Source organism: Nelumbo nucifera, chromosome 6, assembly GCF_055504915.1.
Source record: "Nelumbo nucifera cultivar China Antique chromosome 6, China Antique-T2T, whole genome shotgun sequence".
Lineage (NCBI taxonomy): Eukaryota > Viridiplantae > Streptophyta > Magnoliopsida > Proteales > Nelumbonaceae > Nelumbo > Nelumbo nucifera.
Genome location: NC_142654.1, coordinates 65,520,767 through 65,664,945, shown reverse-complemented (window position 1 = coordinate 65,664,945; position 144,179 = coordinate 65,520,767). Strand labels below are relative to the sequence as shown.

At 39.5% G+C, this 144,179-nt stretch overlaps 3 protein-coding genes and 1 pseudogene across 8 annotated transcripts in view; all 4 read right to left on the bottom strand.

Annotated features, from left to right (window-relative positions):
* Positions 1–44,107, bottom strand: part of CGL1 (alpha-1,3-mannosyl-glycoprotein beta-1,2-N-acetylglucosaminyltransferase) — a 70,951-nt gene extending 26,844 nt beyond the window's left edge. Inside the window, exons 1-4 of one of the 6 annotated variants that reach the window (XM_088889313.1) lie at positions 43,491–43,676; positions 21,407–21,457; positions 19,300–19,387; positions 18,949–19,011 (exon numbers count right to left, since the gene is read on the bottom strand). In XM_088889313.1, coding sequence (XP_088745439.1) covers positions 18,949–19,011; positions 19,300–19,387; positions 21,407–21,457 — 202 coding nt within the window. In that variant the 5' untranslated portion in view covers positions 43,491–43,676. Of the gene's footprint in view, positions 1–18,948; positions 19,012–19,299; positions 19,388–21,406; positions 21,458–22,281; positions 24,970–43,490 lie in introns of those variants that run through there. The other 5 variants (XM_088889315.1, XM_088889311.1, XM_088889316.1 and 2 more) reach the window with 5 other exon arrangements.
* Positions 11,376–12,021, bottom strand: LOC148791153 (profilin-1 pseudogene; annotated as a pseudogene).
* Positions 44,108–53,640: 9,533 nt separating the features above from the next.
* LOC148791152 (uncharacterized) lies at positions 53,641–57,021 on the bottom strand. Its single transcript, XM_088889575.1, has 3 exons — positions 54,892–57,021; positions 54,388–54,818; positions 53,641–54,310 (listed from the first exon to the last, which is right to left on the bottom strand). Exons 1-3 carry the CDS (start codon positions 55,193–55,195, stop codon positions 53,738–53,740), a joined length of 1,308 nt encoding a protein of 435 aa, XP_088745701.1. The 5' UTR covers positions 55,196–57,021; the 3' UTR covers positions 53,641–53,737.
* A 1,483-nt stretch (positions 57,022–58,504) lies between these two features.
* On the bottom strand, positions 58,505–100,802 carry LOC104606815 (uncharacterized). Its single transcript, XM_010272190.3, has 13 exons — positions 100,208–100,802; positions 96,534–97,719; positions 94,928–95,146; positions 94,619–94,845; positions 82,070–82,144; positions 80,826–80,897; positions 80,639–80,737; positions 71,891–71,962; positions 71,700–71,814; positions 65,268–65,336; positions 64,608–65,037; positions 63,634–63,742; positions 58,505–59,224 (listed from the first exon to the last, which is right to left on the bottom strand). Exons 1-13 carry the CDS (start codon positions 100,352–100,354, stop codon positions 58,793–58,795), a joined length of 3,252 nt encoding a protein of 1,083 aa, XP_010270492.1. The 5' UTR covers positions 100,355–100,802; the 3' UTR covers positions 58,505–58,792.
* Positions 100,803–144,179: the final 43,377 nt, after the last annotated feature.

Below are 144,179 nucleotides of genomic sequence, written 5' to 3'. Positions count from 1 at the left end.
GATTGGAGCTCAGGTGAGGAAATGGAACTCAGATGTTTTATGCATTCAAGAGACTAAATTGGAAAGCATGGAAGTGGCTCAAGTCAGATCGATTTGGGGAAGCAGGAATTGTGATTGGGATTTCATTCCAGCAACTGGTACAGCAGGGGGTTTGGCCATCATTTGGGATTCGGATATCATGAAGATGAAGGATAAAATAATTGGACATTTCTCTTTATCCATTTTGTTCCAGCTATGTGAAGATGGTTGGGAATGGATTTTTTCAGGGGTTTATGGGCCAAACGAAAATAGGCTGAGGAGGTTGTTTTGGGCAGAACTAGATGGGGTTAGGGCCTTAGGGGAATGTGGGAGAAGCCTTGGGTGGTAGGGAGATTTCAACACTACCAGATTCGCACATTAGAAAAAAAGGGAAGTAGAGCATCGAGGGATTTGGGGGAGATTATGAGTAGGTGGGAATTAGTGGACATCCCTCTGCTGGGAACAAAATACGCTTGGACAAACAATTAAGAGGAGGAAATTTTAGAAAAACTTGATAGATTTGTGGCTTCGCCGGATTGGGAAGAGAAATTTCGCCAATTTTCTATGGAGGCTCTTTCCTGTCCACTTTTAGATCAGTGTTTTAAAAGGCATGGGAGGCGTACGCATGGAGGCGCACCCCCAAAACGCCTTGAGGCATATGCCAAAGGCACTAACACCTTAAAGACGTGCGTCTCAAGTGCAAGAGGCGTACGCCTCATATGCTTTTTTTCATGAGGCATGCTAGAGGCATACACCTCATACACTTTTTTCATGAGGCGTGCTAGAGGTGTACGCCTCATGCACAGCTCATATAAAAAGATAAAATAAATAAATAAGAAATAAAAAAGGAAAAAAAGGGAAAGGAAAGGAAAGGAAAGGAAAAGAAAGGGAAGGGAAGGGAAATAAAAAGAAAGAAAGAGAAAGAAAAAGAGAGAGAGAGAGAGAGGAAATATCTTGGAGACTAACTCTAATTTCCCAGATTGAAGAGTTGGACAATGTGGAAATTGAGAGAAATCTCCATGCGGAAGAGAGGGATTTAAGATGGAAATCAAAAAAAGAATTGGAAGAAGTCCTCAAGAGAGAGGAAATATCTTGGAGACAAAAGTCAAGACAAAAATGGATAAAGGAAGGGGATGGTAATACACAATTCTTTCATGCGATCGCCAATGGAAGAAGGAGCAAAAACCTTATGGCTAGGTTGGAAATCAATGGAGAGCTAATCTCAAATCTGGATGAAATTGCCAGAATCTTTGTGGACCACTTTAAATCCCTTTACAGGAGACTCTGGAGGATAGATTGAACTTAGAAGGATTGGAGTGGCCTTTACTAGATGAGGAGGCAGCAAATTGGCTGGAAAGAGATTTTGAGGAAGAAGAAATAAGAAAGGCAGTGTTCTCATGAATAGGTCTAAAGCACCAGGCCCAAATGGATTCACAATGGCTTTCTATCAGGGTTGTTGGGAAGTGCTTAAAGATGATCTATTGAAAGTCTTTAAGGAATTCTCAAATACACATATTGTTAGCCCTGGAGTTGGTGCAACTTTCTTGGCCTTGATTCCAAAGAAAGGTGATGCTAGCCATCCAAACGATTCCCGACCAATTAGTCTAGTGACTAGTCTTTACAAGATAGTTGCTAAAGTCCTATCATTGAGGATCAAAGTAATTCTCCCTTCCCTCATCAGTCAGTATCAAGGAGCTTTTGTTCAAGGGAGACAAATAGTTGATCAAATTCTAATAGCCAATGAATGTGTAGAGGAGATTAAGAGATCTAGGAAGGAAGGTTTTGTGTGCAAATTGGACTTAGAAAAGGCCTATGATATGGTGGATTGGGGTTTTTTGAAAGACGTTTTGCATCAACGAGGGCTTGGGGAGAGATGGTCCAATTGGATGCTTGGGTGTGTATAATCTTGCCATTTTTCTAATAGCCAATGAATGTGTAGAGGAGATTAAGAGATCTAGGAAGGAAGGTTTTGTGTGCAAATTGGACTTAGAAAAGGCCTATGATATGGTGGATTGGGGTTTTTTGAAAGAAGTTTTGCATCAATGGGGGTTTGGGGAGAGATGGTGCAATTGGATGCTTGGGTGTGTATGATCTTGTCATTTTTCTATTCTTGTTAATGGAGTGGTAAAAGATTTCTTCCCAGCTTGCAGAGGGTTAAGGCAAGGTGATCCCCTATCACCCTTCCTTTTTACTTTAGTGGCAGATGTCTTCAAAAGACTTCTCTCTAAGGCAGACAGAGTAGATGAATGTAGGGGTTACAGAATGGGTAGAGACAATGTTCCACTTACTCATCTCCAATTTGTAGATGATATCATTATTTTTTGTGGAGGAGACATCAGGAAAGTCGAGAGATTGAAAATCCAATCAAGAAGTTTGAAAAAGTGTCAAATATGAAAATCAATTTGGACAAGAGTTGCATAGCAGGGATTAATATGGAGGGGATGGTCCTACATAGGATAGTAGATTGCTTAGAATGTCATATCACCCCGTGGCCTCTGACCTACTTAGGGCTTCCCCTAGGTGCAAATCTGAAGGAAAGTAGGTTTTGGAACCCAGTTAAAGAAAGATGTAAAAAGAGATTGGCTGCTTGGAAGAGAAGTTACATCTCTTTGGGAGGTAGGATCACTTTGATAAAATCAACTCTGGCTAACCTACCCATCTACTTTCTCTGTCTTTAGGATTCCACCAAGAGAAGAAAAGAAATTAGAAAAAAATTTGAGGGATTTCCTTTGAGAGCCGGGAGAGACTATAAAGGACCACTTAATAAAATGGGAGGTTGTGTGTAAAAGAAAGGAAGAAGGTGGTTTAGGTCTAGGGAATGTAAGGAAGAAGAATACAGCTCTGTTAGGGAAATAAATGGTTATGGAGATGGCCTCTTGAGAGAGAAAATTTGTGGGTTGAAGTAGTGGCAAGTATACATGGTAGATTGGAGAATGGTTGGGGCGCTGGTGTATCGCGTAGGGCAACCTTGGTAGCACCTTGGAAAGCAATTCATAGCCTCCTCCCTTAGTTTCTCAGGTACATCAGGTATGATGTTGACTCAGGGAATTTAATTCGGTTCTAGGAAGACACTTGGTTTGGTGACCAGCCTTTAAAGGAGGTGTTCCCTTCTTTTGTATTCTATTCCGTTGTATAAAAATAAGGTCATTTCAAATTTTTTGGTTCTTCCTTCTTTGCCTTTGAGTCTTAATTGGGATCTCGGATTTCGAAGGGGTTTAAGGGATGAGGAAGCAACTTGTTTGTATAGTGTTTGCTTAGAGCTTTCTTGTCCAAATAGAAGAATTTGGTTCCCAAGCTCTAAAGGCTCCTTTTCTTGTGCCTCCTTTTTTAAAGCTCTTTGTCAGTCCTCTTCCTTTGTCCTTTCCTTGGAAAGAAGTGTGGTTCCCATTGATTCCCCCTAAAATTCAAGCCTTCTGTTGGGAAGTGGATCTTGGGAAAATTAACACTCTAGATTATTTGCAAAAGAAGAGGCCTTTTCTGTGTGTTTCCCCAAATTGGTGCACTCTATGCAAAATCTGATGTTGAATCTTGTTACCATTTACTAATTTCCTGTTCATTTGCTACAGATATATGGGATTGGGTGCAGGTGGAATATGCCAATGGAGATAAAAATGATGTTTGACCCATCTACCTTTGCTTTACCAAAGAAGAGGGGAAGAGTAATGTGGAGGTACACTAGAGCAACAGTGGTGTGGACCTTGTGGGAAGAGAGAAATGCCAGAATCTTCCAAGAGAAAGAAAGGAGCAAACGACAAATTGTGGAGTGTGTAATGACTAAGATTATACACTGGCTACAAACTGTGTAACTATTCAAAAACTTCACATTTGATGATATTTGGAGGAATTGGCCTTTAGTGGCTTCTAGCTCAATGCAGAAGGTTAAGGCAAGGTTGGCTTGAGCTCCTCCCATTGAAGGATTTCTGAAATTAAACTTCGATGGGAGTAGTCAAGGCAACCCAAGCACAGCTGGAATAGGAGGGGTCTTCAGAGACAAGGAAGGAAACTTAAGAGCACTCTTCTCAGGACCAGTGGGGAATAGAGACTCCTTAAAGGCAAAATTGTATGCAGCCCTACAAGGTGTACAGATTGCAAGAGAGTTAGGATTGGAAAATTTGGTGATAGAAGGGGACTCCAAGGTGGTGGTGGGTTGGCTAAAAAACCCAGATTCAGTGATCTGGGCTTATAGAAATGAAATGAAGAAAGCCAAATGGTTAACTCAGCAGATGGAGGTAGCTATACAATGGGTGGGGAGGGAGGCAAATGCTTTTGCTGATTCTCTAGCTAAACAAGGCAAATGCCCAATTGTAACTTTATGATGTTTCTGTATTAATGAGTGAGGCTGCACCTCGCGCCTCATATTGGGATGCTCGTAACGATCTATTTATCATTTGCGTCTTATGAAATCATTTGAATTTTTACCTATCAAAAAATAAAATAAAAAGAGAGAGAGAGAGAGAGAGAGAAAGAGAGAGAAGGAAAGAAAAGGAAAGGAAAGGGAAGGGGAGAAAAGAAAAGGGGAACGAAAGTGGGCCGGGGGCTCTGCCCCCTTTCAACTAGTGCTTTGCATTTTCATTCTTAATATAAGAGATTTTTATTAAAATAAAGAAAAATGAGATCCTCCTTCCTCTTCCCCTTCCTTCTTCCTCATCCCCCTCCTCTCAAGGAGGCTTATGCCTCCTTGTGTTTGGGAGACTTACACCTCACGCCTCTAGGTAGTGGAATACCTCGCGTCACCACACCTCCGCATTTTAAAACATTTTTTTATCAATAACAAGAAGCTTTATTAATGATATGAAACTATGTGAAGCTTAAGGTACAAATGGGAGGTAAAAAGACTTAACTCCCCACCAAAAGAATACAATGGAAAAAAGTCAAAAATTAGCCCAAAAAATCGAATCCCTATTCACCCCTTGCTTTGCTAACCCATCAACAAAAGACTTAGCAGTCCTCTTCACCCAATTGTAATGAACCACAACATCCCTACTCAGCCATTTGAATTTATTCTTCTCATTGTTATAACTCCACAAACCGCTGTCTCCCTCCTTTAGCCACTTAATCACCACCTCCGAGTCACCTTCAAGGACCAAACATGTGATGTTCAACTCCCTTGCTCTTTGGATACCTTCCAGGGCTGCAAGAATCTCAGCCCTAAGAGAGCCTCCTTCCCCAATTGGGCCCAAGAACATAGCAGTGATAGCCCCATCCTCATTCCTGAACACTCCCCCAATCCCAAAAGGCCCTGGGTTCCTTAAACAGCTACCATCAAAATTCAGTTTTATGAACCCAGAGGGAGGAGGGGACCATGAAGAACTACAGGTCTTCTTACAGAGGGCAAGGAAGCTATCTCCTTCCAATTTCTTACCAAATCAGCCACAAAATAGTCTGAGAACAGTTCCATAGTTTTCAACCAATGTGCCACCCTTAACAGAATTAGATCTAATAAGTTTTCAATGGTTCTTTCCTTATCTGAAAATATTCATGAGTTTCTTTCTTCCCATAGAGACCAACACATTGCAGCCCTAATGCTTCTCCACATAGTCCTCCCTCTCTTCTTCGGCCATCTGAAAAAAGAAAGAGAGAACAAACTTTGAACACTCCCGGGGGTATCCAAACACACCCAAAAAGGGAAAAAACCCACTCCCAAACAGATTTAGCAACCGAACAAGTAACCATAAGGCGGTAACCAGTTTCCCCATCAGCTTTACAAAGAGTACATCTATTAGGAAGTAAACAAGAATTGGGTCTCTTTTTCTGAAGTAGGTCATTTGTGTTAATTCTTTCTAGGAAAGTTTCCCAGCAAAAGCTACCAACCCAAGGAAGAATGGGCCTACTCCAAATTTCTTTAACCGGGAACGACAACCCAATGGAATCAAAAGGCTGAGTTAAGGTCTCAAAAAATGAAGCACAAGAGAAAACACCTAAAGAGGAAGGAACCCAAAATCTGGTGTCCTCCTTATTAGGATCTAAGAATACATTTTCAAGGATGGCCAACAAAGACATAATGTGGTCCAAGTCTGTATCCCTAATTGCCCTTCTCAGACCTAGGTTCCACCCAAACCCTGAAGGAGAGTCTGAGGGGCTTAAAAAGGAAGAAATGGGTTCATTTTTCAAATCAGATAGAGCATACAAAGAGGGAAATTGGTCCATCAGAGGGGAGTCCCCGACCCAAAGTTGTTCCCAAAATTTTATTCTATTACCGGAATTAAGACCATACCTGATACAAGGGGAGAAGACTGGAAGCAGTTTGCGTATGGCTGACCAAGGAGAGGCAGCTGTAGCCCTTGCCAAGATTCCAGGTTCCCAACCATTGTCTTACAACCCATGTTTGCTAACCACAATCTTTGTCCACAACTTGTCTCTTTCCAAGGGAAACCTCCATAACCATTTCCCCAACAACGCCATGTTCCTTTTTCCTAATATCCCCAATCCCAAGACCTCCTAGCTTTTTACCTCTAGTTACCACCTCCCATTTCACCCTATGGTCCCGCTTTTCCTCTCTAGGCTCCCACAAGAAATCCCTCATAAGTTTTTCCAAAGTGTGACATTTGTGGGGATCTTAAACACTGATAGGAAGTACACAGGAAGATTAGCAAGGGTTGATCTAATCAAAGTGATTCTCCCCCCCAAGGAAAGATAATCTTTCCTCCAAGAAGCAAGCCTTTTCCCAAATCTCTCCACCATCGGGTTCCAAAAGCTTACCTTCTTAGGGTTATCCCCCGGGGGGAGGCCTAAGTAAGTCATAGGCCAGTCCGAGGTTGCACACCCTAACACACCTGGATACTCACTAAGCTCCCTCTCCTTCAAATTCACACCCGCCAAACTACTCTTATCCAAGTTCACCTTGAGATTAGATACCCGCTCAAAGAGTTGTATTGCCAATTTGAAGTTTCGGATCCAATTGATGTCCCCACCTTCACAGAATAGGATTGTGTAATCTGCGAACTGTAGATGTGTAAGTGGTATCTCCTCCCTTCCTACTCTCCATCCTTTTATTAAATTCCTCGAATCCGCTCTCTGAATCAATCTCCCAAGTACATCAGCAATCAAAGTGAAAAGAAAAGGGGATAGTGGATCTCCTTGTCTTATTCCTCTCGAGGCGGGGAAGAAATCCACCACAGTTCCATTCACCAAGTTAGAGTAGTGGCAACTTCTAATACAGCCCCAAATCCATTTACACCAACTGTCTCCAAAACCAAAACTTTTCAACACCTCCAACAAAAAAGACCAATCAACCATGTCATAAGCCTTCTCCAAGTCCAGTTTACACACCACTCCCTTCTTCATGGATTTCCTAAAGCTCTCCAGACTCTCATTTGCAATCAAGATTTGATCGGTAATCTATCTTCCCTTCACAAAAGCACCTTGGTTAGATGCAATTATGGAAGGAAGAACCTTCTTTATCCTTAGATACAACACTTTTGCAATTATTTTGTACAAATTGTTCACTAAACTAAAAGGTCTAAAGTCCCTTGGTTGTGATGCCTCTTTCTTCTTAGGAACCAAAGCAATGAATGTGGAGTTCAAGCCCAGGTTAATTATTCCCCTTCTGTGGAACTCCTCAAACACTGACCCGATATCTTCCTCCACAATACCCCAACAATCTTGATAAAAAGCCATTGTGAACCCGTCTGGACCTGGAGCTTTTGTTCTATCCATTGAAAAAACTGCTTCCTTTATCTCCTCCAATTCAAATCTCCTTTCTAACCACTCTCTGTTTTCTGTACTTAGAGTCGGCCAATCCAAACCCTCCAACCAAATCCTTTCATTTAAAGGTCTTCTGAAAATAGATTTGAAATGACTTACAAAGGCTTGTGCTATTTCTACCGGGTGGGATATAACTGCTCCTTCAACTTCCAATTTGAGATGAAGTTCTTCCTTCTTTTACCATTTTCCACTTAGTGAAAAAAACCGGTGTTTCTATCCCCCTCCTTCAACCATTTACACCTAGATTTCTGCCTCCAACTTATTTCCTCCTTAAGTAAGAGATCCTCCATTTGCTTCCTTAAGCTCCATCTCCTTTCTCTGTCTTCTTCTCCAAAAAGACCCCATTCTTCCTTCATATCCAGTTCTTCTATCTGCTCTACCAAAACCTGTTTCCTTTCCTCTACTCTCCCAAACTCCAACCTATTCCACTCCTTTATTTGGGATTTTAAGAACTGAAGCTTTTTATGGAACCTCATTCCTTCCCATTGTACTAGCGGATTATAATGCTCCCACCACTCCCTGATTTTCTCAGTGAATCCCAGATGGATCAACCACATGTTTTCAAACCTAAACGGGACAGGACCATCACCTCTCAATTCCTCCTTACACATCACTATAGGCCAGTGGTCCGAGGTTCGCCTCGGAAGCACCCTAAATGTTAAGTTACCCCAATGTTTTTTTTTTTTTTTTATCAGCAAAGAAGAATTTTATTTGATATTAGATTTAAAATATTAAAATTTTACAACTTTGTGTATGGGATTCAAACTCCCACACTATAACATTTTTTTGTCCCTCTTTACATTGCAGCCCAAAACAATTGTTGCCTCAAAGCCCCTTGTTTAGCAAGATAATTAGCTAGCCCATTTGCACTCCTTCTAACCCATTTAAATTCAGCCTCTACCTCCCTTGCGACCTTTTCCACTTCCCTTGTCACTTGTTTGAAAGTCCACAGAGTAGTTCTATTGTTTTTAGCCCAAGAGATGATCACCTTGGAGTCCCCTTCAACCTCAATATGCCTCATTCCTAGTTGCTTAGCTATCTTCATTCCTTGTAACAATACCATTAACAAAGCTTTTAGGGAGTTGTCCATGCCAATAGGTCCAGAGAATAATGCTAATATTCTCCTATCAGAATTTCTGATTACTCCCCCAATACCTGACAGTCCCGGATTTCCAAAAGAGCTTCCATCAAAATTCAGTTTGATTCTGTTACCATCTAGAGTTTTCCATTCCATCCTTACTCTATCTTTCATTCTTGAAGATTGTGCTACTTCTGTCCAGGATCTTATAATGGCCATGACTGAGAACTCTTGAAAACTAGCAAAGGTCTTACCCAATGAGCTACTTTAACTTTAATTGTGTCAATTACCCCCTCAATTGTTCTACTCTTGTCCAGGAATATTTTGTTATTCCTTTCTTCCCAAATCACCCAACAAATAGCTGCCTTTGTAGCTTTCCACATAACCTTCCCTCTTTTCTTTGGTTGCCTCAAAAAACCTTGGTTGAAAAGTCCCGCCACATTTTGCGGGGAAACCCACCTGCAGCCAAAGAGAAAGCAAAAGAATTCCCAATTGTGATGCACAAAGGAACAAGATAATAATAGATGTGTCAAGGTCTCACCACTTTCCTTACAAAGGGAGCACATGTGAGGAGAAAGGCAAACAAAAGGCCTTCTTTTCTTTTGCATATCACAAGTATTAACCTTGCCAAGGAAAATTTCCCAACAGAAGGCTTGAATTTTTGGGGGGGATAGGCTTACTCCAAATTTATTTTACAAGGAAGTCCCCATCCAGGTTGTTAGGTGTGGCAAGAACACTAAAAAAGGAGGAACAAGAGAAGAGACCATCTGAGGAACCTTTCCATATTCTGGAATCTTCCAAGGATGGGTCCAAATGAACTTGTCCTAATAGGTTCAGCAATTGAACTAAAGAGGCACATTCATTTTCCCTGAGGGCCCTTCTAAATCCCAGATTACAATTGACCCCATTTGGGCCAAGATCATCCAAAATGTTTACTGTTTCCCCTTTGAAGTTTGACAGAGTGTATAGGTCAAGGAAGAGATCTTTAAGTGGACTATCTCCCACCCAAAGGTCTTCCCAGAAACGAACTTTATTACCCTGGCCCACATCAAATTGAATGAAATTAAGGAATGCTGGGTAAATTTCATAAATTGCTTTCCAAGGAGAAGACGAGGAAACATGAGGGGCAACTTTTGCATCCCAACCATTACCAACCAAACCATGAATACTCACAATGACTTTGTGCCATAGCCTATCTCTCTCAAACGGGAATCTCCACAACCATTTTCCTAATAGAGCTGAATTCCTAAGTGAAATATTTCCTATTCCCAAACCCCCTTTATCCTTGGGCTTTCTAACATGATCCCAATTAATCAGGTGAGTCTTCCTCTCCTCCCCTGGGTCCCAAAGGAAATCTCTCATGTATTTTTCTAACCTCCTTGCTACTCTACAGGGTATTCTAAAGGTTGAGAGGAAGTAAATAGGGAGGTTTGCCAGCGTGGCTCTAATTAGTGTTATCCTTCCACCTAAAGAGATATAATTCCTTCTCCACAGAGCTAGCTTCCTAACAAATCTTTCAATGACTGGCTTCCAAAAACCTTCTGACCTAAGGTTCCCACCTAAAGGCAACCCCAAGTAACTAATTGGCCAACTTCTAATCTCAAACCCCAAAATCTCTACAAATCTATTAAGTTCCCCTTCCTCTAGATTGATCCCTACAATGCCTGTTTTGGTCCAATTTATCCTTAAACCTGTCACCCCCACAAAGTTATCCAATAGAAGCTTTAGGTAAACCACTCCTTCCTCGTTACCCCAATGTTCCTCCCAATCTGTAGAAAAAAGAAACCTGTCCAGCTTAGAGCATATTGGGCTTGATTGGAGGTTGGACCAGGTGAAGGTATTATTTAGCAGTGGAAGTTCTTCGAGCTCAAAAGTATCCACAAACTAATTGAAGTTCCTCATACTTGTTGTCACTCTCTGTCTAGGGTTGTTGGTTTCCTCTGTAAATCTCACTACATTAAAATCCCCTCCCACACACCATGGTCCTTCCCAAAGGCCCCTAATATCACTCAACTCTTCCCACAATTTCTTTCTCTGCCTATAGTCATTGGGGCCATAAACATTTGTTAGTACCCATTCAAAACCATCTTCCACCTGCCTGAACTTTAAAGAAACAGAATGATCACCTATCAACTCCTCCAATCCTATAAGCACATCTTCTTTCCACAATGTCACAATCCCACCTGAGAACCCCCACGACGGAGCAGCCGCCCACTTAATCCCCTTAGCTCTCCAAACACTTCTCGCCCATCTACAGTCAAAATCCATTCTTTTGGATTCTTGAAGTAATACAACATCTAGATTGAACTTCTTAATCACCTCTTTAATTGTTGCTCTCTTTCTGGCACTACCCAGCCCCCTCACATTCCAACTTAGGATTCTCATTACAGTTTTGCAAGAAGCAGCCCTATCACAACCAAAATCTACTTAAGCCCTTTCCTTCTATCCCCTCTAGCCCCAAACTTCTTATCCCCCTCAATATCTCTTTTTAATCTTTCAACTTCACTCAATTTTCTTTTCTTAATCTTTTTTTTTTTTTTGATAGATAAGATCAATAGGCATCTCACTTGAAAATCATCATAACCCCTTCAACAGGGAGAATACAAAGACAAAGCATAAGTACGAAATAGAGCATTTCTACCACGCCCAAGAACCAAATACCTTTGTTTCCACACAGTTTCCCATGACCTCAAATTATGTAATATTATTCACAAGGCAACTAAGGACCCTGCTCAATAAGATAATCGCCAAGCCTCTCAACAATCATGTTACACTAGCCGGGAGTAAGTGGCTCATCATAGACACCAAAGATCAAGGCCTAATTGGTCTTCTTGACAGTAATACCACTGGCGCCCTTCTTGCCTCGAATAACAGCCCCTGGTTCTCCTTGGATCACCATATACTTTGTGCCACCGAGATGTAAGCCAGTTGGAGCAAGGGATCCAGTTTCATTAAAGTCATTCATAATGGTAGTTACTTCTTCAGGTTTAAACTGAGGAAAGGTGGCACTTTGGGCCCAAACGCTGCCGTCTTGGCCGATGATCGCTGCGGCTGTGAGGTGATTTCCCTCGATTTCGCACATCGGATGGTCATCAATGTAAGTTTGCCAAGACATCTTGTTCGATCTCTCTGCTTCTTCGATCTACTACTGGGTTTCTTTGGTTGTTGTTCGAGTTTCCACAACGAGGGTTTCTTTTCTTAATCTTTCTATCCTCCTTTTTTTGTAGAAATGCTTTTAAATCAATTGGGTTCTTCAGTTTACACCCCAGCTTTCCCACAAATTCTGCCACTGAATCTTCCCTACAATTTTCCCCTTTATCTAGTTTTCCAAGCTCTCCACATCTAACCCTCTCCTCATTCCTTATCTCATTCTCTCCACTAGTAACTCTTTCTGTCCCATTTGTACCCTCCCTTTGCAATTCATTCCTTTCCACTTCACCCATTATCCTCTCAATGATACCCCAGATCCTTTTATCCCTGCAACGTATTCCCACTACTGTCTCCCCATCCTCCCCTTGTATTCTCATTGTGGCTTCCTGTCCATGGGCCTCTGACTCTTGGTTGGAAAGGGAATCTAGAACAAGGGACACAGAACACTCATCAGTAGCAAAAACTGAATTGACAGAGTTGTCAGAGTTACCTGGTTTCAACTAAGGGTTGCGGGAAAGGGGCAAAGGAGGGTGGTTGGTTTTCAAACCCTGTAAAGAGCAATTGGAGCTTTCTATCTCCTTGGGTTGGAGGGAACTATTCCCCGTCAATTGGTCTACACAAATACCTTTTCCTTTACCCGATTGTCCACCTCTCTGTGATGTACCCTTGTTCAGATCTGGGTTAGCATGATCTAACACCTTATCAGCTTCTTGCATGGGGCTAAACCTTGGTAAAGGCTTGTCCAAATTTGAGCTTTGGCCCACCCTATTCATGTTCACCAAAGCCTCCAAATCTGTCTTCTGTACACCCATCGGATCTTCAAGAAAGAACTGCTCTAGATTTAATGCCTCTTTGATTTGTCCTTCCTGGAAACCTTCCTCTACCGAACCATCCAAACTTGCACAGTCTTCTAAACTCCCCTCTTCATCACTCTCCGTGCTGTAGCTTATCCACCATTGGTCTTCCTCCTCTCTTTCTTCTATTTTGCCCCTATTGTAGTGCAGGTTTGGGTGATCAGCTACACTGGAAGCCTGCTTGCCACAGTCCAGACAAAGGTTCCAGCTCAGGGGACGCTTACCTCCTACTGTTCGCGTTTTCTGAGAGTCGAACAGTTCGGCCGCCCCTATTCTGGAAGAAGATAGACGGAAGTTTTTGTCTATTGTCTCTTTAAGTTTGTCCTGCCCTACGTGACGACTTGAGTCGTCATGTGGCCCACTGATGATGGTAAGTGGTCCATAGTTTGGTTCAGCCACCCCTACAGCCGGTTCAGAAGTGGTAAATCTGTTAAGACCCGCCGAGTTACAACCTCTTCTGGCCATGTCAGCATAGGAAGGGCCACCTAAAGATCTTGACTTTAACTCAAAAATTTTGAATTAATTGCTTTTAAAGGTAAGCTTCGAGAAGTGGTAATCCCATGCAACTGTTCATTCTCCCCTTTTGCTCTTTCCCATGCAGCAGGTTTCTTCACCATTCCCTGGGTGCCACGTGTGCTCCAGCCTGCTACCTCACCATCATCCCCTACCTCTGGTCTTTTTCCCCAAAGAGACGCCTCAACTTCCGAAGCCAGCCAAACCCTGTACCAAGCTCCATCTGAGAGTATGTCGAATGCACGAGGCAGGTTCTCAGGCTTCATCCCTGCAACTTTGATCTCCACAGCACGCAAGCTTCTCAGGTTAAGCTCCAAAAGAACACCCCCTAGGGCTCTGACGATTCTTCCTAAGGTCTGTTCATTCCAGAGATTAAAGGGGAGTCCTAAGAGTTTGATCCGGAAACTGCAGTCCTTTGGCACAACTTCGTTGCATAATGGTACCCAGTTTTGTATTTGTATCAGTCCTCCATCTACTTGGACTGTATTGAAGCTCAGTTTCTCAGTGCCTGTATCGAGGATGGCTTTCTTCTCATCAAACGGCAATACTACTGCATCACCTTCTAAACCCAGTCTTTCTGCAACTGCATCTAAGACTTTCGTCCAATCCCTTACAGTCCTATCAGCCATTAAAACCATTCTGTGTTCCCATTTGCCTCTCCCTTCTTCAAGTGCTAACTTTCGGATTCCAATTGAACTTGCTATCATAGTCTCTTGACAACAAGGACTTTGCTTCTTGCTCTGCTCCGGGGTACCACTGCTAGTTGGAACACATTCAAACATTTTGTTATCCTTTCTTTCTACAACCTTCCTTTTGATTTCCAAGAGAAAGGCCTAATGTTATTGGCGAAAGAAGTACAGCCTTGTCCCTTCTGTCCTTCCGGTATGCATAATTCTTGTTTTTTGTTGGTGCCAAAGTTTTCTGTTACCATGATAAACCATCCTCTCCCATTCCTTCTCAGTACCATTTCATAGCTCTTCCCACAACAAACCACTGAGTTTTTCCACCCTTCTTCCTTGATAGTGTTTACTGTTCCATCAACAAAGCCTTTCAACCAGTAGCAAGCCTCCTCTGGTAAGAGTATCGTAGCCCTACTACCTTCCCTGATTTTTAGATATGCCTTACCTCTTCTCCCTCCCTGTTCGAATAGGAAGTGTTTAGCTTCAATACCCAACTCCAACCTCCACTTCCCCACCGGCCTGAAATTTCTCTCCTCTCATTCCATCTCCTCCACCAAGAATTCTAACTATTACCTTATGCCACAGCCTGTAACCTAAACTTCTTTCGTTTCTATGGTGGCTTCTCTACTTATTTCCTTGTCTCTGCATTTTAAAACATTGTTTCGGATCATAGGCCAATCTTCTTGGACAGCAATGGAATTCCACCTAAACATCTCCTTTTAGATTCGAGAACCTCTGGTAGAAGAGGAAGGTTTTGTGAGTCTTTTAGAATCTTGGTGGTCTCAGTTTCATTTTGATGGTTCAGCAAGTTTCATAGTTAGTAAGAAATTAAAATGCCTTAAGGAGAAGATAAAGGTCTGGAGGAAGCTGGTTTTTTAATGGGTGGAGATAAGAAAGAAAGAGTGCTTGGACATTATAATGGAGATGGATAAGGCTGAATAGAATGGACAAATTTCAGAAGATAAAAAGAGGTGGGAGTGCCAAAAGCAGATTTTGACAAACTCACTTTTCAAGAGGAAATGAAATGGAGACGGAGGTCAAAGTGAAGGCGATAAAAATACCGTTTTTTTTTTTTTTTACAAAATGGAAAATGCTAGAAGAAGCGAAAACTTGATAAAGAGGCTGGTCATAGAGGGGGGAGAGGTGGAGGACAAAGAAAGAAATAAAGAAGCAGCATAATGCATATTTTCAAATATTTACAAGGAAGATTGGAAGAGAAGGCCTAAGGTGGATGGGCTGGATTTCAGCAGGCTGTTGGAGGAACAGGTGAGGGTTCTAGAGAAGGTATTTACGGAACAGGAGGTATGGGAAACAATAAATGAAATAGAAGGTGATAAAGCTCCTGGCCCAAACAGCTTCACTATTAAGTTCTTCAAAAAGTGCTGGGGTTTCCTGAAAGAAGATTTAATCAAGGTTCAAAATATCGGTACAGTCCGATACGCCTGGCTCACATCCTTTTTTTAGTTTTTTTTCCAGCCTGGTTCAGAGGGGTTGGTTTAAGGCCCGTTGATGTAGGACCAGCTCAGTTCTAGTCCTTAGAGAATGTTGAATGGTATTCTTGATCAGAGTTTTATGGCTGTTAATGGTTGTAATGGCTTCTTAAAGGAATAAGAAAGAAAATAGGGAGAGAAAGAAGAGAGAAAATACATGGAATCACTCACAGGGTGCCTAGAATCACTCTAGGGCATGGGATCACTCACCATAGCTAGCATAAGCTGAAGAAAACTCAATATAATTCATTGCCTTTGTGTAAAACGTCCATACATATTTATAGACTCTAAACTCATAGTAATCCTAGGAGTCAAACTGTTAGACTCATAAAGTCATAATAGTCTTAGGAGTAAAACTGTTAGACTCAATAATCCTCGTAGGATTCAAACTAAGCTGGCATATCCTATTTCAATTCAAAGAAGACTCAATAACTCCAATTCTACTTATGCAATAACTCTGAAATTTTAAACATAAACAAACTATAACTAGACAATTTAAACCCTATCATTGGACCCCACAGAAAATTGCAAAAATAACAAAAATACCCTTGGTACTCAATTCGGTCCAAATCCCAAGTACCATCACTATGCCATATCAGCACCTGTTGTAAGGCCTTCTTCTTTCTAGAATAAGTCTTCAAGGGTTCTGATTGATTCCTATCACCCATCTACCCCCCGAACTGGGTTAGACCCCAAAACACCCCCTGCAGGGGCATATCAGGAAGCCCATGATACGATACGTATTGGCCGATACGGCCTGATACATATCGAAATTTTGAACCTTGGATTTAATGGCAGTCTTATCAAAGTTTCATGCTTCTGATGCTTTAGAAAGATGTCTAAATTCCACTTTTATTTGTCTAATCCCAAAGAAGAAAGGGGCTGAGGAACTAAAGGATTTCAGACCAATTAGTCTTATTGGTAGTTTTCATAAAATATTATCTGAAGTGCTAGCCAAAAGAATGAAACCAGTCACGGGTTATGTAACTTTGGAGTTCCTATGAGCTTTTGTTGAGGGAAGACAACTAGCACATGGGGTTTTAATAGATAATAAACTGATAGATTATAGGGTTAGGAGTGGAAGAGCTGGTTTGTTATGCAAGATGGATCTTGAAAAAGCCTATGATCATGTAAATTGGGATTTTCTAGACCACATATTACGGAGAATGAATTTTAGTTCCAGGTGGAGGAATTGGATGAAGGTGTGCATTACAACTTTTTCAGTTTTGGTGAATGGTAGGGCTTGCAGTCATTTCAGGTGTTCAAGGGGCTTAAGGAAAGGTGATCCCTTGTCTCCTCTGCTATTTTTGTGTGTGATGGAAGTCTTGGGGAAATTAACTTTGAAAGCAGTGTCGGGTGGTTTTTTAGGAGGGTTTCACGGTGGGAGAAAATAGACTGGAAATTCCTCTATTACAGTTTGCAGATGACTCAGTATTTTTCTCCAATGCTTCACGGGAGCAGCTTGATTATTTGATGGCAATACTTTGGTGGTTCGAAGTAGCCTCTGGTTTGCATCTGAATGCGCACAAAAGTGAGTTGGTAGCAGAAGGTGAGGTGCAAAAATTGCAGCTTTGAGCTGATTTCTGCGGTTTTAAAGTGGGTAAATTTCCTTTAAGATGTCTGGGAATGCCTCTAGGAGCCAAATGCAACGCTATGGCTATTTGGGAACCAATTGTGGAGAGAATTGAGAAAAGGCTGGCTGGTTGGTTGGAAAGCAAGGCATCTTTCGAAGGGGGTAAACTCATGTTAATAAAGAGTGTTCTATCTTCTCTTCCTATCAAAAATAAAAACATGTTCTATCTTCTCTTCCTATCAAAAAAAAAAAAATGTTCTATCTTTTCTTCCTGTTTATTTACTATCACTTTACCCAATTCCAACAGGGATGACTTCTCAAATTGAGAGAAAAATGAGAGAGTTCTTATGGAAGAGAAGGAAGGAGGTTAAAGAAGTTTATTTAGTAAATTGGGAAAAGTGTGTAAACAAAATAAGAATGGACTGGGTGTAAGAACAATTCGAGAAATGAACTTAGCACTGCTTGGCAAGTGGTTCTGGAGGTTTGGGCAGCAAGGGAGCTGTTTGTCAAAAAAAAGTAATTGAAGCAAAATATGGCACAAGAAATGAGGAGTGGGATCCAGGAGAAGCAAACCAGTCGTTTGGTTGTTCGGTTTGGAAAGGAATAAAAAAAAAGGTACAATTTTTTTAGCAAGGAAATCAAATTTGAAGTGGGGAGAGGAACGAGAGTCAGATTCTAGACGGATTGCTGGTGTGGAAACAATAAGTTAAAGGATGATTTTCCAGAATTATTTGCAGTTTCTGCGAATAAGGAGAAAAAAGTGGCTGATTGTGTGCAGTTTCAAAATGGGGAATATGTTTGGAACCCACAGTTCAGAAGGGCATTGAATGATTGGGAGATTGAATCATTTGGAAGGCTACTCCAGAAGCTGCACAGCATGCAAAATGATCTTAATGCAGAAGATAGAAGGGTGTGGTCAGCAGATAGCAAGGGCCAGTTCACGGTAAAATCATTTTATAATAAACTGGCTCAAGAGGAAGAGCAGGAGTTTCCCATGCATGTAATATGGAGCAAGCACATCCCTTCAAAGGAGGCTTTTTTTGTTTGGTCTGCCTACCTGAACAAGATTCTTACAAAAGACAACTTGATTAGGAGGGGAATGGTGATTGAGTCACCTAGGTGTGTCTCTATGTTATGTAACAGGGAAGAAGAATCAGATAACCACTTGTCACTGCATTGCAGTTTCACCTACAATTTGGGTGAAAATCTTCAGGATCTTTGCTATCAGAAGTTGCTGTCCAGCCTCAGTGGATGCTTTTGTGAAAGGGTGGTGGATACAAGGTTTGAGTAAATATGGTTTTTAATTCCAGGAGCAGTCTTCTGGTTGATATGGCAGGAAAGAAACTCAAGGTTATTCCAAAACAAAGGCTGTCAAGAGAAGGAAGTGTGGCAAAAAATAGTGGGGAAGCCGCTTTCTTGGTCATCAGCCCAGCTAGCCATTGACAGTTCTTTCTTTAGTTCCCTCTTTGAGTTTGAAAATCTTTTTGTAATTTCAAATGGGATATTGGTCTAATTGGCTTTTGTACTTCCCCATTGTACAGCCTCTAGTTGTACATGGGTCCTTTATTTTTCCATTTTAATGAATTGATACCTTACCTCTTATCAAAAAAAAAAAAAAAGACCTTTTTATTTATTTATCAAGGGCCATTACCCAATGTTGGTCCCAGCTATCTAGGGCCTTGGAAGGGTGGACTGGGTATAAACCTAGATAAGAAACTTCATTAGATAGTATGTAGAGCATGTCAAACTATAAAGACTGCAACAAAACATAGATAAGAAACTTCATTAGATAGTATGGTCTCAAAATATGCTTTTACACATTTACATAAAATTGAAAGAAATAAATCCTTAAGAAGGTGGCAATTGGCATATATGGATAGGAACACACTTTCAAGATCTTGAACAAGGGCCCTCAATTGCCTACACTCTTCATCTTGTCGCTTCCTTTCATCTGAAATTGCAACAACATATTAGTTTAAGAAGACCAAATAATTAATTAATATTATCTTTTTCTAGTAAGGAGATAGAGGAGCATTTTAATTTTTCCTAGAGCAAATACCATATTTATCCATAATCATGCACTGGTACAGAATACAGATAATAAAACCATGTATTGCATGATTTAAACAAAATAATGTAAACAGGATCATTTTTAGCTTGGAAACACCAGAAGTAAAGTTAGTCAACTATAACACATGAATAATAAAGATCTAATTAGAAACTACAGTAAAGGCAACACCTTCAAGGGCCACAATTTTTCCTTGTTGCATGCTTATTTGGTCAATCAACAACCGCATTTCACTTGTACAACGGTTCTCAGATTCTACCTGTTAAAATCCAATGAATTCTAAGCATGGGTCTGCAAGGAACTGTAAATATTGAAGAAAATATAGAATATTTTTCATGACGAATACAAGAATTATATATTTAAAAGGGGAGAAAGAAGTAGTTTTCAAGTTGTTACTGGATGGACGCAATCTCTTTCAGATGGACATGGTATCTGTACCACTTCAGTAAAAGGTTAGATTTTTGGAATCCAAAATGAATGATGGATTCTTATACCCTCTGACTCCCTAGCAGATAGCCTAGCATAATAAGGTGCATCTGGAGATCATTCTATTGAGGTCCATTGTGTTTCATTGCATTTGGATGCATTGGCAATCATGTACTGTCTTCAAGTCCATTCCCCTGCTTTGTCTTCCCCAATAATGATGCAACGAAGCATGTCTAATTCCTTACAAAAGTCTCTCTCCTTTGACTCATCGATATTGTTGAGCATAAGAAGCTTCTTTCCTACTCTCTAGCACTTATCAACACTTGCCCCACAAAATTTGCCTTTCCCTTTTCAAGAAATGGCAAAAACCAAATATGGAATTAATATTGCACTGACAGACATAGGAGTCACCTTCTACCTAGTAACTATTTATTTTATGAATCTTCTACCCAGTAACTATTTTACATGGATACATGTAAAATATTCAATAGCTATTGGAATAATTGTTCAAAAGAAAGCAAATTAAATGCCAAACATAAATCAATGCAAACAACATTACACAATTAAATTAATCCATTGTTGTTATTCTATACTATCAAGTATTATAATTTTTTAACTCCAAATATTCTCTTGGTGGAGGGATGGCCACCATGGGATTTTATTAATAATCAAGAAAAACAAAGCCTATGATGGTGGACAGAGAAACCTTACCCCTTTGAAAAGCTATACAAGGTAATCCTCGGCTCATAGGCATTACAAAGGAAACCAGTCCGAGGAGTACTAAAAAAAGAAGGTAAAAAGAGAACTAAAGACATTAGACCATCATAAGTAGAGTTGGAGTTGAAGGAGAGTGATGACGAGAAGATTACAGATCAGATAAGAGAAGTTAAGAAGAAAATTGAGCTGGAAGAAATGGCAGATGTTGAAGTCCAAGTAATGGGCCTCTTATTCTGGGATGGGGAAGAATTTGCAAGAAAAGCTTTCGTGAACTTGGAGATGGGAGGACAAGATAAGGGTAGTGAACTTGAAGGCTGAAAATTATGAGAAAGAAGTAGGATTGTATCTTGCAATTGAGATGAGCAGTGGGACTTTTGGGTTAGGTATTGATGGATTGGGCAGAAGTGGGTTTTAATTTTGTTTCTCTGTCGGACATAATTCTTTGGGCAATTGTAAGGTGGCTTGGATGTTTGGTTAGTTTGTTGTTGTTGTTTTTTGGGTGATTTCTCATCACCTGTTGATGTATTCTGTTTATTCTATTTAATGAATTTTCTTTTTTATTTATCTTTCAAATAAAAAAGTAGGGTAAACCCATTTTGTCATCTTATCCTAAGACAAGTTCCAGAAGGAAGATCGAATCTAGTCCAGTATAACCAATTAGAGCTGATATCATACCTACATCTTATCCTAAGAATTCAAGGTTTTTAGTCAGGTAATTTGAATTTGACAAAGAGATGAGTCCACTCAAGTGTTGTGTCAATATTAAAGTCTGAGTGCCCATAACAGGTAAAGACACCCATTGTGAAGTCTTCATATTAACATAGCCAGCAAATCAACTCCATCATGCCACCATGAAAACCCAATAAACACCTAAAAGAGACAAAAATGTTTTTTCAGACCTCATACTTATAGTAAATGAAGTTATGGTTTACATTGTTCTATTCATCTTCATAAAGATATTTTAATTAGCATTACAAAATTCCTATTGTAGCACCTAGGTTCACAAAAATGTCTTCAATAATCCTTTGGAATTGTTCTATACAACCATAAAACAGTTATAATAAAAAAAAAAGACAAACTTCTACCATAATAACTAAATTTAAGTTTGCATGGGACCAGGAAAGCCAAAGCATACCGCAGCTGCAAGGCGTTCAGCATACTCTGATTGTGTGGCAAAAATCCGCATCTAAGGAGAAAGGGAAAAAGAAAAGAAAAGAAAAGAAAAACATCAATGCGCAAACCAAGAAAGAAGAATAGAAACCCAATATCCCCGAGTTGTATTGGCTGTACAAGCATCGTGGAATAGCTTATATGAAGCAAGAGATGAATGAGAAAATGTTTGATGTCCATGTAAGGCTATGATGAAGTCATGAAGAATAAGAAAATGACCATGTATAACAAATTTGTATTGCATGGACTCTTTTACAAAGAACCTGAACTACCAAGTTGCACATACAGTCATACAGACTCTAACTCATGTCAAACTCTTACACCTTTTTTGGAGTGAAAAGTTTGTTTTCCGCCCTTTTCAACTTGTTTTATTGTTAACGATATAGAAAACAAAATTTTATCCAACGTTGGATAAAATTTTAGTTGAAATATTTCAGTCTGAGAAAATTTTCATCCATTTTACGGGGAATCAAACAAAACCTATAAAACTAAACAGAATAAAAACGTCGCATTGCTCAAGCATACGGGACCAATTCAATTGCGGACTCGAACATCCATAATTCAGTGCTTCAATTTTCCACAAGCTTCAAAAGAAATGAATAAATAAATAAATAAATAATAAAATTCAGGACAGACAATTGCAAGAATATGGTGGAAAATGTAAAAATTGATCAAGTAAACGAAACGAGTTTAATCCACACGAACAAAATGAATCGAAATTAACAATTGCGCGGCAGCACAACAAATCAGCGGGTTAAAAACAAGAAATATGGACAGCGACTCAGGAATTTCAAAAAGAAAATCAAAAGACAAAAAAATGAACAAAATTAGGAAAAAAACCTGGATATAAATAAATGCAACAGCTGCAGCTAAGAGGAGGACTCGAATATCGAAACAATTTCTCGCCATTTCGGATCAAAAGCTTCCTCTAAAAACCGAAGCTTCCCTGTTGCTGTCAAAATACAAATAAAAAAGAACGCAGACCTCCGCAATCCAAAATGGGATTTGTTCCCGTTCTTCACTTGTTCCTGAAACTCTCCGATTACTCACTGCTGGTCAAGACAGATGTGAGAGATCCACTCTCACAATTTCTTTTCCCTTTTCTATTTCCACTCCAGTATCGGGGGGTATAGGCACACGATTACCTTCCCACACGGTGAGAGACTCAGGTTCAGGTGGACTTGACTTGGAAACTGGAAGTGGGAGAAAAATTGGTAGGGAGTATACTTGTTCATGGGCCGGGTAGCCCGACGCTCTAGCCCGGCCCGGCCCAATATTTTTCAGGCTTGGACAAACTTTCAAGCCCACGGGCTCGGGCTTGGGCTTTCTCAAATAAGCCCATCCCGGGCCCGGCCCAATACTATTACATATAATAGAAATATACATTATTTATATAATAAATATATAATATATATTTATTTATAAATTATTATCAAGTTAATATAATATTAGTTTATTAAATTACACAAAAAATAGGACATTTTATATGTAGATCGGGCTTTGGGCTTAGGCTTTGGGCCTTATATAAGGGCTGGGCTCAAGCTCAAGATCCAGGCCCGAAGGTTGGGCCGAGCTCGAACTTGAACTTGGACATTTTTTGTTGATAAAGAGGCAAAGCCCGGCCCAACCCATCTTAAATCGAGCTTGGACAGAATTCTAAGCCTGCGGGCTCGGACTCAAGCTTTCCCAAATAAGCCCAACTTGATAATATTAAATATATAACAAAAATATAATATATATATATATGTTAATAATAAATAATATATTATATAATAATAAAATTAATAGCAAAAAAAGTATTACATATATTAAATGTATAAAATATTATATAATATATAATTAATGTGTTATAATATACCTATCAAAGTCAGGCTTCAAGCTTAGGCCTGAGCTTCGGGCTTTATATAGGGTCGGGCTCAAGCTCAAGATCTAGGCCCGATGGTTGGGCTCGGGCCTAATAATTTTCTATTGATAAAAAGGCAAAGCCCGGCCTGGCCCATGAACAGGTCTATCTAGTAGGGATCCACAAAAATCAATGCGTGATGATCTTCAAATCTAATCCCAACATAGCCAAGGGGGTGCCCTACAACACATCCCAACCGTGTATTGGGAACATCTCTCGGTGATAGTACAAGAAATGATGAGACAACATCAGGAGATGTTCCCAATACATGGTTGGGATGTGTTGTGGGACGTTGTGGGGTGCCCCCTTGGAGGGGGGGGGGGGGGGGCTGATGTGAACTCTTGGAGAGATGATCCTGGCGTACGGCTATAATAGTCGTGTGTATTAGAGAGATGATCGTTGGAATTGGGATTTGCTCCTCACGGAGCACTTCTCACATCAACCTCACAGCCCCATTCCATCGTGTATTGGAAATATCTCCATGACTAATAATATATTAATATGAAAGATGCTCCGATGTGGGGTTGGAAGATTCTATGAAGTCGATGTGTGGAGCACTCTATCAAGAGATCTAGAACCGTGTAATGGGAATCAAGATCTACTCATCACAAAATGCACATTACGTGGACCTCACAGCCCCATCCCACCATGTATTGGGAATATCTCCTCATAAATAACAACACAGGATGGGAGATGTTCCCAATGGGATGGGGTTGTGAGGTCTGTGTGAGGTGCACTCTATGAGGAGCAGATCCAAATTCGGTTCAATTAGATCTGAACTCAGGTCTGACGAACATCCCAAATTTGGATTTAATCATCACAAAAACTGTCCTCACACTGCCCTTACAGCTTTTGCAACCGTGTATTGAGAATATATTTGTATTTGTATGTTTTTATTAGGAGATACTCTCAATGCCCAGCTGCAAGGGGGCTGTGAGGGCACACTGAGTAGTGTGAGAAATGAATTTGACAAACATGTTGGCTCTGATACTCCTTAGGTACATTACCTAAAATCAGACAATGGCCAAGCCTTTAAGATCTACTACAAACACATACACAAAGCATAATACTAATGTATTTAATCGTGATTGGTTATATAGCTTGCTGGCTAGTTTTCAAAACTAGGGGTGGATTCAAGTTGAGGTAATCCCTAAGGCAAATACCTAGCTATTCAAGCTCGGGTCATTGAAACAATGTTAGGCTCGAGTTCGTTTCGAGCTAGAGACCTGAACTCGAATTCGGCTCAGCTCAAAAGCTTGCAAGTTCAAATTCAACTATGATCCAAGCTTCTTATAAAAAGTAAATGTTATACGTATAAAGTTTATTTTTTTATTTTATATACAAAAAACTGGGAATTATAAAAATTATTTATTATATATGTATTAGGCTTGATTAGGCTTGCGAGCCTCATGAGCCAAGCTTCATTGGGCTCTAACTCGGCTTGATTAGCAAATGAGCCTATGTATTGGGCTCGAGCTAGGCTTGAGGCTTGGTCTAAACCAAGATGAAACAAGCTTTTACGAGAAAAGCTCAAATAGCTCATGAAAAGCTTAATTCATTTCCACCCCTATTCACAGCAGATCCCATCGCCATTTGATCATCTTGGTTGGGACCCAAATCCTAATATATGAATTGTGATACATCTCCTATTGGCCTATTTAATTGAAGAAGACCCAAGCAAACCAAATGTTAAAACCAAGCCAAGATTGGAAATTGGTCCCATTCGACAGGAGGGATAATTTCTTACATTTTTTATTCATTTTAACACCTTTTGTTATCTGTTGACTCTTCCCTTTTCGTGTCTTTTCTCAGGCCCATTTGTGAGGGGTGAGCTGAAGATTCAACGAAATGCTTGTTGGAGAGAGCTGAACTTAGAGGTGTTCATGGTTTGGTTAACCGAACCGTGGGCATTTTTTTAAACCGAATCGGTCCTTTGTCTTTTGAAAAACCACGAACTGAAACAAATCAGTTGGTCAGTTTGATTTTTTCAATTAATTGCCAATTTTTCATATTGCTTAGCCAAAACTGAATTGACAATTCAATTAACTAGATTTTTCATTCGGTTTCATTGGTTTGGTTAGGTTTTTGTTTTTTAATGAGCACTTCTAATTGAAATGTAGTGACTTCTAGGTTTTCGAAGTAGGCCCCACATGAAAAGCATGAAAGTTGTGTTTTGGTGAAAAAATCCAGAGAACTCAAATCACTAGCATTCAATCATTTGAAGGGGTCTTTAAATAGCTTACTTGAAGCACTTTAAAGCAATTGAACCAACTCAACCTCTAGGCTGAAGAGCAGATGCTTCTCGCTTTGTAAAGTGAGCCTCATAAAAAGTTAGTTCAGCTGCCTTTAAGCATCCTGGATAAGCAATTCAAAGAGGCTGAATAGACAGCCCTTCATATGATTGATTGATATTCAATTTATTCTCTCCAGAATTTTTAGCAAAGCATAGCTTATAGGTTGTTTGATTGGAGACCACCTTGCAAAGCTAGAAGTCCTTATGCTTCAATCCTCCCAAACAGGCACTTAGGCCCCATTTATGCTCTCCAAAATTTTTAGCAAATCATAGCTTATAGGTTGTTTGATTGGAGCCCACCTTGCAAAGCTAGAAGTCATTGTGCTTCAGTCCTCCCAAACAAGCACCTAGGCCCCTAGCCACCACACACCGGTTCTTACTAGTTCTAAGCAACCAAATCCAATAAAAGAGATCTTGACATTTTCCTTCGTTTAAGAAACTTCTAGTTTACATTATAAATAAATGAAAACTAAATCAAATTCTAATCACATTTAATTTATTCACATAATTGCCCTTCTTAACATATCAAACATCAATGGTGTGCATAGTGTGTCCTATTTATCTCACAAGAAAGAAACTTGCTTGTATGGAAGGGATAGAAGAGAGTTCAGCTTGCCTATGTGCATAAAAAAACACCAAACATGATGCATTCCTAGAATTCAAAATGGGTTTTGAAATAGTTGATGACTTGACAAGGAACTTAAAAAACCTGTATTAGGTTAAGATGTCGATTTCTAAGCTAAATTGTTCACTTAACCTTCAATCCAATAAAATAGCTAAATGCAAAGATTTGTAATCAAGTGACAAACTACAAATTAGAGCAAACAAATTGTTTGAAATATTGTGACTAAATTAGTTATAAAAAAATTAAAAGATCACTTCACCGTCATATTCATTTCAAACATAAGTCCTTCAAGTCAAACACAAAAGAAACATATAAACAAAGACCTAATATCTATATTAAGTGTTAGCTCTCATCGTCTAGGCGCGAGTCTACCTCAGCTCCAGGATTCCTATGATGCTTCCTCTCTCTACTACCAATTGGTAGACCCTTTTTATTCTGCTCTTCCAAGGCTAACCACTTGGGAAGAAGATGAAAACCGAAGATGAGTTGGTTGAGTTAAACTTCAATGAAACAATGGAAGATGAAAAGTTATAGCCTAAACTATTGTTGTACAAGGTTTTCTCTAAATTGAAAATTAACCATGGAGTCTTAACTCACATCCTACTACAAATGTGGGGCCTGAAAAATGTTTGAAAGTGGAAGACCCCATGGGGGACCACTTCATTGCCCATTTTAACAATAGGAAAGACTTCGAGAATGTGCTCTCAAACAGTCCATGGAACTTTATGAACCAACTTATCATGCTAGAAAGAATTGAGCAAGGCACTGAACCAGCCCAACTTAGCTTTAGAACACCTGAGTTTTGGATGCAAATCAGAGGACTATCTGTGGAAACTATATAGATGTAGATAGGCCTCTCGATAGAAAGCAAAGTGGGTACAACAAGGAAAGTGGATACAAAGAACTGGGAGCAACAACAGTTGAAATGATCCTTGATGTCATCCAACTTCTAAAAGCCAATCCATTTTAAGCCAGAAGGAGGAGATCAACCAATTGAAAATTAGTTTGAGCTATGAAAAGCTACTCAACTTTTGCTACAAATGCGAGAGAATTGGCTACATTGAACCAACTTGCCCTACAAGGAAAGAAGATGGTGACTATGATTCGAAGGATGAGGAGAACACAAACAGGAAGAGCAAGGATTTTCCCTTTTGGCCCATGGATGAAAGCCTCCTTGTGTACAGCCTAAACGGAGAAATAATTTAGACTAATGACAAAACAACAAAGGTAAAATAGTCCTTGGAGCTCCAGTGATCAACAACAATGCAATCAACACAAAGGTAACATATAGAATCAATAGTATTGATAGGGAATCAAACAACAATCGATAGGGAAGAAACAAACCCAATACAAGTAGAGCACTCATGAACTTCTGCCATGTTGAAACTTGGGGATGAACGATACGTCCAGTAAAGGAAAGCTCATGACCCTAGGGGATCATCAATCAGACTTGACACATGTTACTAGTCAAGTTTCAACAAGCAAAGGTAAGGTCTTTGCCGAATAGGCAATTAATACTCAACACACTAATTTCTTGGATTGGATGGCATGCCTACAACGATTCACATCCTTGAGCTTTAGCAGCCTTGGGCTAGGATTTGTAGGAAATTTAAGACAGCATGATGTTGAAGAAATAGACCAGGAACATGTAGTACACTCAATTCATTAATATCTTAGTAGAAGATAAAGTAGAGAGATAAATAGAAAAAAAGGCATCTTGAGAGTTTGTTGACTCTTGAGGATACATGCAAAAAATAGGCAATTGAGTGCAACAAAGAGAAATATAAAGATACATGTAGAAAGGCTATTGTGTAGGTAGACCGACAAAAGATTGTTCACTATGGCTAACCAAGGTACCAATAATACACCACTTGGCGAAACAAGGTTCTAGAGATCCAACCTACACCCCTAGTTTTTCAAATACTTCAACGGCAAGCTCCATTTAGGAGGGGGCTTGCTAAGACCAATGAGTCTTTTGTGCTGGAATTGTCAAGGGATTGGCCACCCCTTATCAATTCAGGATTTCCAAGAGATCTTGAATATTTATAGGCCTACAATTTTAGTCCTCAATGAGACTAGATATGAATCGACAAGTTATTCCGTTGTGTAGGAATGGGCTTTGATCATCATTTTATTGTAAGCTTAGTTGGGTTTCCAATGACCTTTGCTTGGCTTGGAAGAATCAAGTATTAAAGTGATGTATGCCTCCAATAGATTAATTCATTGTGAGTTTGAAAACACCAGGGCAAGAAGTGGAAGAATACCTTCATTTATGGAGAGATAGATACACACCATATACATGAATTATGGGACTCTATTATCTAATTGGGTATTAGTGTTATGGGGTCGTGGGAGCTTTTCAGAGACTTCAATGAAATCCTAGCAAACTATATGAAGATCAGAGGTAGGTCCCCAACTCATTTGAGAATGCAAGCATTTCAAAGTACCCTTGACACCTTCAATTTAATAGACCTTGGATTCCAAGGATACCCTTTCATATGGAATAATCATTGGGAAGGTTTAAAGAATGTGTAGAAAATAATAGATAGATGAGTTGCAAACATCCAATGAAGAGTTATGTTCCCCAAATGTATTATTTATCATGAGGCTGTAAACGAAGTTGATCATCCCCCTACTAGGAATCCATTAACCAATACTAGGTGGAAAGGTTACAAACCTTTTTTCTTTGAGGCTATGTGGACTAAGGATGACTCTTGTGAGACAATCATTGACTCGTTTTGGAGCTATCAGGAAAGCTCAAACCCAAAAATTGAAATCAACAATAATATTGCAAACTGTAGGCAAGCATTAAGGTGGTGGGATACTCATTGCTTTGGCAACTTAAAATAGAGATTTAAAGATCTCACTCAATAGTACAAAAAAGTGCAAGGCAATCAAAGACTTGATCAACATTGAAAAGAAGCCAAGCTAAACAAGATTTCATAAAAGATAGAGGATGTCAGTAAACTTGAAGAAGTGCATTAAGCTCAAAAATTGCAAGTTCACTGGCTTCAGGAAGGGGATAAGCATACAATGCTCTTCTTTACCTCTACCCTTAGGCAAAGGCAATTTAATAGAATCTACAAAATCCAAGATGATCAGAGTCAGTGGGTATCATATGACAAGGAAATAACAAGAAAGTTTATTCAATATTTCAGGAAGATATACAATCAAGGACACGATGTCTCAATCTCATATGCTTTAAGATTGATGGACAAGATAGTGAATCATGACTAGAATGAGATGTTGTGTGCCCCAATCACTAAAACTAAGGTCAAGAAGGCAACTTTCTAGATAGGGCCTCTTAAGACCCCTAGCCTTGAAATACTGGCATATTATTGATTAGGATGTTACTAATGTTTGTATGAAGATGTTTAGAGATGAAAAAAATCCTATCTTAATGCCGCATTCCTATGTTTAATACCTAAGTGTAAGAATGCTTGCAAGGTAGAGAATTACAAAGCCAATCTCCCTATGCAATGTTTTATATAGAATTTTTGCTAAAACCCTAGTGAATCGAATGAAGGGCGTTTTACCAAATCTCATTAATGAAGCACAAAGCGCCTTTTTGCAAGGAAGGAGCATATCTCATAAGCTCTTTCAATTTCTAAAGCAAAAGTGAGGTAGAAGGTTTAACATGATTGTTAAATTGGATATGCATATGGCTTATGATTCCATAAATTGAGTGTTCCCTTAGAATGTCCTATAGGCTATGGGGCTTATTGGCTCTTAGATTAAGGTAGTGATGGCTTGTGTGTCTGTTGTGTCCTATGCTTTGATTTTGAATGGAGCAGTGAGAGGTTACATTCAACCCACAAATGGCCCTAGGTAAGGAGATCCATTGGAACAATAATTAATTATTTGTGTTATGCAAGGGTTATCTACTAACCGAAAGAAAGAAATTGAGAACAATAAATTAAATTGGATTAGAATTAGTAGAAGAGGCCCTATGATTACTCATCTATGCTATGTAGACAATTTCTCCCTCTTTTCAAAGGTAGATATTGAGCACTGCCATAAAATTAATCAAATTCTTTACATATTCTCTATACTCAATGTCTCCATATCCAAGAGATGAAGAGCCACACCAGGTATCTTCCTTACTTGCTTAGGTGGGTAGAAGTAAAGCCTATTTCTTGTAAAAATCCAGGACTCCCTTTCCTCTAGAGTTATTGGATAGAAGAGGAATCTTCCGACTCCAATAAGGTGTAAAGTGCTTATCAAAGCTTCATCAGCTGCTTTGTTGGTTTACTTCATGCAGCTTTTCAAATGGCCTATGAGCCAGTGCTTGTAGAGGGATAATGTGATAACAAACTTCCACGGGGGTTAAGAGTTGAAAGAAAAAAAAAAGATTCATGGGTTAAGTGGGAATGCCTATGTAAATCAAAGTTTGAAGGAGGTCTCAACTTTCCCAACTTAGAGCTCTTCAATAAAACTCTGTTAGCAAAGAGTGTTTAGGAGATGATGCATAATTAGGATGTCCTCTAGGCTCGAATCCTACAAAACACGTATTTTCCTTCATCATCTTTTCTAGATGCTAGACTTGGCTCTCATCCTTCTTGGGATTGGCAAAGTTTGATCATGGCGAGAGACCTTCTAAAAAGAGGCTTAATCTAAAGGATTGGGGATGGAAATCAAACTCAAATTTGGGAGAATGGATGGATACCTTCTCTCCTTCAATTCCATTAGGTTTCTTAAAAGCCTAAGGGTTGTGAGTTAGTTTGGGTCAAGGACCTGATTCACCAAAATCTAAGATGTGGAATGTTTGCCTTATTCGAAGCCTATTCTCTAATAATGAAGCGGGTTCTATTCTTCGAATCCCTATTAACCAATTCGAATGTTATGATAGAGCAACCTAGAGTCTAATTAAGAATGGGCAGTTTACTATTAAGTTAGCTTACTATCTAGCTCTTTGGAGTCTAATCAAACCTTCCATCCAGCCTACAAGAGGGTCCACTATAGTGTGGAAAGCTATTTGGAAGCTTAAAGTCCCATTGAAAATTGCCTACTTTATTTGGTAATATACCAAAAAAGTTGTCCTAGTTCAAGCTCACCTAAGAGAAAAGCATATTAATGTGAATGATGTTTGTCCCTGTTGTCAAGCAAGCGAAGATCTTCCCCACCTAATCCTTATATGTCCTTTCTCGTGAATAGTTTGGTTTGGTATTTACCATTCTCTCAAAAGTGAAAATGTTACTCATTCAGGAGCACTTGAATGGATCTTCGCATGGGCTTCTACTTTAAGTTCTAATTGGCAAAGACAAAGCCTATGGGCTATTACTTTTTAGATGTTTTAGCTTGCATGAAATAAGTGTTTTTTTTCCTTGAATCCAAGGACACTTCGTGGCAAAACCTTATTCTCAGGATTAATAGGCTTTGGAAGGAGGTGTTAGAAGCGACCAATATGGCCAGACCCTAGGCTTATCCACAACAACAGGCGATTACATGGACACCTCCACCTACAGGTTCTATCAAGTTCAACTTAGATAGTGCAATCAAGTCAAGCACTATGGTGGTAGCTACGAGATTTATCCTCGGATCTTCGTTAGGCCATGTTTGGTTCAACTCTCATTTATTCTCATTCTTACAGAAGAGGAAATTCTAAAATGAACAAGAATGGGTAAAAATGGGCAGAATGAGAAAATATTGCTATGAACCAAATGATTTTTTTCTAGACTAGCAAGTGCCATGTGTCACTCATTTTCATTCTGAAAAAAAAAAACTCTCTGTCAGTGGTCATAAACTACTAGTCTATGTCTCCAAAATTGTCGACATAGATGTTTACCGGTGGATAGCCAATGGCCAATGTCCGTCGATGTAAGTTTCATGGTAATCCGCTTGTAAACATCTATGGTGACAGTTTTATAGACCTAGGTCGGCAATTTATGACCATTGACATAGAGTTTCATTAAAAAATGAAAATGAGCACAGATGGGTGTGAGCGTCGGAAAAATCGGCTCACTTGCCACATGGGCTGGGAATGGAGCTGCCACCCATCAAATTAGGAAATGGAAGTGATGGGACCTCCGAGAAATGATTTTTTAAAACACTTTGTTTTAATAGTGACTCCAAAGCCCAAGGCACCAATCCAACCAGTCTAGGTAAGGCTCGAATGAGAGAGGAACGAATGGCACAACTGCAGCTACAACATGGGGAGGATGAATCCGAGGTAAAAACAAAAAAACAAAAAAAAAGGAAAGAGGAAGAAGAAAGGGGAAAGAAGAAGAGAGAGAAAGAAAGAAAGAAAGAGAGGGAGCACGGGCGGGCGGAGAAACCGCCACTGTGCGAAGTAGCGGCGGTGCCTAATGAAGACGAAAAATAGAGGAAGGAGGAGGAGGAGGAGGAGGAAGAAGAAGAAGAAGAAGAAGAAGAAGAAGAAGACGAAGAAGAAGAAGAAGAAGAAGAAGAAGAGAAGAGAAGAGAGTGGCTGGGGGGTACTGCCGCCGGTGGTTGGAGAAATCGGCTGCCGCTCTGCCGTTGTGTATCGATGGGAGGAAGAGAATGAACAATGCCTTTCGATTCATTCGGGCGAATGAAAAATACTGTTGAGTTTATATGAGAGGCAGGGGCATTTTCATAATTTTGAGTAATTCGAGGGCATTTTGGTAATTTTTGACAAAATGGGTCAAATTGGGTTCAAGAGGTTGAACCGGGGTTCTGGTCCAACGGTGGGTGGTTCTGGGTCAAAAAATTGGCGGGTTAAGATGGGTCTGATGGTTGAGAAGGGTTTTGATGCGTGGGCTAGCAGGATAAATAGAAATAGAATTTTTTTTTATGGAAGGGTTAACAAGGGAATTTTTGGCTGAAATTTTGTAGGTTGGGGTTTTCGAACATTTTGGGTTGATTGGCAAGGTTAGATTGGCCCGACTGAGCTCAGATTGGGCAGATCTGGAAAGGGTACGATTCGGTTAATTTGGGGGCTCGAAATGAAATCCTTGTGTAACGAAGGGGAAAATAAAGGCAGTTTTGGGTGAAATTTCTCTAGGTGGGGTTTTTGGCTAGTTTGAGATGATTGGTAAAATCAGATTGAGCCAACTGGGCCCGAATCAAACAGATTTGGAATCCGGTAAATCTAAAGCTTCGAAATGGAATATTTGTGTGGTCGAGGGTAAATAAAGGTGTTTTGGGCTGGAATTTCATATGTATGGGTTTTTTGGTATTCTAGGGTGATTGGAAAAGTTTGATTGGTTTAGATGTGTTCGGATCAAGTGGATATGGGTTATGGGTGCGAGAATGGTCAAAATGGAATCTTTGTTTGATGGACGGGTGAACGAAGGAATCTTGAGTTCAAATTTCATGGGTAGGTGTTTTAGGATGTTCCAGGTCTAATGGTTGTGTCTGATCTAATGGTTGAGGTGTAAATGAGGGTCGATCGGGGCCATCAGATAGGTACCGGGCAGGTTTAGCAGTGGATCTGGGTTTTTGGGTGTTTCAAAGAGGCCAAAAGGGTTTGATCGGGTGTTTGGGGTGAATTGGAGGCTCAGGCAGCGGACCGAGCAAAAATCGGGTGCTAACAGCTGCCCCTCTTTGTTGTGAGGTAGGAAACTACGAAAAAACAAAGACCAAAAGAAGCACACAAAGATTTTTGCGAAGGGCGACTTGGAAGAGGGGCAAGACAAGGATGGAGGAGTGAGACAAAAAGGAGTTCCCATGCAGCATCATCTCATCATGTTCAGGCCATTTTATTTTTGGCAAAGTGACCCTTCCTAGGTATCAAGAACCTTCAGAATCTGGGTATATTTGCTGCAAAGAGAAACATTAAAAACAAGTAGAAAACAACGACGAAAGCAACTCAATGTATGATATCTATTTAATTTTGGCAATAGTTAACTTTCCAACAAGTGATAGATGATCTTGTGGAGTGAGGTCAATTATTTGTCGTGAGGTGAGAAACATAAAATTAAAAACCATAATGTGCCATGTAAAGATGAAAATAATAATACAACAATGATTAAAATTGTGATATGCTAGTGTAGCAGAAAATATCTATGCTATAATGCGAACAAATCAATGATTTATGATGTGGCAAGGTGGCGATAAGAAAATTATGTGCTATGCAACAGAATTCATGTGCTATGAAGCGAGAAAATCGGTGATTTATTATATGTCGGGTGGTAGAAAATCTATGTGCCAAGCAGTGGAAGATCTGATTTACGATGTCCTAGAGGCAAAACTTATGTGCTATGTAACGGAAAAATTCTAATTTATGATGTGCTAGACGTGAAAAAACTCATGCTATGCAGCGGAAAATCCTCATCTGTGATGTGCCAAAGGCAGAAAACTCATGTGCTATACAACGGAAAATCTGATTTATGATGTGCCAAATGACGGAAAATCTATGTGCTATAAAGCGGAAATTCAATGATTTATGATGTGCCAAAGTAGCGGAAAATCTTATGTGCTATGTAGCGGAAAAACTCACGTGCTATAAAGCGGAGAAACTTGTGCTAAAAAGCAGAAGAACATGTGCTAAAAGGTAGAAAATTCTGATTTATTCTGTGCTAGAGCTAGAATACTCATGTGTTATATAGCAGAGAAACCTGTGCTAAAAAGCGAAAAATTTTAATTTATTATGTGCTAGAGGCGGAATACTCATGTGCTATAAAGCGGAGAAACCTGTGTTAAAAAGCAGAAGAGCATGTGTTAAAAAGCGGAAAATTCTGATTTATTCTGTGCTAGAGGCGGAATACTCATGTGCAATAGCGGAAAACTCGCGTGCTATAAAGCAGAGAAACCTATGCTAAAAAGCGGAAGAGCATGTGCTAAAAGGCGAAAATTCTGATTTATTCTATGCTAGAGACGGAATACTTATGTGCAATAGTAGAAAACTCATGTGCTATAAAGCTAAGAAACATGTGTTAAAAAGTGGAAGAACATGTGCTAAAAAGCGGAAAATTCTGATTTATTCTATGCTAAAGGCGGAATACTCATGTGCAATAGCAGAAAACTCATGTTCTATAAAGCTGAGTAACCTGTGCTAAAAAAGCAAAATAACATGTGCTAAAAGGTGAAAAATTCTGATCTATTCTGTGCTAGAGGGGGAATACTCATGTGCAAATAGCGAAAAACTCATGTTCTATAAAGCTAAGAAACCTGTGCTAAAAAGCGAAAAATTCTGATTTATTTTGTGCTAGAGGCGGAATACCCATGTACAATAGCGGAAAACTCATGTGCTATAAAGCTAAGTAACTTGTGCTAAAAGCAAAAGAGCATGTGCTAAAAAGCGAAAAATTCTGATTTAATCTGTGCTAGAGGTAGAATACTCATGTGCAATAGCGGAAAACTCGTGCTATAAAGCGGAGAAACCTGTGCTAAAAAGCGGAAGAACATGTGCTACAAAGCGGAAAATTCTGATTTAAAATGTGCTAAAAGGCAGGAACTTTATTGTACAATGGCGGAAAAATTCTTGTGCAATGGTGGAAAATTTATTGTGCTATGGCAAAAAAATTCATGTGTAATGGCAGAAAACTTATTGTGCGATAGTGAAAAAATTAGTTTGCAAACTAATGAAAATGATGACAGGACTGAAAATTCGAGAAGGCCAATAACATGCTAGACGCAAAAATGCGATAAAAATTCAAGAAGTATCATCTTAAGATATTCGATTTAGCTTAATTGTCATTTCTCACTTTGTCATTTTCCTTGTTGGGAATTACTTCTCTTAACATTTTTACCACACTTTGCATTTTTCTTTTTATTACTTATATTTTTTTATTTTTTACTTTTTTTCTGCTTTTTTAGTGTACAATAAACAACCGAATTCCTTTTTTAAAAGACTTTTGCAGTGGTGTGGCCTGAGCTTATTCTTTGAGACATGTTTATACTCGATTTTGGTGTCAAATGCCATGGGCTGCCCACCTTTTATCTTTCTCTTCTTTTCTTTCTTTCTTTCTTTCATTTTTTTTTTTTACTTTTTCTTTGTAACTTCCAGAGTAGAAAGATAATGCAACTCAAACATAAAGGATGTGGGAATTTTATTTTCTTTTTATTGTACATTTTTTTTGGAATCTATGAGACCGAAAGAAGAGATGATTGAACAACTATGTCCAAAGGGACCCATGTCATGCCTTAGCAAGAGATAAAAGTATTTGCCCCTCTTCAAAAGAGATGATCGAAACCTTAATAATTATAAAGGCATGTGCATCGAAAATGCGAAAGGGACCATCATATATTTTCTTTGGAAAACACTCGGGTTTTATGAGAAACTGCCCCAGTTTTTGATTAACAAGAGGATTTGTGATGAAAGATGCTTAATTGAAGAAGGTTTAGAACAAAATCCTTCATCGCCAACCAAACAGATCTCTCCCATACTAAATTACCAATTTTTAAATGATCGATGAGGACTTATAAATGGGACGAAACGTGGTCTAGGATAGGGTATCCGAAATGGAGGGAAAAAGGCTCAAAAAACATATTTACGACAAGAAATCAAATGTTTGACCTTTATGCAAGGCTGCTATTCCTCTTCATCCTCATTTTTGTTTATCTTCCCATCTTCCTTTTTCTTTTTCTCCTTTTTTCTCTTTTCTTTTTCTTTCTTTTTTCTTACATACCCTTTACATCTTCCAATATAAATCATGTTTCTTTACTGATCATGGTGGACTTCAAATGTCAAAGAATCGACAGACAAGTACTCAAGTCAATTGATTATAAAATGATTGAAACATATATTTGCCCAAGTTTTTTTTTTTTTGCATCACTTCTTTCTTTTCCAACCTTTTGCAAATATATCTTCATCATTCCATCTCACTTTCATTTGCCCTATATTCCCTACTTTGAATTTCTTTGCCTTTCATTTCCTCAAAGTTTTCCAATTTTTCAAACTTCCTTGACTATTCCTCCATTCTAAGTTGCCCCAGTTTCTTCTTCATTGCTCATTCCTCTTTTTTCTCATTTTTTATTATTTTTTATTATTTTTTATTCCTTTTCTCTTTTTTTTTGGCTCTACAAAAGGCATACCGGAAATTTAACAAGTTCACAAAGGAAAAGATATTTATGCATTGGCTCAATCGAGTTGACTAGCGGATTTTTAGAGATATTATGGTCACTTGAGAATTGAGACGGCCAAATGAGGCCTCCAGTCCTTTCCTCTATCAATTGGTGAAGCACTAGGTCATGATGAAATCCTTACTTTGTGCTGGCTCTGGGGAAATTGGTAGAGGATACATATTTAAATTGTCAAAACTACCCCAGTTTAGGATATTTGGGTGTTCCTAAAAAAAAAAGATTAGGATTTATGCTCAAGGCTATTTGAAATGTTCAATGAGGTGGGTAGTGGTGGGCATCAATGTTTTTATTCAATGGATTATCCCTTTTCTCGAGTGTTTCCGGGTGCGAGTCAATGATTGTCAACTAGCTTTTTACGCAGACATGATTTGGAGATTCATTGCAAATCCTCGATCTTTTTTAGGTTTCAATTATGCAACTTTCTTAGAAGGGGGAATCTTCATCGTTTCTAAGGGTAATGGGACCCAATGGGATTTATTGTTCCATCATGAACAAGTAATTTAGGAGAAAGCAAATGATAGAAAAGAATTGGGGAAAATTGCTAATTTATTGAAGGAAGATGCCGAACCCATGAGATGGGCTACTCTACATACCCCGGTGAGAGGGATCAAACCAAACGTAGTTCAATGTGTGTCTTTGAATGACACGAAAACAGAAAGGGATAGGGACTATGTATAATGACACAAAGATGCTCTCGATGAATGTGGAAGTAGGGTGAAGAGCATTGTCTCCCTACTTCGGAAGTTACATCAATACTGACAAAGGTGTCGCAGTATCAGGGGCAACATTTGAAATAGTCAAGCAAATAGACAAATTATTCTCAGCACTTGGCAAAACATCTGAATCAATTACAGAGATATCTTCCTCAGATGGGCTCTCCATAGCACATTCTGTAGTCCGTCCAAAGGTCAGGTCTTCAACTACTGATGATGGCTTAAAAGTAGAATTAGTGACTTTGCTCAATTGAGGTTGCAACGACATCAAACTTTTCTCCTTATAGTGACTACTTCCTTTGAGAGTCGGTAAAGAATTCATAGCATGCTTTGGTCGAGGTTGAGAGGTCCGACTAACTAAGGACTTGACTCTAAAGGAATGGGCTATTGGCGGAGTTCCAACAGGAGTAATGAAAATGCTAGGATCATAAAATGCCTTTCCTTCACCCAAGAAATTGACGGAAGTGTCAAATTTTTCCCCTGAATTGAGCAGTAGGTTCTAGGGGACTTCTGTAAAATGTTGCATTTGCACAAGGTCCTAGTAAGTGAGATTGTTACCATCAATCAAATCTTGAATTGCAAACTTCAACTGCTAGCAGTGGTCAGTGGTGTGACCAGGTCCTTGATGATACTCGTAGTAAGCATTTTCATCATACTTTCTAGGTTTGGGCTCTCGTGGAGGCCTCCATATAAGCAACCGCAAAAATCCAGCTTGAACTAAAGCAGGGAGCAGTTGAGAATGAGCACATGGTAAAGGGGAAAGTTTTCTTCTTTCTTTTTGATGAGATTGCTGAGTGATCAGGGTTTTGGGAGGCAAATGATATGTTTGTGCTTGTGTGGGTGAGGGATAATATATCTGCTCAAGCAGTCTAACTAGTTTGAGAGGATCTATGGTAAGCTGCAACTTTGAAGCTTTTAGGATAATGGGCTTAAGGTACCTGAGGCTTAATAGTAGAAATAGCTTGCACTTCATTCTCTTCATTATACTTTGGAGAGGACTTCCCAACTAATGGTAAATTCCTGGGGATCATCACCGGGATGATTCGACCTTGCCTAAGAGCCTCTTCAATTCTGACAGCTCCCTTTATGACATCACCAAAATCCTTCAAAGGTTGTGCAATCAGCAATGTATGATATGGATCCTTTAATGTTTTGATAAACAACCGCACCATCTCTTCCTTTGGCATCAGGTGCCGCAATTTAGCTGCCATTTCACGCCATCGATATGCATAATCCAAGAAACTTTCCCCTGAGTTTTGAGACATTGACTCAAGTTCTGCTCGATCAGGTGCTAACTCCATGTTCTAAGAAAACTGGTCTAAGAATGCTTCTGAAACTCCTTTCCAATTCCTCTTCTTTTCATCTACCAAATTTACAAACTAGGTTCTAGCACTCCTTGTAAGGCTCTTCTGAAACATCTGAATGAGTAACTTCTCGTTTGAGCCGTATTGAAACATGTTACCGCAGAAGATCTTCAGATGGGTTTGTGGGAATCCCTTCCCGTCATACTTTTCAAGGTATGGCATTTTAAACTTGACAGGCAATTCTGCATCAAGGTATAAGCACAACTCTCTAAAATCTGTAACACCCAAATTCCGAACTTCTTTTAGCCTCTTCATCTCATCTTTCATCTGCTCTATTTCAATCTTGAGGGGATCTTGGAATGGTGAAGACTAGATGGCAGTCATATTCAAATTCTTTCCTCCTAAAGACGTAACAATGGGTTGAGGCATGGTTGAATTCTCAAAGTTATGAGTGAGAAATGCCCTTAACTGATAAGCTTGTTTAGTTTCCACAGTAAAAACAAAGAGAGATGACCAATATGTTGCTTTTGGCATGGGATTAGGGTTCTGGGATGAAAAGGATGTAAAGGCAAAGGATGTAGGAGGGAAAAATGATTGAGTTCCCATTATGGGAGTGGATTAAGCGATTTGGGATTTCTCAACTTCCAATTTGGCCAACTTGATAGACATCTCATTCAATGTTTCTTAGAGATGGAGGTAGTCACTATAAGGGACATGAGTCAGCACTGTTGTATCTGTTTTTGGTGGGACAGCCGATTGAGGTATGCAATCAGTCTTAGGAGAAATCTCAGACATGGTAAAGAATTTGGGATGAACCACGCTGCTTTCTGACTTCTAGATCTACAAGAATAACCTCCTTTGAAAAAGGGCATCAATTAGATCATTGTGCACCATTATCTTATATTTTGCTTATTCTCCTATGTCTTATCTTGACCATCTTCCATTTCTTTCTTTCTTTTTTTTTAACTATTTTCTATTTTGTTTTTTATTTTGTATTTTTCTTGGTCTTATTTTCTTTTTCCACCTTTTCATACATCTTCTTCTTATCCTTTGATGATTTGATTTCTTTTTATAATCTTTTTTTCTTTTGTTTTTTTGGTAACACATTCATTACATTTCCCAAAATTTCAACCAATCAAAACAAATTCAAAGAAATTTGGATCATCCTCATCCTCTTCTTTTCTTTTCTTTTCTTTCTTTTTTTGGTTATTTTTCCTTTTTTGGATTTTAGCTTTCTTTTTGCATTTTTTTGGGATTTTAAATTTTTTCTATCTTTTTTTTGACTTGTAACTCCTTTATTGAAATAAGGTGATTTTATTTTTTGTTTTTTAATATTTTATTTTCGATTTTTTTAAATTATTTATTATTTTTTTTGAATTTTTTGGCTTTTGTTTTTGAAATCTTTTAGATCTTTAATTCTTGTTGTTTTATTTTTTTAATATATTTTTGCTATAATTAATTTTCTTAATCACTCTAAAGAAATATTCAGAACTTTTCTTATTTAAATGATTTTTTTTGTTTGTTTCCTTTCTTACTCATCTTTCCTTATTTCTTTTCCTTCATTTTTCTTCTTTTTTTTTCTCTTTTTTCCTCTCCCATTTCTATTCCTTTTTTTTGTATTTCCATTTTTGCTGATTTTTTTTTTAATTCCTTCTGATGTTTTTTCATGTCCATATATTTGCAATTTCTTTTATTCACAATTGTTATTGTATATTAATTTTTTTTCTTTTTATTTTATTTTGACACTTTATTTTTGGATTTTTCAGATTTTTTAGTTTTCTTTACATTTTTATATATTTATTCTTTTTTATCTATTAAAAGCTTCCCCTTTAATTTTCTCTACCTTATTTTTTGGATCTATTATTATACTTTTTTTGACTTTTTATTTTATTTAATTTTTTTTGAGAACTTTGATTAATTTAAATGTTTTATATTTGATCTTTTTCTTTCTCTCTTTTTTCTTCTATTTTTCCCCTTTTTGATTGAATTTCTATTTCTTTTGATTTTTTTTAATTCCTTATTTATTATGTTGATTTTTCATTTGTATTTTCAATTTTTTATTGCTTTTTTTTTATTTTTTATAAATAGTTTTTAACACTTTATTTTTTGGATCATCCAAATTTTGTTATTTTTACTCCTTTTTTATATTTTTTATTTTTCCATTTTTTGTTGACTTTTTCCTGTTTTTCCTTCTTTAAAAACTTGCCTTTTGATTTATTTATTTGTTATTGTATATATATATATATATATATATATATATATATATATATATATATATATATATATATATATATATATATATATATATTACTCTTTTTTTATTTTGATTTCTTAATGGGAATTTTGATTTATTAATCTTTTTTGCTTTTTATTTTTCTTTCTTTTTTACCCTTTTTCTCTTTTTTTTTTCTTTTTCACTTTTTTGGATTAATTTTTTGTTTTTTTTTTTAATTTTCTTTTATGTATATTTGTGCTTAACTAAACCTTAATACTCCATTATTATTATTATTTTTGTTTTACCTTTTTTTCTTTTTATTATTATATACCTTTTTTATTTTTTTGAATATTTGTTTTTTTTTACTTTTTTTAAATTTTTTTGGACCCTTAATTTTTTGTTTATTTTTGACTTTTTATTTTTTTTTTATATTTTATGTTATTATTGGATGTGGGCTCCATAAGGGGCATGCAAGCAAATAAAGCAAAGGTGGCTGACACCCTAACTGACTAAGCTAACATGTGGACAGTGATGCATGAGGGAAGAATTTGACACCTAGATTCAAGGCTCCAACAAGGTCGCCAGCCTTCAAACCTCCACCCATTTAACAAATGAGCTTCTCAAGTTGGTTGCTAGTTGAGGGATTTCAGTGCAGCGTACGGGTGCATTGGTCCCGAGGCTTAAGTGTACGGCCCTCTCCTATAAGACAATAGGATGCTAAATCTAATGCAAGATGATGTGAAGAGTGTGCATAAACAAATAAGGAATAACAGAAATAAAGCAATAAACTATCTAATAATCAGCATGAAATAAGCAGTTATTTTTCTAATAAAAGGAAAGCAACCTAGAAGCATGCATATATACAAAATGGCAATCAAGCCAAACAGACCCCATGTGGGCCCCACCTATGGTCCAAGAACTCCCAATGGAGTCGCCGGCTTGTGAGAATCGAAAAAATCGACTCACTTGCCACATGGGCTGGGAATGGAGTCGCCACCCATCAAATTAGGAAATGGAGGTAATGGGGCCTCCAAGAAATGATTTTTAAAACACTTTGTTTTAATAGTGACTCCAAAGCCCAAGGCACCGGTCCAACCAGTCTAGGTAAGGCTCGGATGGGAGAGGGAAGGAGTTAGGCACCCCTCTCCCGGGTCCAATAAGTGGGGCCCACATGGTGTCTCAATAAACACAATCACAAGAACACAATTGTTTAACCAATCAAAACATACTAATGTCAAAGAAAAACAAATCAAAAACCTTATTTTATTTTTATTCATCTTTTATACCAACTATATTGCTGATTTCCAATTTTTTTTATTCTTTATTATTATTTTTTTATTCATCTTTGTTATTATTTTTTATACCATTTATTATTATTTCCTATCCTCACTGCTGCAGGAAATATCCCTGTATAGCCATGTACACTGGAGCATTCAAATCAGTCATCTTCTCCATCTAGGGTATATTGAGGCCGAAAACAAAATGAATTCAGTGTCTCTCATTACAACTCCAAGAGGCTAAACCACGCAGCTATTCAATTCAAACAGTCATATTCATGAATGGCACAACTGCTTCATAAGCAAATCATCCTGGGCTTAAAACAAGTTAGCAAAGCATCAATTAAATAAAACAGCAGAAAGAGGAGCAATATATTTAGATCTAAAACTCATCAACATCCCATTTGAACAATTCAGAGAAGATTAAAAGAAAGAATAAAGCAAAACAGATAGCAGATTACGATTAGGATTAACGCTAAACAAGAAAATTGGTAACTAAAAATCAAGGAAATGCATAAATCTGACGGGACTGGCTAGATCTCCATAGTTTTAACAGAATCAATTAGGTAGGAAGAATCGTCGCCAGTCCCAATAATTATCCTAGCACCCATCATTCCATGCCAAAATAAAAATAAAAATAAAAAATAAAAAATAAAGAAAAGAAACCGGGAAGATGGAAAGTCGGGGAGAGAGATTTAACAAGTTAACTCACATGAATTGGATTTCGGCCTGAATTCGCTACTGCAACAGGAGGGATTCGATTGAGCTTGAACGACGAAGGCGAAGGGGCGTGACCACTAGCATATCGGAAAGGGGGCGGTTGAGTTGCTGTTGCTAACAAAGGATTGGCACTTTTGGAATCTCTCCCGTTGGTTCTCTAGATCAAAGGCGATGAACAATAGAAAATGGCGATTAGAATGGTTCGATGGAAGAAGAAGAGGTAGAGGTGGAGGAAGAAGAAGAAAGAGGGAAGAGAGGGAGAGGTCTGTGTGAGATGGAGGGAATGAACGGCACAACCGCCGGTGTTCGATGTTGCAGCAGCGAGGAGTAGCAGGGGAGGGTGAACCCGAGGAAAAAAAATAAAAAGAAGAAGAAGAAGAAGAAGAAGAAGAGAGAAAGAGAGGGAGCGCAGACGGGCGGAGAAACCGCTACTGCGCGAAGCAGCGGCGGTGCCTGATGAAGTCGAAAAACAGAGGAAGGAGGAGGAAGAAGAAGAAGAAAGAAAGAATAAAGAGAAGAGGAAGAGAAGAGAGAGGAAGAAAGCGGTGGTTGGAGAAATCGGCCGACGCTCTGCCGCTGTGTATCGATGCGAGGAAGAGAATGAATAGTGCCTTTCAATTCATTCGGGCGAATGAAAAATACTGTTGAGTTTATACGAGAGGCAGGGGCATTTTCATAATTTTGAGTAATTTGGGGGCATTTTGGTAATGTTAGACAAAATGGGTCAAATTGGGTTCAAGAGGTTGAACCGGGGTTCTGGTCCAATAGTGGGTGGTTCTGGGTCAAAAAAATTGGCGGGTTGAGAAGGATTTTGATGCGTGAGCTAGCATGATTGACCAAAATGGAATCTTTTTGGATGAAAGGGTTAACGAGGGAATTTTTGGCGGAAATTTTGTAGGTTTGGGTTTTCGGACATTTTGGCTTGATTGGCAGGGTTAGATTGGCCCGACTGGGCTCAGATTGGGCAGATCTGGAAAGGGTTCGATTCGGTTAATTTGGGGGCTTGAAATGAAATATTTGTATAATGAAGGGGAAAATAAAGGCAGTTTTGGGTGAAATTTCTCTGGGTGGGGTTTTCGGCTAGTTTGAGATGATTGGTAAAATCAGATTGAGCCAACTAGGCCCGGATCGAACAGATTTAGAATCTGGTCAATCTAAAGCCTCGAAATGGAATCTTTGTGTAATCGAGGGTAAATGAAGGTGTTTTGGGCTAGAATTTCATATATATAGGTTTTTTGGTATTATGGGGTAATTGAAAAGGTTGATTGGTTTAGATGTGTTCAGATCAAGTGGATATGGGTTGTGGGTGCGAGAGTGGTCAAAATGAAATCTTTGTTTGATGGACGGGTGAATGAAGGAATCTTGAGTTCAAATTTCATGGGTAGGTGTTTCAGGATGTTCCTGGTCTAATGGTTGTGTCTGATCTAATGGTTAAGGTGTAAGTGAGGGTCGATCGGGACCATCGAATAGGTATCGGGCAGGTTTAATGATGGATCTGAAGGCTCTCAGGGTGAAATTTGGGTTTTTTGGGTGTTTCGGAGAGGTCGGAAGGGTTGATCAGGTGTTTGGGGTGAATTGGAGGCTCAAGCAGCGAAGTGAGCAAAAATCAGGTGTTAACAATGGGGCATGATTATTTTTCAAGCTACAAGCTACCTTAGTTTTGTGCTATAGGTTGATTGGCCCATGACAATAATTTTGTAACAAACACTCTAATGATATTCATTCTTGCTCAAATGATATTCATTCTTGCTCAAGATGGCCTAAAATAGCAAACCAAACATGACCTTAGTCTCAATAGGCCTAAACTAGCAAACCATGCGCTGGTGAAAGTTCTAGCCATCCACATAGGTCTATTAGAGGTGTCCCTTGGGGTGTCAAGAATTGAAGTGGATTGTGATGCTATCAAAGTGATTTCTTTAATCTCTAGGCCTTCGTCCAAGGTTCATCACAAGGCCTTTGCGATTATTTTGGACATCCATCATCTCTCCCGTCAATTTTTGAGAATTTGTTTTAGATGGATTAATCGAGTTGCCAATGGGTCAGCCCATAAGGTGGTCTAATTGTGTTCGCATTAACACCCCACATAATGAAATGGGGACACCTGTCCTCCCGCACAACCTCCATTCTGACACATACAAAGCTGATGGGGAGTCGGAGACCCCATTCCCATTCGACCCTCTCTGTTAGTACTCCTGTTTACCGTCCTTTCATCTCCATCCTAGATTGGAATCCGCTTATTCTCTGGCGTCGAGTTCATTTCGACGGTTCGAAGGTAATCAATTCTTTATCTCTCTCATCTTTGTTTCACTTCCACTCTTGTATTTTTATTATTTTTTTTCATTGCAAAACAGGCAAGGGAGGGTATTTTCACCACCATCACTAGTGACCACCGACAACTTTGAACAAGTGCAGTTTTTTTCCTCTTCCCTTTACTCTATTTTTTTAATTTATATTTTCCCCTGTTATAATGTTATGTATTGCTGATCCGTTATATTATATATTTATAAATACATATATGCTGTTTATTTATTTATAAATATTATTTTTTATATTTATTTTTATAAATTTGTTATATTATTTTTTTATAAAAGACATGTACATATATGATGAAAATAATTAAAAAATACTTATATTTTTTGTTTTTATTTTATTTAAATTAGTATATTTTAATTTTCTTTTAATAATTTCTTAATTTTTAAAGAAAATAAGTCAAATCGGATCAGATCCAAAGATCCGGTTTACCGTAAGATTCGAATTCAAATCAAATCCTATCAGATCAGATCTAATCATCAGATTGGATCGGATCTGACATGAACAATGCCAGATTAGATTCAAATATATCCTAATTCAAATCCAATCCGATCCATTTACATCCCTAATAGAAGAGAAGAAGACTCCAAACATGTACAAAAAGTGTGTTTACCTTCAGACGATGTAATTGTCAAAACGAATGCCAGTGTCGGAGAAGAAAGCAAATTTCGATTAGGATGGAGACTTGACAGTAAACAGCGCTACTCCAAAGTCAAATTGAGAGTGAGGGTCGAGCAGGAATGGCCAAATGGGGTCCCTGACTCCCCGTTAGCTCCGAACGCATAAGGTTTGAGGCTTTGAGCTGCCTGGCTAGAGCCTGTATGGGCCTTGGACCGGAATGGTCAGCCGTTGTGATCGCATGCTTTGCTGTTTAAAGTATATCATTAAGTATATGTTTTTTCAGCACTTGTGTGACAATGTGTGAACACATGAACATATACGGCATTATTTTCAGTTTCTTAACAAGTTATGATGAAGGAAGATTTGGCCCGACCTCGCAATCACTCCACGTGGCAAAAACGAATAGCTCGGCACTTAAAACAGCGTACCTAGGGCGCAAGCACCAAAGGGAAGAAACCAGCAGTCCGAACTCCCTTCGAGGAGTCCGAACTCCCTTCGAGGAGTCCGAACTCCCTTCGAGGAGCCCGAACTCCCTGCAAGGAGCCCGACCTCCCTACTAAGAGCTCGAACTCCCTACGAGGAGCCCGAACTCTCCCTTAGGCCCCGAGCCACACAAAGCAGTGACCCGAACTAGCCCGCCTCATGACAGTTCGGGACACTCCCCTCTCCGAACTCAAGACTTCACCTCGCACACCACTCCAGCACTTCGCCTCCAGGACGCCGAACTAGACAAACCACACCGTACCTGACACCGAATGAGTCCGTATCCAAGGGCGGCGCACCTGACTGACTTGGGATCTGGCGCTTGACAACCGCACTTCAATGGCCACCTGCCACCGCCACCTGCCACCGCCATCTCCAGTTACAGAGACGGCTCCGAGAACAAGAGCAGTGGCGGTTCTGCCCCAGCAGAGGTGATGACACCCGAACTGGCTGAAGCACGGAAGTAATCAAACCCGACCTGACAGAAGCTTAGGAGTGAGTGCGCAAGGTGGTTATAAAAGGCACTCTACCCCCCAAGAACAAGGTATGCAAACTTTGCGCTATCTGGTTTTATCTTGCCTTTGAAGGATTCTAACTTGAGCTTCGGAGCCTTTACACCGGTTTCTCCCCGGAGCTTCCTCATCTTCTCCGTTTCAGGTTCCCTGCAATTCAGTTCAGAGGCAAGGTCGTTGACAACTAAGACCGGCCGGATTGCGCACCATCAATTGGTGCCGTCTGTGGGATACACTTCAAAAAGCCTCCCTCCAAACTCTCATAACCTCTTTTCTTCAAAAAACCCAACACTCATGGCTTCTTCCAGCAACGCCGGACGTGGCATGGAGACAAACACCACCGGAGAACAACTTCAAGTCCCCGTGGTGTGCGTCGGACAGTTCACCATCCCCCTTTCGGTGGATGGGATCCCTAGCTTGAATGCGCCACAAGTAGTGGCGCCCGTAAACCTTCCTGCCATGAGCATCCCCTTTCCTCCCCCTATTGAGACAACCTTTACGGAACCAACTGCCGTCCCCCTGCCAGCCAGCCAAAACCGGTTGGATGACCTGATGCAGTGCATGCGGGCAATGCAAGCCCAAATGCAACAGTTCCAGCAATACCAGCTCCATCAGCACCAAGTACTGCACAACATCTCCTAGTATCACTATCAACAGCAGTTCCCCCAACTGCCGTTGAACCAACCACTACTTCCACCTCGACACCCTGCTCCGAGGTCGGTTAAGGCCTCCCCACAGGATGGACGCCCCCACCAGGGAAAGGCCTCCCGGCCCCAGAACCCCCCTAACAGCCAGGCCTCATCCCCAGGCCGAAGAGAGAGAAAAATCATCCCCGCCTCGCAACTCGCAGGCGGGTCAGGAACTTCGCCCGCAAGGTCGGCACCTCGGCGCTCCAGGCCCGAGTTCCCGCTCACGGAAAACTGGTTCGGCGCCCTAGCAGCAGACTACCAGCATTTCGGGCCCATCGAGCTCGGCAACACAGAGGCCAGCAGCGCCAGTACCAGGCCCACTCAACAACGAAGGCGCCGGCGAAGTCACCGAATTGCCACCCGTGTCCTGCCAGAGCTCAGAGGCAAGGAAGAAACAAGCTTGAACGAGGTAGGAGTTGCCCCGATTCTCTCAGTTCCTTCCCCCCTCGCATCAGAACTCCTGGAGGTCCCCTTGCCCAGAGATTTCAAGCTCCCACCTTTGGACAAGTATGATGGGTACTTCAACCCCAACGACCACGTTGACGCTTTTTAGTCCCAAATGCACCTCACCAGGGCCAGTGAATCGTGCATGTGCGTGGCCTTCACCACCACCTTCAGGGGGGTAGCTCGCACTTGGTACAGGAACCTGGCCCCCGGGTCGATAAAATGCTGGGCCCAGTTCGTGCAAGACTTCACCGCACACTTTGTCACCAGCAAGCGGTGCCCCAGAACAGAGGAAAGCATCTTCGGAGTAGTCCAGATGGAAGGAGAATCCATCCGGGGCTACATCAAGCGGTTCAATGAAGCATGCTTACAGATACCGCGGTTAGACCCCGCGGTGCAGCTCGCGGCGGCCAAGAGAGGAGTAACGCACAAAGAGTTCAAATGGCACATGGTAGCTAACCAGCCCGCAACCGTGGCCGAATTCCTCAAGCTCGCGGATAAGTTCATGAGAACAGATGAAGAAATCAACCAACGAACCGAAAGCGGGAACGATAAAAGAAAGAGGGAAGGCGAGCCCTCCAACCCAGTCGACAGGAAAAACCCGGCCAGAGAGCCAAAGCCGAACCAGTCGTTCCGAGCTCCCCTAGCAGTTCGGACGGATTACACGCCGTTAAACACGAGGCGGACCGAGATCTTAATGACGATCAAGGACGCCCCATACGTAAAGTGGCCACCTCGCCTAAAGGGAAATCCGAACAAGAGAAATAAGAATTTGTACTGTAGTTTCCATAGAGACCACAGTCATAGTACCGAACAGTGTAATAATCTCCGGGACGAGATAGAGGGACTCATCCGTCGCGGATACTTAAGAAATTTTATACAGCACGACAATAATAACAATAAGGCAGGTCAGCAAGGGGAGCACGGAAAGGATGCCCCCGAATCTAGCAGCAGACCAGCCAAACCGTTGCAGCGACAGCCTCTAGAAGAGAGGCTAGTTCGGGGAACCATCCATGTAATTGTGGGAGGTTCGGTGGCAGCAGGGTGTACCTCGGCAGCAGCCCGGACGTCAGTTCGCGAAGCGACCCTCGAGGAACAGAACCCCCCCAAAAGACCAAAGACTGAAGAACTGATCTTCTTCACGGAAGACAATGCGCGAGGGGTCCACTACCCCCACGATGACACGGTTGTCATTACACTAAGGATCAACAACTTCGAGGTCAAACGCGTACTCGTAGATTCAGGCATCTCAGCGGACATCCTCTTCAAGTCAACATTTGACCAGCTACAGTTACAGAGGAGCGAGCTGAAGCCCGCGAACACTCCGTTGGTGGGTTTCAGCGGAGAGGAAGTCAGGCCCCTCAGAAAAATAACAGTACCTGTGGAAGTCGGCACATGGCCTTGTGCGGTTAGACTCAACTAGGATTTCCTGGTGGTCGCGACCCCCTCCCCATACAATGCCATAATAGGGTGGCCAATCACGCATATCCTGCGGGCAATGGTCTCCACCTACTATTTGGCAATGAAGTTCCCTACAGACTTCGGTGTGGGGTAGCGCGGGGCGACCATCTCGAGTCCCGCAAGTGTTATGTTGCCGCCCTGAAGGGAAAAACCAAGGTGGCCGACGACCCTGAACTGGAGCGGCCTGCGGAGCAAGGCGAAGAACGAGCTTCGCCCACAGAGGAAACGGTTGTAGTCCCGACTCCGGCTACAGACCCAGCTCGCACACTACAGATCGGTGCTTCCGTCGAGGAACCACTACGAACCGAACTGGTGAGTTTTTTACTTCAAAATTTAGATATTTTTGCCTGGTTCGCGGTCGACATGCCCGGAATTAGCCCCAGCCTGATAACTCACAAACTTAATACTGACCCTGTAGTCAGACCCGTTAGACAGAAGAAACGCAACTTAGCCCCAGAGCGCTGGAGGGCGGTCGACGAGGAGGTCGAGAAGCTCCTCGCAACAGATTTCATAAGGGAAGTCCATTACCCGAGCTGGGTAGCCAACCCAGTGCTGGTGAAAAAGGCAAACGGCAAGTGGCGCATGTGCGTCGACTACACCGACCTGAACCAAGCTTGCCCGAAAGATTGCTTCCCCCTCCCTAGAATTGACCGCCTAGTGGACGCAACCTCGGGACATGAGTTGCTAAGCTTCCTGGACGCCTACTCGGGCTACAACCAAATCAGGATGGACCAGTCCAATGAGGAAAAAACCAGCTTCATAACCGAGTTCGGCCTGTACTGTTACAAGGTCATGTCCTTCGGATTAAAAAATGTCGGGGCAACCTTCCAAAGACATGTAAATAGGTTGTTTCGACCCTTGATTGGCAGGAAGATAGAATGTTATGTAGACGACATGGTCGTCAAGACACAGTTTTCACAGGAATTAATACAAGACTTAGATTCTGTCTTCCAAATCCAACGTCAATTTAGCATGAAGTTGAACCCTAACAAATGTGTCTTCGGTGTCACCTCGGGCAAGTTCCTAGGGTACATTGTCAACCGGCGCGGTATTGAGGCCAACCCGGACAAGATAAAAGCCATCCTAGATATGAAACCACCCCGGAAAGTAAAAGAAGTTCAGAGGCTAAACGGCCGCATAGCCGCTCTAAGCCGCTTCATGTCCAAATCAGCAGACCGCAGCCTACCCTTCTTCAAATCAGTCAAAGGCAAAGGGTTCGAATGGACCCAAGGCTGCCAGCTCGCGTTTGACGAGCTAAAAAGTTACCTCGCTAGTGTGCCAACCTTAGCCCGGCCCGAGGAGGGCGAGGTCTTAGAACTGTACCTCTCAGCAAGCGACGAGGTGGTCAGTTCGGTACTAATAAAAGAAGCAGACCGGGTTCAGCGACCCATCTATTATGTTAGTAAAATTTTGCAGGGAGCAGAGACAAGGTACCCGCAGATAGAAAAGCTAGCATACGCACTAGTGATAGCAGCTCGGAAACTCCGCCTGTACTTCCAGGCTCACACCGTCATCGTCCTGACTGACAAACCTCTGAGGCAAGTTTTACTCAAGCCCGAGGTTTCCGGTCGACTTACGAAATGGGCCATCGAACTCGGCGAGTACGACCTCCAGTACAAGCCAAGAACTGCTATTAAGGCCCAAGCCTTGGCAGATTTTATCGCCGAGTGCACGTTTAGCCTTGAAGCCCCCGAGCCGGTCGAGCCCGAGATCCCCAGTTCGGGCGAGCTCGGAGCTCCCAAGCAATAGAGTCTGAACCCCGTGAAGTAGCAGCCAGTGTAGCATCTCTCCTGGTTAGGCCAAACGCGAACTAGGATGAGGAGTCCTGGATCCTACACGTAGATGGCACCTCGAACCAGCAGGGCAGCGGGGCTGGAATAGTGCTACGCGGCCCGAGTGGGACGAAATTGGAATACGCACTACGCTTTGAGTTCGCGACATCCAACAACGAGGCGGAGTACGATGCACTGATAGCCGGGTTGAACCTAGCGCACAAGGTCGGAGCAAAGCACGTAGTTATCTGCAGTGATTCCCAACTCGTGGTCAACCAAGTTACAGGCGAGTACGATGCACGCGAGCTCACTATGATTGCATACTTGGCAAAAGTAAAGGAGGCTCTGCTCAACTTCCAGTCACACTTCATCAGGCAAATCCCGAGGTCAGAGAACACTAAGGCCGACACTATCCCGGTTAGCCAGCACGAGTCAAAACGCCATGAGAACTGTGTACATAGAGGACTTACCTCGGCCCAGCATTCTCGATGGGGCAGAAGAGGTCGCTCCCGTTCTTGAAGCAGAGCCGAGCTGGATCGACCCACTCGCGAACTTCCTGGTAGATGGAACCCTCCCTGCGGACCACAATGCAGCCAAGAGGGTGCAGCGCCAGGCAGCCAAATACGTCATAATAGACGAACGGTTCTACTGACGATCCTACACGCTCCCCTACCTGCGTTGCTGACGACCTGCCGAAGCCGAGCTCGTACTCCACGACACTCAAGAAGGTCTGTGCGGCGGACACCTGGGGGGCAGAGCCCTCGCTCAAAAGGCACTTCGACAAGGATAGTACTGGCCAACGATGAAGGCAGAAGCCGTCGAGCTCGTTAGAAAATGCGACAAGTGTCAGAAGCATGCCAATATCCACCATCAGCCTGCTGCCGACCTCAAGTACCTCAGCAGTCCATGGCCCTTTGCACAATGGGGCATCGACCTTCTGGGGCCATTCCCGCCAGCAACAGGTGGGAGAAAGTTTCTAGTGGTGGTAGTAGATTACTTCACAAAGTGGATAGAAGCTGAACCTCTAGCAACAATTACAACCCCAAACATACATAACTTCTTTTGGAAGAACATAGTATGTCGCTTCAAGCTACCTCGGGTACTGATCTCCGACAACGGCAAACAGTTCGAGGATATCAAGTTCCAAGAATGGTGCCAAAATATGGGAATTCGTCAGAACTTCACATCGGTCGCACACCCGCAGGCAAACGGTCAGACAGAAGTAATGAACAGAGCCATCCTCCGCGGACTGAAAGCACAACTAGACCGAGCTAAAGGGTTGTGGGCGGACGAGCTACCAAGTGTCTTGTGGGCTCACCGAACCACAGAAAAAACTGCTACGGGAGAGACCCCCTTTAACCTCACCTATGGCACCGAAGCGGTAATCCCGACAGAAATCGAAATACCTACACTACGACTAGACAAACGGACACGAGTTACGCACCAACCTCGACCTACTGGATGAGGTAAGAGACCTCGCGCACATCCGAACAGCGGCCTACCAGCAAAAGGTAGCTCGGTACTATAACGCCAGGGTAAAGAAGAGGAGCTTCCACATCGGCGACCTGGTTCTCCGTAAGATCATGGTACCCGAACCCAGCATGGGCAAACTCGGACCAAACTGGGAAGGACCCTACAGAGTAAAGAAAGCACTCGGGGGGGCATACGAGCTTGAAACCTTAGAGGGTAAGCAAATACCCCGAGCATGGAACATCGTCAACCTAAGGCGATACTACCTATAGACCGCCAAGCAAAGTGGATAAAATCACCACCAAAACAGGCTGCGCGAGTGCGGTAGCCCGGGCAAGAAACAATTCAGACATATAATTAATTCGGCAAATATGCTCAGTTCGGGAGAAAGAACAACCAACACTTAACCAAAAGAAAGTCATTCCATTTCAAAAGTAAGGTAGTACATTTAAAAAAAATAAAATAAAAATAAAAAATTTACAAGCCCGGAGCTACTTCTTCATTATCAGAAGGCACTTCAACAATACCCGAAAGCCCCGCCTCGCCCTTGGAGTCTGGCTCACCATCAGCAGCATTGGCCATCTCCTGAGTTATGCGCGAAGTGGATATGGCACTAATATCGAGCTCGGGGTACGTATTCCGGATCATCCACCGGCTTAGTTTAAAACCCCTCCTGTATGAATCCACCATCAGATCAACAAAGCCCGACGAAGCAATGTACTCATCGACAGCCTTCTTCTTGGCATCTTCGATACCTTGAGAAAAGATCTGCGTCCTCTCCCTGATGTCCTCCTGAAGGTACTCAACCTGATGCTGCAAATCCAGCCTCAAGTCCACCATGTGCTTCACCACCACTTCCATGGCCTCGGCATCTCTCTGAGACCTCGCATGCCTGATCCGTGAAAAACGAGCGGCCTCCTCAGCAGCACGAGCAGCCGCTTCAGCAGCTCGCGAAGTCGTCTCAGCAGCGCGAAGAGCCTCTTCGGCAGCTTGCGCCTGCCTCGAGCTCCTCTCCACCTGAGCCGCCAAGGCGTGAATAGAAGAATTCACCTAACAAAAAGAACCGAGTGATCAAAAGAACCAACAAAACGAAAGCCAAAGAGCTCTAAAAAAGGGAGAACACTTACCACCATGGCATGGGTAACGGCACGACAGGCCACTTGATGCAGAGGGAGATCAGTCCACGCCGCGACATCCTCGGGGAAAATGGCCTCCTTACTCTTTTGAAGAGCATGGATCGGCGACAGCACACTCCTGAAATCCCCCGGGGCCCCCGAGCCTGAGGGCCCAGCTCGCGTATGAGCAGACCCAGAGTTAGCAGGAGCACCGGAGTATGTAGGGGCCCCTGTGTAAGTAGTCTCAGCATAAGGGACCCCTGCTGGCTCCTGCATTGGAGGAACCATCTCGGGCTCCCTGGGCAGATCTTCTGACGGATAGTCCGGCACCTCGGGCTCCGCATCCCAGGGCATCTCCGCGCGAGTTCGCTTGGCAATCCGCTTTCTCCTCTTCATGCCTTGGAACAAATGCCCACCACGGGTCCCTCGAGAGTCCATCACACCTGCAAAAAGAAGTTCGCCATCAGTAAAAAGCAAGAAAGACAGCAAGACAGAATCTCTAAGTAAAGAACTTACCCGAGCTCAGGCCGGCCATAATGAGCTTGGCCTCCGTCAGATACTGTTGACACTTCAACCCAAGCCGCACCCATTGCCGGAGGCCCTTCGCCGTCTCTTTGTCAAGCATGACCCCGGAGTCAGGAGCGGCCATCCCCCACCCGGTCTGAAACGGCCACCCCAACACACTTCGCACCCCGAAATAGTCCTGCTTCCATGTTGGGACCTTGTTGGGGATTTCATGTAAAAGCTTAAAGCCTGGGCGAGGAGACAGGTAATATGCCCGCCTACGCCCAGGGAGGGGACCCGCTTGCTTCTTAAGCATCAAAATTGAAGAAAAAATCTCCAAGTCCAAAGGAAAGCTCTCTTCGCAAAATAAGGAGATTGTCCCCACCAAGTTTCGAATGGAGTTCGGGTGAAGCTAGCTGACCGTCATGCCGAAGTGGTTCAAGACTTCGACAAGGAGGGGATGGAAAGGCAATCGCAGCCCTGCGGTGAGCTGCTCCCAGAATATCACGATCTCAACAGGACCGTGTTCCCAAGGAAAGCTACCCGAAGGTATGAAATAAGCGTACTCCCCGGGCAAGTTATAGTAGGTAATGAGGGATTGGAGCCCCTCGGGCGTCATGGTCGAAGGGCCAAACTTGTCTAACATCCGACCCCGACGAGAGGTGGACGCCAAACTACCCGAAGCGCCTCGACCAACGAGTTCGAACTCTTCCTCGAGCTCTACCTCCGGCTTACTAGGGCTATCAGGGGATGCAACTCGGTTCGTAGAACCTGCATCAGACCCGCTAGAAGGACTATCTGAGATATCCAAGCTAGACATCGGGGAGTAAGATGGATTCCAGGAAAGTACTCACCCGGAAAAAGGCCGTAGACCACAGGAGCTCGGACGAGCAAAAGACCTTGAACGCGAACTAAAAAAACCTGGACAGGAACTGCAAAAACCTGGATGCGAGCTGAAACTCGGACGTGAGCTCGAGAGAAATACAGAAGTGACAGCGACTGGGGTCCCCCCCGGCTATTTATACTCACAGTGATCGAAAAGCGACAGCTTAGATCAAAGCCAATCCGACGACCCACAGCCGCACTGACCGCACGTCCCCTGAGACCGAGACGTGATTGGCGCACGTCTTTCTGAAATTGACAGAGCGCCGGCGCACGTCTTTTCGAAACTTACGGAATGCCAGCGCACGTCTCCTCACAATAAAAGCGGCAACGGCACGTCTTTTCAAATTTGAAAAGACGCCTGCTATCGCGCCTTTTGGGCGCTCGAAGAAACCCAAGGAACCCTGACAACGCACCTCGCGCCATCAGAACCAAAATTCAAAGTACAGGGCAAATCCACCTGACACCTTACGAACTCCCTGCGCCAGGGCAAGACCCTTAGCGCGAGGACTAGGGGCAATTGATGAAGGAAGATTTGGCCTGATCTCGCAATCACTCCACGTGGCAAAAACGAATAGCTCGGCACTTAAAACAGCGTACCCAAGGCGCAAGCACCAAAGGGAAGAAACCAGCAGTCCGAACTCCCTTTGAGGAGCCCGAACTCCCTGCGAGGAGCCCGACCTCCCTACTAAGAGCTCGAACTCCCTACGAGGAACCCAAACTCTCCCTTAGGCCCCGAGCCACACAAAGCAGTGACCCGAACTGGCCCGCCTCATGGCAGTTCTGGACACTCCCCTATCCGAACTCAAGACTTCACCTCGCACACCACTCCAACACTTCGCCTCCAGGACGCCGAACTAGACAAACCACACCGTACCTGACACCGAAGGAGTCCGTATCCAGGGGCGGCGCACCTGACTGACTTGGGATCTGACGCTTGACAGCCGCACTTCAACGGCCACCTGCCACCGCCATCTCCAGTTATAGAGACAGCTCCGACAACAAGAGCAGTGGCGGTTCTGCCCCAACAGAGGTGATGACACCCGAACTGGCAGAAACACGGAAGTAATCATACCCGACCTGACAGAAGCTTAGGAGTGAGTGCGCGATGTGGTTATAAAAGGCTCTCTACCCCCCAAGAACAAGGTATGCAAACTTTGCGCTATCTGGTTTTATCTTGCCTTTGAAGGATTCTAACTTGAGCTTCGGAGCCTTTACACCGGGTTCCCCCTGCCTCATCTTCTCCGTTTCAAGTTCCCTGCAATTCAGTTCAGGGGCAAGGTCGTTGATAGCTAAGACCGGCCGGATTGTGCACCATCATGTTACAAAACCAAAAGCATTTTTTACAAAATAAATAAACAGACCATAAACGAGAATACAGTCATCTAGTGAACTGAAAGAGGGGTGAGTAATGACACCACTATCCATTCTCAAACAAGACCAAATGACACCAAAATAAATTACAGATTATCCGAGGATCAAAGTTCCCCAGTTATACTCCACTCTCTACAGCTACACCTCTACACCTCTAACTAGAATTTCTGCCCGTATATGAAGTTAAAAGTAGGGGTGAGTAAGAAAAACCGAATAACCAAATCGATCAAAACCGAACAAAAAATTTGGTTAGTCAAACCGATCAGTTAAATTTCAATTCAGTCTTTAAAAAAATGAAGGTACCGATTTAGTTTCAGTTAACCAAAATAGAAAACCGATGATTAACCAAACCGACTGATATACATATATTTATATATTTTATGTATATTTATGCATATTATATATACAAATATATTTTTATGTATAATTTATTATTTATTATTTTAAAATATAATATTATATATATATATATATATTTCTAATATTTTGTTATATATTTTTATAATATATATTGTAAATAATAAAAAACCGATCAATCAACCAATCAACTTCAGTTCAGTTTCGGTTACTACCCTTTGATTTCAAAAATAAGCACACAGTTCGGTTAACTGATGTGTGAGTACCCCTAATTAGAAGCACAAAAATTTAGTCTTCCTGAGATGTATCTAATATTTCTTCTGCAATATATGGGTCATCAACCTATTCTAATGATTCCACTGATCAAAGTCTATTCAATTTAGCTTTAGAGGCAGATGGAGCAAGAAACCATACCAAAACAAAATAGTCACACCAATTAGGGTTTAGCAAGAATCATACTTAAGCAACCCATTAGTAAATCAACTTAACCTTCCGTTCATTTTATTTTTATGTTTTTGGGTTTTAAAGCTAAAGATCTATATAGAATAGTTGGGGCACTATTAAGAGGGAGCTATCTGGATAATAAACTTATGGCTGTACTTTTCATAAAGCTCAGTTTGGAAAGAGTTAAAATACAAATATATAGAGTGCAAATACATACAAAGTAATGCAAAATACAAGATTTTGCACTCTACATATTTATATTTGTACTCCTTCCAAATACAAACATGTACAGTACAAATACATACAAAATAATATAAACTATAAAGTTTTGCACTCTACATATTTATATTTGTACTCATTCCAAACTGAGCCTTGGTAAAAAAATACTCGTACAATTTACCGAAAAAAAAAAGAATAGAAAAACTCATACACCCCCCCCCCCCCCCGGTGGTGCTCAATTACCTCTCTCTCTCTCTCTCTCTAATTAAATGAGAATTTGGTTGCATGAAATACAAATATTTGCAACAATAAAAGAATTTGTATGTGAGACATCGTACTCCCAACTCCGGAAGCAAAAGAAATGAAGAATATATGATATAAAGATTATTCAAGAGTTGACACCACAAAGGAAAAAAAAAATTCGTTACAAGCCTCAAGAAGAATAAAAGACGAGGAAAAAAATGAATGAGATATGCAGAGATACAGAAAGGGGCAAGCTCCAGACAACAATACAACTCTCCACTCACCATCACTATTATATAGCACACAAGGAGGAAAAAAATGGGCAACTATACTTGAAGAAAACCTCACAAAAAGGTCTACATGGGGAAGAGATATGGGTTCAAAACTACCCGGCCTAGAATGCACTCCAATTATCAGAACTCCTTCTTGGAGTTTGACTCTCTGATGAGATCTTAAATGGTCCAGTTGAACCAAAAGGATCAGCCTCATCAAAAGATGAGAACCCCCCTCTATGCTCGAAGTCAGTGGTGCTGCGGATGGAGTCAAACCTTGCAAGACTCTCACGGGGAGCAAAAAATCCACTGTCATGCATGCTGAAGGAATCAAACCTGGAAATGTTGTCAAAAGAGTGCTCTGACTCGCTGTACCTTGTGGGCGAATTGACAGAGTTAAAAAGTGGGGTGCCAGGAACGGAATCCCCAAAGTTGAATGGGCTCTTCTTCTGGAACATGCTATCTGCATGTGGGGACTCCGTCCTAATTGGATTTAGACCAAAGTCAGTGGAACCAAAGAAAGAGTCCTCTTTGTGCCTCTCCTGATCTAGATCCTGAAAGAGAACGTCAGGAAAACACACAGAATAAGCAAAATGCTACTTAACCTTGTAAGCAGCAAAATAATTGGGATACTAACATTAAATTAGAGTTCATGAACTGATCAAGTAATTTTAATTACAGTACAAGTCCACACCAAGTGCAAAGATGCAATGAGAACTGTAAACTATATTCAACATCCAGTATAATAACGATCATAAGGCCACCCAAAGGTAGAATGAGATCGTTTCCTTGGTTTACATTTACCTAAGCATTCTAACTCATAACTACATAACATAAAACCAAATAACTAGTGTGAGTGCAGAAAAAGCAGGTGTGGGAATTGGAGAAAAAGTGCAAGACCTTCAAATTAAAAGAAGATTGAATTCAAGAGCATTTCTAAATGATAAAATGGCAATAAATAGAAGATCCAGGGGGATAGCAATGTTGTGTGGTACAGAATGTTGGAAAGTCAAGAAACATGTTCAAAAATGAGTATGGCAAAAATGCATATGTTGAGATTGATGAGAGGAAAAATTAGCAAGGACAGTCAAAAGAGAAGTCATTCAATGGAACCTAGTAATAGCTCCAATAGGTGATACAAGAAAAAATAAACTAAGATGATTTGGTTATGTGCATAGAAGACCATCTACAGAATCCGTAAGAAGTGATCTGATACAAGCTGAAGAGGCTAGAAGAGCTAGGGGTAGACCGAAAAGGACATAGGTTGAAGCAGTAAGAAATTATTTCAGCACTTACAATTTAACAATGGAAACAGCACTGAACAGAGTGGAATGGTGAAACAAGATTAGTGTAGCCAAACCCATATAATTGGGAGGGGGGGCACTTGTAACATCCTCCAAAAGAAATTCAAACATTGTTTTTTCTTTAGAAATTCAAACGTTTACCTCATAACACATACCAGTTTGTGTACTGTGTATAATGACAAGGTAGCAAAGGCACTTTCTTTTTAAGCCTTGGAGTCTAGAGTGGGTGTCACCAGGTATTGTGTTGACAGTGATTTACATAATTCATTATTGAAAGGGCTTGAGCCCGGCAAGAGTGAAAAGATTTATTGGAATCTTTTCTGACAAGTGATTTATTGGAAATTCATCATTTATGGGGTTTATGTGGGGATTGTGGGAAGAGAGAAACAAGTGTATCTTTGAAGGAAATGTGTCCTCTTTTGAAGCTTTAGAAGGGTTAACTTGTTAACTATTGGGTCCTTGCAATAAAGAAAATGCATCTCCAATTGACATGCAAAAGATAATGGTGGAAATATATAACATCTGTTAATCTTCTCTAGGGCATCTTCTCTCTATAAGTACTCCCCCTCCCTTGAATCAAAACTAAAATCTTATCAGACTACAATTTGAGGAGAGCTCTTTCAAAAACCCAAGGCCAACCAAGGTGGGAGGCATTCTTATCACATCTAACGCAAGCATTACTTACATATATAGTGGACCTATTGGAGGAAGTCACCTTAAAAATAGCTGAGATCTTGCCCTCACCAGGTTCTGATTGCTAAGAGACCTGGGTTTATTTAGCTTACCATTTAGGGGGATTTAACTAATTCCATTAGTAGAAGCAGAGGGTTGGGCAAAGGCTTTGAGAGCTGCCCCCTACCTGAAGATAACTTCAGACATCTCAACCTTTCCTACCCAAAAAAGAACAGTTCCAAAGGAGCTAATCCAAACAGCTGTGGTGTGGGAACGGTTTTTTTGTATAGTATTAGCTTGATGCCTAGCTATTTTTATTCATGAAAAATGGAGTTAATTGTCTTTTTCTGTATTTTATGTACAATTTCTCCTGTGCAGTCGTTTTTTATCAATGACTACTGACTACATACTCTTCAAAAATGTAAAAGGCCATTAACCAATGTTGGTCCCAGCTATCCGGGGTCTTGGGAGAGGTGGATTGGATACCCATACCCCTTTCTCAATAAGTGATAAAATGGGATGGATCAGTGGTAGTAGGTCCCTCCTTGACCAATCCAGGTAGAAAGAATGCCTATCAGTCTCTTAGATATTTCAAGAAATTGTGCAGTGCAAGCATGAGCACCAGAACATGTATGCAGATTGATGTAATAAGATCTAAATCAGAGTCACATCAAATGTGATTAAGAGTTTAGTTTATTGAAAATAAAATTAGTGCATTTGTCTAGTGATTGGCATTAGGTTCATTTCATGATAAAATGAGATGATTTCATTTCTATGCAAACAGAAACAACTTCCCTCCTCCCCAACATGGGAATTTCAATTACAAGGTGTATGCAGCTTGCTAATAATAAGTTCCCCTAAAAGGGTCAGATCTCAATGATCTACAAAACATAGATGAAAGAAAACTAATATGTCATAAAATGGCATAAGTTTAAATTTTAAATACTAAATATATGACAATGAACATACATGTGACAGATTAAGATGTAACATGATTAAACTTAGAAGAAAACTATAAAATAGGTGTTAAAGAAAACCACAAATGAATAAATTTGAAAGACACAAAAACTCAATCCCAGGACTAAATATATCTTTCTCATTTAAATCAAACTTAATAATCCCTTTCTCTCTATGCAGGCAAGTAACCAGATAAAGAAAGCTTTGTGAATATCAAAGCTGAGAAAAATAGAAACATCCAACATATGGGAATTAGACCTTAACCTTTACATGGTTAAGGTAAAAAAAACGAGATCAAAAGATAGAGATTTAGATTTAAGGTTGGATTAGTGTCAACAGCAGCAGGGGAGGTTTCTAAAGGAAGAAGACGTGTGGTGCACATCAGGGTGGTGGGAATTCCATTGCATATGTGGAGCATCTTGACCTTTGAAGTTGTGGGAGATTTCTAAATTCGATATAAAAATAGAACATGGAAGAAGCTGGAAATGGCAAGAATACTGGTGGAAGTGGCGAATGTCTCTGGTATTCCAAATAAGTTGGAGCTTAAATTTGCAGGGGAAAAGTATAGATGGAGAATCATAGTCAAAGGAGAAGATGGTACCTATCTAAGGATGGAGGAAGAGATTTTGAAAGCAGATAATGAAGAAATAGGTGCAGATATGGGAAAGGAGGGGATGGGAGGAGCTTGAGTTGGAGAGGGTTTGGATTTCAGACCAGAGGAGAGGTTGGAGGCGGACAGGAGTTCGAAGAGTGATCAAGGGGAGAAAGAAGATGGTGAGGTGTTGAAAGAGTGATCAAGGGGATTTTGAGGAAGAAGAGATTAAGAAAGCCGTCTTTCTAATGGATAGATCCAAGACTCCAGGTCCAGATGGCTTTACAATGGGTTTTTATCAAGACTGTTGGGAGGTGTTGAAAGAGGATTTAGTTGAAGTCTTTAACGAATTTGCAGACAATCACATTATAAGCCCTGGAATCAATGCCACCTTTTTGGCCTTGATACCTAAGAAGAATGATTCCAACCACCCAAAAGATTATAGGCCTATTAGTATGGTGACAAGCATCTATAAAATTCTGCCTAAAGTCCTCTCATTGAGGATCAAAACAGTCCTCCCTTCTATCATTAGTGAAACCCAGTGGGCTTTCATTCAAGGGCGACAAATAACATATCAGATCTTAATTGCAAATGAGTGTGTGGAGGAAATGAAAAGGTCTAGGAAGAGAGGTTTCATTTGTAAGTTGATTTGGAGTTGCTAACCTTTCGCTATTTGCTGGAATGTATCGAAGGATAGAAACAGATGAGCATTTAAAGACAAGGCATGGAGCTTGGATAGGATGGTGGTGGTTGTTGGTAAATCAGTTTCAGTCTGGAATTTGGTGCTGCCAGAATTTGCACAAGTCAACAAATGGAGCTTGGGGATTTTTAGGGGAAGCCAATTTATAACTTGGATGGCATATTTTGAGTTGTATCTTCTTTTCTTATTTGTTGGTAGGTATTGCCTTAACACCTGATTAGATTGTACTATTTTCTTCTTTAATGAAAATTTTGCTTTTACTATCAAAAAAAGACCTTAACCTTTACAGTAATGTAAACAAAAAAGAAACCCATCATGGAAACATCAGCAAAAATCATGAAAGCTGACACAGTTGTACTAATCCAGCACAGTTTCACTCACAATACAAAGTTTCACTTTCACCCCTCTTCTAGATGTTATGGTTGGTGGCTTAATAAAATTATTCATACTTTAATCCTTTCCTAATTAAGAAGTTTTATCACTAAAAATGAAAATGTACATCAGTCCATGCATGTCCATGTATGGTAGTTTGATTGGTAGTGGATGCATGTTGAGGTGTATAACTAAACAAATAATAGCGGGAAAAATGTAGATGAAGAAAGAGAATCAAGATTCCGTTTCAGAATAAAGTCTGGTTTCAGAATAAATAACATAAGATGTCAACAGTCTCATTATCTAATAAATCATTATCTCCATGCTGAATTGTTTTGCAATGTAAATCCGGAAGTGTAGACTTACCTTGTTAAAGTTCCATACTGAGTCATCATCATTTGTGTCAAAGGTTCCCCACATAGGTTCATCATAACTTTTGTCCCCAGAAATCACAGATTCGCCACCACCATGATCACTGCAAAGGAAATCAACATGAACTCAGATTATCTAGGTAATTCACCCTAATAATCTAATATCCCAAGTTATTTGATAGTAAAAAAAGATTCTTTAAAAAGAAAAAAAAATGGATTACAATAGCCTGGTGATAAGATATCACTCAAGAAAAGGAAAAGATAAATGTCTTTACCCACACCCCAAAACAAATAAAAACCACTCATTCAACCCCAATAATCCCATTGGAAAAACCAATACAAGAAATCTATGACCATGAATGGACAGAATAAACTAAAAACCCAGGCCATCCCAATTCCCAATTCATCTGTCAATGCATTAATTACCTATTCACTACAAAAAATTCACTTCAGCAAATCAAACACACCTCTTCTACTTAGGTACATCAAATTCTCAATTAATCTCACTTTGAAAAACATCTCCAAGCTCTCTAAGCTCCAGCCAAAATCTAAGTGAATCTCCAAACTCTCCAAGCCCCATGACAAAACTTCACTTAAACCTCTCCCAACTGTGATATTATTCTACTCTACCTCTTCCACTTTCTTCTAACTCCATTAACATTTTAATTGCAAACTCTTCTACCACAAAAGTTGCAAAATATCAGTAATATATCTGTTCAACTTTCCATGTGAAATGTGTAATCAACAAAGAATAAGACTAAGCATATTGAGTAGCAAAATATGCAAGTCATAGATATCTTTACACATCTTAGAAGTGAATAAAGATAGCATGTCCACATGTGTGCAACCTTCTATCTAGTGCCAATATGTATAGGTCTACCAGATATCAATATGACTGGAGAGAAGTGCCTCAAATATCATAGCAAGAAAGAAAGATTACAAGATACCATTATCAAGTAATAGCCATACCTCTGGTATTCTTTAGCACGGGGTGAAGCATCTGCCCCAAAGTTCCTTCCAGAATGAATATCTGGAAATTCTTGAGATTGACTCTCAAGTGCACTCCTTCCTGCAGGGCTACCAAGCGGGCTTCTTGCTGAACCATCTTCACTCTGAGCATAAGTTGATCCAATCTCAGAGGCCCGTTCTCCTACGTTTGTAGGCTTCTCTGACTTTATATCAACATTAGGTGGTGAAGCTGTGGTTAGACCTTCATCTGTTGAAGCTTTCGGTGGTGAATCTGTGGTTAGACCTTCATCTGTGGAAGCTTTCGGTGGTGAACTTGTCGTTGGTTCTTCATCTGTGGAAACTTTTTCTTTCCTAACTGATGTTGATTTTGGTTTTGGTGGGGCTATGGCATTTTGCACATCAAGAGTGAGCTCTTTGACAAAAGTGAATCCTGAAAGTATAAATTATGTAACAGAATTATTAATTAAACAGATTGCAAATATATATACAAAAGTTTATTGAGGCAGTACATATTCTAGAATCTAGACAACGGTGGCCCATGTTGATATTTGTCCAAAATAGGAAAGGAAGCATCAGCTAAAATAAACAAAATATAAAATCCCAAGGTTTCCACTTTGCATCATGGACTACATGTTGCACATGCCAAGGATCACATATTACCTTCATCTCCAAACTTATCCCAATCTTCATCCCAATCAGCTGCGCCCTCTTGGATGCCAGGTTGCCAGCCTTAAAGGAGGTCAATAAAAGAAAAAGAAATGTTAGAGATATAACTAATATGAAGAACAATCGAATAAAGAAAGGTGAAACCTAAAATGAAATACAAATCTATAAGTATGACATAACAATTTGGGAGAAGTACAAGTGTAATACTGTTGAAGGAATTTCTTTTATAGTTTATAACCCAAATAAGTGGGTTGACTAGTGTGCTAGCTAAATCATCAAAACCAAATAAGGTGTCCTGTACGGGAGTTCCCTCTCTTTAAGTGGGGAGGCCGGGTGCCATTCATCTTAGGGGAGGGGGTAATTGCATAACTACCTCACTCCCTATTTAAGTTCCTTAAAGGGAAACTAGAAATCCTCTTCGGAGAAAATTATGTCTCAGAGCATACCACTCTTAGAGGTTCCTAATAAAAGCCAAGATAAAGAGAAGAAAAGAGAAGTTCTTAGGGGAAGACAGGGAAGAGAAAAAGAAATCTCACTAATACAGGTTGGTAAAAATAAAGTTCTTTCTGTAAATACTTCCTATATGTGTCTTCTGCTATATATCCTTCTCTCTCTTTTGTTTTACTTCTAAAGGAAATAGAGGGAAAGAAACCTTCTACAACCAGGTATTTTTACTTGGTTGATTATGGTCCCTCTATCAAGACAGGTTAGGGATTAAACCATCTACAGTCTTATTCCCAATGGCTGATTATGGTTCCCTTCAAATGGAAATGAAGAACAGGGGTAAAAAACTGTCTACAGTTAAATTGACTATTTGACTGACTACAGTTTCCTTCTCATATACAAAATCTAGAAGATTAAGGCTGTCTATAGTCAAGATTTTGTCTGATTGACTACAGTTTATTGTGAAGAAAGGAATGAGAAGGAAATCTTCATTGTATCAAAAAGAAAAGAAATAGAGAAATATATTTTTTATCAGCATAATGAGTTCATTAATTAATGTTTGAGAAAGATACAAAATTTTAGCTATACAGTGGCCCAAAACTCAACAAAAAAAGCAGCTTGCCCACCCTATTTTGGTTTGCCATCTCCCCTTTTTTACTATCACAAATTACAACATTGCCCAAAATAATGTGGATCTGTTAGCTCCCTGTTTTGCTACAATATCTACCAACCCATTTGTTGTTCTTTTTACCCAACCAAAACTTAGGGATGCAAACAGATGAGATCAAATTCGAATCAGGGTATATCCAAATCCAATCCGATAGCACAAATCCGAGATCCGATCGGATCAGATCTCACAAACAATGATTCAAATCTGAATCCGTTAGGGATGTCGGATATCCAAATATAATCCGATCCGATTCAAATTATGAAAATTTTAATAACTTATTAAAAGAAAAAAAAAACATAAAAATTTATAGAGAAAAACAAAAAAATGTAAGTATTTTTTTCAACTATTTTCATCATATATATTAATATATGCATGTCCTTTTATAAAAAAAAAATTACAAAAAGTGCAATAAAAACATATTTATAAATAAATATTTTTTTGATAAATTATTTATAAATAAATATATTAATATACACATATCTTTTTATAAGTAAATGTGTTTATAAATATACACATATATTGGTCGGATTGTATCCTTTTGGATCGGATAGGGGGTGATCCAAATCCAATCTGATTTCCAATTGGTTCTGATTATCCGATTCGATCCGAAAATCTGACAAAATAGGATCAGTTTGGATTGGATGGAATCAATATCCAATCCATTTGCACCCCTACCAAAACTAGAGTTACAAATTTTTGCACAAAAGTCGATTTCCCTAAAGGCAAATCCATATTTCCAAGGGGCTGACTTGACTTTGTTTCACCCAAGAAATGACCAATAAGGAGTCTCTCCTTCTACTTCAAGCTCTCTAACACCCAGCTGTATTGCTAGTTTTAGTTCTTGTAATAGGGCCATTATTTCAGCCTTACCCATGTCCCCAAAATCAATTGGCCCTTAGAATAAGGCCGCTACTACTCCTTGATGGTTTCTAAACCCCCCTACCTGCCTTCCCCAGATTGCCAAAAGAGCTCCCATCAAAATTTAGTTTCAGCTTATTTGGTCCTACCAGGTTTCCATTCCATTCTCCCTGCTTCTTTGTGTGTATCTGTTTGTACCACTTTAGTAAACACTGTGAAGAGAAGGTTTAATATTGCATGCTTACAAGGAACTAAATGGAAGGGTAAAAAAGCTAAAGAAATTGATGGTTATAAATTATGGTACACAGGAGAAGCAAATAATAGAAATGGAGTAACAACAACAGTAGCAGATAAGGATATGAAAAATGACATTGTAAATGCTAAAATAATTGGAGATAGAATGATTATAATTAGACTTAAGGGAGGAAATCATTAGCAAAATTAGTGCTTATACACATCAAGTGAGTCTTAAAAAAACATTAAAAGACAATTTTGGGAAAACCTAGAAGGATTAATCCAAGAAATACCAAATGAAAAGAAGATTTTTATAAGGGGAGACCAAAATGAACATGTAGGTTAAAGAAGTGTTTGATATGATATGGTGCATGGAGGTTATGGGTTTGAGGAGAGGAGGAAACATTATAATTAGACGTAAGGGAGGAAATCATTAGCAAAATTAGTGCTTATACACATCAAGTGAGTCTTAAAAAAACATTAAAAGACAATTTTGGGAAAACCTAGAAGGATTAATCCAAGAAATACCAAATGAAAAGAAGATTTTTATAAGGGGAGACCAAAATGAACATGTAGGTTAAAGAAGTGTTTGATATGATATGGTGCATGGAGGTTATGGGTTTGAGGAGAGGAGGAAACATTATAATTAGACGTAAGGGAGGAAATCATTAGCAAAATTAGTGCTTATACACATCAAGTGAGTCTTAAAAAAACATTAAAAGACAATTTTGGGAAAACCTAGAAGGATTAATCCAAGAAATACCAAATGAAAAGAAGATTTTTATAAGGGGAGACCAAAATGAACATGTAGGTTAAAGAAGTGTTTGATATGATATGGTGCATGGTGGTTATGGGTTTGAGGAGAGGAGGAAACATGAGATACATACTAGAATTTGCAATAGCATATAATATGGAAATTTTAAACACACTTTTCAAAAAAGAAGGATAATCGCTTAATAAAATTAGTAAGTTGATCAAACATAAATCAAATAAAATTTTTCCTTACTAGAACAATAGAAAGAATGATGTGTAAGGATTGCAAAGTTATTCTTGGGGAAAGCTTAACCACACAACATAGATTGGTGGTGGCAGATGTGAACAATAGGAAATAGAAGAAAATTAGGGAAGAAAAATAAAGTGTCCAAGAATTAGGTGGGCTAATCTAAGAGGAGAAAAACTAGCACAATTTACAGACCGGTTGATAGTAGAAGAAAGTTGAAATTTAAAGGTGAAAAGTCTAATGCTATGTGGCTTGAAATGGCAACTACATAAAGAAAGCTGAAAAGGATGTTTTAGGAGAATCTAAAGGGAAATGAAAAGGTGCTAAAAAAACTTGGTGGTGGAATGAAGAGGATCAAAATATATTCATATCAAATCAAGCATGTTATAAAGATTGGCAAAAGACTAAAATTGGAGCTCTATGGAAACTCGGGAATGGCAAGTATTGGTGGTGTGTTTAGAGATTACACAAGCAATGTGATGGCTATGCCTTTGGTAGTTATAGGGGTAGGGGATTCACTAAAGGCTGAACTGATAACACTGCTATAAGATTTGCCAAGCAATCAAACTTCAAAAACTTGGAGGTTGAAGAGGATTCAAAACTGGTTGTATCCTGGACTACCACTAGGTGTAATGTACCTTGGATTTATAGACATGCTCTAAGGGAAATAGAAAGCCTGAAAAGGGACCTGAATGCCACTTTTGCTTGGACAAGAAGGATTGCAAATGGGATGACCGACGCATTAGCTAAACAAGAGGTCTATACTTTATAGGCAGATTTATCTTGGGCTTTATTGTAATTCTGTTATTGGGCATTGCTTTTTAGACTTCTTCATTTTGGGTGACTGGACACCCAATCTTTTGTAACTTGTTTTTTTCACATACTAACAAAATTAACCTTTTCTTGTTGATAAAAAAGACTAAAAATGGAGAAAACTTAGAAAAATATAAAGCCATAAGAAAAGAAGTTAAACAAAAATTAAGCAAAGTTAAACTTAAGGCATATGATGAGCTCTATCATAAATTAGGCACTAAAGAGGGAGAAAAACGAATTTATAAACTAGAAAAGATGATAAGAAATTATTAAATAAAGACAGATTTAAACCATGTTAGATGAATACCAATCAAAGAATCTTGGTAAAAGATGCAAGGAAAGATGAAAAAATATTTTGGAAACAACCTTGTACTTTGATGGAAGTGCGTTTGGAAACCCAGGTGCAGCAGGAATCGATGGAATTTTTAGAAGAAGAGATGGCACAGTTATTTGGGCTTTTAGTGGACCGATAGGGATAGCCTCTTCAACAAAGGCTGAAATTATGGCAGCACTAACTGGAATCAGGATTTGGGCTTTCAGAACATCACCATAAAAGGAGATTCAGCAAATACCATCAAGTGGCTAGCTGACTCTGGCAGTGGTCCATGGGCTTTAGCTCATTTCTTGGCTGAAGCAAGGAATATCTTTCTCAACCTAAATGCACAGCTGGGTTGGATCCCTAGGGAGCTAAACACAGATGCGGATGGTCTAGCAAAAGCTGGTGCTCACAGGGATGTCTTGTTAACTGATAGTTCTCTTCCTACTTAACACTTGAGTTGTAATTTCTGTGTACATCTTCTTATGTACCCTCTAGTTCATTAATAAAGTTACCGTCTTTTTCAAAAAAAAAATATTTTGGAAATTATTAAATGAACAAATAGAGAGCACTAATGGATGAGAGATTAGAATACTCAGTGTTAAAAATAACATGTACCTTCGTAAAATTAGAACAACTGAAGTGAAAAAGGGGTTAATAATATCAAGGGAAAGGCATTAGGACCTGAAGTATTCCAATAGAAGTGTGGAAAGCCGGAAAGGTATGGGAGAGGCAGACTTATTATAGCTAACTAAGCTATTTAATAAAATAATGAAAGAAAAGAAGATTCCTAAAGAATGGAGAAAGAGTAATATGGTGCCTTTATTTAAGAATAAAGGAAATATACAAAGTGGTAATAACTACCAAGGGTTTAAACACATGAGCCACACTATAGAACTTTTCTCTCTAATCTCTGGGAGAGAAAAGTTTAGAGGAAAAAAAAAGATAGATCATTATGTGGTGTTCATTAATATAGAGAAAGCATATACAATAGAGCCCCAAGAAAGATAACATGGTGGATGTTGGAAAAGAAAGGGGTTTCAAATAGGTATGTAGAATACATGTCGTAGAGACATCAGATTTTACAACTATGAAGGGTTTTCACCAAGGTTGAGCACTTATCCCTTATTTATTTGCATTGATCATAGATAAATTGACCAAACATATTCAGGAGAAGGTCCTATGGTGAAGGTTATATGCTGTGACGTTGTTTTAATTGATGAAGCTAAAGAAGGATTAAATGCAAAATTAAGTTTATGGACAAGTACCCTAGAAAAGAGAGGTTTAAAAATAAGTAGGCCTATAACAGAATATGTGATTTTTTTAAGAAGGTAAAGTAGCGTATTAGGAAAAGGAAGAACTCATGTACAATGAGGACCTGTACAATGGGAATATACAAGAAGCTCAATGGAAATGTGATATGTAAATTTAATAATAATAGCAGTACAAATCAGGGGCTAGAAGAAATGATTTGTTACAAGTTGAAAGGGCTTGAAGGGCTAGGGGTAGACCAAAAAGTACCTGGTTAGTAGTAAGAAATGATTTAAGGACTATTAATTTTACAGTGGATATGTCATTAAATAGAATGGATTGATGAAACAAGATTCGTGTAGCCAACCCCATATAGTTGTGATAAGGCTTGGATGATGATGATTCAAACATCAAACATATCAGCCTTTACTAGTACATATACCTCACATATCCTCAGAACTATCCTCTTTACAAATACAAACTCTATTATTTGCACATGCATGGTCCTACAGTAGAAATGGCAATAAAGCAAGATCCAAGTTTTAGAATTCATAATTATGCACAAAATGAAATACAAAGTTCAAACAATCTCCAACACTTGGATCAATGATTCCAACTGCATAGAGATTGCATGATGGCAAGAAACGAAATATGCTAAGGTTCATAACCATATCTCTTATGTTTGCCTGGTTGTCCACATACATGTTACAGACTTTAGTTGGAGAAAAGAAGAATATATAGAGACTAAATGAAGCCAAAAAAAAGTTGTGATCCAGACAGCCGATTAAAACAAGTAGATGGATGAATTATAACAAAGAAACAATATGGTGGTGAAATTACCAAAAGGAAGCTCGACAAGTGAAGTTGGCTTAACATGTAATCCATATTTCTTGCAACGTTCATTCAGAGATTTCACCAGCTCATCTAGGTCTGATTGGATGTGATCAGCACGAACCTTTACAAGGTAGCAAAAAACCTGGACTTAGGCAAGTTCCCATGCACTTTAAACTGATTGATCATCTTTAAATTACCTGAAGAATACCATCTGCACTGCCACCTTGCTCCATTTTGACAATTGCCTGATATAACTCCATTTTCCTTTCCTACAAAATAATAATAACAAGAATAATAATAATAATAACAATAATAATAAAGTAGGGCCAAAAAATCATTCACATGGAGATTTGAGAGGTGGCGGACATTTTCAGGCCTAACTTCCTAAGGCAATCAAAGAAAAGAGGAAGGTTGATGTGGACAGTTACTAAGGCTGCAACTGTTTGGGTGGTCTGGGAGGAAAGTGTAGAGGAGATGGGCCGAATGGCCCATAGACTGTCATTTCCTGTTATGTTATGTTTCTCTTTGTTATGGGCCTTATTCTGGGCCCATACTCTGTAATGTTCTGTTTTTTGTATTTTTCTGCCCCCTCAAGGGCCTCTCTATAATTTATCAAAGATTAACACCTTAATAAAATGTTTAGAGTGTTAGAAGAGAGGTTAAGTTCGAAACTCTCACTCTCTAACACTCATTGCCGCCAGCTCTCTCTCTCTTCTCTTCTTCTCTTGTTTGTTTAGTTTCTGTTTTGCTTCTAATCTCTAACAGTTCCATACATCAAGTGAACTGTTTTTCAACTTGGTATCAGAGCGGGTCATTGCTTGGCGTGTCCCTCATGTGGTTCTAGTTCAGCCAACTACATGAGGAGGTTCTAGGGCTGAATATTTACAGTCATTCGCCTGGTTCTTGGAGAAGGGTTCGGTGACCAGGAAGAATCAGAGAGCAAGTTTTTCAGCCTGATTTGAAATCAGAGAAAAGGGATTTCGAAGCTAGCTCAGAGAGCAAAGTGTTCGACCTGGTTTGAAGTTCAAACCAGAGATACTGTAAGTTGTTTTCTCAGTTCTTTGCTGAGTTATTTTGTTATTTGGGAGGACTGTTAAAGCATTCAAAGCACACCTCCATTCGGCCCACTGTTGCTGGACTGATTCTACTCAGAAATTTCTGGGTTATTCTGGAAGTGTGGTTCGGCTGTTATTGGACTTCCAAACTGCTGAAAACTAATCTAAACTAAGTAGTACAAGCCTCTACTTTAGTTCAGCTACTTCTTGGACCTAGACGGAGTGTTCTTGAAGTGATTTCTGCTGGTTAACAGTGAAGTGTTGACTGTTGCATACATAGTGTTTGTAAAAGGTCCTCTTAGGTACTGTGGACTGTATTTTTTGTTCTTAGGAAATTATTGTTGGGAACCAAGAATACATATTGTTTGGAGGCTTGTTGATTGTTCCTTGAAGGCTGAATCAGGGTTTCTTCTCCTTGAAAGTGCTGCCACCGAACTTGGTTCTCAAGGATGTCAGATCTGAACTGAGTTTGTGTGTTGCTGTGTTTGCTATTGTTTCAACTCAATCTGAGTTCTTTGAAATCAGGTCACTTTTGAAGGCTTGCCGAAACCCTAATTGAAGCTGTTACATAATGGACTTCTCAGAAATTGAGAACAAAAGCACTGCTGAATATGTTCGGGAACTACAACTGATTCCTTGATGGCTGTAACTACAGTTAAACTGGACGGAACCAATTATTTGGCATGGTCACAATCCGTAAAAATTCATATTTGCAGTAGAGGAAAGTGGGGGTTTATCTCTGGGAGCAAGAAAGCTCCCCCAGAGGAGGATCCCTCTTATGAGAAATGGGTGCAGGAGAATTACACAGTGATTGGGTGGCTTGTGAACTCAATGCAGCCACAGATTAGCCAACATTATCTGTGGATGAACTCGGCTAAAGAAATCTGGGATAGTGTTGCAGAAACTTACTCCCAGAAGTTGAATGTTGCCAGAGCCTACAAATTGAGAAGTGATGTGAAGAATCTAAAGCAGGGGGAGAAGTCACTTGCAGCATACTTCTCAACCCTGAAATCTCTATGGCAAGAGATTGATTTGATAGAGGCTGTGACATGGGATACCCCCAAGGATGCTGAAACATACAGAAATTTGGTTGAAAGGAATAGGGTCTTTGAGTTCTTGACAGGGCTGAACTCTGAATATGACATTAGAAAGCAAAACATCTTGTCTAAGGAAGATGTTTCATTGTCACAAGCATATGCTTTGGTCAGCAGTGAAGAAAGTAGGAAGCAAGTGCAGGTTCAAGGAATCAGTATCAATGATCATTTTGCAAATATGGGAATTAAACCCAAAGGGGTTACAGGAGCTCACAGTAGCATAGGAAAGAAGGAGGTGGTGTGTGAATACTGTAAGAAGCCGAAACACACAAAGGACATGTGCTGGAAATTGCATCCCAATCTTGTTCCTATCAGATTCCAGAAGAATAATGATAGTAGAAAGATAGGAAGTGCACATGCAGCCACAAGCACAGATACAGAGGTTGAGTCTACCAGTGCACAGTTGGCAGCCATGAAAGCTGAATATGAGAAGTTTGGAAAGATGATCAGCCAACTTGAAGGTGTAACTTCATCATCCAACCCTTCTGGAAGTCCAGCCACTACCGCATTTGCTCACTCAAGTATAAGGGCTTCTGCTAACTATGCATCCACCTCAGGTAATCTCAAAACCCCTTGGATCATAGACTCAGGTGCTTCTTATCACATGACCAACCTTTCCACTTTGTTTGTTTCATATGATTTACTTCCTGGTCGTGACAAAATCATCTGTAAGTAGCTTGACCAAGTCATTGAATTGTTGTGTAACATTTTTCCCTTCTCACTGTGTGTTTCAGGACCTGAAGTCTCAGAAGGTGATTGAGAGTGGCCATGAAGCGAATGGAATATACTTGCTCGACACCCCTAGCCAATGCTTTGATCATCCCAAGAATGTTGCTTTTGGTTCTACTTTTCAAGAGTCTGTCAGTCAAATTATGTTGAGTCATTGTCGGTTGGGTCATTTACCTTTTTCTGCTTTAAGTCATTTGTTTCCCAAACTGTTTAAGGGAGTCAGTGTGTCCAATCTCAATTGTGATTCCTGTCAGTTGTCAAAGCATTGTAGAAAAAATTACCCTGTGAGAAATAAAAGATCATCTTTTCCTTTTCATATTGTACACTCTGATGTGTGGGGGCCTTACCACTTATCCTCTATGGGGGGTTATAGATATTTTATCTTGTTTATTGATGACTTTTCTAGATTTACTTGGATATACTTAATGAAATCCCGAGATGAAGTCCCAAGACTTGTGAGGCAATTTCATGAGCTTGTTTTAACTCAATTTGATACCATAATTAAGGTTTTCAGATCTGACAATGCAAAAGAGTATTTTGAGAAGATTTTATCCTTGTATCTCTCTGACATGGGGGTTATTCATCAAAGCTCCTGTGTTAGAACCCCTGAACAAAATGGAGTTGCTGAGAGGAAAAATAGACATATTGTTGAAGTTGCAAGGAGCCTTTTGTTTGCCTCACATGTTCCCACAAGATTTTGGGGTGATGCTGTACTTATTGCTACCTATCTCATAAACCGTATGCCATCCAGGGTTTTAGGGTTTAAATCCCCCTTCTGTCTTCTTCATCCAGACAATGATCTCTTCCCAATTCCTCTTCGTGTGTTTGGTTGTACCTGCTATGTTCACATTCCAAGTGTGCAGAGACATAAGTTTGAACCGAAAGCCCACAAATGCATCTTCCTTGGTTACTCCCCCACACAAAAGGGTTATTGTTGTTTTGATCCAAAGACTGGCACCCGACATGTCTCTATGGATGTTACCTTTGATGAACTTTCTCCTTTTTATGGTTCCTCTCAGGAAGGACATTGTCCACAGGGGGAGAGTTTGTCACAAGTTTTTGCTCTTCCTCTTCCTGTCCCAGTTGAGTCTCTTGACAAACCTATATCCTCACCAAATGAATCAAAGGAGGATCAATCACTTCATACCTCTTGTCCTAGTGCCCCTATTTCTTTACCTCCTCGTCCTACCCATAATCCCAAAGTGTATCAAAGGCAGAGATCCAAGAATGAGCAAGTAGTTTCCCTTACAACAGATGATGCTCATACATTCCCAGTCACAGATGAAATAACAGGTACTACTTCAGCTCCTTTGGAATCATCCTTCCCAGACCTTGATGTCCCCATTGTTGTTAGGAAAGGGAAGCGGAAGTGTACGACACACTGCATTTCCAAACACCTTTCTTATGACCTGCTTTCTCCTTCATACTTTGCCTACCTCTCTTCTGTTGCTTCTAACCCCATTCCTAGGTCTGTCTCAGAAGCTCTTGGGATTCCAGAATGGAGAGATGCCATGAAGACTGAAATGGATGCTCTACATGCAAATGGTACTTGGGAGGTGGTGGATTTGCCTGAAGGGAAGGATCCAGTTGGGTGCAAGTGGGTTTTTACCATTAAATACAGGGCTGATGGAACTATTGAGAGGTACAAGGCCAGACTTGTTGCAAAAGGCTACACACAGACATATGGGATTGACTAGCTGGAGACTTTTGCCCTTGTTGCCAAGATGACATCTGTGAGGGTTCTTTTATCTCTGGCAGTTCACTTTGATTGGCCTCTCTATCAGTTAGATGTAAAGAATGCATTTCTGAATGGTGACTTACATGAGGAGGTCTACATGTGTCTTCCTCCAGGAATGTATGGGAAAGATATGCAAGGAAAGGTATGTAAATTGAAGAAATCACTTTATGGTCTCAAACAATCTCCTAGAGCCTGGTTTGAGAGATTTAGAGCTGCACTTGTTGAATTCGGCTATGTTCAGATACAGTCAGATCATACTCTGTTTGTGAAGAAAAGTGGATCTCTAGCAGTGCATCTCATTGTGTATGTTGATGACATTATAGTGACTGGTGATGATGCCTCAGGCATTCTGGCCCTTGAGTCTTTCCTCCGTACAGAATTTGAGATTAAGGATCTGGGGGAGTTGAGATACTTCATTGGCATAGAAGTTGCCAGATCCAAGGATGGGATTCTTATTTCCCAAAGGAAATGTGTCCTTGATTTGTTGTCTGAAACTGGAAAACTGGGTGCAAGACCAGCTGCAACTCCCATTGATATGAGTCACAAACTTTTAGCTTCGGATGGAACTTTGTTGGAGGACAAAGGGGTCTTCCAGAAACTTCTTGGGAAGCTTCTGTACCTGTGCATGACTAGGCCAGATATTGCGTATGCTGTCAGTTGCATTAGCCAGTTCATGCATGCTCCTAGAGATACTCATATGGCAGCAGCATAACGGATTTTGTGCTATCTGAAAGGCTCTCCAAGAAAAGGTATTCTATTTACCAAGCATGGTCATCTGAAACTTGAAACCTATACTGATGCTGATTGGGCTAGAAATATTGATGATAGAAGATCTACTTCAGGGTATTGCAGTCTAGTGGCTGGTAATGTTGTCTCTTGGAGTAAGAAACAATCTGTTGTGGCCCGATCCTCCGCAGAAGCAGAGTATAGAGCCATGGCACATGGAGTCTCGGAATTGTTGTGGCTAAGGTCCTTAATGGAAGAACTTGGGATTGATCATGACAAACCCATGATGTTGTACTGTGATAATCAGGCTGCCATCAACATTGCTCACAACCCGGTACAACATGATCGAACCAAACATATTGAGGTTGATCGACACTTTATTCGAGAAAGAGTCTCCTCTGGTGAAGTGTGTCTTCCAATCATTACTTATGAAGGACAATTGGCAGATTTTCTCACCAAGGGAATTTCCAAGGCAAGACTTCAACATGACACTGGCAAGCTGGGCATGATTAACATCTATGCTCATCTTGAGGGGGAGTGTAGAGGAGATGGGCCGAATGGCCCATAGACTGTCATTTCATGTTATGTTATGTTTCTCTTTGTTATGGGCCTTATTCTGGGCCCATACTCTGTAATGTTCTGTTTTTTGTATTTTTCTGCCCCCTCAAGGGCCTCTCTGTAATTTATCAAAGATTAACACCTTAATAAAATGTTTAGAGTGTTAGAAGTGAGGTTAAGTTCGAAACTCTCACTCTCTAACACTCATTGCCGCCAGCTCTCTCTCTCTCTCTTCTCTTCTTCTCTTGTTTGTTTAGTTTTTGTTTTGCCTCTAATCTCTAATAGTTCCATACATCAAGTGAATTGTTTTTCAACTGAAAGGAACAACAGAATTTTTAATGGCAAAAGTAGATCTGTGGAGGACGTTATTGAGACAATAAAAGTGAAGGTTGTATCTATCAAAAAAAAAACGTGAAGGTTGTACTCTGGACTAAAAACATGGAGTGCTTTCAGAGTTTCACAGTGACTGATATTCTAAGAGCTTGGAAGGAGATAGCACAATCCTCTAGAAACAAATACAGCATAAAAATGGATTGGAGACCCCTACAAGGTAGTAAAGTTAAGCTGAATTTTGATGGCCCTTTTCTCCGGGCCAATTGGTGTGGCTAACTCCATTAAAACTGAATTATTGGCTTTACTACAAGGTCTCAGGATAGCTAAGCAATTGGGCCTCAGACAAGTGGAGGTGGAAGGGGATTCCAAAGTAATCATCTCTTGGGCAAGAAATAACAGACATATTCCATGGACTCTCAAGAATGCTTTCAAGGAAATAGCAAGAGAGCTGAATGCTGAATTTAAATGGGTTAGAAGAAGTGCAGCAAATGGGGTAGCTGACTCCCACGCTAAACAAGGGGTAGATAGGCAGCAATTGTTTTGGCCATCTTTGTAACAAGTGTTGGTTGTTGGGCTGATGTTATGGTCATTAAATTAAACTTATAATGTTTTTTCACATTTTTTTAATATAATCTAAGTTTCATCGATAAAAAAAAAAATTGGCTACCACCTACACAAACTCTAATTAAGATGAACTTTGAAGGATGCAGCTTGGGCAAGCCTGGGAACTCGAGGATTGGAAGAGTGTTTAGGAGCTGCAATGGAGATATAATAGCACTTTATTCAATGCCTATTGGGCACGGTTATTCCACAAAGGTGGAATTATTAGCAGTTTTGCATGATTTAATATTGGGCAGATCTTTTAAATACAGGAATATATTGGTAGAGGGTGATTCAAAACCAGTGGTGTAGGTTTGGTGTGCTTTCAGAGTCAGGGATCTCTTGGGATTTTGGTTTTAGAAGAGGGTTGAGGGAAAATGAGTGTGAGTCTCTAGTGCTGTTGATTTCAACACTTGAGAGGATCTACTTGGACCAATCTATAGCTGATTGTAGAGTTTGGTCCCCAACTTCTGATGGTTTATTTTCCTGTGCATCTTTCTTTGGTTTGCTCACTCATATTGATCCTATGGGGGTGAACTTCCCAGTGAAAGAAATATGGTCTAAACCGATCCCTCCAAAAGTACAAGCTTTCTGTTGGGAAGTGTTCCTAGGGAAGGTAAACACTTGTGATGAGCTACAGAAAAGGAGGCCAAACAATTGCCTCTCTCCTCATGTGTGTGTCCTTTGTTTGGGATGTGGTGAAACTCTAACCCACTTACTATTATCCTGCTCTTTTGCTTCTGGTATTTGGAATGTTGTTTGTTCTCTCTTTGGATGTAGATGGGCTCCCCCACAAGATGTGGTAAGTCTATTCAGCCCCTCTTTCCTGTGTCAACAGAAGAAAAGGGGAAAATGCATATGGAAGGCAGTGAGAGCAGCTACAGTATGGACTATATGGGAAGAAAGAAACCTAAGAATCTTTTCAGGAAAAAGCAAAACAAAGGAGGAAGTTATTGAAGCCATAAAAATCAGAACTGTACATTGGGTGAAGACCATGGAGATATTCAGAAACTACTCCACGAATGAGATTCTAAGAAATTGGGCTGAAGTAGCACAAACAGATGTACCCAAAGTTCTTATAAGCATGGAATGGAAGCCACCAGCACTGAACAAACTAAAACTGAACTTTGATGGGAGTTCTCTTGGCAACCCTGGAAGGGCAAGCATTGGGGGTGTGTTTAGAAATCATCTGGGTGTGGTGGTGGCACTCTACTCAGGATCAATAGGTTATGGTGACTCAATACAGGCTGAATCTCTAGCCCTACTTCAAGGTCTAAAGATGGCTGAGCAGATAGAAACAACAGACTTAGAAATTGAAGGAGACTCACTATTGGTCACCTCTTGGGCCAAAAACATCGCATCAATACCTTGGAAGCTCAAATTTACTTTCAAAGAAATTGACACACTTGCGAGGAAGTTCAACTCTCAGTTTGGTTGGGTCAAAAGGGATGCAAATGGGATGGCGGATACCCTAGCAAAACAAGGGGCAAATAGATCTTCATTGTATTGAGCATAATTGTAACTGATTGCTGGAGATTGCAGTTTATTCCTCTGCAATCATTATCTATTGTATCCTAATTTCTCTGTTATTAATGAAAGATTTTTTGCTGACCAAAAAAAAAAAAACCAGTGGTGAGTTGGTTCAAGAATATAACATTCAGGACACAGAAATCTATTGAGGGAAAGTAAAGAAATTAGCTATTCAGTTAAATGCTACTTTCTGTTGGACTTACAGATCTGCAACAGCAAGGCTGTTGCTTTGGCAAGACAATGTGTTAATAGTGAACAATTGTTTTGGGGGGTGGCTCCCAGAGGGAACTAGTTGTAAAAAGTTTAAGGGAACACCATATGGGGCAGGCTTCCAATAGGCATGGATAGCAAGCGCTAGCCAACAAAAGGGGGTGCTTGGCATTTGGAACAATTTCTACCCTAAAAAAGGCAGTTGGCATAATTAAATGTGTATTCCATTTTTTCAACTAATTAATAAAACTTTTTTATTATTACTGATAACAAAATCATTGTAACAAGTGATTAAGATATTTAGATGCACAAACAGAAAGGATGGTTTCCTGATCATCAATCAACAAAAGAGGCTGATTGGCTTATGGTTACCTGAATGTCACGAAATGTAGCCTGTTCAATGGTTAATTTACTTGCTACATCTCCTACTTGCTTGTACTTCTCTTCATATTTCTTTGCTAGTGACTCAACCTGAGTCAATAGTGCTCCCAATAAGTTAATAAGCAGAATAAAAATTAATAAATGATAAATTTACGATCCATGCATCAAAGTGAGATACCTCACGTTTATCAGCAGAAGCCCTCTCAGTAATTTCATTAAGTCTATTGTCACATCTGCTTTTATATAAAACCTAATACCAAATCAAAATCATTTAAAAAAATTAGTAAGAGTAAGCATTTTGAACTTCAATCAGGGTGTATGAAAGGTAATCAGTACAGATATAGCCCAGGTGGCAACAGAATGTAAACTGGTTATCCTAGACACCTAGAATACAGAAAAATATAACAATTTCTTTCCACTAGTAATTTAGAATCCTTGAGGAGCTTGTAGAATAAGGAATGCATAATGTTTAATACCACATTAGCTATTTGAAGTAATGCAATTGGAGGAAAAAATAAAGAGATCAAGAGTTTTACGTGCTTGAATATGTTTTATATGTTAAGCTTACTTTTATTTTTAAATTTTCATTTTAAATATGTTTCACATGTTCTGTTTATGTATTTTAATTTGAGATGATAGTTTAAAAAAAAAAACTTATTTTAAAATTTAAATTTATGTTTTTAATTAAGATATTATGTTTAATATTTTTAATATTTTGCTTTTTTTATTTTTTGGCATTTTTTACATTTTTTGCGCCTTGCTTTGAAAGGCAAAATGCCCTTGCGCTTTTTTTGCACCTTGCACTTTTAAATCACTGCATTGAAGACTTCATATCTATCAACAAATGACTTTGCAGAGGACTTCATGCAGAACATGAACTGATTATGTGGGGTTGGGGACTCTATCAGGGCAGAGCTATTAGCTGCTGTACAAGGGGTTCACTTTGCAAACCAACTGGGGGTACAGCACCTAATAATCGAAGGGGATTCCAAAGTGGTGGTGGGTTGTTTAAAAAATCCTGAAGATGCTATATTGCGCTGCAAGAATGAAATGAAGAAATTCAGTTGGTTAACAAGGAATATGTTGGTCACTGTACAGTGGGTGGGGAGATCAGCAAATACTTTCAGATGTGTTAGCCAAGCAAGGGGTAAATAGGGAAGAATTGTTTTGGGCTCAGCTGTGATTCCTGTATTTCTTTCCTAGTTTACTTGTAAGATTCAAGGAGGGGCTGCAGCCCACGCCTCTCCCTGGGATGTTGTATGAATTCACAACTCTAAATCAGTTTCTGAATTAATAAATTTATTATTATTCGTCAAAACATGAACTGATTATTTGAAAACAAAGCAACAATACAGAATCTAATAGAGAGTGCAAATCAATAAAAAGCAGTGTGGTTATGGAAAATAAAAGAAAACCACTCACCAGTTCCTGCATCTTACTGCGGTAGAATTCCATCTTCTCTTTAGAGTCTAGGATCTCCTTCTCCAATTCTTCCACCTTTCAGTTACAAAAAGAATAAGATCAGATAGATCAATTAAATGTAACAAAATTGAATGTTCAAGTTTCAAATTTATAAATAATATATTTCAAGATTGCAAATGGTAAGAAGTTCCCATTAAAACCATTAAGCAAGAAGAGAAAACATTGGTTACTTGGTCATCCTTCAATACTCAACAACTGCAAGGATTAACTTTGAACATATCTAAATCGTCTTCTCACTGAGAACAAGTAGAAGAGAATAATAGAGAATTTTGTAACCACCTAGAGAACTTAATTATGAAAAGTTCTGCTTTATGCCTTTATTTTTCTTAAGGTCAGGTGAGAACCTAACATGCTTATCCAGTAAGAGAAAAGGAAGAAACAAAAGTTGTATTTCAATAAGATAAATATTTTCATTGTAAAGTATCTATCCAGAGTTCTGAGCTGGTATTTAAACCCACCTTAAATGATAAAAAATCCATCAGTATAATGCCACATACAAACTTGTATCTTTAAAGGCCCTAGGCTCACATGGTTTATTACTATGCTTTGATGAATTAACATTGAATTTGTTGTTGACTAGGTTGTGCCTGTGGTTTTTTTTTATCAGCAAAAGGTAAATTATTTTATTAGAATTAATTAAGCAATATTGAGTACAATTTGATGACAGGGAAGTCATCCCTAAAAGCTTTCAAACTGCAGTTACAAAGAATTCCAAAAAAAAAAAACTAAAAGGTTCCCAATAGCCCAAAGTACAGCAGGTTACAACTTTGCCCAAAACAAACTAGGTCTGTTAACTCCTTGCTTTGCCAGAACATCTGCCAACCCATTTGCTGTCCTTATCCAGCAAAAAGTAGAATTGAATCTCTTTGCTAGGGGGTCAATTTTCCTGAAAGCATGTCTGTATTTCCAAGGAGACGATCTGAAATTCTTGGACCAGGAGATTACTAACTATGAATCTCCTTAACTTCCAATTCCCTTACTCCGAGATGTACTGCAAGCCTCAATTCATGTACGAGAGCCATAACTTCAGCCAGGACTGAATCTCCAAAAGCAATTGGTCCTGAAAACAGGGCCAACACCACTCCTTGGTGGTTTCTAAAAACACCTCCTATTCTTGCCCTTCCTTGATTACCCAACGAGCTACCATCAAAGTTCAACTTTAGCTTGTTAATAGATGGAGGTTTCCCAACCATTCTTACACTTTCTGCATGTCTAACTGTTTGTGCCACTTCAGTCCAAGATCTTATTATGTCATTTGTTGAGAATTCTCAAAAAGATCCATAGCTTTTACCCAATGTGCACTCTTCCCATTAAAGATTCTGTGATTTCTTTCTTCCCAAACAGTCCAAACCAACGCTACTCTTGCTGTCCTCCAAATAACTCTGCCTCTCTTCTTCTGTTGCCTAAGTAATTGGAGGAGGGGGTGTTCCATCTGCAAAGAGAGATCAGACATATTTCCAAATACAAGACAGAAAGGGGCAAGCAAATAGTAAATGAAGGAGGGTGTCACCACTTTCCTTGCACAGATACACACATGAGGAGAAAGGCACTTATTTGGCCTTCTTTTTTGTAGCAAGAGAAAGGCACTTCCCAACACAAAGCTTGTACCTTAGGAGGATAGGTCTGCACCAGATTTCTTTTACTGGGAAATTTTCCCCCAACGGGTCTGACAAGACAAGAAGGTTAAAAAAGGAAGCACAAGAAAAAAGGCCATCAGGAGAGGGAAACCAAACTCTTCCATCTGGAGAGGTAGGGTCCAAAAAAACATTTTCTAGATTTGACAGTAAGAGAAAAAGGGATTCGTACAAATTATCTCTCAGACCCCTTCTAAATCCAATTTAGACCAAGTTCCTAGGGTACCCCAAAAATGTGAGACAGGTTTAGCTTTGTAATTGGATAAAGAGAAGAGTAAGGGAAATTGTAGTTTAAGTGCCATATCCCCAATCCAAAGATCCTCCTAGAATAAAACTCTTTCCCCATTGCCCACATCAAAGCGAGTAAAACTAAGAAATGTTGGTAATACCTCTATTATTGCTTTCCAAGGGGATTTTGAAGAAACATGAGTAGACAATTTTGCATCCCATCCATTTTCTACCATACCATGAATGCTTCCAATGACCTTGTGCCACGATATATCTCTTTCTAGAGGAAACCTCCAAATCCATTTTCCTAGCAAATCTGTATTACTTTTTTGTCAAATTTCCAATACCAAGCCCTCCCATTTCTTTAGGTATGAATATCTGTTCCCATTTGATAAGATGATCTCTTCTTTCATCACTCGGTTCCCACAAGGATCTCTCATAATGTTTTCCAAAATCTTTGCATCCTGACCGGTATTCTAAAGATGGATAGGAAGTAAGTAGACAAGTTGGCTAAGGTGGATCTAATCAGAGTAATTCTTCCTCCCATATATATGCAGCTCCTCTTCAAAAAAAGCTAATATTTTTGTGAACCTTTCTACTACCGGTTTCCAAAAGCTTTCTGCTCTAGGGTTACCGGCCCAATGACACACTAAGATACTCTAGGGGCCAACTCCTAACCTCACCACCTAGTATTTCTACCACCACCCGAGTATCTTGTTCTCCCTCATTAATTCCTGTTACACAACTTTTCCCCTTATTCACTTTCAACATCAATACCCTTTGGAATCCATCAACAAGAAGTTTTAAGTTGTACCTATGATATTTATATCAGACTTGCCTGCCAAGGTTTCCGAATTAGAAGGTATTGATAAAGGGAAGGATTCAGACTTGCTGGCACAGGGAGTCCCTAACCCCGTTTCTCTGTTTTCACCTTTTCAGTCTGTGAGTCCGGGTATACACCTCTCTAAACTATGTTTATCGAACTGCGCAGGTACAACCAATGCCATTCCTCCCTTGAATACTCTAACGGACTATGCCACAGCTCAAGATTCCAAGAACCTTTCGGACAATAGCTTAGAACAAGAGAGAGCTAGAATCTGGTCCCTAATTAACCTATTGGACCCGGCCCTAGGAGTGGAGAAGGTTGAATATAGAGTGAACCATCCCATCACCCAACCAAAGTCAGTATCCCGAACCTTAAGCCAGGTGGATGCTAGGAGGCTGAATCAAGAGGATAAAGAAGAGTCAGAAGGAAACGGAAGAGTGGAAAGGAAGAGTGAAGGAAGTAAAGTATATTTAAGGAAGAAAGGAAAGCAAGAAGAAGAAAGCAAAGTGAGCTAGAGAAGCTTAAGTGCGGAATTAATTATGAGAAGAAGGAAGCGAGGAGCCTAAAAATAAAAAGAGGGGAACAATAGGCAACCATTGATAAGGGGTCTTAAGTAGGTTGAAATGAAGATAGATAGCTGGAATGTAAGAGGCCTTGGAAGTGCCAAAAAGAGGAGGATAATCAAGAACACTCTCAGAAAAGAAAGACCAAATCTGGTTCTGATCCAGGGGCCTAAGCTGATCATATGCCCCATCATGGGGAGCCTCAAGAGGGATTTTGACCATTTGGAGAAATGAGGAAATGGAATGTGTGGAGGAATTGATTGGTAGATACTCAGTCTCCTTAAAAATTAGAAGATCCTCAAATGGGTGTGAATGGGTGGTAACAAATGTATATGGTCCTAACTCCTATAAAGACAGGGAGGCCTTTTGGGAGGAGTTAAGTGCTATTAGAGGAATTTGGGAGGGACCATGGTGTGTGGGAGGTGACTTCAATGTTATCAGATTTTTGGGAGAAACAAACAAGCCGAACCAAGGAATCATTACCAGCATGAGGAAGTTTAATAATTTGATCGATTCCCTTGAATTGAATGAACCTTTGATGTTAAGGGTGGACTATACATGGTCAAATTTTCAATCCCCCCCCAACCTGTTCCAAACTGGATAGATTTCTCATTACTCCCGACTGGGAAGAATTGTGGGGCTCAATAGTAGTAAAAGGGCTACCTAGGGTTACCTCAGATCATTGCCCCATCTCCATTGAGAAGGAAATTCCGGGGGGAGGCCCGACTCCATTCAGATTCGAAAACATGTGGTTTGAGGATCACTCATTTAAAACCAGGTTGAAGGATAGGTGGCAAGAACTCAGACCTTTGGGGAGTATGAAAATGTTAGGCTTTGCATGGAAATTAAAGAGGATAAAAAGGAAAATAAAAGAGTGGAACAAAGGGCATTTTGGGAGGGTAGAGGAAATAAAAGATAATATAGTGAGAAAGATCTAGGACCTAGACAAGAAAGAGGCAATAAGAAGGTTATCAGAAAAAGAGAGAGAGGATCGATGGAAAATCAAGCAATAATTGGAAGAGATTTTAAGGAAGGAGGAAATATGTTGGAGACAGAAGTCACGATGTCAATTGATTGTTGAAGGAGATGGTAATACTAAGTTTTTCCATGCAATTGCAAACAGAAGGAGAAAGAAAATTTTATTTTTAGTGTGAAGGAGGGGGGTCAAGAAGTTAGAGAGAGTCAAGAGATCACAAGAATCTTTGTCAACCATTTAAAGGAAATCTTCACAAGCTCAAGCGGGGTGACAACAAGGCTACCAGAAATGGAAGGGGATAGGCTCTCAGAAGAGCAGTCTCAGGTGTTGGAGAGGAACTTCACTTTGGAAGAAATTAAAAATGCAATCTTCTCCATGGAAAGATCAAAAGCCCCCAGGCCGGATGGATTTTCAATGACCTTTTATCAAGAATGTTGGGACTGGTTGAAAACTGATATTCTAGAAGTGCTCAATGAATTCTTTCACAAAAGAGGTGCCTCGAGGGGTGAATGCCACTTTTATCACTTTAATCCCGAAGAGGAGGGAGGCCAAAACCCCTACAGATTATAGACCAATTAGTCTTGTTGGGAGTGTATATAAAATTATTGCAAAGGCTCTTTCAGAAATGATCAAAAAAGTACTACCATCGATCATTTCACCATTCCAGGGTGCTTTTGTGGAAGGTAGGCAGATTGTGGATCAAACTTTAGTAGCCAAAGAGTGTGTTGCAGAAAAAAGAAAGGGTAGAGGAAAAGGGTTGGTGTGTAAGGTAAACCTATAGAAAGCATATGATATGGTTAATTGGGAAGTGCTACTTCAAATTTTAGAAAGGTTGGGTTTTGGAACCAAATGGAGATCTTGGATTAGAGGATGTTTAAGTTCGGTTCATTATTCAATTCTTATTAATGGAGTAGCAAAGGATTTCTTCCCAACTAAGAGAGGAATTAGGCAAGGAGACCCCTTATCCCCTTTTCTTTTCACTTTAGCGGCTGAGGTGTTAAGCAGAATGGTGGCGAAAGCCGATTTCCAAGGTTTGTTTAGAGGGTGGAGAATAGGTAGAAATCAAGTGGTTGTTACCCACCTTCAATCAGATGACACAATTTTCTTTTGTGAGGGAAGTAATGAGGAAGAAGTGGTTTACCTAAAGCTGCTATTGGAAAACTTTGTGGGGGTGACAAGTTTAAGGATAAATTGGACCAAAACAAGCATTGTAGGGATCAATCTGGAGGAAGGGGAACTTAACAGGTTTGCAGAGATTGTGAGATTAGAAGTTGGCCAATTAGCTACTTGGGGTTACCTTTAGGTGGGAACCCTAAGTCAGAAGGTTTTTGGATGCCAGTCATTGAAAGATTTTGCTAGGAAGTTAGCTCTGTGGAGAAGGAATTATATCTCTTTAGGTGGAAGGATAACACTGATTAGAGCCTCATTGGCAAACCTCCCTATTTACTTCCTCTCAACCTTTATAATACCCTGTAGAGTAGCAAGGAGGTTAGAAAAATACATGAGAGATTTCCTTTGGGACCTAGGGGAGGAGAGGAAGACTCACCTGATTAATTGGGATCAAGTTAGAAAGCCCAAGGATAAATAGGGTTTGGGAATAAGAAATATTTCACTTAGGAATTCAGCTCTATTAGGAAAATGGTTGTGGAGATTCCCGTTTGAGAGAGACAGGTTGTGGCACAAAGTCATTGTGAGTATTCATGGTTTGGTTGGAAATGGTTGGGGTGCAAAAGTTGCCTCTCATGTTTCCTCATCTTCTCCTTGGAAAGCAATTTATGAAATTTACCCAACATTCCTTAATTCCATTCGATTTAATGTGGGGCCAGGGTAATAAAGTTCGTTTCTAGGAAGACCTTTGGGTGGGAGATAGTCCACTTAAAGATCTCTTCCCTGACCTATACACTCTGTCAAACTTCAAAGGGGAAATAGTAAACATTTAGGATGATCCTAGCCCAAATGGGGTTAATTGGAATCTGGGATTTAGAAGGGGCCTCAGGGAAAATGAATGTGCCTCTTTAGTTCAATTGCTGGACCTATTAGGACAAGTTCATTTGGACCCATCCTTGGAAGATTCCAGAATATGGAAAGGTTCCTTAGATGGTCTCTTCTCTTGTTCCTCATTTTTTAGTGTTCTTGCCACACCTAACAACCTGGATGGGGACTTCCCTGTAAAAGAAATTTGGAGTAAGCCTATCCCCCCAAAAATTCAAACCTTCTGTTGGGAAAATTTCCTTGGCAAGGTTAATACTTGTGATATGCAAAAGAAAAGAAGGCCTTTTGCTTGCCTTTCTCCTCACATGTGCTCCCTTTGTAAGGAAAGTGGTGAGACCTTGACACATCTATTATTATCTTGTTCCTTTGTGCATCACAATTGGGAATTCTTTTGCTTTCTCTTTGGCTGCAGGTGGGTTTCCCCACAAAATGTGGCGGGACTTTTCAACCGAGATTTTTTGAGGCAACCAAAGAAAAGAGGGAAGGTTATGTGGAAAGCTACAAAGGCAGCTATTTGTTGGGTGATTTGGGAAGAAAGGAATAACAGAATATTCCTGGACAAGAGTAGAACAATTGAGGGGGTAATTGACACAATTAAAGTTAAAGTAGCTCATTGGGTAAGATCTTTGCATAGTTTTCAAGAGTTCTCAGTCATGGCCATTATAAGATCCTGGACAGAAGTAGCACAATCTTCAAGAGTAAAAGAGAGAGTAAGGATGGAATGGAAACCTCCAGATGGTAACAGAATCAAACTGAATTTTGATGGAAGATCTTTTGGAAATCTGAGACTGTCAAGTATTGGAGGATTGATCAGAAATTCTGATAGGAGAATATTAGCATTGTTCTTTGGACCTATTGGCATGGAAAACTCTCTAAAAGCTGAGTTAATGGCAATGCTACAAGGATTGAAGATAGCTAAGCAACTAGGAATGAGGCATATTGAGGTTGAAGGGAACTCCAAGGTGATCATCTCTTGGGCTAAAAACAATAGAACTACTCCGTGGACTTTCAAACAAGTGACAAGGGAAGTGGAAAAGGTCGCAAGGGAGGTAGAGGCTGAATTTAAATGGGTTAAAAGGAGTGCAAATGGGCTAGCTAATTATCTTGCTAAACAAGGGGCTTTGAAGCAACAATTGTTTTGGGCTGCAATGTAAAGAGGGACAGAAATATGTAATAGTGTGGGAGTTCGATTCCCATACACAAAGTTGTAAAATTTTAAATCTAATATCAAATAAAATTCTTCTTTGCTGATAAAAAAAAAAGGCTAGCCTAAAGAAGACAAGGGCATAACCTTCTATTTGCTTTGCAATTTAGATTTGCAATCTTGTTGTCAACAATTCAATGATTCAATCTGATTAAAATCATTCCTATAACCCCATACTGCTTTCTCATTATTTTTTGTATATCATTTTTCCTTAATAATCAATACTATTCATGACTATAAATAAACAAAGAATTCACCTTTCCTTCACGCTTCCTCATCAATGTTGATGTGATTCTTGAGGCTGAGTCATACATGGTTTTCTAGATCTAGCCTCTAAGAAAATTGGATATGTGCCACATTTTCAAACTGCAAGTGGCAAATAGAAACCTAAAGCTTATTAGGCACTTGTGTCTTCCAATGTTCTAGCAGATATCATTGCACAAGGGGTTGGTAGCAGTCTTTAGGAAGTAATAGGGGAGTTCACTGTTATACTCAGAAGAATAACACGGTAGAGAGGAGCAGAATATCAGCACCTCTATTACTTCCTAAAAGATTGCTACCAACTCCGTGTGCAAGGCAATCTGCTAGAACATTGGAAGACTTGGTATTGAGTTGAACCTTGAACTGGCTATTTGTCTTGAAATATCGGTACGATATGTCCTATACAGGGTGTATCATATTGGTATCGACCATAACCGGCATAAGATAAGCAACTGGGGTGTACCTTGACAGTCATGCATATCGGGATAATACGGGTGTGCACCGGTCCGTATCACATTGTATCGGCCAATATGCACCAATACGATGTACCTTCCTACTAGAAAGTGAGAATGGAGCGATTCAAACCTAGGTCGCCTAGTGTGAGGCATGCCTAAGTTTCAAATCGACCCTTGAACCACTATACCAACTTGCTTCTTATCTTAATAAGTGAAATAAAAATAACTATTATTAAATACAGTATCTAGATGCAATACAAATAATAATAGATATTTATGTTTAACAATTCCAACTAAAAATTAAAAAGAATAATATTCAAAATTAATATTTTATAAACTAATGGAATAAATAATCTATCAAATCCACATTAAAATCAAAAGATGATTTTAATCACAAGAAATTTGTACAAATAAAATATTAATAATAGAATAATTATTTTAGTACTTAGAATTAATATTTATTTAATTATTAATTAATATTTTAATTTACATTACATTAAATAACAACATATTAACTATTTACAAAAATAAAAAATGTTTAGAAAATATTTGAGAATATAATATTAAAAAGAATCTATCAAATCTGCTAATCAACATGTAAATCAAAAATTGGTTTTTAATTTTAGAAAAATTATAGAAACAAAAATATTAATAATGAAATAATTATTTTAGTAATTACAAATTTTCTTATGACATGTATCTTAGAAATTTTAACAGAATTGATATATTTTAAATTGAGATTATATATTTTTATAAATTATTAACTAATATCTTAATTTACATTTGAGAATTTAATATTTTATTAATTTTTTTGTTAATATAAAAAATAAAAATAGTAAAATAGAAAATAATTGATATAATAATTAAAATATAATATGTGAATATGTTATGTGTCTTGTACTCTTTTTTTTTTAGAAGAGGTAAAGAATTTCATTAAAAAGAGAACAAAATACCCTGTAGAGGCTATAACAAGGGAACATACAAGAAACTAAGCCACTATCCCTTCAGCATTAACAAACAAGTGTACAAAATCAAAGAACTATGGTTCGAACTGTTTAAGTTGATCTAAGCTGAAGACCGGGAGAATAATTTGCCCAAAACATTATGCCATACATCCTCCAGCTAGCTACTTTTGTTGTGAAATATTCTAGAGTTCCTTTCCTACCATATCAACCACCACACAATTCCTGGAATCATTTGCCAAACAGTCTTCCCTCTTTTGCTCAAACCTTGAATATACCACCCCTTACAGAAACTTTCCACTGAGTCCAGACAATATCCCTTAAAGGCAATTCAAACCTTGAATGTGTCTTGAACTCTTGATTGATGCATTATCAATAAAATTGTATGATATCTATGCATCCTGCTATATTAATTGTAATATATTTTTTCATATACACCATTAAAATATACATTTCCTATGTATATTTACATTATTTGTGGATATTTTAAGTTAAATTTAGTGTTATTCATGTATTTATGGAATTTGTATGTGTTTCCCTAGCGTTTCCATATTTTTTGTCCATATCCATGTGTTTCCAAAGCATATTTGTATCCACATCCATAATCCATATCTGAGTTGTCCAATACAATACCAATACCGATACTTTATTGATGGGGTTAGCCTTACTATTTACATATTGACAAAGCCTTTACAGCTGATCAAAACAGACATATGGAAAATGCCAAGGACCCATCATAAAATTCCTTATCTACCTAATAACAAGTGTCTCTCCACTACTAGATATACGAATAGCCTGGGTAGTATCCCATCTCCATTAACAAGTTCAAAACCATAGTTTTCAAGCATACTTGTCAAGGCGACGCCTAGGCGACAAGGTGCCCTTGGAGGCTCGCCTTGCCCAACTGCCTAGCAGTTTTGTGCACTGGGTTATAAAATACTTTTAGATTTTTAATTTTTTGACACTACAATTATAAAATAGACATTCTTAAACTAGAATATTCATTTTATGTGTTTATATACTAATTTCTTTTTATTATTTTCTTATTTTGTTAGGGTTTAATCAATGCAAACATTGTTAACTACTATATTGAACCCATGGTTCACAGTATCGATACCCCTCTGTGTATTGGCAGAGGTGTATAGGTACTTATAACGATACTCCCCCTATTCTTTTATTTCTTTGGTTTTCAATTTCATTTTAAATATATATATATAATTTAAAAAATGGGTCCCCAAAAACACCTGTAAACAGGTATCGGGACCCCAAAGACACAATACAATACACCCAATACGAGGCGTATCGTATCGAAATTTTGATCCTTGATTGAACCCTTAACATTTTCAAAACCTGAACCTATAAGCAAGGGAAGAACTTAAAATTTTGTTAATCAACACATTTTCTTCTTCCACGTCTTCTTCTTCTTCTACCTTTCTTTTCTTCTTTCCTATAACAAAAGTAGGGGTTCAGCCCCTATATTTTTTGAATTTTCTTTACTTTGTTCTTTTTCTTCTCATAAAATGTTGATTTTCTAGGCTTAAACATGAAATTTATACTTTTCTTATGAAAATTATTAAGGAAAGACGGTTATGGAACCTAGGGAACTACCCTAGGATCTAGAGTTTTACTTAAAAAAATCCATCACCTAGGCGACTAGGCAACAAGGCGCCCCCCTGTCGCCTAGCCTCGCCTTGGTTCAAGGCACCAAGGTGAAGCTAGGTGATTGGGGATCGCCTTGTTGCCTAGTCACCTAGGTATAGATGAGTTTTTTAAAATATATATATATATCCTAGGGCAGTTCCCTAGGATTCATAGTAATAAGCAGTAATCTTTAACTAATAATTACTATAATCCTAATGAAATAAGTATAAACCCCACATCAAAAGTTAGAAAATAACATATTTATGAGAAGAAAGATAAGAAAGAAAAGAAAACATACAAAACATAAGGGCTGCGTTGTTTTGGTCCTAGGAAGAAGATTAGAAGAAGTCTTATTGATTGTTCTTGTGTGTCAATTTGATAAAATCTTCAAGTTTTTTTGTCAATGGAACCCAAACAAATAAGAAAATAATAAAAAGAAATTAATATAAGAATAAATAATATTAATACTATAAACCCACAATACAAATAATTTAGTCTAATAAAATCTATTGTATTACTATTAATAAAATAAAATAAAAATATAAAAATATTATGTGGTGTCTTACATATAAATATCTAGGCATTTGGGCAAGGCGACCCACCAAGAGCACCTTATCGCATAGGTGTCACTTAGATGCCCACCTAAGCATCGCCTTGATAACTATGATCAAAACATCAAAAGGTAAAATTTGTATATCTAACAATGTTAAAATTGAAAAGAAGAAAATTCAAAATTGGGCAAGTGATAGAGATCAATCAGCACCCTTGTTGTAGGAGGAAGAATACCTTACAATAAGACCTCATATGGCATGATTTTTTTTTATCAATCTCATATGGCATGATGATGATGATGATACTTGGAATTTGGAAAGAAATTGACACCATGGTAGAATGGGAACCTCCTTCAAAGGGTGTCATTAAGCTGAACTTTGATGGGAGTAGTCAGGGTAATCCAGAACCTTTGGGTATAGGAGGGGTCCTAAGAAATAAGGAATTAAGGATAGCCACATTATTTCCTTCTATTCAGAACCAGTGGGAGTTGGTGACTCCACAAGAGCAGAGATACTAGCTACGGTACAAGGGATTCAGATTGCAAACCAGATTGGGGTGGAGCATCTTTTAGTTGAAGGTGAATCACAGGTGGTGGTGGGATGGCAATTGAACCCGGATTCTGCCATTTGGAGTTATAGAGACCTCCTTAAAAAAGTGAATTGGCTGACTAGCAACATGACCGTTAGTGGGAGTGGGTGACTCCACAAGAGCAGAGATACTAGCTACTGTACAAGGGATTCAGATTGCAAACCAGATTGGGGTGGAGCATCTTTTAGTTGAAGGTGAATCACAGGTGGTGGTGGGATGGCTCCTGAACCCGGATTCTGCCATTTGGAGTTATAGAGACCTCCTTAAAAAAGTGAATTGGCTGACTAGCAACATGACCGTTAGTGTACAAAGGGTGAGCAGATCGGCAAATGCTATAAATGATTCATTAGCCAAACAAGGGGTTTCTCGGGACTGCCTTTTTTGGACTACCTTGTAACTTATTCAAACTGTTTTTAAGAATCTTCTTTTGGCTTTTCTGAAGAGGTCGCACCCCGCGCCTCTTCTTGGGTCACTTGTATCTCCTATGTTCTGTGATTAATAAATTCCTTCATTTATCAAAAAAAAAAAAAAAAGCAAGACAATATGGTATTTCTCTATCAAGAAAATAGATTATATAACGAGTAAAACATGAAGGGCGGAGACATGCCTTTTTATTTGCTTCTGTTGCCTCTTGGAATTTTGAGTTTAATGAACTCTGTTCCTCTTTACTGAGTTGGTTCACAAGGTGCTTCTCCAATTCTGGCACTCTTGGCTTTCGCCGATTGGGCTGCACCATGTCATCAGCTTGAGGAGGGACAGGAACTCGCACTGCTGGCCTGACACTAACTGTAGGCCTGGTTGCCTGTGGACCAGGCATCCCTTGTTGCTGAAAACCTAATCATCAAAAGTAAAGGATAAAAATGCAGAAATAATGGGAAACAATGATAGATGAATTGAAAACAACATGAAAGAATACCAGCAGTAGTTCCCCAAGCAGCAGGTCCAAATGCCACAGGTGGTTGACCAGTGATGGACAAGAGTTTTTCATCAAACATGATATTGCTTGGAACCGCCGCTGGCAGAGGGCGCCCTTCCCTGTAACGCTCCATCAAGTAGAGTGCAGTGCAAAACTCTTTCAAAGATAGCATGCTATCATTATCCTGATCTGACAAGTCCCACACTTGCTTTAAGACCTCTGGGAAGTGAACACACATTAACATGAGCACATTGTTATCATGGAACATAATAACAGCCTTTTCACATTTCATGGCTACAAGATATCAAGGAAATATGGAACTGCTAATGAAGTTCAAAATACATAAAGCTGCATAAGAAAATATCCATGAAAAAAATACATGAAATGCATCATATTGTGAGCACAAGACCATATGGGCATGTAATTGGATTTTTTTATCATTAACAGAGCAGAATTTTATTAATAAGAATTAGAAAATGTGAGTACAACAAAGTGGGAATCCCATATGGGGAGGCTAGCCTCAGCTAACCTCCATATAAGTAACAACATCAATTCCTAGCCAACTTGGACCCAATACAACTGATCCCTTGATACCCCTTGCTTTGCTAATTAACCTGCCAATCCATTATCAGCCCTAGGAACCCATTCTATTTTTTTCTCGCAGCTCTCTGATGTCTACTTTTTCTCTGAACTACCTTCTGTTCATTCTTTAACCACCTAGTAACTATTTTTGAATCACCTTGAACTTTAATTTCTTTCAGATTCCTTTCTTTTGCTCTCCTTAACACTGTAAGGAGGGCCAAGTTGGATGATAATGAATTTTGATCCAAACAAAAAACATTACATGCAAGAATCATCACCATCATTATCTAAGCCCTATCCTAATTGTATGGGATTAGCTACATGCAAGAAGCATGGGAAAGGGAAAGAAAAGAAACAGAGACACATAGCAGAACCATAAGTTTAGGTCATGTTCATCTATTATCTGATGGTAGAGCAAATTATGCTTGCACATGACAATTTATTGTGGTCCAGAAATCAAAAATAACAGGTGGGGGAAGGGGGGCAAAATTGCATATAGCATTAGTGCACGACTCATTCTACAAAAGACATTAACAGGAAAAACTATGGAATTAGTAGATACAATGAAGAAGAGAAGGATTAATAGTGCATACTTACAAGAAACTAAATTGGATATGGCACTAAACCAAACAGAATTCATGTAACAGACCCCGTATAGTTGGGATAAGTATTACCCAGACTCGGATGTGATCTGTTTAATGCATTGGGGCCACAAGGTCCCAGAAGGTTGGAGAACCAAATGAATACCTAGATCCACTCTTGTGCATGTGATGTGAGTTGTGAAAGGTATACCACATAAAGCATAAAATTGCATGGTTGAATCTCATAAAGGAATTCTACCCCAGTTCTAAAACACATAGTGCCGGACTTTGATTTCAAGCACATGAAGTGCAGGAAACAAATCAATATCATGTTTATCATGCATATATTGTCTCAGAAGAAAGGAACCAATAATCATCTAAGATCATTAAAAATATAAAAGCATAAAACACAAACATGAAGCTAAAAACAAAAGAATATATACCCCTTGGTAATCTCCAGCTCAAAAACAGGTTGCGTGCCTGCTCTCCAGTGATTTTTCCATCTCTATCTGTGTCTACCTCCACAAACACTTTCATATATTTTTGAATATCAGATTGAGACATCTTTGGCCATGGAGGCTGGGACTGGTTGGGAACAGAATTCCCAGAATTAACTGAAATGCCAGATGAAACAAATGCAGAACTCTGTGCAACCTTCTGATTTTGTTTGCCGAGTGACTGGGCTCGATGAAGCTGAGAGCCTGCAGGTTGAATTGTGAATGAACTCTGCAAAGACTCAAGTGGACCCTTCGTAACTGATGGCTGGGGGCCTGTAGACACAGGAACTATGGCAGATGACAAAGGTACACTGCTGGCAGAAAATGTAGGCAAGGAAGAATCTTTCTTCTGTTGAGATGGAGTTGCCGAAAAAACATCTCCTCCAAAACCTGAATCAGAAGCAAAGCCATTTCCAGAAACTACCATTGCTTTAGAATCCTTAGCCGCAGTTTGGATTGATGTTAAGACCTGATCTTGTGGTTTTGCTGCAACTGAAGCCGTCAATCCAGAGGTTGCTTGTGGTGTAGGTGATATGGAAGAGGGTAACCCTGATGGTGCCAATCCATATCCACCCTGGCTTGTAGAGGGAGTAACCCCCCTACTCGGGACTTGTGAGGTTGCTGCAATTGGAACTCCACCCATCCTCCCACTAAGCCAATTAGGTGTGACATTTGAGTTTGGAAGACGTGGACCAGCCAGAGTTCCTGCACCCTGGTACCCTTGACCTTGAACAGTGACACCTGATGAAGGAAGCGAAGCAGAAGCAGCAGGCATGGCTTGTTGTAGCCTCATGAATTGATTGTCCTGATGAGGGAAAAACTGCTGGTTCATACTTGCATTTGGAAGAACTTGAGGGCCTCTGAAGGCAACGTTTTGAGATGCAGTAGGTACAGCTGCACCAATCTGAGGAGAAGGCACTGCTGGTGTAGTACCCAACTGGGATGCAGGTGCAGCTGCAAGATTTATCTGGGGTGCTGGGATCTTAGCTGCAGCTGGACCATATAATGCAGCTTTTACAATATCTGGAGTTAGTTCTCTCTTACTTTGTGCCACAGTGACCAATTTGAGAGCATTATAGAATTCTGCCCTACCAAGAAAACCAGTCCGATTCTGATCTGCATGCATCCATATCTGCAGAAACAGGAATGGATTAGAGACTCGATTTAGTATGAAATATTAATCTTAGAAGAGATACACTGCAAACAAAATATAAAATCACAAGTTTCCATTACACCAGTAACCATATCAAGCATAAAAAGGCATATAAAGTACATCTTGAACAAAAGAAACCAAATATTTAGGCATCAGTTTAATATAAACAAGTTCTAATGTTTCTTTTTATGTGCAAGAGATTGGTAAGGGTTGCCAAATATTATTGGCAATCCACTTTCACTGAGATCATGCAAGCTAGTGCAGCTACCACCTTCATTAAAATAAATACACAAGAGTGGCCAAGCCTGAGAGGGAAAAGGAATTAAGAAGCTGATTAAAAAGTAGAATTAAGTGATAGGTAGAAACACATAATGCTGTGTTTGGTTTCAAAGAAAATTGAGAGAAAGTTCTTAAATAAACAAATTTGTGAAGAGCTTTCCCTCAACCTACAAGAAAGAATCTGTTTTGAGTCCACCATTTGAGTTAAATGTTACCTTAGAGCACCTTATTCCACAAACCTAATCACATAGATGCCATTCAACAACGCCCAACAGTCCCAAGGTATAGTCCAACTTTCTGATTTCAGCTCAACTATAATTGCTTATTTGGGCCATTTTGTGATCATAAGCTACATTTGCTTTGCAATCTGCCCTTCAGGCTCCATTTGTTTTAATGTAAGACGGATGGAAAGCTTTTTAGGCATAAATATTTCAGCTGGTATTGTCAAACCATTTATAGTAAAAACTTTGGAAAACTTCCAATAAAAAGATGTAGAAATAATATCTGCAATGTTTCAGTTTGGAAAACTTTCCATCCCTATTAAACTGAAGCAATTGGAGCTTTATTTATCTTTTTCCATCCTTTAAGCATAAATTATTATGAATATGAGTATAATGATTCTTATTATAACCTGTTGATGATGCTCTAAGCTTAAGTCAATAACAAATCTTAACAGTTACAACTCTTTTTTTTTTATAATTAACGGTTACAACTCTAAAACAAGGTGTATTAATGTGGGAGACCTCCAATAAGATATCAACAATGCAGCACTTCAATTTTCCAAGATTTTTGTTAATTTCTTTATTTTTTATGCAATCCTATACTAATTATGTATTTAATAGTAATTTACCTGATGTAGAAAGGGATATGCTATGGATTAGCAATGGTGGGCTAAAGAAATAGAAAAAATGTCCAGTTATAGATTTGCGGCTTCCAGAGCTAATAGAAGGTTAGACAGATACTTAACAGGCAAGGGGGAAGATGGAAGGATTATCACTTAAATTAGGTCTGAGCAAAAAGCAATCCATAGGAAGAGATGGATGAGTTTATGGGCTACTACAGGTCTCTTACACTGAGAGAGCTGCAGCAAGATGTTTGCAGAAACTTGGAAAAGAAGCCACAAATTTTTTTTTAAAAAAAAAAGGAGAATATAAGATCATAAGATCTTAGGAAATGGAAACAAGTAGCAGAAAAAAGAAAAGCAAAAGAGATGGTCACATTAACTCAGTAATCCTTCTTTATACCAAAAAAAAAAAGAAAAGAAAAAGAAAAAACAAATTTATGACTCGTTACATTAGCTCAAAAATTTTTAACTGAGGAATTGATGGTCACATCCCACTTTTCGCAAAAGATGCAGACCCTATTCATTAATCAATAAGATAGGTGCTTTAAGAAAAAGAGTGCCCTATATATCATTATAAATAGGGATTTCTATATCCTTACAAAACCATTTTGTAAGTGTGCGGTGTAATTTTGAATGAGAGAAACTGTCTTTCTTTTTAATGTCATCTTAGACATATTGGAGACTGGATGATGATACTGTACAATCTCTTCTGTAAACAGGGTGTTGCTGAATTCTGAATTTGATATGAGGCCACAATGTTTTTGCCTATGTATGCTCGAGACATCAGAAACAAAATGTGGTGACAAGTAGTTGACTACCTAGCGTTGCATCAAATAGTGACAAAACTGTCCACTATAAGTAACAGACAGTCATTTCGGACTTCCATTATATCCCAGGTAACTCGTTCCAAAATCCAATCGGACATGAACTTAAAACAGTGTTAAGGTTACAAATGGCAACAACTAGAGTTCTTTTTTCCATATTTCACAGTTCTGTTCTTACAGTAATATGTATTCAAAATGCCACTATCAGCCAAATTCCAAAGTTTTAGAAACTTACACTGGTCATCCAAGTGACCCAAATCTATTATGAATTATCTTTTTGTTTGTTTGTTTGTTTGTTTGTTTGTTTATTATGGAGGTGAAGGGATTTTTATGAACTAAGAAGCTATTCGCTGACACTTAGAAAATAACCAGAATTCACAACAATGAAAGCCTAAAAACCATACCACCCAATATAGGCAACCACATCAAAATAATGGAAGCTCCAACCAAACGAGAAGTGGATGGACAGAAACACATGGAAATAGAGATTGCGTTCTAAAATAAAAGAGCGTGATGGTACCTGTGCAAGGATGTGCTTTGGCAAATTTGAACCTTGAAAGAAGGCGACGGCTTCGGCCCCACTTATCCTCCCATCCCGATCCAAATCGGCTCTGCGAAAATACGCATCAAATAGATCCACGTTCGGTGCTTGGGCTTGCCCCGCCATTTTCAACCGGCAGACCCCAATCGGATTTCACGGAAATTCGCAGATCAGGGCAAAATACGAACCCCAAAACACAGTTCAAACATCACAACAATCGAGAAACAACAAACAAATACAAACAGAAAGAAGTGAATATCAGAAGAGACAGTCGAGAACTCAAAACCCTATAATTGAAGGTCGGAGAGAAAACGAAATGATATTTTAGAAAGATCCCAGCTGTGAAGGAGCGGCAGGAGAGACAAAGAAATGGGTGTTTCCCGCGAGATCCAAAGATTGGAGGATCCTAAATGGTTAGATCGATGATAGACTACAGTGGAAGATTGGAGGAATTGAGATTTTGCGCGGATTTTGGTGACTAGGGACACGGATGACAGAACAGAGCCCTCTTCTCCTCTATGCTTCGTTGGTTGAGGCACCTGCTTCTCGGTCGATCAAGAGAGAACGGAACCGTAACCCGGACCAGTTTAGAATTTATTCTTCATATATGTAAAATGACAAAACCACCCTTACTTTCCGGTAAAATAACAAATGTATCATCGACCGCAATTATTAAGCACCTAATTAAAAAATGTAAAGTGATCCTGGTGGTACACTAGCTATTTTAAGAACCACTTGTTTTGCATCTCTGGCCATCAGAAAAGGATCCAATCTCCTTGTTGGTTAAGAACATCCAAATCATGTATTCTAAGTGGGACCAGAAATTAGACATTCTGTAATGTTCAGAAATCAGAATAGTGGATTTGGCCAAATTTGATAAAAATAATATGCTTTTTAAAACACCATAGTATAATTAGCACTAACTCCAAAATCCCAATCCGGCAATACCACAATGATAAATCAAGGGCTACCAATCGCAGCGGTTGTAAATGTGTGATTTCTTTTTTTCTTTTTCTTTCTTTTCGTGGGATACAAGTTGATGTGTGATTACCGGATCTGCTCCCCACAGAGGGCGCTTCACACGCACATAGTGAATATCTTCTTTCTAATTTATGGTGAATGTGCACTTGAGGCGCCCAAGTATCCCGTCTCAGATTTTAGATAACGCGATCATTGGATTCAAAATTCCAAGTCGCAGCACAGTAGACTCGGAAGAGTAATAATTGAGGAGATTCAAAACTCACAATTGCAAAGTTGTGCCACGTGGATGATCGCCTACGTGGACATTTGAATGTATAGAAAGCAATTGACCATCAAAAAGAACTATAGAATGACCTCTCCGTATTAAAGTAGGGGGTGGTATTGTAAATTTAGGTTGTTTTTTTGGCATTTTTATATATATATTTGTTATTTAATTTAATAGATTAAATGAAGGAGTTTTTATTGTTCAGTCCAATCCTTATAAATCTTAGCCCCATCCTGGTGGGATGAAGATCATGTCAAATTCATGAATAAAATACTATTTATAGGGGCTACTAGTAGATTAGTAGACAACATTATAATTTCAGATTTCTGACGTAGAGTACAGTCTATTTATCCCTTATCCTTGTATCAAATTCCATATTTTATTTTATGAATCCTACATTTGACATGATACGAGTTTTTTTAGTGAAGTTAATTATTACTTGAACCACTATTTTGAAAAGCGGATTAGATCAGACGATCCAACCATTTAACCCAGGAACCAGTCAATGTTTCAGGTCCGATTATGCTAAGACCTTTTTTTGCTAAATAAATGTTGAAAAAGTCCAAAAAATCACTGAACTGAATGGTTCAGCCCAACTGTTCATGGTCACTCTTCACATTAAATATAAAAAAATAAAAACCCAAATCTCTCATTTAATGCTTGAAAACCTTGATGGTTTTTGCTTTTAGGGTTTACCCTTGCAAATAAAAACCCTTGAGCTTTGATTAACAATGGTGGCCTAGTTTTTAAAATCTAGTCGAAGGTGGTCATAAACACCTTCTACCTTTTGTTCTGGTGATTATGGTTGAAGAGGAAAATAAAAGGGTAAGAATTCTAGCTCGGTTATCGAAGAAAACTGCCTTAGGAGTTTCTTTCAATGTCAAATGTGTACTTTGCTTTATATTTTTAATTCTTTTTTTTTAATGTAAAAAAGTAAAAAAAAGACACATGGATCCAAAATTATTACAACAGTCTTTAAAGTTTGTGTAAATTGTATATTTGTACCCTACACTGTGGGCCTATGCTACCTGAATTTCAAAACGTGCCAATCTAATACTTGAACTCCCAAAACACCCTAGTTTAGTTCCTATTATTTTATCATAAATTTTGTTTCTTAATTTTATTTAAACTATTTGTTATTTTTCAACAATACCATTGTAATTTTTTATTTTCAATTTATAATTTTGTTATATAGTTTTTATATTTTATTCAATTTCCAACATTCCATTCCTCCGTTGTATTAAATTAAAATTAAATAATATTTATGTCTTTTCAATTTGTTGTCTATTTTGTATTTTGTTAAGTATTCTTTTATCAAATTTTTATTTTTCTCAAAGTTTGTCACTTTACTTAGCAAAAAAAAATGAAAAAAAAAACAAAACAAAATGTCAAAAAAAAAAAGACTGGCCTGGTTCGGCTCAACCCAAGCATGGCATCTAGCCTGCCTAGCCCAAGCCCGTGACACGATACGACACAACCTGAGCCCACCTAGGCTTATCCCGGGGTCGGACCTTTGAAGTATACCAGAGGAGGCAAGCATAGCCCAACTCGACACGACCGGTTTACACCTCTAAGTTTTACCAAACCTGTACCAACATTAGTGTTGGAATATCTTAAAAAAAGTTGTCTTATTTAAATATATAATTCAATATATATTTATAATGTTATGGGTCAAACCATTTGACCAGTATGGTTGAACCATTGACCAAAAAACCAGAGGCTAAAAGAGTTCCATTTCCGAATCAATTTTTAAAACCTTGATTTGAAGCTCATACCTTTCTTTTTGTAACAAAAAGCCAGTTCACACCTCTTTTATTTTCTAGAGCGAGTATACATGTTTGAAAATAAATGCTTTTATTGAGAGATTTGACATACCCATTCATATTCAATTTCAATTATCAATGAATCAAATTTGGGTCTACCTATTGATGGGGTCGTAACTCAACTTAGTTGGAACACCATGTGGGCATAAACGTGGCTAAAGAATTGGCCAAGACCTTGGCCAGGTCGACGATGAGGGGCACCATCACACGATAGAGGCAACAGTTATGGCATACAACGGCAACCTTGAACAGAGAGGGGACACATGGCAGATGACCTCTTCATGACCTCCCAACGAGGAGCATGAAACTACCCCAAGACCTCGGCTGAATGCGATCTTTGTGCATACCACTCGTTCCTATAACAGCTTGACCTAGACAACCTCTCTACTCTACTGACTAAAGCATCGAAGTTCTCCTCCCCGAAGAACCACCTTGGGCCCTTTAACTTTAGTTTCTTGCAAGTCGTTGAGTCTCCATCATGCTCACTTCATCTCTCACAGCTTATTTGATACGGCTCAACATCAAATTAAATCATCCATGTGCCCATATCAAATTAAATCATCAATGATATACCCGTATCAAAATAAATTGCATAGATGTAGCGTGCCCAAAACATTTTTCTATTAAACCATTTGTATAAGGTTCACATGGAGTCATAACATTAGTAAACACAACTCGCGAATAAGAAATTTGAAATTAGATGGACAGTTTGGATTCCTCCATATAGGATAAATATGAAGTAAACTCAACTAGATATTTTACATAAGTAGAAATCACTTATTGCAGTTTTAGATAAATTCCTTGTGAAGACAGATGTCAACCAGAATTGAATTAGTTCTGCCCGACAACCCCTCTTTGTATTATATACTCAACTTAAAAGAATAAGAGATTACAAGAATGCCCTTAGTAGGGCGGCTACTTAAGTAAACAACAATAGGTCTATCTCCTTACCTTGTAGTAATAATCTAATTTATCAACTGATAAGTCCTAACAACATTCTCCCTCTATGAATAGGTTTCTGCAACCCCATCCTATATTTCCTTAATTGTATTTACCCACAAAAAATTTTTACTTATATGGGGCATCATCGAATTACATAGCCAAATCATCACCATATAGTTTTCCTGTACCCATCGGGAGCTATTAGTTTCAGGTTTCACTTCTTAACCAATGATATACCATAACTTCCCACGAGAACCAATGGTTATCTTTGCAGATTGTGACCATTCTAAATAATTTCAACCATCCAATTTAACTGTAGTAATAATTTTAGCCCCAAAAAGGTTACTGACACCTCCTCCCACTGGTCCCATTTCACCCCCGGGCTTGTTTTCAACTCTGTTACCCTCCATAATTATCAAAAAGGGGTAGAAGGTTACTATAATATGCAAGAATATCAAATAAATCACTTTTGGTACCAACGACACCCTTTTGATGCCCTAGATGGCCCTCTTACAAAAGATTTCTTTTCTACGGGACGATAAAAGAGAGAGAAGATGCAGCCACTCTCTCTAAAAACCTCTAAAATAGGTAAGATTTGAACCATCCCCCTCAGAAAACTCCGAGGAACCCTAAAAAAGTAGGGCACCACTTCCTAGGTCAAAATTGAAGAGTCCAACAGAAACAACCCTCTTCTCCTTTCTCTAGTTTTTCCTGATTTTGATGAAAAACCCTATACCAGCTACAAGGCAAAACAGATCCACAAAAAACTCAAAAAACTGGGCTTACCTGAGATCTTCGATCAACCTCTTAAATCACCATGCAGTCAGCCAATCTAGGGCTGCATGATAGAATAGCTCAAGGAGCCTTCGGCTTGCTCTAATACCAAGTAGAAATCACTAATTGCAGTTTTAGATAAATTCATTGTGAAGAGAAGGAAGAAAACGAAGAGTTTTAGTAGTAGAGAAGAAAATGAGTAGAATGTCAACCGGAATTGAATTAGTTTTGGCCACCAACCCCTCTATGTATTATATACTCAACTTAAAAGAATAAGAGATTAGAACAATGCCGTTAGTAGAGCGGCTACTTAAATAGCTGAACATTTACAACTTAAAAACATAAACCAATGGGCCTAAAGCCCAACAACTTCATAACTTAACAACTTAAAATTAAGAATTAAATAACAGGGCCCAATAACTAGAAATCGGCCCAACTCAACAACATATACTAGTAAATAAGCAAGTTGCACGTGAAAATTTTTTCTTCATATTAATTAATTGGATTTTATATATATCAAAGTTAAGATAGAAATTGAAAATTAACAAAAGTAACAATAAGATTAAAAATAAACTTAAATGCTTGTAGAAAATAACAATTCTTATTCTTCTTATTCTTATTATTATTATTGTTGTTGTTGTTGTTGTTGTTGTTATTATTAAATTATGTATTCCATTTATATCATAAATAAAAATAGTGTTTATTTTAACAATTATTTCTTATTTAATATGATGAATATATATAACATTAGAAATGTTCTCAAAAGTTTTCAACAAAATTCTATACATTTTCATTTTCGGTGTTCTATCTTTTTTTAAATATTTATTATTCAATTATGATATCATGGGTTTCTTTGAAAAGTTGCATCATTGACCCACCATCTAGATAAAAAAAATATCTTTGCTTTTGGATTAGTTTTAAATTAGGGAAATTATAGTTAGAGCTAGGTGTATATTAGGATACAGTTTGGTGCAAAAAACCAACAAAACTCTAACAATCGGCTCTACATTTCAAATTATAAAAACACCCACCATGTCATCGGAGGTTTAAGTGGTTGTTGCCAACATAGGACTCTTAATCCATGTTGGACACAACAAAAAGCTTATATTGAAATGTCCCTTTAATGTCGGGTAATTGAAAATTAAAAAAAAGGAGTTATTCGTTTCTCTCCCACTCCTTGCCTCCCTCCCTCTTTCTCTCAATCTCCCTCCCACTCTCTCACTTTTACAGTCATCTCTATCTTCTAAAAGATTGTGTGATTTGAAAATAAGTAAAAATGGTTTTCTGTTTCTATATTTACATTCTCGCTATCAATTTCTCTTATTCAATTTGTCTACCTATCTCCCTCAATCTCTCATTCTCTTTCTCGATTGGTTTCTCATACTCCCTTAATTTCTATCGTTCTCCCTTAGTTTTTTCTCCAGCTCCCTCTCTTGTTCTTTTTTTTTTACACACTTATATGGTATTAATCAAACAGTATAAAAGAATATGAGACCAACTTGGTATGGTTTAACTAATCATTACACCAATTTGCTAAAAAAATCATAAGAAACTCTTGCATATGAAATTTACACCAACTTGATAGAAATTTATAACTTGATTGTACAAGTGATTGGTCCCTTTAGTTCATTTATACACTTTGATTAATATTTTATAAGTTTGTGAGAAAAAAAAAAGAATGAGAGAGGGAGTGGGAGAATGATTGAGGGAGGAGATATTGACTAAGAGAGTAAGTGAGGGAGAAGAATGAGAGAGATTGAGGGAGAACGATAGATTGAGAGAGGGGGGGGGGGAAGAAATAGAGGTTTTGATTTGACTACAAACCAAAATCGAGAGAGTGAAAAAGATAGAGGGTATGAGATCAAGACATGACTGTGAGAGTGAGAGAGAAGGGAAGGAATTTGAGAGATATTGAAAACCTATTTTTTGGTACGGGTTTTTGTTATGTCCAACATGGATTAAGAGTTTCGTGTTGGCAACAACCACATAAGCCTTTGATGACATAGTGGGGAGGGGGAGGGGGTTATAATTTAAAATGTAGAGTCGATTGTCATAGTTTTATTGGTTTTTTTCGGCCAAAATATAACCTAATTTTAAATGTACAACCGACTTTGATTATAATTTTTCCTTTAAATTATATATTTCATTTACATTATATAAATAATTTTTACTTACCACACTTAATTTTTATTTGTCTGTGTATCATTAGACCCAAACCACTAATCCACCACTCAAAAAGCAAACTAGTTTGATTTATAGGCAAACATTAAATTTTGTATTACATTTTCATCATTGATAAAACTATTTCTTATGTATAATAATTATTTTTGTTCAATATAATGAATGACTCAGCATGACAGCACAGCAAGCGCAACCGCAACTCGGTGGGAAGGGCTCACCGAGTTTAGTCTGGCAACTCGGCGGGTTAGGCTGCTCGCTGAGAGCCGCCTGGCTTGCACCTCCTTCCCAAGGCTGAGGCACTTCGAGCTACCTCCGAGCTCGGGGCCCCCTGACCTTTCCTAATGCACGAGCTCCTCCCAGTGGGTTTTAGGCCACTCCCAAATAGGAACACCACGATCCGCCTTTAGATACCCCCAAGGTAGAGACACCTCGGGCCAGACAGCTCAGTGTAGCTTGCCACAGGCAGCTCGCCACTTGCAGAGTAGCCCGCAGAAGAGCAGTTCGGCACATCACAGGAAGGCCTCCGGCCCGACCACCGTACCCGACAAACCTGGAGACTGCAACCACGTCTCTCGTCAGACAGTGTCGTGCCCGCCACCTTTAGAAGGTGTCTTACACCTGATAGGTACGTACTCTGCAAGGACGGCCCCGCACGTGCCACCTCAGCCCTGGCTGTAACGGCTGCGGCAAGACGATAGTGGCGGTTATACCTGCCCTATCAGAGGCAAGTGGGCCTGATTCGACAGAGTTCTATTATAAGTAGCCCAATCCCAAAGGACAGAGGTAACTTTCTGATACCCGTGCTATCTGCACTCTTAGCTTTCTTCCTCTCTTTGCATCTTTCACAGAACTCTAACTTAAGCGTCGGAGTGTTCCCGCCGGGTAAGCCCCCGAGGATTCTTCATCTTCTCCATCTCAGGTACCTTTCAGGAGCCACACAAGTGCCAGTTAGGAGTGACCAAATTGCGCACCATCATTTGGCGTCGTCTGTGGGAAACGCTTCTAAAAGCTTTCCTCTAAGCTCTCACTGTTCCTTCTTTTTTGAAAACTCAGCATTCATGGCTTCTTCAAGCAATGTCGGACGTAGCATGGAGATGGACATCGTCAGGGAACAACCCCAGGTCCCCGTGGTCTGCATTGGGAAGTTCACCATTCCCCTTTCGGTGGACGGAGACCCCAGCCTGAACGTGCCACGAGTAGTGGCGCCTGTGAGTGTTCCCCTCCCCCCCTTTGTTGAGACAACCTTTGCTGAACCAATTGTTGTCCCACCGACGACGAGCCAGAGCCAACTCGACAACCTGGTGCAGTCCATGCGGGCCATTAAAGCCCAGATGCAGCAGTTCCAGCTCTACCAGCAGCAGGTGCTGCACCAAGTCTCTCAATATCATTATCAACAGCAGTTCCCTCAGCTGCCTCAGCCTCAGCCTCAGCACCCTCCTCGGCACCCGGCCTCGCGACAAGCTAGGTCTCGCCGCCAGGATGAACGCCCTTCTCGCCAAGAAGAGGCATCTCAGAACCCTCCTAAGAGCCAAGCCTCCTCTTGCGGCAAAAAGGAAAGACCAACCACTCCGGTCTCGCCGCAAGTAGTCAGGTCGAGAGGACCCCAGCTCTCCAAGTCTACATCACCCCAGTAATCGAAGTTCGAAGCCCCACTTCTGGAGAACCGGTTTGAGATCCTAGTTGCAGACTCTAAGCAGAACCCCTCTGTCCGCAGCCATCACCAGCAACCCGAGTTGCTTCCTGCGCATACTATTCCTGACAGTACGGAGGTGAGCATCACCAACGTAGAGCCTGCCAAAAAGCAAAGACGCCGTCGTCGAGCTCGCCGAACTACTACCCACAACTTGCCCGAACTCCGAGGCAGGGAAGAGGTAAGCTTGGGTGAAGTAAAAGCTCCCCTCCTTTCTGTTCCATCCCCCCCCTCTCCCGAGCTCCTGGCTGTTCCAATGCCCAAGGACTTCAAGCTCCCCCCTCTCGATAAGTATGACGGGTCGTTCGACCCAAATGATCATGTGGACGCTTTCCAGTCACAGATGCACCTAGCCAGGGCCAGTGAGTCTTACATGTGTGTGGCCTTCTCCACCACTTTCAGAGGAGCGGTCCGCACGTGGTATCGGAACCTGGCACCCGGATCTATAAGAAGTTGGGCACAGTTCGCGCAAGCCTTCACGTTCCACTTCGTCACCAGCAAGCGGTGCCCGCGGACTGAGGAAAGTTTTCTCAGCATAGTCCAGAGAGAGGGAGAGTCCATCCGGGGCTATATCAAGCGGTTCAATGATGCATGCATGCAGATACCGCGCCTGGACCCCACAGTGCGCCTTGCAGTAGCCAAGAAGGGCGTGACACACAAGGAATTCAAGTGGCACATGGTTGTCAATCAGCCGGCGACCATAACAGAATTCCTCAAGCTCGCAGATAGGTCCATAGCCACGAAGGAAGAGATCAATTAGAAGGGCGAGAGCACGCTCGAGAAGAGAAAGAGAGAAGGAGATCTTTCCAACCAAGGAGACAGCCAAAAGAAGAAGGACGTAGCTCGGGGGACAAAGGCAGGTCAGTTGTTCCGACCCTCTGTAGCGGACCGAACTGACTATACCCCACTGAACTTTAAGCGGGCCAAAATCCTGATGGCAATCAAGGATGCCCCATACGTGAAGTGGCCACTCCGCCTGAGAGGGAATCCTAATTAAAGGAATAAAAACTTATATTGTAGCTTTCACAGAGACCACAGTCATAGTACCGAGAACTATAAGAATCTCCGCGACGAGATAGAGGAACTCATTCGTCGCGGATATCTAAGGAATTTCGTACAGAATAACAACAACAATAATAACAAAGCAGGTCGGCAAGAGGAGGATGGTAAGGATGCTCCCGAGTCCAGCAACAGGCTGGCAGAGCAGTCATAGAGGCAGCCTCCAGAAGAGAGGCCAGTTCGGGGCACCATACACATGATAGTTGGAGGCCCGATCGTTGCAGGCTGTACCTCGGCGGCGGCTTGGACATCAGTTCGCGAGGCTGCTAGAGAAGAGTAGATTCCTCCTAAGCAGCCGAAGATAGAGGAATCGATCTTCTTTACAGAGGACGATGCGCGCGGGGTTCACTTCCCCCACGATGACGTGCTCGTCAAAAAAGTGAGGATCAACGATTTCGAGGTCAGGCGCGTCCTCGTTGACTCGGGTAGCTCGGCGGATATCCTCTTCAAAGCCACGTTCGACCAGCTTCAGTTGTTGGGAAGTGACTTGAGGCCCGCTAATACTCCCTTGGTGGGCTTCAGCGGAGAAGAAGTCAGGTCCCTCGGGAAAATAACAGTACCTGTGGAAGTCGGCACATGGCCCAGCGTAGTCAGACTCAACCATGACTTCTTGGTGGTCGCGAACCGCTCCCCGTACAACGCCATAATAGGTCGGCCGATCACCCATGTCCTACGGGCGGTGGTCTCCACTTATCATTTGGCAATGAAGTTCCCTACAAACTTTGGAGTAGGGGTAGCGCGGGGTGACCAGCTTGAGTCTCGCAAGTGCTATGTCGCCGCCCTCAAGGGAAAGACCAAGGTGGCTGACAACCTCGAACTAGAGCGACCTACGGAGCAAAGCGAAGAGCAAGCTGCACCCACGGAAGAAACAGTTGCCATTCCGACTTCAGCAGAAGACCCAGCTCGGACACTTCAGATCAGTGCTTCAGTCCAGAAAGCCCTGCGATCCGAACTAGTAAGTTTCCTACTTCAAAACTTAGATGTTTTTGCATGGTCCATGGCAGAGATGCCCGGTATAGACCCTAGTCTTATAACTCACAAGCTCAATACTGATCCTGTAGTTAGGCCTGTTAGATAGAAGAAACGCAACTTAGCCCCGGAGCGATGGAAAGCAATCGATGAGGAGGTCGCAAAGCTCTTCGCAGCCGACTTCATAAGAGAAGTCCATTACCCGAGCTGGGTATCCAACCCCGTTCTGGTAAAGAAGGCTAACGGCAAGTGGCGCATGTGCGTCAACTACACCGACCTAAACCGAGCCTGCCCAAAAAATTGTTTCCCATTCCCCATAATTGACCGCCTAATGGACGCAACCTTAGGGCACGAGTTGCTAAGTTTCTTAGACGCCTATTCGGGCTATAACCAAATCAGGATGGACCAGCGGACGAAGAAAAAACTGCCTTCATCACAGAGTTCGGTCTATATTGTTACAAGGTTATGCCCTTCGGGTTGAAAAATGCCGAGGCAACCTTTTAAAGGCTTGTAAATAAATTATTTGAGCCATTAATTGGCAGAAAAATAGAGTGTTATGTAGACGACATGGTTGTCAAAACTCAGTTCTCACACGAATTAATACAAGACTTGCGTTCTGCCTTTCAAATTCTGTGACAATTTAACATGAAACTGAATCCAAACAAGTGTGTCTTCAGTGTCACCTCGGGCAAATTCCTAGGATACATCGTTAACCAGCGTGGCATTGAGGCCAACCCCGGATAAGATTAAGGCCATCTTAGATATGAGACCACCCCGGAAGTTGAAGAAGGTTCAGAGGTTGAATGGCCGCGTAGCCGCCCTGAGCCGCTTTATGTCCAAGTCAACGGACCACTGTCTGCCTTTCTTTAAGGCAATTAAAAGAAAAGGGTTCGAATGGACCAAATGGTTGCTTACTTAGCCAAAGTAAGAGGGGCTCTGCTCAACTTCCAGTCACACTTCATCAGGAAAATCCCGAGGTCGGAGAACGCTAAGGCCGACGCACTGTCCTAGTTAGCCAGCACCAGCGATATCCCCAAGAGAACCGTGTACATAGAGACCTACCTTGGCCTAGCATTCTCGGGGGGCAGAGGAGGTCGCTCCCGTCGTTCAAGGAGAGCCGAGCAGGATTGACCTGCTCGCGAGCTTCTTGCTACATGGGACCCTCCCTACAGATCGCAATGCGGCCAGAAGGGTAGAGCGCTAGGCAGTCAAATACGTCATAATAGACAAACGACTGTACAGAAGATCCTACACGCTCCCCTACCTGCGTTGCTTGCGACCTACCGAAGCCGAGCTCGTACTCTGCGACACTCATGAGGGTCTGTGTGGTGGACACTTGGGGGGCAGGGCCCTCGCCCAAAAAGCACTACGACAGGGGTATTATTGGCCAACAATGAAGGCTGATGCCATCGAGCTCGTCAGAAAATGTGACAAATGCCAAAAGCATGCCAATATTCACCATCAGCCTGCTATCGACCCCAAGTATCTCACCAGCATCGACATACTTGGACCATTCCCACCGGCGGCATGCCAGAGGAGTTCTTAGTAGTAGTAGTGGATTATTTCACCAAGTGGGTAGAAGCTGAACCTCTTGTAACGATCACAGCCCGGAACGTCCAAAACTTCTTCTGGAAGAACATTGTGTGCCGCTTTGGGCTACCTCAAGTACTAATTTCTGACAATGGCAAACAGTTCGAGGACATCAAGCAGAAGTCACAAACAGAGCCATTCTCCGCGGACTGAAGTCACGTTTGGACCGAGCTAAAGGATTGTGGGCAGACGAGCTACCCAGTGTTCTATGGGCTTACCGAACCACGAAGAAAACTGCCACAGGAGAGACTCCCTTCAACCTCACCTATGGCACCGAAGCAGTTATCCTAGTAGAGATCGAAGTGCATACGTTGCGACTGGAAGCATATAATGACAAGACAAATGAAGATGAACTACGTACCAACCTCGATGTACTCAACGTAGTAAGGGACCTCGCGTACATCAGGACTGCAGCTTACAAGCAAAGAGTAGCTCAGTACTATAACGCCAAGGTCAAGAAACGGAACCTCCGCGTCGGTGACCTGGTCCTTCATAAAGTTATGGTACCTGAGCCCGGCGCTGGCAAGCTCGGGTCCAACTGGGAAGGACCTTACCGAGTGAAACGAGTGCTCGGGGAAGGAACATACGAGCTCAAAACCCTCGAAGGGAGGCAGGTACCTCGGGCATTGAATATTATCAACTTAAGATACTATTACCTGTAACAACTGAATAGACTACGAGTCACTCCCAAGGCCTAAGGGCCAAAATGCCGAGCTAACATGACCTCGGCGCTATAAGACCCTGTCGCCTCTTCGGAACGAGTGAACTCTAGGAGAGCGGACTATAAGCCGCTCCCCCAACCTAAGGGCTAAAATGCCGAGCTAATGAAAGACCTCAGCACCATATAAGACCTAGCCGCTTCATGGGCATAGGCTAAGTACTTGTAATGCCTAAGGCGCAGGCAGCTCGGGTATGAACCTTGTGATGCATAGCCCGCCCCAGCATACAACAGGTTGAACCCGTTAGGAACAACCGATGTCAACTTAACCGGGGTGCAGACAGGTCAGGCATATACCCTACTATGTTGCTCACCTTGGTGTACATAAGGTTACCCCTGCGAAGTATTGGGAGACAGTTCGGGGTGACGACAGTCGAGAAACCCCCGTTTCGGGTATTTAGCTTGATAGCTTGACAGTTCGGGGTAAAATAATCACTTCAGCAAATAAAGTAAACTGCATAGCACTTAGCAAAGTGTATTTTCATTACAAATGTTTCATTACAAAAAGTTCGTTACAAGAGGGGAAAAAAGATCAAGCTCGCAGGTACAGGGAGAACTACTTTGGAGGCTCATCGCCTTTGCCAGAGACCTCCTCAGGGGCATTAACCGGATCGGTGGCCTCTGCATTGTCATCGGCGCCTTCGTCCTCGAAGTTTGGATCATCCACTGATTCACGCACTATGTCATCAGTGATCCACGAAGTGGTGATGGCGCTTGTATCAAGACCGGGGTAGATGTGCCTAATTAACCACCGAATGAGCTTGAAACCCTTGCCGTAGGCCTCGTTCACACGTCATCGAACCTCGAAGACTTAACATAGTCAATGACAACCAGAACCTTGGTCTCCTTGAGGGCGTCCTCGAAGATTTCAGTCTTCTCTTTGATGTCGCCTCGGAGGTACTCCAACTTCTCTTTTGCTTCCTTGAGGCCTTGCACCTCGAGCTTCAGGGCATCCCGGTCTGCCTTGAGACTGTCCGCCTCAAGCCTCAAGGCCTCTTGGCCAACCTTGAACTCATTCACCTCGGCCCTCAATCTGTCCTTGTCTCGGGCCAGCTCACTCTTCTCCGCCAGCAGCACCTCGATGAAGCTCTTCTGAGCTGAGGCATCATTCTACAAGCGGTGGTTCTGACCGCGAGCTGCCCTCAGCTCGCTTTGGGCTGCACGGGATGACTTCTCAGCTTGCAAAGTCCGTCTCAGATGCCGATCAGATTGAAAGGTCAAGGCACGCACGACTGAGTTCACCTACAATAAGGAGATCAGTAAAAAAATAAATAAAAAAAAGAGAGGAGAAAGAAAGAGAATCTTTCACAGGGAACTTACCACCATGGTATGAGAAGCAGCTCGGGCACCGAAATGACCAGGAGTGAGATCGGCCCATTCTGCAACCTCCTCTGGGTACGCAGCCTCCTTACTCTTCTGAAGGTTGCAATGGGGATTCATAATGCTTTGACACTCCTGACTCCCCGAGTTGGATACTGACATCTCTGCCGCATGGGTGGACTCCTCGGAAGCTTCAGCGGCGACACCCACAGGACAAGCCCCGGCTGTAGCCTCTGCAGGGCAAGCCTCAGCGGCAGCTTCAATGGCGTCCCTGGCAACAGTGTCGACATGCTCGGTGGTGGGCTCTGCCGCCATCTCGGGCCCCTGAGGCGCCATGCCTCCCTCCAAGTCGATGACAGGTTGAGCGTCGGGGAGCTCGGGCTTCGGAGTCGGGGCCTGTGGAAGCTGAACCTTGGCAGAGGCCTGCGGGGACTCGACGCACGCCTTTTTGGCTACGCGCTTCTTCCTCTTCATCTGGCGGAAGAGCCTCTGATCGTCTATCTCATCGGGACCGTGCTCCCATGGAAAGCTGCCGGTAGGAAGACTGTAAGAGTACTCCCCAGAAAGGTGGAACCTCTGTATGAGGTCCTGGAGTCTCTCCAAAGTCATGGTGGAAGGGCCGAACTGATCTGGCACCCGACCTCGTGGGAGGTGGATGCCAGATGACCCGAAGCCACCCGTACATCGGACGGCTGGGCGGCAGAAGAGCCACCCTGAGCCGAGGTACCCACCTCGGGCTCATCGATAAGGCTATCTACACTAGACGACATGATAACACGGAAATGAAAGAATGTTCAGAAAAGAAAAGGAAGCTCGGGGACTCACTCCGGGAAACGCAAACCGAACTAAGGGAATAACCGAGCTAGAAAACCCAAACTAGGAACCTCAGACGCGAGCTCAACACTGACGCTGAAGACTTTGTGGCGAAGAAACGACCAAGGGTCCCCCACTATTTATAGCCACTGCATCTGGGCGTTAACAGTCAAGATTGAGATGATCCAACAACTCTCAAAGAAACCGGCTACAGGCTCTTCGAGGCGAAATCAGTTTAGTGCGTTTTTGACGTCCGCGAAGTCCAAATCGCGTGAGGTTCGCGCGTAAACCGAACGCGACCCGGGTTTCTCTTGATCGAGTCGGGCACTGAACCGGTCCAACTAGATGAAGCGCACGACGGAGTGGCATGAGTACCGATGCCAAATCCACCCGGCGCGTCATGAACTCCCCGCACTGGGTCAACACCGCCAACACAGGGAGTGGGGGACAATTGATGGAGGGTGATTTGGCCCGACCTCGTAGCACAGGTACACGTGGGCATGGCCTTGCTCAAGCGATGACTCAGCGTGACAGCACAACAAGCACAACCGCAAAACGGTGGGAAGGGCTCACCGAGTTTAGTCTAGCAACTCGGCGGGTTAGGCTGCTCGTCGAGAGCCACCTGGCTTACACCTCCTTCCCAAGGCTGAGGCACTCCGAGCTACCTCCGAGCTCAGGGACCCCTGACCTTTCCTAATGCCCGAGCTCCTCCTTATGAATTTTAGGCCACTCCCAAACAGGAACACCATGATCCGCCTTTAGATACCCCCGAGGTAGAGACACCTCGGGCCAGACAGCTTGGTGTAACTTGCCACAAGCAGCTCGCCACTTGCAGGGTAGCTCGGTACAAGGTAGCTCGCAGAAGAGCAATTTGGCACATCACAAGAAGGCCTCCTGCCCGACCACCGTACCTGACAAACCTGGAGACTGCAACCATGTCTCTCGTCAGGCAGTGTCGTGCCCGCCACCTTTAGAAGGTGTCTTACACCTGACAGGTATGTACCTTGCAAGGACGACCCCACACGTGCCACCTCAGCCCTGGCTGTAACGACTGCGGCAGGACGACAGTGGCGGTTATACCTGCCCTGTCAGAGGCATGTGGGTTTGATTCGACATAGTTTTGTTATAAGTAGCCCAATCCCAAAGGACAAAGGTAACTTTCTGATACCCGCGCTATCTGCACTCTTAGCTTTCTTCCTCTCTTTGCATCTTTCACAGAATTCTAACTTAAGCGTCGGAGTGTTCCCGCCGGGTAAGCCCCCGGGGATTCTTCATCTTCTCCATCTCAGGTACCTTTTAAGAGCCACACAAGTGCCAGTTAGGAGTGACCGGATTGCGCACCATCAATTTTCATCATCGATAAAACTATTTCTTATGTATAATAATTATTTTTGTTCAATATAATGAATGCATAATATTATAGATGTACCCAATATTTTATTTTTTTCATAAATATATAACATTAGATATGTGCCCAAATTTTTCTCTATCTTTTTTTGTGATTCTTTGTATTTTCTATTTTTTTAAAAAAATTATTATTTGACTATGATATCATTTCATTTCTTGGTAGATTTTAAAATTGACATTCCATTTTCATCATTAATAAAAATACTTCTTACATTTCATACTTATTTATTTTAATTTTTTATTATTTAAATATGATATTATTTGTTAATTCATTTAACCACAAATGGTCGAATTGCTTGCCCACCACCGAGAGGGAAGAAAATGTTTTTTATTTTCAAATTATTTTTTAAAATATTTATTTTTGTACTATTGAAATTAATATATTAGATTTAATTACAAGAATTTAAATATAGGATTTAATGAGAGAGAATAGGAAAATGTATTTATTTCCAATTTGTTTTAAAATTTACATTCCATTTTCATCATTAATAAAAAATTTCTTATTTATCATACTTATTATTGTTTAATATGTATGTTAAAAATGTTTCCATTTTTTTAATTTCTATTTTTTTATTTTATCTATTTTTGTATTTTATTATTTAATCATGGCTACATGGACTGACCCATTTGACCCAAAATGGTTTAATTTCTTACCACCACCTAGATGAAAACATTGTTTTTTTCTAGGTAGATTTTAAAAGTATAAGCTTTTATGTTATTGGAATTATCAATATGTATATAAATATATTAAGCTGAAATGTATACATAAGAAGGCCTGAGGATGAGAGAAATGATATCTAACAGTATTTTTTGCCTTGTTTTAATAAAAATTACAAGAATGCCACTCTACCAACTCTCTCTTTTGCTTCTTTTTTTTTTCGTTTAAATCACAACAATGCCACTTTCTCCTACAAATTCTCTCTCTCTCTCTTTCTTTTTTTTTTCTTTCAATTTACAAGAATGTCACTCTCTCTCCTACCAACTCTCTCTCTTACAAATTACATGAATGCCATCTCTCCCCCCCTCTCTCTCTCTCTCCTTATAAATCACAAGAATGCCACTCTCTCTCCAACTGAGGGAGACCTCAGCTCGGCATCTCGACTGCTAGGGGATCTGTAATCAAAGGTAGTCGAGTTCAAGCCTAGCCGAGCTCGAACTTCTGAGCTCAAGCTCAAGTCTCTAATTCGAATCAAACTCGAGCTAGACGACACATCGACCATTGAGGGAGATCTCGCCTTAGCACCTCAGTCACTGAGGGAGATATTGTCTCAGCACCTCGACAAGTGAGGGAGACCTCAGCTCGACACCTTGTCAACTAAGGGAGAACTTAGCTCGAGATCTCACCTGCTAGGGAAACCTTAGCTCGACACTTCAGTAGCTGAGGGAGACCTCGAATTGGCACCCGTCAATTGAGGGAAACCTCGGCTCGAAACCTCGGTTGCTTGAGAGACTTACAACCAAAGGTAGCCGAGCTCAAACTTTCGAGCTTTTGACTCGAGCCGAGCTCGAGTTCGAGCTCAAGTCTCTAATTTGAATCGAGCTCGAGCCCGATAGTTTATGAGCGAGCCCCTACAACACAGGGCCCCCTTTGCTAGTAAATATATTAAGCTGAAATGTGTATGTAAGAAGGTCTTAGGATGAGGAAAATGAAATCTAACCGTATTTTTTGCATTTTCATCAAAATTACAAGAATGACACTCTCTACCAACTCTCTCTCTTTTGTTTTTTTTTTCTTTCAAATTACAAGAATGCCACTCTCTCTTTCTCTCCTTATAAATTATAAGAATGCCACTCTTTCTCTGACTGAGGGAGACCTTAGCTCTACATCTTGACTGCTAGGGGGCCTACAATCAAAGGTAGTTGAGTTCAAACCGATCCAAGCCGAGCTTGAACTTCTGAGATCAAGCTCAAGTCTCTAATTCGAATTAAGCTCGAGATAGACAACACCTCAACCACTCAGGGAGACCTCGACTCGGTCACTGAGGGAGATCTCGACTCAGCACCTCAACAATTGAGGGAGACCTCAACTCAACACCTTATCCACTAAGGGAGACCTTAGCTTGACACCTCGCTTGCTAGGGAAACCTCAACTCAACACTTTAGTAGCTGAGGGAAATCTCGGTTTGACACCTCAACAGTTGAGGGAGACCTCAGTTGCTTGAGAGACCTGTAATCAAAAGTAGCCGAGCTCGAACTTTCAATCTTTTGACTTGAGCCGAGCTCGAGCTCAAGTCTCTAATTCAAATTGAACTCGAGCCTAATAGTTAATGAGTGAGCCCCTGCAACACAGGGCCCCCTCCACTAGTTAATTTATTAAGTATGAATTTAATTAATTGAACTTAATGATGAGAAGAAACAAAAATGACTTAAATATATGATTCAACGAACATGAATGCAAGTTAATAACTTAAATGTTCGATTTAATGAGAGGAAATTAAACACTTGAATATCTTAAAGTTACCTCTTTTCAACTCATTTAATATCAATAATCGATTATCCTATTTGCCCTCATTTTTTATCAATAAATTTAAATATAGAGGAGTAAATTTTGTCCTCGAAAAATCTAAAAATATTCTTAAGGTCATTCATGCTTTTTAAAATAGTATAGATATAGACTTACTTGATGGAAATTTTGGATCCAGTCCTCACAAGTCACAACTATCCTTACACCATGCATTCTCACAACCTTTTGCAGCCATGCATTGGGAACATTTTTGTACTTATATGTTTTTATTCATGAAATATTTCCAATGCATAACTGCAAGGTGTTTTTGGATCCATTCGATATGTCATCATATATGTTTTTAGTTTTGTATTGCTTCTCCAAGCTTAGTTGTATTGATGGCAAAATTGATCTTTTTAATGGTTTTTAATGCACAGTTGGCATGTATTTGTAAGGCCTGAAAACTCATATTTTAATAAATAAAAATATTAAAATTAAAAACAAACTAAAGGAAACTAACGTTATGTTTAGTATTGTTTCAAATGACCCCTCAACTGCAAAAATTTTATTTTTTCATGGACAAGTGGCCAATTGCTTAAATGTGCTAACACATTTTTTTTTTTTTTTATTTTGTTTGAAAATTCTTTTTTCATTTCTCAAACATAGGCTTTCTTATAAATAAATTAATCACTAAATTAAGAAGTCTTTTGGATGAGATTGTCCTCTGACAAAATTTTTCATTAACCACGGAAGTTCCACATTACTCAACACTCAACATAGACATTACCAAAAGACAAAAAAAGAAAGAAAAAAAAGGTATTAAATGTTGTTTAGGAAGTAGGAACCGGGTCAGTAGGACTGTTAAAAGGGAGTTTCCTTTTTTTTTTTATTGCGGTTAATCGGTTAATTTTTGGGATGAGAAGTCATTATTTAATAGTAAAGTTTAAAGTTAAACTTATTCTCAAAAAAAAAAAAGTAAAGTTTAAACCATTATAATTTGTAAATTATATATTAAAAAACGATACTTCTACATTTTGGTTTGAATGATTTAAAAGGGTTTGCTGGATTACATATTTCAAAAAGCATGAAGACCTGAAAAAATGTAAAAAATATTTGCAAGGACATATATCAACAAAGACATATTGGATTGGACCAATCTGGTCCTAAATATTCATTAGATTAGATTGGACTTGGTCCATCCATAATAAATTTATATTGGATTGGGTTGGATTAAGCCAATATTTGGTCCATTGGTATATGATAAGAATATAGGTGTCAATGGACCAGGTTTAGGTTTAAATTAATCTAAATCAAAATGAATTTGAACAGATTGGATAGTTCAGACATTGAATTGGACTGGTCCAAAATATTCATTGGACTGGATTGGACCTGATCCATTTATAATGAACTCACATTGGACTAGATCGGATTGGACCAAATCTAGTTCAATTGACACCCCTATCAACACATGATGATTTTTAGTTATTCCGTCTTAAGAGTTGATTTGCTCTATTATTTGATCAAGTGAGTGAATTTTCAGATTTCATCTAAGAACATAATTTAAACGCTGTTGTGGTTGGAAATATAGATTCAATGGCAATGATCTTGATCGTCCAATCCTAAGATCCGACCCATTACAAGAGGGTAGCACAAGCCTGATATGAAAATGGGTTGGGCTCAGAGGCCTAATGGGCAGTCCACTTAAAAAAAAAAATCTTAAATGGGCCTATTAGCCAATCCCAGTTTAAATTAACAAGGATGGACCAGAGGGCCTTTGTTCTTGTCTTAAGAATAGGTAGGGTTGTCATTCTGTTAACCGTAAGGTCTGGTTTGGGACAGGCTGTACAGATCCAGAACCATATCGATTATTAATCTGGATAAACATGTTTGAATTAAACTGTACTATACTGACATCTACAAATATCTATGTTAGTAATAACTTAAAACTTTAGTTTTGCAATATAACCTTAAAAAATGACAATAATAAAGCAAATTGTTTATGGGAAAACTTATGATGCTGGAAAAACATGATATCGAAAAGGCTTTGATCAATGATGCTGGTTGGTTGTAAGTTTTTCCGGTATCATGTTTTTTTGACATTAAGCATTTTTAACCAAAATTATTTTATATATTATTCATCCAACATTTTCCTTTTACACCTAAAATACAATAAAAATACAAGAAAACTAGAAAACTTTTATATGTCGATCATAAACTCAATATACAACTACAACTTTTATATCTCTTTGCTGGATGAATTGCTACTTTTAGCCATGCACAAGGGATAACAAGGCTAATCCAAACCATTCATTATTCCCAAAGTATTACCATATCAGTGCCTTCAAAGAAACTTATTGAGTTGATGGTCGGTTTGGTCTTATTGATAGCTAATTAAGTGGGTTGTGCATGATCATGAGACATAAATGGAGGAACCTGAGTCAGAGCAAGTATCAAGAGATAAGTATGATATTAATCTTAAATTCTTAATTCAGAATCATCTTGGGCTTGTGATGTGGGCCATCTAACAAGTGGTCGATCCATATTCCATTGATGGGCTATATCCATAAATAGTTTTGGAAACGATGATATAGATGAACAAAATCTCAATCATCTTGGGAATTTGTGATCTGCACCTGCAAAATCCATGGCTGAAGTCTGAAAATATGATCCCTAGAAAAGAAAAGAAGAGAAAGAACCAAATATAAGAAAGTTGTAATCGGAAGACAATGAAGCAAGTATAGGGAAGTTACGACCAGAACAAACCTTGTATTAAGGCTAGACCTGGCAATTGGGTTGGGTGGGTCGGGTTTGGGTTGGGTCGAAGACACTTCGGGTTGATTTCGGGTTGGGTTATCAAATGCTAGACCTTAACTTTAAATGTTTGGGTTAGGGTTGGCTCATGGGTCAATTCGGGTCATCCCAAAAAATAACTGAAATTAAAAAAAAAATAAAGAAAAACTACATGAAAAATGCCAAAATTAAAGGAATTAACCTTAAAATTCCAATTATAAAATAAAAAAATATTGAACATTTAACATTTTAAAGAGTAAACAATAAAGAGTAAAGGCTAAATAGAAAAAAATTAAAGAGTGGAAACTTCTAACAATGCATAAATAGTTCCAATTAGACTTGACAATCGGGGTCAGCGGGTTGACCCATGATCCAACCCAACCCAACCCAACCCAGTTTTTTCCGGGTTGGGTCGGGTCGGATCATTCTCACATTCAGATAGCTAAATATGAGACCCTAACCCTGTTTTTTTGGGTTGGGTCAACTTTTTTCCAGGTCTAATTAAGGCCTTGTTTGTTTTTTAGGAAGCCATTTACTTTAGTAAGTACACCCATCCAAAATATAGGTAAGTATACTTATCCACATGAGTACTTTGTACTTATGTTCTTTTGATCAAAAGTATTTCACAAATTAGTTATACAATGACCCTTTTTTACCCATAAAATGTCATTATTAGAAGAATTAATTTTGTCCTATAATATCTTCTCAATTTCCCAGTTGGAAAAGTTGCTTACCCACCTTGTCCTAGCCGTGCACGTGTTTCCAAATTTGGATTCATCTATGGCAGGTATGCTCGGCTGAATGCACATAGGTGTTGAAGATAATTTTTGAGGACTTGAAAGATATGCTTCACATGGTTTTCGAACCGCCGTTGACTTAGATGATTGGACCATTCAGCCCGAAAATAGTTTAGGCAACCGGTTCTATTTTACTTCAAATCCGATTCTTGGCAAAAAACTGTTAAATCAGTCATCAGTCAATGACCTGTTGACTTGGGCGGTTGAATCGTCAAATCATCGAACCATCGACCTATTCAATGATTTTTGGCCGTTTTTTTTTTGTCAAAACAAGTCATCCATTTGAACCCAAACGACGAACCATCGACATAAAAACCAGTGGCCATAAGGGTTTCATTTCTGCGTCGTTTTTAAAACCATGATGTTTCATGAGGTGACACAAGGGTGTAACTCGTCACCCATACACATAAGTCCATAACCCCCCAACCCGGGTTTGATCAGTGTTTTCAAATCTCTCCCCACCCACCTGAGGCAATGGCTATCAATTCAGAGGGCATTGGTTTTCTAAGCATGGTGCTTGGAAAAGAAACCTATAGCCCAAAGCATCACCCCCAAAAAATGTTACTCATGGAAGGATTAATCACTTATTATAGCAGTTGAAAAGTGACAGCAAGATTTGATCCCACGTCCGGAACAAGAGTTGGAGATTCTACCAAGCCACCATTAGTTCCGTAAAGGCCCTGTTGGTTTGGTACAACAGACATACGGGTCCAATGATTTGGGCTCTTTTCAAAACAAACCATATCAATAATGCATCATTCTAAACTCTAACATGGCCTAATTATCAGATGGAGGCCTTGCAAGTCCCATTTCAAACTTCTTTTAATCTGATCAATTTGACATCCCATCTTTAACTTCTATCGCAAAAATTCCCCCCCGACACAAAAAATTCTCATTCTTTTGCTGATGTGGTAGTTGCTTTTGTTTTAGACCCTGTTTGGTATGTCTTTTCGTGCAATTTTTCGGTTGCTTATAAGCTGGGAAGACCAAAAAGCGGTCTATTCCTGTTTGGCACGTTGAAGATCTCGCTGTCAAAAGACGGGGCACCAAAAAGATGCAGGAAGCCCATTTTGAGCTGATTTCAGGAAGCTCCAAATGAAACTTCTCGCATCTTTCATGTTTTAATCTCACGAGAAAAGGCTTGAAATGACCTACCAAACGGTCTTCGGGTTGCCCAGATCTTATGTCAAAAGCTCAATGCGTCTATTGACTGTCAGAACTACGAGAAGATCTTCTCAAAAAGACTTGCCAAACGGGCCCTTAAAAAACAAAACCATACACATTGGTGAAACATCCAATCTATATTTATATTAGAAAGAGGAAAAAGGAAAAGTGAAGGACCCTCTTGCCACAAAGTTTACTTGGACCTCCTCCTCTTCTCATTTCTCACACATGTAGTTGTCTATTTTAGATTAAATTATTAAAAATATAAGAAGTCATAATAAAATTCTCTTTAGTCTTAATTTTCTCTAATAAAATCCATCATTATCCTTTTTAAGACTCTCTCTTTCAACTAATAGTTTATGTTTGTAACATCTCCTCTCCCCTCACTAAATCCCTTTTATCCTCTTAAATCTGTCTTGACCCCTTGTTTTTGATAAATTGTCTTAACAGCTTTTGACCTCCTCAATATAGAGGGTATAAATTTGACGGGTTGGGTCGAGTTAAACGCCAAGTCAAAGACTAATCCTAGACATAGACCCAGGCCTGAATTCAAACTAATATCAAAACCCAAATTTACCAACCCAACACTAACTAAATTTCTATTCAGCCCCATGTATCTGCATGGGGTTAGTCGCTAGTTAGTTTCAAGTTAATTAAAAAACCTAATCTTAAGAGTGTGGACTTGCCTATTCTTTTGGAGATAATATCAATGTAGTATCTCTGTCAAATGGATCTGAAGGCCAAACTTAAACTTAAGATAATCAATTACCGGTCTGTATGATCCGTTTGATAATAGCTGAACTGAATGATTTATTGCATTATGAAATTATTTAAGAAGTTGCAGGTTTCTTGATGGCTGAAGACTGAAGTTGAATCGATTACTATACCCTAAATATTGTATTTATTTTTAATTATTTTATCCATCAAAAGACAAAACAATAAGCGATTCAATTCATTATAGCCACTATATTGACAACCTCGACAATGTGGGTAACAGCACCAGAGTTAGCTATGCTTGAGCTAGGCAAAGCTTTGATAGGCTGTGCTTCAGCTGTCCACCTTTTATGGCCGTTCTAAACCGAGCCGGTTCACTCATTAGGTAATACTGTGTTCAGGTAAATATATACATTATCATGTACAATTTCATACTTGTGACGGAGGATTACATTATTCTACGTTTTTATACATAAACTAATCGGAAGTACTTACACTGATTAGCAAAGAGTGAGGTGTAGCCATTTGGCTGGTGCTGTACTTGCTGCGACCAAAAGGCTGAATTTTAGGCTCAGTTCGGAAAGAGTATAAATACAAATATATAGAATGCAAAACCTTGTATTATATTTCGAATTATTTCGTATGTATTTGTATTTGTAAACTGATTCGGATTGTGAACATTTTCAATTTAAAACCTATGGGCCTAAGTGGGCTCAATGTTAAATTTTGGGTTTAGCATGGCAACTCTAGCCTTATTCGGCAAAGACTCAAAAAACTTTTTGAGTGCCCAAGCTCCGTACAAAAGTTTGTCTGACAATCAAAAAGAAATTGAAGGCCCATTTGATTGTCTGACAATTAATGTTCATGGACTGGGTAGTCCGATGGACAGGTTGGACATATTATTAGGCCCTGCAGGCCCGAGTTCAGAATTTTACATAAAAGCCTGGCCCGACCCGATAATATTAATATATAAATATATAAATATATATTATTAAAAATATAAAAATATATATATTTTTCCCCTAAATTTAACCCTAGTTTTCACTCAATACTCTCTCCCAACCTCTTTCATACTTTTCAGATTTCATTCCATAGTTCCCTCCTCAACCCTTCTACGCAGCTCGCAAGCATTTACCAAGACTATCATCAACAACAGTGACCGTCAACCCCATCCTCAACACTCAACAGAAGCGACTAGTGACTGGGAAAGTGGATTCATCTCCATTCTCCCATCTCCCAATAGCTGCTGATGACCCATCCTCAACACTCAATAGCGGCAACCGATGACTAGAAAAGCGGATTCATCTCCCATCCCCCAACAGTGACTAGTAGCACTCCGACAAGTGGCAACCAATGACAGGTGTTTCAGGCTTTGGGCTCAGGTCTCAAGCTTTTTTGAGGGCCAAACTTGGGCCTAAGATCTAGGCTTGATAGTTGGGCCCCAGGCTTGGGCTCGGGCTTGAAGATTTGACGTTGATAACAGGTGAAAGCCCGGCCCGACCTATAAATAAGTCTAGTTCCAGGGAATAAGAGTCTAGAATTGGAATCAGAATGTCTTTGGTGGAATGGTATTTCCCCCATTTGAGGGAATGACCATTCCCTCCCTCTCCTCTGCTAATGAATTCTCATTCCAATTGATTTCAATTTCCGTCCCAATTTTTATCTAAATCAAACAAACTATAGAAATAGACGTTTCCGATTCTGAATCAAATCAAAAGGACTCCTAAAAAACTGCGGATGCAAGGAGGGTGTTCTATTGTAGTACATGACACAGTTAAAGAGACCTGTGCTTTTCACACCACCATGGCAACAGAGGCTACAGAGGCTACAGAGCTGCTATACACAGCGAAGACAGCATGGACCCTACCTTCCAAATGGTCATCTTTCTCTCTCTTCTGGCTGTATGGGACATAGTATTAAATATTATGTGGATAAATGCCACCCGGCATGTGCATGTACTGATGTACATACAGTGCCTTAAATGATTTAAGCAACAATAAGAGCAGGCGCCATATCCTACCATTAGTAACAGTGAATAGGAAGGTAGGTAGGTTATATGAATCCATCAACTTAATATTTCTTTTGATTTTTTTGGTTTTCCCAAGCACAAAAATTACAATCGAGAGCGATCAATCTCACGTCTTTTATGTGGCATCACTCGCTTTCACGGATGGGTGAATTGTGCTACATTTGGACCTTTTACTTCCAAGTTCCATCCTGTTTTCAATACGAGAGTGGCAACGGGTCTTGTCTGCCCAAGTCGCTATCTCGTTGAGATGAATTAGGATCTGTTCCTCATACATTACGCTTCACACCACTCTTACAGCCACATCTCACTCTGTATGGGAATATCTCACTCTGCTGAGATGGACATAGACCTTAATTGAAATCTATAATGGATGAAAAATGAAGATTCAGCCTAGGGTCAGAATTTCTAAGCCCCAAATATAATTAGGATTGGTGTTAGCTCGGAATTGATGTTAATTAACGGATGGACATTAATGTATAAAATGTGATTTTTTAACATTTTAAATGTTTATAACTCTGCAGTCAAATTCAGAAATCTTGAACCTATCCGTACTTTTCCAAATGTAAAATCCATTTTCCCACCACCGTAAAGAAGATTTTGAATGTTTGCGGTCAAGTGATCTCTCCGAATGCCACGTTAGTTTCCTATTCCTCTCACCAACAGTAACGGAATGGGACATTTGAAATTAATTAACTTCTTTTACAATTCGCACAAACCCTCTCTTCTCTCTCTAGTGTCATTTACCACCCTGGAAAATAGGCTTCTTAGAGGTTGGAACCCTCCTCCAAGTTCTAAATTTGTGGATGTGAAGCCGTGAAAGCTATGAGTGTGTGTATCTTATCTAAGTGCACTGTTTTGAAAACTGAAATGGACCAGACAATCAGACTGTTCGGTTCAAAATCGTTTGTTTTTTGAAAAAACATTGAATTGATTAAAGAACCACTAACCTGAGTGGTTAAAACGGTTAAACCGTTTTACCCGGGGCAGCAGTTCACGAATCATATATTTTATGGTATATGGGGCATCAAACAGGTTTTCAAAACCTAGACCCAACAATATTATATGCCTCATTACCTTGTATTTATTTCATTTTGATGGTATTTTTCATTGTTTATAAATATTTTATAGTATATTTTTAGAATTTATAAATATTTTTATATTTTTTATTTTATTTATGAAATCATGGGTCAAACTGCTTTGACACAAATGGTTGAACCATTGACCAAAGAACAGTGGCCAAAGGCGGTTTCACTTCCGAATCAGTTTTCAAAACCTTGTTAATTAGTTAATTGATTCCCAAACCAAAGGGAAAATTTATGATGCGAAAAAGATATGGTATGGGAAAGAGCTTTGATCAATCAAAACCCACCCATGAATTTTGATAAATAACACCTGATTGACTACCAGGTTATATTTCCAGTTGACTGGTTAGAAAATTTTCAGATATTATATCTTTTCTATATCATAATCGAGCCCCCAACCAAATTAATTAAAAATGGTCATTTCCACTTGAAAAGACCAATCACCTTTTGATATATCCAGCTAACGGAACATGAATGATATATCTAAATAAAGGTCCTCAATAAAAAATAGTGTAGACTTGAAGAATATCAGTGGTTCTTCAATTTGTAAGAAGTTGGATGATAGTGTTCTGTTCATGTGCAAGACCTCTTCTGTCTCTATTGGGTCGGCAATTTCCAATAAATCAACCTTCTTTTTGCAATAAGATAGGTGGATTTTGAAACTTATAAGAGAGATTTTCTTACGAATGAATCAGGTTTAGATCATAATCAATTAATCATGTCCAATAAAGGCATTCTACTTATTAAGTGGTGAAGTCAGGAATTTTTACTAATGGGATCATACAATAACTTAATAAATGACACTATTTAAAAAGAGAAAATTAGATTTGGGCTTTTTTTCCTCATTTCTTTGTTTTCTTTTAGTTATCTTTCTTATTATGTAATCACTGAAATATACCTCTACTCCTTTCCTCCATTAAGCATTTAAAAATGTCAAGAACAGTTTCCTTTTTTTTTTCTTATTTTTCAATTGCCCAAATCATAGCTCAATTAGTCTAATAATCTAAATAAAATGTCCAAATTGACCCCTCTCTTATATTTTCTTTTAATCTTACTCGGGTCAATATGGAAAAATAGGCCGAAATTATACATACGAATTTGCTTTATGTACTTAGGGTTGTGTTTGGGATTTGGGAAGAGTGCAAATAGAGTGTAAATGCAAATATGTAGAAAGCATTCTAGTCTATGCAAATGCAAAGTTGGTTTAGTTTTGCATTGATAAATTTACTTTCTTATCAAATGACTTTTAGTTGTAATGGATGCAAACACAAATTGGATGTTGAATATACCTTTTTAACATTGATCACTTTTAGCATAAATGTTTATGTAAAATTATCTCTCATTTTGGGAGTCAACATGCCTTAAAATTTGTGTTTTTTATCATTGTCAATACACAAATGCATTTTTTCCAAACACTAGCAAAATTGAACTAGAGTGCATATTTGCACTGAACTGTCATTTGCACTCTTCCCAAATGCAGCCTAATGGAATAACACCAAAATCAGATAGGTTTAGCTTTCTAACTCTCAAGTCTCAACAACTTGAAAGCCAAAACTTTTCACCAAACACCATCAATCCTCCTCAAGGATGCAAAGACGAATCCCAATGTTGAAATATACCTTTTTAACCTTGATTACTTTTAGTGCAAATGTTTACATCTTTTTTTGAAAAATTACCACTTGTAGGCATATAGTGTTCGCTCAGACCCTCGAAGAACATCAAACACTAAATTAACACAACGAGGCTGCATGCGAACAGTCTTCAGTCAACTTTCCTGTTGCGATGGACCCGCGATGCACTACAGGTCTTGCGATGAACTTATAGCGCGCATCGCAGAACCGTGATAAACCCACGGTTCATTGCACGCCCTCGGCCAGCCCACTCATAGCCCGAGCCCAAGGAAACCATGGCCAGACTTGTGACAAGGCCCCACACCTGTTTGGACATGCAATAAACCCATGGCCCGTTAAAGAACTGCGCCCAAATGACATCTACACACGTAACTCCAAAGGAATAAATGTGGCAAAGCACCACATGTGGCTAACAAGATATCTCCCGCCAGGCGATAACGTCAAGAGCGCCACGTCAATTAAGTAGAGCACACAAGAGGTGGTAGCACACGTGAATAGTGAAGGCTCTGGAGTGAAAGGAAAGCCGATCCTTAGGAAGATCCCCACGAGACACGTGGCAAAGCCCTAGTGGTGCACCCAATGATCGACAACAAACACAATATTCCCTTTCCTAACTGGAGACGGGCATCTTTGTCTCCTACCTTTTAGAATCTCGGGATCTCTCCTATAAATAGAGATCCTCCTCGTATTGAAATTCATTCAGCACCTAGCATTCAAATACCCTTTTTCTTTGGACTCCTTGCCCTAGCATCGGAGCTCGAAAGTCAATCTCCCCGATCCCTAGTCTTTCCGTCTTTCAAAGAGACCATCTCCCAACCAAGCCTTACCCTACCCACACCTCTCATTTTGGGTGCAAGAAAGCCTTGAAAATTGTGTTTAATTTCTGTCATTGTCAATACACAAATGCATTTTGCCAAACACTAGCTAAACTGAACTAGAGTGCATATTTGCACTGAACCAGAATTTGTACTCTTCCCAAAACATAGCCTAATGGAACACCACCAAAATCAGACACGTTCATCCTTCTAACTCTCAAGTCTCAACAACTTGAGGGCCAAAACTTTTCACCAAACACCATCAACCCTTCTCAAAACTCCTACATGTTGATCAACCAATATTAAACAGTACCCCAAAATCCAGGAACTCAATTCTTCAGTCCTTAAGCTCCTATGTGGCAATTTCTTGCCCTTCTTTCTCTAGTTTCCTTCTAGTAGATATACTTTGCCCCTACAATACTTTCCTCAGTCTAGAAACAATCTTCCACTCCTTCCCAGTCAATGATGCTTTGTCCATACCATGTCATCCTCGATCACATATGACCTGATCCATCTATACTACTCCTTGGTCTCTCCCGTCTCTCAAGCTTTAGGGCCTATTCATTTGCTCCGAAGTCTGACAGCTGAAAGTACAAGTATTGGTGAATTTTTCTTTCCTCTGAACTCTAAATTCAGAGAATGTTGTTCTGAATTCTGAATTCTGAAAATGATCAAATATCCATTTTGACTATATATATGAGAGTTTTGTTTGTCTTTTTTGAAGTATCATTGAAAAATAAAAAATTGTATGATTGCACTTTAAGAGATAAGAGATAAGAGGAAACAAACAACTAATTTTCTCTTAAAGTTAAAAGATTCTTATTAAGAGATAAGAGTTAAGAAGAAATGAACGGCCCTTAAAAACAATTAAAGTGCTTGCTACTATTCAATTCACAAATCTCAATGAGAACCTAAGAATTTTATCTTCCAAAGAATTTTCAAGGTAGCAGCATTATATTTCCATTAGTGTTCACTAACTGATTACGATCAATTTACTACTTAATAGCCAACCTTCCCGAAAGAACTTTGTGAATCTGTAGTAGTGAAAGAGAGAGATGGAGATGAACTGCAACTCCTACCAGAGATCCCCCCTGTTCGGAGGTGTTGAACGGGAGAGAACTTGAACAACGGCAGTTCACCTTTCGGTAGTGAGAGTCGATGGTGAGAGCTTGAGTGGCATTAGTGACTAATAGGGGTCTCAATGGACCAGTTTTGTGTTGGACCCGTCCAAACCAAAATCAATTTAGATGGATTGGATGGACCAACAAGACATATTGAAATGGACTAATCCTGACTTAATGGTCTAAACTATTTATTGGATTGGATTGAACCTGGTCCATCCGTAATGAATTCATATTGAATTGGGTTGGACTGAGCTAATATCTAGTCCATTGATATAAGGATATAGGTATCAATGGACCATGTTTGGGTTGAAAGTGATAACCATTCTAAATTAAAATGAATTTGAAACAGATTGAATCCAAACATTAAATTAGACTGGTCCAAAATGGTTCAAAATATTCATTGGATTGGACTAGACCTAACCCATTTGTAATGGACTTACATTGGACTGGTTCGAACGGGACCAAATCCAATCCAATTGACACTATTCACTCTCTAATTTCAGAGACAATAGTCTTCTTTATTATAGTTTAAGGTAACTTTTGTCCAACCTACTTCTACGGTAGAGAGTACAAGCTGTGCTTAATATGTCTTCCAAACCCAGATTTCCTACCCACTTTACCCACAACATTGTGACGTGTGGTTGCAATTCAAGGCGAGTAGAGAATAGTGGGCAAGAAATCCGGTTTGCTTCTTGTCAGAGAAGAAAAGAAATTGCAATAGCTTTGAAGCATTGCCTATTCTTTCCTTTTCCCTTCCCATTCCTCTACTAGACTACTATGTGTCCTATCCTACCTACCACGGCGCAGCGATATAATGTAAAAGCTTACCTCATATAGCAAGTAAGATGAGCGGTGTTTTCAGAGACACGCACGTTCTAGTTGGTTCAGGGGCTGATAACTAGGATTTAGCTGAGTGGGGGGTGGTTGTCCCACGCGGAGAAATAAAGTCAAACATGGGGAAAGCAAAGTCAACAAGACCATAACCCACCTACTCACACCACTTGATCCTTGACCATCCCTTTAATTTTGTTGGCATGAATGAATGCCCTCTCGTAGAACTTTTCACGAATACTTGGCATACATGTAAGACTTTGTCTTCTGAAATCTGAATCACTTCCCACTGGATTTTATTCGAACATGTTACAATCAATTCAAGTAGTGCAGTAGTCTCTCTTTTGGTCTTCTTAATGCACAGCATGTGCCCGCCCACAAGTTATACCCTGTTAGACCATGGGATTTTGCCAGTAGCCACCCATTTACTGGTGGCACTATTAGACGACTTTTGAGTTTTGACGGTTTGCTTTATTAATTTACAACTTGCTGGTTGGAATGCAATTGAACCACTTTCTCTTTGATTTTACATTTACAATATCACCACACCAAAATTTAAACCTCAAGTGGCCAAATTGGAACAACTGTCAGGTTGGTAAGATCATATCATCATACTGCTTCATCACATGAAGGTTGCTGGAGCCTGGAGATGTTTTATTTATTTATTTTTTTTGTCCATATGAAAAGCTTCATAGTCGATCGAACCATGGTTTTGAAAATCAGATAGGACCAGACGGTTGGACCGGTTGATTCAGGAACAATTCACTCTAGGGGTGTGGGCTCATTTTTGAAATCGAACTGGGGTTACCGGTCTTTGAAAAATCAGTAGCTGAAACTGAATCGAAGCCAATCAATTAACCAGTTGACCGGTTCGGTTCGTCGGTTTTTTATTATTTACAATATATATTATAAAAAATATATATAAATATATAATAAAGCACTAGAAATATATAGTATTATATTTTAAATAATAAATAATATATTATATATTATAAATATAAATTTTCATATAATGCATATTTATTAATTTATAATGTATAGAAAATATACATAAAATATATAAATATATGTATACCAGTTGATTTGGTTAATCACCGGTCTTCTATTTAGGTTAACCAAAACCAAACTCGTACCTTCTGTTTTTTTAAATACCGAACTGACCGGTTCGGTTAACCTAATTTTTGGTTTGATTTTGGTCGATCAGTTTTCCGGTTTTCCTTGCTCACCCCTAATTCAGGCAACCAGTTCTGTTTCACCCTAAAAATGTTCTTAGGCCAAAAACCTTTGATTTAGTTAGTAACCCATTGACCCGGGGAGTCAAACCATTGACCTGTTGATCTAGACAACGATTTTTTGCCATTTTTTATTTTAATTATTTTTTAAAACTTTTTAATTTTAAATCAGAACAGACCATCATTTAAACCGGGCGGTCAGACCATTTGACCCAAAAACCAATGGCCCAAAAGATTCCATGTCCAGTGAAGCCTTGGATCGAATAGACTAGTTAGCCCAAGGATTGCTAAATTGCTCGATCCTCATGAAATCCAGCATTGGTTTGTGTAACCATGATCCCACGAACGATTAGTCATGAGTAGACCTGTTCATGGGCCAGGTAGCCCGATGGCCCGACCCGCACCCCAGTCGGGCTTGGTCATGTAATTAGGCTCGTGGGCCTAACACAGTAAGCCCGACTGTGTTTCGGACCGGGCTCGGGATTTGTTAAAAAAGCTTAGCCCAACTCAGCATTGTATATTTTATAAAATACATAATATCTATTTTATATATTATAGAAAATATATAAATAATATAGTATTTATTGAAATATATATATATATATATATATTTATAATTTAATATATACATTTTTTAATTTTTTTCTTTATAATTTCTCTCTCTCTCTCTCTCTATTTAGCCGCTTCAGCAGTAGTAACAGCATGGGCTAAATTTTGGGTTCAGGCCCAGACCCGGGCTTCGGGCTTTTTATGAGGGCCAGGCTCGAGTACAAGTTGTAGGATCGATGATCGGACTGGACTCGGGCTCAGGCCTTAGAAAAATCTATTAATACAGAATGAAAGCCCGGCTTGAACCCGACTCGGTCCGGCCATGAACAAGTCTAATCATGAGTCACCCAACAATTTTAGTTGCACAATCACAAGCCCAGAGAGGAGTCATTGGCCCCTTGTGCTGTGTTGCATGCACCAACATTGAGGGCTGAAAGTCAAATTAAGGAGGGCCCATGATCTTTCATTTACTTGACAATAATGGATTTGGAGACACTGCAAATGACAAGTGATCAAGGGTCACACAAATCAGAAAAGCAGAAATGACGAAAGGAGTGTCAACTCGGCCAAACAAGGATGATAACAACACAAACAGTTCGAAGTTCATTACGACCACTCGTCCCCATTGTCACCGTAATTTCCATCGCTTTTCTCTCCTGTAGCATCAAGCACCGTCGGTGGTCGACGAGAAGTTTTGCAATGCAAGCAGCTAACAAGGGTTAAATGGAGAGAAGGAAAAAGTGACTAGTCCATGAATAAAACAATAATGGGGACTCGCTTATTATGATGCTGTTTGGTTTTGATGTAGATGCACATGGCAGGCCCCGGATTGCACCACGTGCATCGGCCGAATGGAATCTTAACCGTCTATATCTAATTGCTTCCAACCACTTCATGGCAAGGTCAGTTATAAAAGGGGTGTTCAGTTCAAGATAAATCTATCTTGTTCACTCTTGTTCTCTTGTATTCAAAATTTCGAGAGACCTCTTCAAAGCTTTTAAGGACTAAGATTTGAACCCTCGTATCAAATTTGGTCCGACCCCCACTTTAACACCTGATTAATTTGACCGTCGGAATCTCTGCCTATGGGATAACATCCAAGGTCTCTGACATGTGTTTTTCTTCTACTCACAGATTGGACTCATCAGCCTCGAACGTCAGTAAAATTCTTTTATTGCCCTCAGCCCCATCTTTGGCAGCAACAGGTTCCATTGGATTTATATGAAGAATAGTGTGAGATTCAATAAAGTTTGAATGGTTGAAAGTTTGTTCGGTTAAACAGTTTATCAAACAAACATATGTTTAGTTTTTTTACTATTCAGCTTATGTGATATTTAATAGTGTCTTAACTATTAAAAAACATTTAAAAAGTGGAACTAGATTAATAAATTCATGATTATCTGGTTTTAGAAACAAGATTTCCACTGTTTTGTACTCAGTGTGTTTGTTCTAGGTGAAAAATTCATCGATACAAAACTCTTGATGTAATAATTGATGGAAAAGTCAATCAATGTGAAGGATTACATCAATTTAAACCTTACACGCGGATAGGAGCGTTTTCAATGTAAACCTTACAAAAACAATGAAAACAAACGCATCAACATATGGACTTTACAATGAAAACAAACAAGTACAAATACAAACAGGTGATAGAATTTTAGGTCGACTCGGGGTGTGCATGAAAAATCGAAAAACTAAATCGAACTGCAAAATACAATTAACCGAATTGATTGGTTTGGTTTTTTGGAATTTTTGGAAAACCGAAAGACCTGTTTGGTTTTTGGTTAACCTATAAAAAACCGGCAATTAATCGAATTGACCAATATATATATATATATATTTATATGTATATTTAATATATGCCACATATTTTCTATATATTATAAATATATTCATTATATATATATATATATAACTATATACTTATATTATATTTATAATAATTTATTTATAAATATATTATATATTTTTAAAATATTTATAACATATTATATATCATTTATTATTTATAATATAATAATATTCATATATTTATATAATATATTATAAATATAAAAAAACTGAATCAGTCAAAAACCAAAACCGGTGAACTACCAGTTCGATTTTGGATTGGAGAAATAAAAAAACCAGTGTCATCGGTTTAATTTGCAAAATATGCTGATGATTCGATTAACCTAACAGTAGACACCCCTAACATTTACTCCAAAAAACAAATACAACGGTAATAGCATCTTCTATAAACAATTTTCTGACTATCCTCTCTCGCGAATTTGGTCCAGAAAAGGCCAAAAATGCAGTGCTATCAAGGATTGCAGAATAAATTTCATAGTTTTTTTATTAGAAAAATAATTTTCATAGAGAAATACATGATTCCGACCTCATCAATCATTGGCTATTTGGATTTGGAATCATTTGTATTGAAAATTGGAATACACCCCGTAAGCGCGTGAATCCATGTTTGTTGTCACCTCACCTGATAAAAGTTGGGAAACTGGACGGACCATCCATGAGCGGGATATTGAATTCTCCGTCACCCCTTCAGAGTTAAGATTTGGAACTCACCGTCCTGAGAGCCCTTGCAACAGTTGAATTTTAGGTGATTTGAGCTCGACCTAGAGTCAAAATTTCAGAGTTCGAAACTTAATTCGATCTCAATCAAATTTTGAGTTTCATACTCGAATTCAATCTGGGTTGATACTTGTGAGCTATTCGTTATTCATGACTCGGATCAAGTCAATTACTATAAATTTCTATTAAAAATTATATTATGAACGTACCTTGATTATAAATTTATTTATTTATATTTTAAAATATTATAAAACAATATTTTATTAGAAGTTCAATTAAACTTACGAGCTACTTAAGCCGGGTATTATGAAGTTCAAAGCCTCAAATTTGTCTCGACTAACTATTCGATCCTACACAATATCAACTTGACTCAAATCGAGTTCAACTCAAGTCGATATATCTTTAATCCGAGTTCAAGTATTGAGCAAGCCGAGCCTGAGTAACTCACAAATTGGCTCAGCTTGCTTACATGGATCCATATAAAAAAAATACAAATACAGATAGACATATTAATTTCGAATGCACACGGCTGCAAAGACTAAAGGATGTAGTGTGATAACAGATTTTCGGGTTTTGTGAGAACGAAATTGGAATTCCTTCCCTTTAATATAAGGCAATAGATGGAATGAATGTTATAAATATTGGCTTATTGAGACTTATTTGGGAGTCTTGGACTACATAAAACAAGATCTGTTAAGACCTTTGGCATAGACACTGTGTTAGGTGGGATTAATTCATTCATTCAGGAATTGGCAGTACATATATTAATGGGTGAGAAGAAACCTTCCTAAAAACTTCAGACGTTGGACTTGGATTGGTCATTATCCATTGATAGCTCTAAGTCGTAACTAGATCATCCTGCAATTTCATCCTCCATCACTTGTGCCATGAATGACTACCAAACAAAGGAATGGACTCATGCATCCATCATAAATTCTTGGAATCGACAGGGAATCCATACAAACTCAAAATATTCTTTGTATATTCCATTGTATTTTTCTCTTACACTGTGTTTGGTTTGAAGGAAAATAGTACGGAAAGGAAAAGGTTTTCTTACCTAACCCTTCCTTCCCCTATTTTATCCTTCAAACCAAATATAGCCTAGAGAAAGTAAACCTTGCTTCAGATATTTATTTATTTATTTCCCAAAACATGCTTCTAACACCATGGTTTAAAAAAAAAAGACCCGAAAACAAAACTGCTTTGATCACCTATTCCCTAGTCAAACAGTCCAACCATCTGGTTCTAACCTTGGTCAAATGGTTTTTGGGCCCAAAGCCATGATTGGTTCTCAGATGAAATGGTCTGGTCATCCGATCTGGTTTTCAAAACCTTGGGCATTAGGGAAGGTAATTTTCCCCATCCCCAATGCGTACTTGATTTGCCCACCCCATCTTGGCCCCGATTATATATATATATATATTTCAAATTATTCATATTAAATATATATTATTATATATATGATATTATTTATATTTTAATTTTTTGTTTATTTTAAATAAATTTATTTTTTAAAATATACTATTAATTAAAAAAATTTTGGGAATTTGAGTCTCCACAGGGAATCCATTCCCATTGGAGATCGTGAATGGAGGACAACTTTTATCCCCGACAGGGATTGGAGTCGGGGACAAGGATTTATTTCAAAGTTGAAGTTGGGAACAGAGAATATGATCCCCGCCTCGTTGCCAATCCTAACACAAAAAAAGCTAGCTCACACTAATACTGTCGTTTTTTCTTTACTAAATCTAGAACCCGGAGCCATGACCCGTTCCCAAATCAAACAGTCCGACCATCTGGTTCGAATTTCAAAACTATTGACATTACATAAATGAAGCCAAAAAATACATGAGAGTATTTTTAGTATTATATAATATTTAACTGAGAAAATACTAATGGATAAACCTATATATTTCAGGATACTCATGCATTGCAATTGAAAGTTCAAGGTACCTTCCTTTCACTACCCCAAACTAAATCAATTGAAAATAAGGGTCCAACACGTGGAATTAATTTCCCATTTATAGCCCTGTTGTAGGTCAAAGTCTTCCGAACCAAGAAAAACTTTCGTGTGGAGAATGGAGATCTTAAACGACACTCAATTTTAGTGGCGCTTCTAATTTCTAATTACAAAATAAAATTTTGCCTATAACATACTAACATCACACTCCAAGCTTCAAGTGAGTCCTTTTAGATTATTAAAAGGAATTGGACGGTTGCCATTTCACACTGAAAAAGTCTTGAAACTGCTTAATTATTTTCTCTCGATAGCTTCGTTTGGTTGACATCCGATGATCATGGAGGCCATGAGCACCACAGGTCCACAACCACAAGGTCGTCTCTTTTGCTTTATGGAGTGGACGTTAGCTTTCCATATCGATGATGCAGTTGCAGTATCGTTTTCTGAGCTGATGAATGGTTTAGACTAGAAAATTGTGCTTTTTTTTTATTTGGAATTGTTGCTGTCACATAAGATATTTTCTAGAGCAATAACAATTATTTCTGTTTGGTAATAATATTATGAGAAACGTTTTATTCACTTGTACTCATTATCCATTGCCACACCACTCTCCTGTTGGCAGCGACGAATTGTAGTTCCAGAAAATCCAAATTTGGTGTTGCACCAAGCCATGCCTTCCTGATTTCTACACCATGGCTTGGAGTACCGTTTTCTATAAAAAACGGTTCCAAACAGAAGGCTGTTCTTGGAGCACCGTTTTTTCCTACATGACACTAATGTGGCTCCGTTTTCTGGAGCAACAGCAACGGCTCCAATCAGATGCATAAATTAACTCTTGAGACGCACTGGATTATGTGAGAGAGAGAGAGGGGGTTAATTTCCACGTGGCTAAGATGGAGGATTCTTCTTGTATTTCAATTTATTGTGTCAAATTCCAACGTGGCCAAAGGAGGTTCCATGTGTAGCAGCCATCTTATTTATTCTTGGGTCATCAGGCAGTACTTACCTCGCATCCTACGACCTCCTGATTTTATATTCAACTCTAAATCTTAAAATCTAAGGATCTGTTTGGTTTGCAATTAGAATTAGAGTTTAAATCTTTCAAAATCATCCTCAAAATGGTCTATTCCTATAATCTATTTGTTCATACAAGAATCAAAATGGAAATTAGGATCAGGTGAAATAGAATTTCATTCCCAAGAAAGGAAGAGGGTATGACCATTGGCTCAAATGAAAAATGTCATTCTACTAGAAATGGATATGAGATTCAAATTCCACCCTCCCAAACAGTCCAATTCCAGACCCCTATTCCGGTGACCTAAACAGATTTTTAAACCCTAAATCCTAACCTTAAATCTTGAACCCTAAAGTCTTAAAATCTAAACCCTTAAACCGAAAACTTTTAATACAAATTTTAAACTTGAGCACTAAAATTAGTGTTTAAAATAGCTACATAGCCGAGTATTATCCCCAGTCATCGAAACTTGGAACTCTTCATGAGATTAGTGTTAAGCATGTGCAAAATGGCAGATGTAGAGGCGTAAGGGCACAAAAAATAAGCTTGAGCTATGACGTATGTTTGTTTTATAATGTTACAGTAGAAATGTTTTTCTTGGTTTTCATCAATCGATCGACAGCAGTTGAAACCTGAAGGTCAGCAGGCATGTAGATTAACTACTGTTTGTTTATTCCGATACGAGCCTCTTTCCAATGTAATTTCAATTATTTTTCTTGCCTGAGAAATGGTTGACGAAAAGACTAAAAGAGCATCCAACGTCCCAACTTCAGACGGATCCCTCAAAGTAAGCAGCAAGCCAGCAACCACGTGATGCCTATAAATAAATTGCGCGACGATACTTTCTTTTTCGTATCCAAAAACCAAAAGCACCCGAATTATCTGTTAAATGGGGTTTTAGGCTTTTGTTTGTTTGTGTATTAGACTATTAGTAAAGCAAATAAACAAAGTTTAATCCAATTTGTTCATGATTTGGCGAGGGGAAACAATGGGTCCTGGATGGTATCTGGTTCGGCCCAAAACTTAAAAACAATTGGATTGACACGTTGGGCACATGCATTACACCTTTATTAAGCAAACAGGCTCTTTCTAGCTAGTTTCTGGTAGTGGTAGAAAAAAGAAAGGCTGGGAAGTGATATAACAAAAAGGGTTTGTCTCAATGAGTCGTGGCATGAATTAGTGGTGATGCTTTCATCATAGTAATTTTGATGCTTTTATTTAAATCGGGTAATTTGTGTGGTCAATTAATTTGGTTTAAATATATCCAATAGAGAGGAAGAAAACGCGAAACCTTTTATAGGTGAAGTCTGAATCATTTAGGGCCCATTTGGGTCATAGGAATAGAAGTCTGGAATCAGGTCATCTCAATTCTAATTATTTGACTGAGCAGAATAAGAATCTCATTTCCATTCTTGGTGGAATGTCATTCCTCCCCCATTTTAGGGAATGATCATTCTTTCCTCACCTCTTTTGGGAATGAAATCTTATTCTTGCTGATTTCAATTTTCTTTTTTGATTCTTGCATAAATTAAACGATTTGACCAGACATAATCAGAATCCCATATAGGGGTGTTAATGGTATTCGAAAATTCGATTTTAAATTCAAGATTCGACATAATCGAATCGTATTCAGATAAATCAAATATCTAACCAATCAAATTCAGATATGACCTTATTCAATTTGATAAGATTGAATAATTAAATGTTTTTTATAGTTTATATATATAATAATTAAATTATATAAATAATTTATATATTTATATACTTATATAAATAAAATATTTATTAATTACTTAAAATTATATAAATAAAATATTTATTAATTACCTAAAATAATTAATTAGTCGAATTCAAATCAAATCGGATATTCGAATATTTAATCAGACTCAAATTCGAATATTAATTTTCAATATCCATCAGATATTGTCTGATATAATGAGATATCAATCCGTTTACACCCCTATTCCCATCCACATTCCTAATGGAATGGGCATTCTCTCACCCTCTCTTGGGAATGAAATCCCATTTTAACTGCTTTCAGATTCCCATTCTGATTCTTAACTGCTCCAAACAAGGCTATTCCAATTTCAATTCTGATTAATTTTGATTCCGATTCCAATTTTAAACCAAACGAACCCTTATGTTTACTTACGGGTTCACATAGCAGACCACCCCTCGTATCAGAATAGTAGAATACCACGGTAGCAGTTCAGTTGGATGGAGAATGAGGCTTCCCACAGACATTTACCGTATCAAAACAAAAAGCCCCCGGAGGTGAAGCTTCTGCCTGCTGGAACATGGCAGCTTTCGGCAATTATGCCGTCTATCTATCTAACCTGGTTGTGGCCTTTTGTGTAGATGGAGATGCACCGGCTTTGTCCGAAAGGAGAGAGGTGATGTTGGACGATTAATTACATCTCGGTTGACGCGCCTCCAGCTTTTACACATAACAACATTTGTGTGGCTTTCAGTTGCCATCTGGCTGAGGCTGACCTTGCCAGTCCAGTACTACCTTTGTCGAGAAGGCACTGACGTGTCATTAGAAGGAAGTTAGCGCTTGTCGTTTTATACCCCCATTTGTCATTGTATATCTTTTGTCCTAACAACAACAAGAAGTGGCCAAGTGGGTCCACTTCATCACCTCATACCACCTGGCGAAATTGCACCAATCTGTCGTTTTGATTGCTGCATGCCACATACCTGGATTGTTTTGAATGCATGCATGGCCTCTTATCGCTCACATAAAAAGACGAAAAGACCCTTAACATAGACACGTGTAAGACTAATAGTTGGATGTATCTCTTAATTGTCCGCTGGACATAGTACAAGGACTAACGTTACTAACGTCCTTCCCCGGAGGACGAAGAAATCTCGCAAGGGTAAAACGTAAAATATAAAAACCTCACCTGAGAGGTGTATGACAATAATAAAAGCTTCCTCTGAGTTTTCATTTTCACAAAAACCTGTAGTATTGAAAAAATCTGCAGTTACCTATTTTTTTTTTCTTATATTGTTGTCTTTGATGGAAAACGTTTGTTTTTGATGTTCCCATCCTCTTCTGCGTAAGAAACAGAGGATGGAATTGAATACTTTCACAAAGTTATTGTGAAAGTATTCAATTCCCACATAGACCCTTCTTGAAGGCTAAATCATATAATTATGGAGTGAATATCTCTACTGTCATGTTTTTCTAAAGCTTTAGTGCTCAAGTTGTACTGGATTATCTCACTAGTTTGGTGTCAATGGACCCGTACAGTCCAAAATTAATTTATACGGATTAGATGGACCAACAAGATACGTTAAATTGGATCAATCCAAATTATTTATTGGATTGGACCTGATCATCACTGGAATATTAGGTTGGATTGAGTCCATATCTAACCCATTAATAAAAGATAAGAATATAAGTATCAGTGGGCAAGGGTTGAATTAGAACCAATCTAAATTAAAATAAGTTTGAACATATTAGACGGTCCAAACATTGAATTAGACTTATCCAAAATATTCATTAAGTTGAATTGAACCTAGTCCATTTGTAATAAACTCACATTAGACTGGATCGTACCAAATCCAGTCCAATGGACACCCCTAAAACTTGTTACTTGTGCTAACTTGGGTATCATCTCTTTCATTTGTAAGGTCGATAGTAATACTCTATTCTTATTCTGAGATGTTACCTTGTCGGAAGTTGAATGTATATGCCTAGGCTTAAAAAGAAAAATAAAAAGCATTAATTTTTTTAAAGTATCCACTTTATCCTTATATTCTTCCAAAATATTTCACTTTTAATTAAAAAAAGTTTTTCCAATAAGATTGAAAAGAATAAATTGAAAATGTTAGGTATAGTGAAGTTTAAAAGGGAAAATATGACACTATTTTTTTTTTTTTTTGATAACTCCGGAAGAGGATAAATATGACATTTTCAATTATATTGAAAGATGCCTTAATAAATAATAAGAGTAATTTCGTAACCTTGAAGGGAGGAAATTGCAGGTTTTTATGGAATTATAGGAAATTTTTTTGTCAAAGTGAAATTTCAGAGGAGCTTATTATGATTGCCATAGACTTTTCCTGTGAGGTTTTTACATTTTTACCCTTTTCTCTATACCACTCCAACTTTGGTGCGAAGTCCTACCTATAAAACTGTATCGGTACCATCAGAGTTCACATCGAGATTGATCTGATCCACACCTACACCATTGGATCGTGATCCACGTGCACTGATTGGGAAGCGACTTTCGCGAACGATTTTTTCGGATTGGATTCTCATATAATCCAACCGTGCATTAGAAATATCTATCGTAGTAGTTACTGTAAGATGTTCTCAATAGACGGTTGGATGTGTATGTGAGGCGTGCTCTGTGGAGAGCCCATGCGAATTTACACAACACCGAAATGCATGACAGCACGACCCTACCACTGTCCACTGATTTAAAATTGAAAAGTAAATATTTTGAAATTCGAGAAACTTATACCAGTCGCTGTGGTAACTTCTGATAGAAGCTAAACCAAATTCCAGACAAGATAGTTTTGTGGGACCACCTAGGACGAATGATCGGACGGTTGGAGATCTTTTTTACGTCCTTTAAGGTGGATAGGAGATTTTAATTGTTTGTGGCCATCTGTGGGGCTCAACTGTAACTGTTCATGCAAATATCTTTTAAAAAAACACTCA

What these genes read in the sequence shown, in the direction of transcription:
- LOC148791152 (XM_088889575.1), bottom strand. Translation starts at nt 55,195, where the DNA reads ATGCTTAAGAAGCAAGCGGGTCCCCTCCCTGGGCGTAGGCGGGCATAT. An exon ending in TATGGCCGGCCTGAGCTCGG is followed by an intron (nt 54,819 to 54,891) that starts GTAAGTTCTTTA and finishes TTCTTTTTGCAG; the next exon opens with GTGTGATGGACTCTCGAGGG. An exon ending in CCGTTACCCATGCCATGGTG is followed by an intron (nt 54,311 to 54,387) that starts GTAAGTGTTCTC and finishes TCTTTTTGTTAG; the next exon opens with GTGAATTCTTCTATTCACGC.
- LOC104606815 (XM_010272190.3), bottom strand. Translation starts at nt 100,354, where the DNA reads ATGGCGGGGCAAGCCCAAGCACCGAACGTGGATCTATTTGATGCGTAT. An exon ending in CAAAGCACATCCTTGCACAG is followed by an intron (nt 97,720 to 100,207) that starts GTACCATCACGC and finishes CTGTTTCTGCAG; the next exon opens with ATATGGATGCATGCAGATCA. An exon ending in GGATAAGTTTGGAGATGAAG is followed by an intron (nt 65,038 to 65,267) that starts GTAATATGTGAT and finishes TTATACTTTCAG; the next exon opens with GATTCACTTTTGTCAAAGAG.